Raw genomic sequence first — 144,179 nt, forward strand, 5'->3', positions numbered from 1 at the left:
TCTGTTGGTTTCCCCTGTGCTGCTGCTGCTGCTGCTGTCTGTCTGCGGCTCAAGAAGAGATCAAAAAGACTGAAAGTGAAGATAGAAAATGCCAGACATCAGAAGGCTCATGCTACCCTGACTTGTGCAAGCTGCTGAAAGACTTTGGTGTCATGGAGGAGAAACTACCGAACCACGGTGGAAAAACTGGGAGTCATGGAAACCCAGCTCAAAGTTAACGAGAATCAACTTGAGGAACTGAAAAATAAGGAGAGAATGAAGGTGATCTTTTCGGCTGCCCTTGGCGGGAATGGGCACATCGGGCCAATCCACCACGACACAACCCTGATCTTCAAAAATGTCATCACTAACATCGGCAGTGCCTACAATCCAAGTACAGGGGTATTTGCTGCCCCTGTCGCAGGGGTCTACTACTTCAATTTCTTCTACCATGCCGGAGGAAATGAGGTTAAATACATTTCCTTGTTCAAGAATGGACAGAGGATGGTCACTTCCTCTGATCACAAATCTAGCGGCGATGGAGCTGACAACGGGGCTAATGCAGTCACTCTACAGCTGGAGGTGGGGACCAGATCTTCATACGCCTAATGGCTAACACTCACGTGTGGGACTCTGAAAACCACACGATCTTCAATGGGTTCCTGCTCAAACAAGTGTGATGAAATACATTGGTAGCGCTGTCCTCTACTTTCTAACTTTGGTAATATTATTATTATTATTATTGTGAACAGCTAATCTTTCTCACATACTGTAACTCCTGTATCCTAATTCATAATGTAATCTATATATCCATCATTAATGTATTCAACATAGCCATCTTATTCATCATTATCTAGTCTATATGTATTCAGGTTGACATTGTTGGTAAAATACATTGGTAGGCTAGCGCTATCCTGTACTTTGTAGGTTGAGTGACAGCATCTCCTATCTTCTTTTGGTTTCTGACGTGATTACTGTGTGTTGATGTTGTTACACACTCTTGGTCGACACCAAGACAAATCACCGTTGTTGAAAAGCAATAAAGACTTTAAAGGAAAGGATTTCTGCCTGATTCCAGTTTTTAACCAGTTGTTAACACACTGAAACTACATTTCAGGCTCTCTAAACTATAAATACAAAATCCCAAAACAGTTTGGTAATTTCCCCCCCAAAAAAACCCCACAGATGTCAATCTGCAATCCTGCATTACAGTTTACAGTCAGCAAGCAGTTTAGCAGTTACACTGGCAAAATGAAACACAGCAATCAAAATCATGTACTCTTCTGCTCAAAAATGAAACTGCGTACAAATGAGACACACCTACACATCAAATTAATCTAACTTAGCGACAAACGAGATCACGCTAATGTGACATATTCAAAACACTACTATTTCAGTTTAACGACTAAGATTTTGTTGTTATACTGTATTTTTGTTTGTGTGTGTAACTTAAACAAGACAGGAACACAAATGCACAAATGTAAGTTTTATATTTCAATATGACTCAGTAGATGTCAAACAGCCATACTGTAAGCACACAAACTGTAAAAAATGCAAACATACAAGTAAATATAATTTGCATATTCAAATGAAGAAAAATATGCCTATTTTGTACTACTGCACTGTACGTTAGATCAATTGAACAGAATAGATAAAGAAACTGTCAAAATACAGTCAAATCAACATCATAAGTCAAGAAGGAAAAAAAAGACTCAATTGAAAAACAAAAATCAGTCATGTCTGTTTTGGTCCGGCCACAGATTTTCATCAACATCACAGTCGATATCCTTCTTGGCCAGAGAGCAGGGAGAAATATCTTCTAGCATGACTCATCCACCCCTGACAGGCCTCCTCCATTGCCTGGAGAAGGGCCACACGTTCATGGGGTTTGCGATCACAGCGCTTCCGCCGTGCTGAAAACAACTCCTCAATGGGGTTGAGAAAATGGGGAATATGGTGGGAGATAGAGAATAGTAAATCTGGGATGGTCATGGAACCTGTTGCGGACTTGAGCAGCCCGATGGAAACTCACATCTGGTTGGGGAGGCCTGTCTAGCTGGGGAGGCCTGTCTAGCTGGGGAGGGTCTATGTAGCTGGGGAGGCCTATGTAGCTGGGGAGGCCTGTCTAGATGGGGAGGCCTGTCTAGATGGGGAGGCCTGTCTAGATGGGGAGGGCTGTCTAGCTGGGGAGGCCAGTCTAGCTGGCGAGACCAGTCTAGCTGGGGAGGCCTGTCTAGCTGGGGAGGCCTGTCTAGCTGGGGAGGCCTGTCTGGTTGGGGAGGCCAGTCTAGCTGGGGAGGCCTGTCTAGCTGGGGAGGCCTGTCTGGTTGGGGAGGCCAGTCTAGCTGGGGAGGCCTGTCTAGCTGGGGAGGCCTATGTAGCTGGGGAGGCCTATGTAGCTGGGGAGGTCTGTCTAGCTGGGGAGGCCTGTCAGGTTGGGGAGGCCTGTCTAGCTGGGGAGGCCTGTCTAGCTGGGGAGGCCTGTCTAGCTGGGGAGGCCTGTCTGGCTGGGGAGGCCTGTCTAGCTGGGGAGGCCTGTCTAGCTGGGGAGGCCTGTCTAGCTGGGGAGGCCTGTCTAGCTGGGGAGGCCAGTCTAGCTGGGGAGGCCTATGTAGCTGGGGAGGCCTGTCTAGCTGGGGGAGGCCTGTCTGGTTGGGGAGGCCTGTCTGGTTGGGGAGGCCAGTCTAGCTGGGGAGGCCTGTCTAGCTGGGGAGGCCTGTCTAGCTGGGGAGGCCTGTCTAGCTGGGGAGGCCTGGCTGGCTGGGGAGGCCTGTCTAGCTGGGGAGGCCAGCTGGGGAGGCCTATGTAGCTGGGGAGGCCTATGTAGCTGGGGAGGCCTGTCTAGCTGGGGAGGCCTGTCTAGCTGGGGAGGCCTGTCTAGATGGGGGAGGCCTGTCTAGCTGGGGAGGCCTGGCTGGCTGGGGAGGCCTGTCTAGCTGGGGAGACCTGTCTAGCTGGGGAGGCCTGTCTGGTTGGGGGAGGCCTGTCTAGCTGGGGAGGCCTGTCAAGCTGGGGAGGTCTATGTAGCTGGGGAGGCCTATGTAGCTGGGGAGGCCTGTCTAGATGGGGAGGCCTGTCTAGATGGGGGAGGCCTGTCTAGCTGGCGAGGCCAGTCTAGCTGGGGAGGCCTGTCTAGCTGGGGAGGCCTGTCTAGCTGGGGAGGCCAGTCTAGCTGGGGGAGGCCTATGTAGCTGGGGGAGGCCTATGTAGCTGGGGAGGCCTGTCTAGCTGGGGAGGCCTGTCTAGCTGGGGAGGCCTGTCTAGCTGGGGAGGCCTGTCTGGTTGGGGAGGCCTGTCTGGTTGGGGAGGCCTGTCTAGCTGGGGAGGCCTGTCTAGCTGGGGAGGCCTGTCTGGTTGGGGAGGCCTGTCTGTTTGGGGAGGCCTGTCTGGTTGGGGAGGCCTGTCTGGTTGGGGAGGCCAGTCTAGCTGGGGAGGCCAGTCTAGCTGGGGAGGCCTGTCTAGCTGGGGAGGCCTGTCTGGTTGGGGAGGCCTGTCTAGCTGGGGAGGCCTGTCTAGCTGGGGAGGCCTGTCTGGTTGGGGAGGCCTGTCTGGTTGGGGAGGCCTGTCTAGCTGGGGAGGCCTGTCTAGCTGGGGAGGCCTGTCTAGGTGGGGAGGCCTTGTCTAGATGGGGAGGCCTGTCTGGCTGGGGAGGCCTGTCTAGATGGGGAGGCCTGTCTGGCTGGGGAGGCCTGTCTAGATGGGGAGGCCTGTCTAGCTGGGGAGGCCTGTCTGGTTGGGGAGGCCTGTCTAGCTGGGGAGGCCTGTCTAGCTGGGGAGGCCTGTCTGGTTGGGGAGGCCTGTCTAGCTGGAGAGGCCTGTCTAGCTGGGGAGGCTTGTCTGGTTGGGGAGGCCTGTCTAGCTGGGGAGGCCTGTCTGGTTGGGGAGGCCTGTCTCAGCTGGGGAGGCCTGTCTAGCTGGAGAGGCCTGTCTAGCTGGGGGAGGCCTGTCTAGCTGGGGAGGTCTATGTAGCTGGGGAGGCCTATATAGCTGGGGAGGCCTGTCTAGATGGGGAGGCCTGTCTAGATGGGGAGGCCTGTCTAGCTGGGGGAGGCCTGTCTAGCTGGCGAGGCCAGTCTAGCTGGCGAGACCAGTCTAGCTGGGGAGGCCAGTCTAGCTGGGGAGGCCTATGTAGCTGGGGAGGCCTGTCTAGCTGGGGAGGCCTGTCTAGATGGGGAGGCCTGTCTAGCTGGGGAGGCCTGTCTAGCTGGCGAGGCCAGTCTAGCTGGCGAGGCCAGTCTAGCTGGGGAGGCCTGTCTAGCTGGGGAGGCCTGTCTAGCTGGGGAGGCCAGTCTAGCTGGGGAGGCCTATGTAGCTGGGGAGGCCTATGTAGCTGGGGAGGCCTGTCTAGCTGGGGAGGCCTGTCTCAGCTGGGGAGGCCTGTCTAGCTGGGGAGGACCTGTCTAGCTGGGGAGGCCTGTCTGGTTGGGGAGGCCTGTCTAGCTGGGGAGGCCTGTCTGGTTGGGGAGGCCTGTCTAGCTGGGGAGACCTGTCTAGCTGGGGAGGCCTGTGTAGCTGGGGAGGCCTGTCTAGCTGGGGAGGCCTGTCTAGCTGGGGGAGGCCTGTCTAGCTGGGGAAGCCTGTCTAGCTGGGGAGGTCTATGTAGCTGGGGAGGCCTATGTAGCTGGGGAGGCCTGTCTAGATGGGGGAGGCCTGTCTAGCTGGGGGAGGCCTGTCTAGCTGGGGAGGCCTGTCTAGCTGGGGAGGCCTGTCTGGTTGGGGAGGCCTGTCTAGCTGGAGAGGCCTGTCTAGCTGGGGGAGGCCTGTCTAGCTGGAGAGGCCTGTCTAGCTGGGGAGGCCTGTCTGGTTGGGGAGGCCTGTCTAGCTGGGGAGGCCTGTCTGGTTGGGGAGGCCTGTCTAGCTGGGGAGGCCTGTCTAGCTGGAGAGGCCTGTCTAGCTGGGGAGGCCTGTCTAGCTGGGGAGGCCTGTCTAGCTGGGGAGGCCTGTCTAGCTGTGGAGGCCTGTATAGCTGGGGAGGCCTGTATTCTTGCGGAGGCCTGTCTAGATGGGGAGGCCTGTCTAGATGGGGAGGCCTGTCTGGATGGGGAGGCCTGTCTGGCTGGAGAGGCCTGTCTAGCTGGGGAGGCCTGTCTGGTTGGGGAGGCCTGTCTGGTTGGGGAGGCCTGTCTAGCTGGGGAGGCCTGTATAGCTGGGGAGGCCTGTCTAGCTGTGGAGGCCTGTCTAGCTGGGGAGGCCTGTCTTGTTGGGGAGGCCTGTCGGGCTGTGGAGGCCTGTCTAGCTGGGGAGGCCTGTCTAGCTGGGGAGGCCTGTCTTCTTGGGGAGGCCTGTCTAGATGGGGAGGCCTGTCTAGATGGGGAGGCCTGTCTGGTTGGGGGAGGCCTGTCTTCTTGGGGAGGCCTGTCTAGCTGGGGAGGCCTGTCTGGCTGGGGAGGCCTGTCTGCTTGGGGAGGCCTGTCTAGCTGGAGAGGCCTGTCTAGCTGGGGAGGCCTGTCTGGTTGGGGAGGCCTGTCTAGCTGGGGAGGCCTGTCTGGTTGGGGAGGCCTGTCTGGTTGGGGAGGCCAGTCTAGCTGGGGAGGCCTGTCTAGCTGGGGAGGCCTGTCTAGCTGGGGAGGCCTGTCTAGCTGGGGAGGCCTGTCTAGATGGGGAGGCCTGTCTGGTTGGAGAGGCCTGTGTAGCTGGGGGAGGCCTGTCTAGCTGGGGAGGCCTGTCTGGTTGGGGAGGCCTGTCTAGCTGGGGAGGCCTGGCTGGCTGGGGAGGCCTGTCTAGCTGGGGAGGCCTGTCTAGCTGGGGAGGCCTGTCTGGCTGGGGAGGCCTGTCTGGTTGGGGAGGCCTGTCTAGCTGGGGAGGCATGTCTAGCTGGGGAGGTCTATGTAGCTGGGGAGGCCTATGTAGCTGGGGAGGCCTGTCTAGATGGGGAGGCCTGTCTAGATGGGGAGGCGTGTCTAGCTGGGGGAGGCCTGTCTAGCTGGCGAGGCCAGTCTAGCTGGCGAGGCCTGTCTAGCTGGGGAGGCCTGTCTAGCTGGGGAGGCCTGTCTAGCTGGGGAGGCCAGTCTAGCTGGGGAGGCCTATGTAGCTGGGGGAGGCCTATGTAGCTGGGGAGGCCTGTCTAGCTGGGGAGGCCTGTCTAGCTGGGGAGGCCTGTCTAGCTGGGGAGGCCTGTCTAGCTGGGGAGGCCTATGTAGCTGGGGAGGCCTGTCTAGATGGGGAGGCCTGTCTAGCTGGGGAGGCCTGTCTAGCTGGGGAGGCCTGTCTAGCTGGGGAGGCCTGTCTCGTTGGGGAGGCCTGTCTAGCTGGAGAGGCCTGTCTAGCTGGGGAGGCCTGTCTAGCTGGAGAGGCCTGTCTAGCTGGGGAGGCCTGTCTGGTTGGGGGAGGCCTGTCTAGCTGGGGAGGCCTGTCTGGTTGGGGAGGCCTGTCTAGCTGGAGAGGCCTGTCTAGCTGGAGAGGCCTGTCTAGCTGGGGAGGCCTGTCTAGCTGGGGAGGCCTGTCTGGATGGGGGAGGCCCGTCTGGTTGGGGGGAGGCCTGTCTAGCTGGGGAGGCCTGTCTAGCTGCGGAGGCCTGTATAGCTGGGGAGGCCTGTCTTGTTGGGGAGGCCTGTCGGGCTGTGGAGGCCTGTCTAGCTGGGGAGGCCAGTATAGCTGGGGAGGCCTGTATTCCTGCGGAGGCCTGTCTAGATGGGGAGGCCTGTCTAGATGGGGAGGCCTGTCTGGATGGGGAGGCCTGTCTAGCTGGAGAGGCCTGTCTAGCTGGAGAGGCCTGTCTAGCTGGAGAGGCCTGTCTAGCTGGAGAGGCCTGTCTAGCTGGGGAGGCCTGTCTAGCTTGGGAGGCCTGTCTGGTTGGGGAGGCCTGTCTGGTTGGGGAGGCCTGTCTAGCTGGGGAGGCCTGTCTAGCTAGGGAGGCCTGTATAGCTGGGGAGGCCTGTCTTGTTGGGGAGGCCTGTCGGGCTGTGGAGGCCTGTCTAGCTGGGGGAGGCCTGTCTAGCTGGGGAGGCCTGTCTTCTTGGGGAGGCCTGTCTAGCTGGGGGAGGCCTGTCTGGCTGGGGAGGCCTGTCTAGCTGGGGAGGCCTGTCTGGCTGGGGGAGGCCTGTCTTCTTGGGGAGGCCTGTCTTCTTGGGGAGGCCTGTCTAGCTGGGGAGGCCTGTCTGGTTGGGGAGGCCTGTCTAGCTGGGGAGGCCTGTCTGGTTGGGGAGGCCTGTCTGGTTGGGGAGGCCAGTCTAGCTGGGGAGGCCTGTCTAGCTGGGGAGGCCTGTCTAGATGGGGGAGGCCTGTCTGGTTGGGGAGGCCTGTCTAGCTGGGGAGGCCTGTCTAGCTGGGGAGGCCTGTCTGGTTGGGGAGGCCTGTCTGGTTGGGGAGGCCTGTCTAGCTGGGGGAGGCCTGTCTAGCTGGGGAGGTCTATGTAGCTGGGGAGGCCTATCTGGGGAGGCCTGTCTAGATGGGGAGGCCTGTCTAGATGGGGAGGCCTGTCTAGCTGGGGAGGCCTGTCTAGCTGGCGAGGCCAGTCTAGCTGGCGAGACCAGTCTAACTGGGGAGGCCAGTCTAGCTGGGGAGGCCTATGTAGCTGGGGAGGCCTGTCTAGCTGGGGAGGCCTGTCTAGCTGGGGAGGCCTGGCTGGCTGGGGAGGCCTGTCTAGCTGGGGAGGCCTGTCTAGCTGGGGAGGCCTGTCTGGCTGGGGAGGCCTGTCTAGCTGGGGAGGCCTGTCTAGCTGGGGAGGTCTATGTAGCTGGGGAGGCCTCATGTAGCTGGGGAGGCCTGTCTAGATGGGGAGGCCTGTCTAGATGGGGAGGCCTGTCTAGCTGGCGAGGCCAGCTAGCTGGGAGGCCTGTCTAGCTGGGGAGGCCTGTCTAACTGGGGAGGCCAGTCTAGCTGGGGAGGCCTATGTAGCTGGGGAGGCCTATGTAGCTGGGGAGACCTGTCTAGCTGGGGAGGCCTGTCTAGCTGGGGAGGCCTGTCTAGCTGGGGAGGCCTGTCTAGCTGGGGAGGCCTGTCTGGTTGGGGAGGCCGGTCTAACTGGGGAGGCCTGTCTAGCTGGGGAGGCCTGTCTGGTTGGGGGAGGCCTGTCTTAGCTGGGGAGGCCTGGCTGACTGGGGAGGCCTGTCTAGCTGGGGAGGCCTGTCTAGCTGGGGAGGCCTGTCTAGCTGGGGAGGCCTGTCTAGCTGGGGAGGCCTGTCTGGCTGGGGAGGCCTGTCTAGCTGGCGAGGCCTGTCTAGCTGGGGAGGCCTGTCTGGTTGGGGAGGCCTGTCTGGCTGGGGAGGCCTGTCTAGCTGGGGAGGCCTGTCTAGCTGGGGGAGGCCTGTCTGGTTGGGGAGGCCTGTCTAGCTGGGGAGGCCTGTCTGGCTGGGGAGGCCTGTGCTAGCCTGGGGAGGCCTGTCTAGCTGGGGAGGCCTGTCTGCTGGGGAGGCCTGTCTAGCTGGAGCCTGTGGCTGGGGAGGCCTGTCTACGGGACCTGTCTAGCTGGGGAGGCCTGTCTGGCTGGGGAGGCCTGTCTAGCTGGGGAGGCCTGTCTGGCTGGGGAGGCCTGTGTCTGGCTGGGGAGGCCTGTCTAGCTGGGGAGGCCTGCCTAGCTGGGGAGGCCTGTCTAGCTGGGGGAGGCCTGTCTAGCTGGGGAGGCCTGTCTGGCTGGGGAGGCCTGTCAGCTGGGGAGGTCTGTGTAGCTGGGGAGGGCCCTGTGTATGCTGGGGAGGCCCTGTCTGGCTGGGGAGGCCTGTCTAGCTGGGGAGGCCTGTCTAGCTGGGAGGCCTGTCTGTTTGGGGAGGCCTGTCTGGCTGGGGAGGCCCCTGTCTGGCTGGGGAGGTCTGTGTAGCTGGGGAGGCCTGCTGTAGCTGGGGGAGGCCTGTCTAGATGGGGAGGCCTGTCTAGCTGGGGAGGCCTGTCTAGCTGGGGAGGCCTGTCTGGCTGGGCGAGGCCTGTCTAGCTGGAGGCCTGTCTAGCTGGGAGGCCTGTCTGGCTGGGGAGGCCTGTCTAGCTGGGGAGGCCTGTCTGCTGGGGAGGCCTGTCTAGCTGGGGAGGCCTGTCTGGCTGGGGAGGCCTGTCTAGCTGGGGAGGCCTGTCTAGCTGGAGAGGCCTGTCTGGCTGGGGAGGCCTGTCTAGCTGGGGAGGCCTGTGTGCTGGCTGGGGAGGCCTGTCTAGCTGGGGAGGCCTGTCTGGTTGGGGAGGCCTGTCTAGCTGGGGAGGCCTGTCTAGCTGGGGAGGCCTGTCTAGCTGGGGAGGCCTGTCTGGCTGGGGAGGCCTGTCTAGCTGGGGAGGCCTGTCTGGCTGGGGAGGCCTGTCTGGCTGGGGAGGCCTGCGCTGGGGAGGCCTGTCTAGCTGGGGAGGCCTGTCTAGCTGGGGAGGCCTGTGCTAGCTGGGGAGGCCTGTCTAGCTGGGGAGGCCTGTCTAGCTGGGGAGGCCTGTCTGGTTGGGGAGGCCTGTCTAGCTGGAGAGGCCTGTCTGGCTGGGAGGCCTGTCTAGCTGGAGAGGCCTGTCTAGCTGGGGAGGCCTGTCTGGCTGGGGAGGCCTGTCTAGCTGGGAGGCCTGTCTGGCTGGGGAGGCCTGTCTGGCTGGGGAGGCCTGTCTAGCTGGGGAGGCCTGTCTAGCTGGGGAGGCCTGTCTGGCTGGGGAGGCCTGTCTAGCTGGGGAGGCCTGTCTGGCTGGGGAGGCCTGTCTAGCTGGGGAGGCCTGTCTCGTTGCAGGAGGCCTGTCTAGCTGGGGAGGCCTTATCTAGCCGGGGAGGCCTTGGCTGGGGAGGTGTCTAGCTGGAGAGGCCTGTCTAGCTGGGGGAGGCCTGTCTGGTTGGGGAGGCCTGTCTGGCTGGGGAGGCCTGTCTAGCTGGAGAGGCCTGTCTAGCTGGGGAGGCCTGTCTAGCTGGGGAGGCCTGTCTAGCTGGGGAGGCCTGTCTGGTTGGGGAGGCCTGTCGGGTGGGGAGGCCTGTCTCAGCTGGGGAGGCCTGTCTAGCTGGGAGGCCTGTCTTCTTGGGGAGGCCTGTCTAGCTGGGGAGGCCTGTCTAGCTGGGGAGGCCTGTCTGGCTGGGGAGGCCTGTCTGCTTGGGGAGGCCTGTCTAGCTGGGGAGGCCTGTCTAGCTGGGGAGGCCTGTCTACTGTGGGGAGGCCTGTCTAGCTGGGGAGGCCTGTCTAGCTGGGGAGAGCCTGTCTGGCTGGGGAGGCCTGTCTAGCTGGGGAGGCCTGTCTGGCTTGGGGAGGCCTGTCTAGCTGGGGAGGCCTGTCTAGCTGGGGAGGCCTGTCTAGCTGGGGAGGCCTGTCTAGCTGGGGAGGCCTGTCTGGCTGGGGAGGCCTGTCTAGCTGGGGAGGCCTGTCTGGCTGGGGAGGCCTGTCTAGCTGGGGAGGCCTGTCTAGCTGGGGAGGCCTGTCTGGCTGGGGAGGCCTGTCTAGCTGGGGAGGCCTGTCTGGCTGGGGAGGCCTGTCTAGCTGGGGAGGCCTGTCTAGCTGGGGAGGCCTGTCTGGCTGGGGAGGCCTGTCTGGTTGGGGAGGCCTGTCTAGCTGGGGAGGCCTGTCTAGCTGGGGAGGTCTATGTAGCTGGGGAGGCCTCTGTAGCTGGGGAGGCCTGTCTAGATGGGAGCCTGTCTAGCTGGCCTGTCTAGCTGGGGAGGCCTGTCTAGCTGGCGAGGCCAGTCTGCTGGCGAGGCCTGTCTGGCTGGGGAGGCCTGTCTGGCTGGGGAGGCCTGTCAGCTGGAAGGCCAGTCTAGCTGGGGAGGCCTATGTAAGCTGGGAGGCCTGTCTAGCTGGGGGAGGCCTGTCTAGCTGGGGAGGCCTGTCTCGCTGGGGAGGCCTGTCTGGCTGGGGAGGCCTGTCTAGCTGGGGAGGCCTGTCTGGCTGGGGAGGCCTGTCTGGCTGGGGAGGCCTGTCTGGCTGGGGAGGCCTGGTCTAGCTGGGGAGGCCTGTCTAGCTGGGGAGGCCTGTCTGGTTGGGGAGGCCTGTCTAGCTGGAGAGGCCTGTCTAGCTGGGGAGGCCTGTCTAGCTGGGGAGGCCTGTCTAGCTGGGGAGGCCTGTCTGGCTGGGGAGGCCTGTCTGGCTGGGGAGGCCTGTCTGCGTTGGGGAGGCCTGTCTGGCTGGGGAGGCCTGTCTAGCTGGAGAGGCCTGTCTAGCTGGGGAGGCCTGTCTAGCTGGGGAGGCCTGTCGGCTGGAGGCCTGTCTGGCTGGGGAGGCCTGTCTAGCTGGGAGGCCTGTCTAGCTGGGGAGGCCTGTCTAGCTGGGGAGGCCTGTCTTGTTGGGGAGGCCTGTCGGGCTGAGGCCTGTCTAGCTGGGGAGGCCAGCGGAGGCCTGTGTTCTTGCGGAGGCCTGTCTAGCTGGGGAGGCCTGTCTGGTTGGGGAGGCCTGTCTGGCTGGGGAGGCCTGTCTAGCTGGAGAGGCCTGTCTAGCTGGGGAGGCCTGTCTAGCTGGGGAGGCCTGTCTAGCTGGGAGGCCTGTCTGGCTGGGGAGGCCTGTCTAGCTGGGGAGGCCTGTCTAGCTGGGGAGGCCTGTCTTGCTGGGGAGGCCTGTCTAGCTGGGGAGGCCTGTCTAGCTGGGGAGGCCTGTCTAGCTGGGGAGGCCTGTCTTACTTGGGAGGCCTGTCTGGCTGGAGGCCTGTCTAGCTGGGGAGGCCTGTCTGGCTGGGGAGGCCTGTCTGCTGGGGAGGCCTGTCTGGCTGGGGAGGCCTGTCTGGCCGGGGAGGCCTGTCTGGCTGGGGAGGCCTGTCTGGCTGGGGAGGCCTATCTTCTTGGGGAGGCCTGTCTAGCTGGGGAGGCCTGTCTAGCTGGGGAGGCCTGCTCTAGCTGGGGAGGCCTGTCTAGCTGGGGAGGCCTGTCTGGCTGGGGAGGCCTGTCTGGCTGGGGAGGCCAGTCTAGCTGGGGAGGCCTGTCTAGCTGGGGAGGCCTGTCTAGCTGGGGGGAGGCCTGTCTGGCTGGGGAGGCCTGTCTAGCTGGGGAGGCCTGTCTAGCTGGGGAGGCCTGTCTGGCTGGGGAGGCCTGTCTGGTTGGGGGAGGCCTGTCTAGCTGGGGAGGCCTGTCTAGCTGGGGAGGCCTATGTAGCTGGGGAGGCCTGTAGCTGGGGAGGCCTGTCCAGATGGGGAGGCCTGTCTAGCTGGGGAGGCCTGTCTAGCTGGGGAGGCCTGTCTAGCTGGCGAGGCCTGTCTAGCTGGGGAGGCCTGTCTAGCTGGGGAGGCCTGTCTAGCTGGGGAGGCCTGTCTAGCTGGGGAGGCCTGCTAGCTGGGAGGCCTGTCTGGCTGGGGAGGCCTGTCTGGCTGGGGAGGCCTGTCTGGCTGGGGAGGCCTGTCTAGCTGGGGAGGCCTGTCTGGCTGGGGAGGCCTGTCTGGTTGGGGAGGCCTGTCTAGCTGGGAGGCCTGTCTAGCTGGGAGGCCTGTCTAGCTGGGGAGGCCTGTCTGGCTGGGGAGGCCTGTCTAGCTGGGGAGGCCTGTCTGCTGGGGAGGCCTGTCTAGCTGGGGAGGCCTGTCTAGCTGGGGAGGCCTCTCTAGATGGGGAGGCCTGTCTAGCTGGGGAGGCCTGTCTGGCTGGGGAGGCCTGTCTAGCTGGGGAGGCCTGTCTAGCTGGGGGAGGCCTGTCTAGCTGGGGGAGGCCTGTCTAGCTGGGGAGGCCTGTCTGGCTGGGGAGGCCTGTCTAGCTGGGGAGGCCTGTCTAGCTGGGGAGGCCTGTCTGGCTGGGGAGGCCTGTCTAGCTGGGGAGGCCTGTCTAGCTGGGGAGGCCTGTCTAGCTGGGGAGCCCTGTCTGGTTGGGGAGGCCTGTCTTGTTGGGGAGGCCTGTCTGGCTGGGGAGGCCTGTCTAGCTGGGGAGGCCTGGCTAGCTGGGGAGGCCTGTATAGCTGGGGAGGCCTGTCTGGTTGGGGAGGCCTGTCTGGTTGGGGAGGCCTGTCTGGCTGGGGAGGCCTGGCTAGCTGGGGAGGCCTGTCTAGCTGGGGAGGCCTGTCTTGTTGGGGAGGCCTGTCGGGATGTGGAGGCCTGTCTAGCTGGGGAGGCCTGTCTTGCTGGGGAGGCCTGTCTAGCTGGGGAGGCCTGTCTGGTTGGGAGGCCTGTCTTGCTGGGGAGGCCTGTCTAGCTGGGGAGGCCTGTCTGGCTGGGGAGGCCTGTCTAGCTGGGGAGGCCTGTCTGGCTGGGGAGGCCTGTCTAGCTGGGGAGGCCTGTCTGGCTGGGGAGGCCTGTCTTGTTGGGGAGGCCAGTCTAGCTGGGGAGGCCTGTCTAGCTGGGGAGGCCTGTCTAGCTGGGGAGGCCTGTCTAGATGGGGAGGCCTGTCTGGTTGGGGAGGCCTGTCTAGCTGGGGAGGCCTGTCTAGCTGGGGAGGCCTGTCTGGTTGGGGAGGCCTGTCTGGTTGGGGAGGCCCTGTCTAGCTGGGGAGGCCTGTCTAGCTGGGGAGGTCTATGTAGCTGGGGAGGCCTGTGTAGCTGGGGAGGCCTGTCTAGATGGGGAGGCCTGTCTAGATGGGGAGGCCTGTCTAGATGGGGAGGCCTGTCTAGCTGGGGAGGCCTGTCTAGCTGGCGAGGCCAGTCTAGCTGGCGAGGCCAGTCTAGCTGGGGAGGCCAGTCTAGCTGGGGAGGCCTATGTAGCTGGGGAGGCCTATGTAGCTGGGGGAGGCCTGTCTAGCTGGGGAGGCCTGTCTAGCTGGGGAGGCCTGGCTGGCTGGGGAGGCCCTGTCTAGCTGGGGAGGCCTGTCTAGCTGGGGAGGCCTGTCTGGTTGGGGAGGCCTGTCTAGCTGGGGAGGCCTGTCTGGTTGGGGAGGCCTGTCTAGCTGGGGAGGCCTATGTAGCTGGGGAGGCCTATGTAGCTGGGGAGGCCTGTCTGGTTGGGGAGGCCTGTCTAACTGGGGAGGCCTGTCTGGTTGGGGAGGCCTGTCTGGTTGGGGAGGCCTGTCTAGCTGGGGAGGCCTGTCTGGCTGGGGAGGCCTGGCTGGTTGGGGAGGCCTGTCTAGCTGGGGAGGCCTGTCTAGCTGGGGAGGCCTGTCTAGCTGGGGAGGCCTGTCTGGCTGGGGAGGCCTGTCTAGCTGGGGAGAACTGTCTAGCTGGGGAGGCCTGTCTAGCTGGGGAGGCCTGTCTAGCTGGGGAGGCCTGTCTAGCTGGAGAGGCCTGTCTAGCTGGGGAGGCCTGTCTAGCTGGGGAGGCCTGTCTAGCTGGAGAGGCCTGTCTAGCTGGGGAGGCCTGTCTTCTTGGGGAGGCCTGTCTAGATGGGGAGGCCTGTCTGGTTGGGGAGGCCTGTCTTCTTGGGGAGGCCTGCCTAGCTGGGGAGGCCTGTCTAGCTGGGGAGGCCTGTCTAGCTGGGGAGGCCTGTCTAGCTGGGGAGGCCTGTCTGGTTGGGGAGGCCTGTCTAGCTGGGGAGGCCTGTCTAGCTGGAGAGGCCTGTCTAGCTGGGGGAGGCCTGTCTAGCTGGGGAGGCCTGTCTGGATGGGGAGGCCCGTCTGGTTGGGGGAGGCCTGTCTAGCTGGGGAGGCCTGTCTAGCTGTGGAGGCCTGTATAGCTGGGGAGGCCTGTCTTGTTGGGGAGGCCTGTCGGGCTGTGGAGGCCTGTCTAGCTGGGGGAGGCCAGTATAGCTGGGGAGGCCTGTATTCTTGCGGAGGCCTGTCTAGATGGGGAGGCCTGTCTAGATGGGGAGGCCTGTCTGGATGGGGAGGCCTGTCTAGCTGGAGAGGCCTGTCTAGCTGGAGAGGCCTGTCTAGCTGGGGAGGCCTGTCTAGCTGGGGAGGCCTGTCTGGTTGGGGAGGCCTGTCTGGTTGGGGAGGCCTGTCTAGCTGGGGAGGCCTGTCTAGCTAGGGGAGGCCTGTATAGCTGGGGAGGCCTGTCTTGTTGGGGAGGCCTGTCGGGCTGTGGAGGCCTGTCTAGCTGGGGAGGCCTGTCTAGCTGGGGAGGCCTGTCTTCTTGGGGAGGCCTGTCTAGATGGGGAGGCCTGTCTAGATGGGGAGGCCTGTCTGGTTGGGGAGGCCTGTCTTCTTGGGGAGGCCTGTCTAGCTGGGGAGGCCTGTCTAGCTGGGGAGGCCTGTCTTCTTGGGGAGGCCTGTCTAGATGGGGGAGGCCTGTCTAGATGGGGAGGCCTGTCTGGCTGGGGAGGCCTGTCTTCTTGGGGAGGCCTGTCTAGCTGGGGAGGCCTGTCTAGCTGGGGAGGCCTGTCTAGCTGGGGAGACCTGTCTAGCTGGGGAGGCCTCTCTGGTTGGGGAGGCCTGTCTAGCTGGGGAGGCCTGTCTGGTTGGGGAGGCCTGTCTGGTTGGGGAGGCCAGTCTAGCTGGGGAGGCCTGTCTAGCTGGGGAGGCCTGTCTAGATGGGGAGGCCTGTCTGGTTGGGGAGGCCTGTCTAGCTGGGGAGGCCTGTCTAGCTGGGGAGGCCTGTCTGGTTGGGGAGGCCTGTCTGGTTGGGGAGGCCTGTCTAGCTGGGGAGGCCTGTCTAGCTGGGGGAGGTCTATGTAGCTGGGGAGGCCTATGTAGCTGGGGAGGCCTGTCTAGATGGGGAGGCCTGTCTAGATGGGGAGGCCTGTCTAGCTGGGGGAGGCCTGTCTAGCTGGCGAGGCCAGTCTAGCTGGCGAGACCAGTCTAGCTGGGGAGGCCAGTCTAGCTGGGGAGGCCTATGTAGCTGGGGAGGCCTGTCTAGCTGGGGAGGCCTGTCTAGCTGGGGAGGCCTGGCTGGCTGGGGAGGCCTGTCTAGCTGGGGAGGCCTGTCTAGCTGGGGAGGCCTGTCTGGTTGGGGAGGCCTGTCTGGTTGGGGAGGCCTGTCTAGCTGGGGAGGCCTGTCTAGCTGGGGAGGTCTTTGTAGCTGGGGAGGCCTATGTAGCTGGGGAGGCCTGTCTAGATGGGGAGGCCTGTCTAGCTGGGGAGGCCTATGTAGCTGGGGAGGCCTGTCTAGCTGGCGAGGCCAGTCTAGCTGGCGAGGCCAGTCTAGCTGGGGAGGCCTGTCTAGCTGGGGAGGCCTGTCTAGCTGGGGAGGCCAGTCTAGCTGGGGAGGCCTATGTAGCTGGGGGAGGCCTATGTAGCTGGGGAGGCCTGTCTAGCTGGGGAGGCCTGTCTAGCTGGGGAGGCCTGGCTGGCTGGGGAGGCCTGTCTAGCTGGGGAGGCCTGTGTAGCTGGGGGAGGCCTGTCTAGCTGGAGAGGCCTGTCTGGTTGGGGAGGCCTGTCTAGCTGGGGAGGCCTGTCTAGCTGGGGAGGCCTGGCCCGACTGGGGAGGCCTGTCTAGCTGGGGAGGCCTGTCTAGCTGGGGAGGCCTGGCCCGACTGGGGAGGCCTGTCTAGCTGGGGAGGCCTGTCTAGCTGGGGAGGCCTGTCTGGTTGGGGAGGCCTGTCTAGCTGGGGAGGCCTGGCTGGCTGGGGAGGCCTGTCTAGCTGGGGAGGCCTGTCTAGCTGGGGAAGCCTGTCTGGTTGGGGAGGCCTGTCTGGTTGGGGAGGCCTGTCTAGCTGGGGAGGTCTATGAAGCTGGGGAGGCCTATGTAGCTGGGGAGGCCTGTCTAGCTGGGGAGGCCTGTCTAGCTGGGGAGGCCTGTCTGGTTGGGGAGGCCTGTCTAGCTGGAGAGGCCTGTCTAGCTGGGGAGGCCTGTCTAGCTGGAGAGGCCTGTCTAGCTGGGGAGGCCTGTCTGGTTGGGGAGGCCTGTCTAGCTGGGGAGGCCTGTCTGGTTGGGGAGGCCTGTCTAGCTGGGGAGGCCTGTCTAGCTGGAGAGGCCTGTCTAGCTGGGGAGGCCTGTCTAGCTGGGGAGGCCTGTCTGGATGGGGAGGCCTGTCTGGTTGGGGAGGCCTGTCTAGCTGGGGAGGCCTGTCTAGCTGGGGAGGCCTGTATAGCTGGGGAGGCCTGTCTTGTTGGGGAGGCCTGTCGGGCTGTGGAGGCCTGTCTAGCTGGGGAGGCCTGTCTAGCTGGGGAGGCCTGTATTCTTGCGGAGGCCTGTCTAGATGGGGAGGCCTGTCTAGATGGGGAGGCCTGTCTGGATGGGGAGGCCTGTCTAGCTGGAGAGGCCTGTCTAGCTGGGGAGACCTGTCTAGCTGGGGAGGCCTGGCTAGCTGGGGAGGCCTGTCTGGTTGGGGAGGCCTGTCTTGTTGGGGAGGCCAGTCTAGCTGGGGAGGCCTGTCTAGCTGGGGGAGGCCTGGCTAGCTGGGGAGGCCTGTATAGCTGGGGAGGCCTGTCTGGTTGGGGAGGCCTGTCTGGTTGGGGAGGCCTGTCTAGCTGGGGAGGCCTGGCTAGCTGGGGAGGCCTGTATAGCTGGGGAGGCCTGTCTTGTTGGGGAGGCCTGTCGGGATGTGGAGGCCTGTCTAGCTGGGGAGGCCTGTCTTGCTGGGGAGGCCTGTCTAGATGTTGAGGCCTGTCTGGTTGGGGAGGCCTGTCTTCTTGGGGAGGCCTGTCTAGCTGGGGAGGCCTGTCTGGCTGGGGAGGCCTGTCTAGCTGGGGAGACCTGTCTAGCTGGGGAGGCCTCTCTGGTTGGGGAGGCCTGTCTAGCTGGGGAGGCCTGTCTGGTTGGGGAGGCCTGTCTTGTTGGGGAGGCCAGTCTAGCTGGGGAGGCCTGTCTAGCTGGGGAGGCCTGTCTAGCTGGGGAGGCCTGTCTAGATGGGGAGGCCTGTCTGGTTGGGGAGGCCTGTCTAGCTGGGGAGGCCTGTCTAGCTGGGGAGGCCTGTCTGGTTGGGGAGGCCTGTCTGGTTGGGGAGGCCTGTCTAGCTGGGGAGGCCTGTCTAGCTGGGGAGGTCTATGTAGCTGGGGAGGCCTATGTAGCTGGGGAGGCCTGTCTAGATGGGGAGGCCTGTCTAGATGGGGAGGCCTGTCTAGATGGGGAGGCCTGTCTAGCTGGGGAGGCCTGTCTAGCTGGCGAGGCCAGTCTAGCTGGCGAGACCAGTCTAGCTGGGGAGGCCAGTCTAGCTGGGGAGGCCTATGTAGCTGGGGAGGCCTATGTAGCTGGGGAGGCCTGTCTAGCTGGGGAGGCCTGTCTAGCTGGGGAGGCCTGGCTGGCTGGGGAGGCCTGTCTAGCTGGGGAGGCCTGTCTAGCTGGGGAGGCCTGTCTGGTTGGGGAGGCCTGTCTAGCTGGGGAGGCCTGTCTGGTTGGGGAGGCCTGTCTAGCTGGGGAGGCCTATGTAGCTGGGGGAGGCCTATGTAGCTGGGGAGGCCTGTCTGGTTGGGGAGGCCTGTCTAACTGGGGAGGCCTGTCTGGTTGGGGAGGCCTGTCTGGTTGGGGAGGCCTGTCTAGCTGGGGAGGCCTGTCTAGCTGGGGAGGCCTGTCTGGTTGGGGAGGCCTGTCTAGCTGGGGAGGCCTGTCTAGCTGGGGAGGCCTGTCTAGCTGGGGAGGCCTGTCTAGCTGGGGAGGCCTGTCTGGCTGGGGAGGCCTGTCTAGCTGGGGAGAACTGTCTAGCTGGGGAGGCCTGTCTAGCTGGGGAGGCCTGTCTAGCTGGGGAGGCCTGTCTAGCTGGAGAGGCCTGTCTAGCTGGGGAGGCCTGTCTAGCTGGGGAGGCCTGTCTAGCTGGAGAGGCCTGTCTAGCTGGGGAGGCCTGTCTTCTTGGGGAGGCCTGTCTAGATGGGGAGGCCTGTCTGGTTGGGGAGGCCTGTCTTCTTGGGGAGGCCTGTCTAGCTGGGGAGGCCTGTCTGGCTGGGGAGGCCTGTCTAGCTGGGGAGACCTGTCTAGCTGGGGAGGCCTCTCTGGTTGGGGAGGCCTGTCTAGCTGGGAGGCCTGTCTGGTTGGGGAGGCCTGTCTTGTTGGGGAGGCCAGTCTAGCTGGGGAGGCCTGTCTAGCTGGGGAGGCCTGTCTAGCTGGGGAGGCCTGTCTAGATGGGGAGGCCTGTCTAGCTGGGGAGGCCTGTCTAGCTGGGGAGGCCTGTCTGGTTGGGGAGGCCTGGCTGGTTGGGGAGGCCTGTCTAGCTGGGGAGGCCTGTCTAGCTGGGGAGGCCTGTCTAGCTGGGGAGGCCTGTCTAGCTGGGGAGGCCTGTCTGGCTGGGGAGGCCTGTCTAGCTGGGGAGAACTGTCTAGCTGGGGAGGCCTGTCTAGCTGGGGAGGCCTGTCTAGCTGGGGAGGCCTGTCTAGCTGGAGAGGCCTGTCTAGCTGGGGAGGCCTGTCTAGCTGGGGAGGCCTGTCTAGCTGGCGAGGCCTGTCTAGCTGGGGAGGCCTGTCTTCTTGGGGAGGCCTGTCTAGATGGGGAGGCCTGTCTGGTTGGGGAGGCCTGTCTTCTTGGGGAGGCCTGCCTAGCTGGGGAGGCCTGTCTAGCTGGGGAGGCCTGTCTAGCTGGGGAGGCCTGTCTAGCTGGAGAGGCCTGTCTAGCTGGGGAGGCCTGTCTAGCTGGAGAGGCCTGTCTAGCTTGGGAAGCCTGTCTAGCTGGGGAGGCCTGTCTAGCTGGAGAGGCCTGTGTAGCTGGGGGAGGCCTGTGTAGCTGGGGAGGCCTGTGTAGCTGGGGAGGCCTGTCTAGCTGGGGAGGCCTGTCTAGCTGGAGAGGCCTGTGTAGCTGGGGAGGCCTGTCTAGCTGGGGAGGCCTGTCTAGCTGGGGAGGCCTGTCTAGCTGGGGAGGCCTGTCTAGTTGGGGAGGCCTGTCTAGTTGGGGGAGGCCTGTCTGGTTGGGGAGGCCTGTCTAGCTGGGGAGGCCTGTCTAGCTGGGGAGGCCTGTCTAGCTGGGGAGGCCTGTCTGGTTGGGGAGGCCTGTCTAGCTGGGGAGGCCTGTCTAGCTGGGGAGGCCTGTCTAGCTGGGGAGGCCGCTAGCGGAACACCTGCTCCAATATCCAATGATAGGCGTGGCGCGAATTACAAATTCCTCAAAAATACAAAAACTTCAATTTTTCAAACATATGACTATTTCACAGCATTTTAAAGACAAGACTCTCCTTTATCTAACCACACTGTCCGATTTCAAAAAGGCTTTACAGCGAAAGCAAAACATTAGATTATGTCAGCAGAGTACCCAGCCAGAAATAATCAGACACACATTTTTCAAGCTAGCATATAATGTCACATAAACCCAAACCACAGCTAAATGCAGCACTAACCTTTGATGATCTTCATCAGATGACACACCTAGGACATTATGTTATACAATACATGCATGTTTTGTTCAATCAAGTTCATATTTATATCAAAAAACAGCTTTTTACATTAGCATGTGACGTTCAGAACTAGCATACCCCCCGCAAACTTCCGGAGGAATTTGCTAACATTTTACTAAATTACTCACGATAAACGTTCACAAAAAGCATAACAATTATTTTAAGAATTATAGATACAGAACTCCTCTATGCACTCGATATGTCCGATTTTAAAATAGCTTTTGGTGAAAGCACATTTTGCAATATTCTAAGTACATAGCCCAGCCATCACGGGCTAGCTATTTAGACACCCGGCAAATTTAGCCTTCACCAATATCAGATTTACTATTATAAAAGTTTGATTACCTTTTGTTGTCTTCGTCAGAATGCACTCCCAGGACTGCCACTTCAATAACAAATGTTGGGTTGGTCCTAAATAATCCATCGTTATATCCGAATAGCGACGTTTTGTTTGTGCGTCCCAGACACTATCCGAATGGTAAAGAAGGGTCGTGCACATGGCGCAATTCGTGACAAAAAAATTCTAAATATTCCATTACCGTACTTCGAAGCATGTCAACCGCTGTTTAAAATCAATTTTTATGCCATTTTTCTCGTAGAAAAGCGATAATATTCCGACCGGGAATCTCCTTTTCGGCAAACAGAGGAAAAAATCACAAAGACGGGGGCGGCCAGGGCGTGCGCCTAAGCCCACAGTCCCTTGATCGGCTACTTGAGAAAGGCGATAATGTGTTTCAGCCTGAGGATGACGATATTCTGTTTTTTCCCGGGCTCTGAGCGCCTATGGACGACGTAGGAAGTGTCACGTTAGAGCAGAGATCCTTAGTAAAAGATAGAGATGGCAAAGAAGTTCCAGAAATGGTCAGATAGGCCACTTCCTGTAAAGGAATCTCTCAGGTTTTGACCTGCCATTTGAGTTCTGTTATACTCACAGACACCATTCAAACAGTTTTAGAAACTTTAGGGTGTTTTCTATCCATATATAATAAGTATATGCATATTCTAGTTACTGGGTAGGATTAGTAACCAGATTAAATCGGTACGTTTTTTATCCAGCCGTGAAAATACTGCCCCCTAGCCATAAGAGGCTAGCTGGGGACAATTCAACAAGACAATTCCTGAATGTGAATGGTAGCGGATAGCTGACTTTTTATTTTTTAATTTAACCTTTATTCAACCAGGCAAGTCAGTTAAGAAACAAAAAGGATTATTTACAATGACGGTCTACCCCAAACCAAACCCTAACCCGGACGACGCTGGGCCAATTGTGCGCTGACCATTCAGGATTATTATAGGGGCTATGCAGAAGAGGTCAAACAAACAGTAGTGAGTTCTGTTTGTGTTCTCTGTGCCGTTTATGAAAAGCTTGATGAAATCTCACTAGCGGGGCTCAAAGTACCTTTGGTATTACAAGCTGCCCTTCCCCTGAATGTGCGGAAGACATCACCTCAACAGTTCACCATCTACACCACTATCAAACCCACAGCTGTGAATTATCATTAAAACATAGGTTAGGTATTAACACCATTATCAATAATCAGGATATGTTTTTCCCGGTTGTCGTAAGGAGTGGACCAAAACGCAGAGGGGAAAATGTATACTCATAATCTTTTTTTTTTATTTGAAGAAGGAAAAACAAAAATAAACACAAAAACAAACGACTCCAAACGTGACATCCCGTCAGGTGGAACAAACACTAAACCAGGAAATAACTACCCACAAACCCCCATCGAACAAACACCCCTATAAATAGGACCTTCAATCAGAGGCAACGAGAAGCAGCTGCCTCCAATCGAAGGTCAATCCTATAAACACCACATAGAAATAGACCAACTAGGAAATAACATAGAAATACACTAACATAGAACATGACCCAAAACAACCCCGAAACACTCTAAACAAACACCCCCCTGCCACGCCCTGACCAAACTACAATAACAAACATCCTCTTTGCTGGTCAGGACGTGACAATGTTATCTGATTTCTTCAAGCACAACCACTCTCAATCTCAGAGAGCAACAGGGTAAATAAGGACATAGTGGATATCCAAAACAACAAGAACAAGTCCTTTATTTAACCAGGTAGGCTAGTTGAGAACAAGTCCTTTATTTAACCAGGTAGGCTAGTTGAGAACCAGTCCTTTATTTAACCAGGTAGGCTAGTTGAGAACAAGTCCTTTATTTAACCAGGTAGGCTAGTTGAGAACAAGTCCTTTATTTAAACCAGGTAGGCCAGTTGAGAACAAGTCCTTTATTTAACCAGGTAGGCCAGTTGAGAACAAGTCCTTTATTTAACCAGGTAGGCTAGTTGAGAACAAGTCCTTTATTTAACCAGGTAGGCCAGTTGAGAACAAGTTCTCATTTACAATTGCGACCTGGCCAAGATAAAGCAAAGCAGTTGGACAACATACAACAACACAGAGTTACACATGGAGTAAAACAAACATACAGTCAATAATACAGTAGAAATATAAGTCTATATACAATGTGAGCAAATGAGGTGAGATAAGGAAGGTAAAGGCAATAAAGGCCATGGTGGCAAATAAATACAATATAGCAAGTAAAACACTGGAATGGTAGATTTGTAGTGGAAGAAAGTGCAAAGTAGAAATATAAATAATGGGGTGCAAAGGAGCAAAATAAATAAATAAATACAGTAGGGGAAGAGGTAGTAGTTTGGGCTAAATTATAGATGGGCTATGTACAGGTGCAGTGATCTGTGAGCTGCTCTGACAGCTGATGCTTAAAGCTAGTGAGGGAGATATGAGTCTCCAGCTTCAGAGATTTTTTCAGTTCGTTCCAGTCATTGGCAGCAGAGAACTGGAAGGAAAGGCAGCAAAAGGAGGAATTGGCTTTGGGGATGACCAGAGAGATATACCTGCTGGAGCGCGTGCTACGGGTGGGTGCTGCTATGGTGACCAGCGAGCTGAGATAAGGGGGGGCTTTACCTAGTAGATGACCTGGAGCCAATGGGTTTGGCGACGAATATGTAACGAGGGCCAGCCAACGAGAGCGTAGAAGACCTGGAGATTGAGAATTCAGGAATTGTTTTTTTTTTTAGGAGGTTTATTGAAATCAACACCCCCTTTGCCTCTTCCACAATCCAATCAGGAACGAGACGCAAAGGAAAACAAACCCTGTGATTAGACCACATGGTTTCAAGCCGCCCGCCTTTACCCAGGGTGGTTTCTGAATGAGGGGTAACTTGAAACCGACGTGTGTTCTTCTGTGTGTGTTCCTCAGCACCAACTCTCTAGCCGGGCCAGTGAGCCAGGCACACTTACAGTGAGCCCGGGAAGAAAGCTGCAACAATATTTCATTCATTATCATTCATTATCTGCACGCGTAACGATTTCAGTGTTGCCAACTTAGCGACTTAGTTCCTCAGCACCAACTTAGTTCCTGTTAATGTTGCGACAGTTCGTTTCTGGTATCAGAACAAAATAGTCAGCACATAGTAACTTCTGATTTAGCTGTACTTTAATTAATGCAAACACGTGCGTGGTATATGTGTGGTTCGTATATATATACGGTCTCGCTGTTTTACCTTGCAGGGCAAAACAGAAGAAGAGAACGACACCTCCTTTGTTCTCTCTTTTATTCTCTGACAGAGATATTTCCCGCTCAATGCCGGGCCTGTCAGAGGGAGGAGGAGCGTGGTTTAAACTTGCTCCTCCTGTCGTCGGCGTGCAGGCTGATCCCAGCGTCGTGACGCACTTCCTGTTGCCGGTTGTAGTTCTTCTTGTCTTCAACAGTTAATTTACCCGTAGTTTATATACTTAATATTGTAGCATAGCTTCCCCGGGAATATTATATAAGTTATGCAAACAAATAGCTAGTTCAACCCTAACATTCCTCAGCACCAACTCAAAACCCTCTAGCGACAAATTTTCAAAAAAAGCGACTAGCGACAAATCTAGCGACTATTTCTGGTGTTATTGGAGACTTTTGGAGACTCTGACGTGAAAGCACGTATCGTTCTTACTCTTCTCAACGAGCAGCGGGTGCTGCCGTGGGTCCCACCCCCGTCCCAAAAACACTTACAGGAGGCCCAGTCCCTCCCGGGTCCAGTCAGAGCAGGAGATGTTCACATCTCCGCGTCCAGACTGCAAATGAATCGCGCAAGCGGGAATCCGCCGCTGGCTGATCCCGCCCTGGCTAACCTGAATTAGGGCCAGACTAGTTATCATAATTTTCTCACTTTTCCATTGACAGTTTTTTTTTCTATTGTCTGTTTTTAGACCATTTAGATTGTAAATGTAGACCGTATACAATTTTTTATTTTTTAAATGTTATGGTTAAAAACGTTTTACTGTGACTTGTTGTAGGCTCCTAAGTGGACCATAAGGTTAAAAACCTAACCAAATTAAGAAAACTAAACAAAAAAACGATTAATAAAAATAAAATAAAATACTAAGTAACTCGGCCAGTGTCTCTTTTGGGTCCCAAGCCCGGATAAAGGAGGACGGTTGGAATTGTGACATTAAAAAAAAACAATAATCGCCAGAAGAAAGTTCATTTGTAGTTCTAAACATATTTAGGGTGTTTTTTTTACTCACTTTTTCCTCTCCCCCACGACGTTATTCCTCTCTCCTACAGCATCCATCACAATTACAAGCAATTGGCCAATTATGCAAATTGGGTGATGACTTCATTTAGCGACTTTTACGACAGCCAATAGCCACTTTCCTTACTGAGGAGCTGGCAACACTGATTACAACACAAGCGAGGAGGAGCGTTTCAACCGAGGAGATGGTGAATAACATTTTACCCGAAAAGGGAAATGCACAAGACTTCTCTTTCTATTGGCTTTCAAGCTATTTACCACGAGCTGCGACCTTTGACAAGTCATGAGAGTACGGTGAATGCGCACGTTTTTGTGGACTTGTTTCTTGCTCGGGATAAAAAAAAAAAGAGGAACAACCTTTCTATGCAAAATTTAAAAAAATTTGACGAAATGTGAGTTTTTGAAAGGACTATTTTTTTTTTGTATTGGAGTTTTGATCAAAGTTTTTATTTTCAAACTATATCGGAATCAAAACAAATGCAATGGGGGATTACGAGGTGTTGAGCGCGCTGGTGATCTTCTTCTTTTCCCGTCACCTTCTAGCCAGTACCACGGGGAGAAAGGTATCTCCATACCCGAACACGGCTTCTGCCAGCCCATCTCCATACCTCTCTGTACGGACATCGCCTATAACCAGACCATCATGCCGAACCTCCTCGGTCCACACCAATCAGGAGGATGCCGGGGCTGGGTGTGCACCAGTTCTACCCGCTCGTCAAGGCCCAGTGTTCCATGGACCTAAAGTTCTTCCTGTGTTCCATGTACGAGCCGATCTGTACGGCCTCTCGAACAGGCCTTCCCTACGAGCCGATCTGTACGGCCTCTCAAACAGGCCTTCCCTACGAGCCGGTCTGTACGGTCCTCGAACAGGACTTCCTGCCGTGCAGGTCCCTGTGTGAGCGGGCAAGACACGGCTGTATGGCCCTGATGAATAAGTTTGGCTTCCAGTTGCCCGGAGAGGCTCCACTGTGAGAACTTCCCCGTCCGCGGAGCAGGGGAGAGATATGTGTGGGTCAAAACACCTTGGACACTGGTAACCAACACACTACATCCCCAATACCTTATGCCCCCTGAGTTCACGACTCTACCCACCAATATGGGCCGACCGAACCAGCACCAGGAGTTCTCCTGCCCGCTACAACTGCAGGTGCCCAACTATCTGAACTACTACTTTATGGGGGTAAAGGACTGCGGCGCGCCTTGCGAGCTCACCAAGCCCGACGGGTTGATGTATTTTCGGGAAGAGGAGGTGAAGTTTTGGCCGGGCTCTGGGTCGGGCTCTGGTCCATTCTGTGCTGTGTGAGCACCCTGTTCACGGTGCTGACCTATCTAGTGGACATGAGACGGTCCTGATACCCAGAGAGGCCAATCGTCTTCCTCTCTGGCTGTTACTTCATGGTGGCCACTGCCTACACCGCTGGGTTCACCTTAGAGGATAAAGTGGTGTGTATCGATCAATTCAAGGATGCTGGTTATAAGACTGTAGGTCAGGTCCCGTGTGGCTCAGTTGGTAGAGCATGGTGTTTGCAACGCCAGGGTTGTGGGTTCAATTCCCACGGGGGACCAGTACTGCATGAAATGTATGCACTCACTACTGTAAGTTGCTCTGGATAAGAGCGTCTGCTAAATGACGTAAATGTAAGCTCAGGGAACTAAGAAGGAGGGCTGTACAAACTCTTTATGATTGTGTATTTCTTCAGCATGGCCAGTTTTACATTTTTGTCATTTAGCAGACGCTCTTATCCAGAGCGACTTACAGTAGTGAATGCATACATTTCATTTCATGCATTTTTTTTTTTTTTGTACTGGCCATCCGTGGGAATCGAACCCACAACCCTGGCGTTGCAAACACCATGCTCTACCAACTGAGCCACAGGGAAGACGTTCTGTATGGTGGGTGATTCTGTCCTTCACATGGTTCCTCTCTGCCGGTATGAAGTGGGGGCATAAAGCCATAGAGGCCAACTCTCCGTATTTCCAGATCGCTGCCTGGGCTGTACCTGCTGTTAAAACTATTACCATCCTGGTCATGGGACAGGTGGAAGGAGACCTACTCACAGGGGTGTGCTATGTCGGCATCAACAGTGTGGATTCCTTGCATGGTTTTGTTCTGGCACCTCTTTTTGTCTACCTGTTCATAGGGACGTCGTTCCTTCTCGTAGGGATTTGTGTCTCTGTTCCGGATCGGAACTATCATGAAACACGACGGAACCAAGACTGAGAAGCTGGAGAAGCTTATAGTTCGGATCGGAGTGTTCTCTACACCGTTCCTGCTGCTATCGCCATAGCCTGTTACCTCTACGAGCAGGCGTTCCCGTGAGCAGTGGGAGAAAACTTGGCACATGCAGACGTGTAAGCGGTTCGCGGAGATTGACAGTTTTTTTTTGTGTTTCTTCCATTTGAGAATAATCGCACCAACTGTTGTCACCTTCTCACCAAGCTGCTTGGCGATGGTTTTGTAGCCCATTCTAGCCTTGTGTAGATCTACAATCTTGTCCCTGACATCCTTGGACAGCTCTTTGGTCTTGGCTATGGTGGAGAGTTTGGAATCTGATTGATTGATTGCTTCTGTGGACAGGTTTCTTTTATACAGGTAACAAGCTGAGCACTCCCTTTAAGAGTGTGCTCCTAATCTCAGCTCGTTACCTGTATAAAAGACACCTGGGAGACAGAAATCTTTCTGATTGCGAGGGGGTCAAATACTTATTTCCCACATTAAAATGCAAATCATTTTATAACATTTTTGACATGCGTTTTTCTGGATGTTTTGTTGTTGTTATTCTGTCTCTCACTGCTCAAATAAACCTACCATTAAAATTATAGACTGATCATTTCTTTACCAGTGGGCAAACGTACAAAATCAGCAGGGGATCAAATACTTTTTCCCCTCACTGTAAATAAGCTTATTTTTTATTTGTATTATTATACGTTTGTAAAAATGTCTAGAAACCAGTTTTTGCTTTGTCATTATGGGGTATTGTGATGTCATTATGGGGTATTGTGATGTCATTATGGGGTATTGTGATGTCATTATGGGGTATTGTGATGTCATTATGGGGTATTGTGTGTGTATATTGCTGAGGATTTGGATTTATGTAAATCCATTTTAGAAAAAGGCTGTAACGTAAAAGTCAAGGGTTCTGAATACTTTCCGAAGGCGCTGTAGGCAATTTGAAACGATTAATACTTTTACTTTTGATATTTAAGTATATAAGTTTAAACCAAATACTTTTAGTCTTTTTCTCAGGTTGTATTTTACTGGGTGACTTTCAACTTGAGTCATTTTCTATTAAGGGATCTTTACTTTTACTCAAGTATGACGATTGGGTCGTTTTTCCACCACTGGTTAGAAGCAAACCTTACTGCCTACATGGGCATAGGAAACGTACATTTATGTAGATACATCTGGGGTGTGCTTGACCTTTCATCTGGGGTGTGCTTGACCTTTCATCTGGGGTGTGTTTGACCTTTCATCCGGGGTGTGTTTGACCTTTCATCCGGGGTGTGCTTGACCTTTCATCCGGGGTGTGCTTGACCTTTCATCTGGGGTGTGTTTGACCTTTCATCCGGGGTGTGTTTGACCTTTCATCTGGGGTGTGTTTGACCTTTCATCCGGGGTGTGCTTGACCTTTCATCTGGGGTGTGCTTGACCTTTCATCTGGGGTGTGCTTGACCTTTCATCTGGGGTGTGCTTGACCTTTCATCTGGGGTGTGTTTGACCTTTCATCTGGGGTGTGTTTGACCTTTCCAATGTCGTCTTATTTTCTCTGACTGCTCCATTTGGTTTTAATCAACATTGATTTCTCACCTCGATCAACATCTGTCTTCTGAAACTTTGGCGCCACCTATCGGTAGTTTGGCGCATGGCCGTGAGATCTGGCGCCACCTATCTGTAGTTTGGTGCATGGCCGTGAGATCTGGCGCCACCTATCGGTAGTTTGGCGCATGGCCGTGAGATCTGGCGCCACCTATCGGTAGTTTGGCGCATGGCCGTGAGATCTGGCGCCACCTATCGGTAGTTTGGCGCATGGCCGTGAGATCTGGCGCCACCTATCGGTAGTTTGGCGCATGGCTGTGAGATCTGACCTTGGTAATAAATGGGCCAATAGCTAATAGCCAAGAAAGTAATTATAAAAACAGATTTAACCTGACAGGTCACGTATAAAATAAAAGGTTTGTTATGGTCACAATTATGTTATTCTCCAGTCCCCTTTTGTCAGCTACTGAGACCAAAAAAAATTCATGTGATTTGCACTCCAGAAACACTTTAAAATAAGGGCTGAGTTTCGTGTAGGCTTACCGTGGCGTGACATTTTGATAACCGTGTAAATCTCTCTTGGACAAGGTGACATTTATCAATATATTCACCTGTATTCACCCCCCCCCCACCCCCAAAAAAATGAAATGCTAATAATTAGCTGCTAAGAACTACAAATACCATAATGCTCTGGACTAGACTGACGAATCGAGGCAAAGGTAAGAATCTCTGGATCAACTATCTAATGTTAGCTACATTTTCTAATGAATAAATTGACTACATTTCTTTAAATTGACAATTATGTGAACTGTTTTGTGCAAGTTTTAAAATTGACACAATACCTGTTAGCAAAGGTGTCAGCTAGAGAGGACGTGCAGGAGCATGCTGGGATTTGTAGTTTTGCATGATGTCTACTTTGATTTTTTTTTTTTAAATGCATTTTGAAATCAGAGTAAATAGAGATAAATATATTGATTAAAGTCACCTTGTCCAGAGGGATTTAGATGGTTAGCAAGACGTCACGTCACGGTAAGCCTACACGAAACTCAGCCCTCATTTTAAAGTGTTTCTAAAATGTCTGGTGGAAAAACAATTGGAACCATTTCCCTGTTTGACTGCTAGGTTTTATGGGTATTATGACCTCCACTGTGGGGCTCTATAGATGAGTCTTTTGACCTTTAACCCAAAGACTCCATATTTTGTATGTTCCCCCCCCCCCTACGTAATCTGGCAGGTTGCTTGGTAACACATTTGCTTATAGTTCAACAAACCTTAAAGTAAAAAGTTGAAGTATGAAACCGTTTTTACTCCAGTGTGGGGAAAGAAGTGCGTAGGATAGATTAGTTTCCAAACCAATAGATGGGCATCACATGCTCCCTCCTGTTCCTACACTTCTAAGGGTTAACAGACTCTTTGGGTGCCTCCCAAATGGCACCCTATTCCCTATGGCCCCTTGGTCAAAAGACATGCACAATATAGAGAATAGGATGTAGTTTGGGAAGCAAGCCTTAAAGGGATGGGCATGTGCTTTACTAAACCCTGTTCCTATTGTTAGTCCACAGTGACATCAGCCTAGAAATGTTCTATTGATATAATCCAGACTGGTCCAGTCTGGTCAGACTTACATCTATTGATATAATCCAGTCTGGTCAGACTTACCTCTATTGATATAATCCAGTCTGGTCAGACTTACCATTCTACTGATATAATCCAGTCTAGACAGATTTACCTCTATTGATATAATCCAGTCTGGTCAGACTTACCATTCTATTGATATAATCCAGTCTGGTCCAGTCTGGTCAGACTTACCATTCTACTGATATAATCCAGTCTAGTCAGACTTACCTTTATTGATATAATCCAGTCTGGTCAGACTTACCATTCTATTGATATAATCCAGTCTGGTCAGACTTACCATTCTATTGATATTATCCAGTCTGGTCAGACTTACCAGTCTATTGATATAATCCAGTCTGGTCAGACTTACCATTCTACTGATATAATCCAGTCTGGTCAGATTTACCATTCTACTGATATAATCCAGTCTGGTCAGACTTACCATTCTACTGATATAATCCAGTCTGGTCAGACTTGCCATTCTACTGATATAATCCAGTCTAGACAGATTTACCTCTATTGATATAATCCAGTCTGGTCAGACTTACCATTCTATTGATATAATCCAGTCTGGTCCAGTCTGGTCAGACTTACCATTCTATTGATATAATCCAGTCTGGTCCAGTCTGGTCAGACTTACCATTCTACTGATATAATCCAGTCTAGTCAGACTTACCTTTATTGATATAATCCAGTCTGGTCAGACTTACCATTCTATTGATATAATCCAGTCTGGTCAGACTTACCATTCTATTGATATTATCCAGTCTGGTCAGACTTACCATTCTACTGATATAATCCAGTCTGGTCAGATTTACCATTCTACTGATATAATCCAGTCTGGTCAGATTTACCATTCTACTGATATAATCCAGTCTGGTCAGACTTGCCATTCTACTGATATAATCCAGTCTAGTCAGACTTACCATTCTACTGATATAATCCAGTCTGGTCAGACTTACCTCTATTGATATTATCCAGTCTGGTCAGACTTACCATTATATTGATATAATCCAATCTGGTCAGATTTACCATTCTATTGATATAATCCAGTCTGGTCAGACTTACCATTATATTGATATAATCCAGTCTGGTCAGATTTACCATTCTACTGATATAATCCAGTCTGGTCAGATTTACCATTCTATTGATATAATCCAGTCTGGTCAGACGTACCATTCTACTGACATTATCCAGTCTGGCCAGACTTACCATTCTACTGATATAATCCAGTCTGGTCCAGTCTGGTCAGACTTGCCATTCTACTGATATAATCCAGTCTGGTCAGACTTGCCATTCTACTGATATTATCCAGTCTGGTCAGACTTACCATTCTACTGATATAATCCAGTCTGGTCCAGTCTGGTCAGACTTGCCATTCTACTGATATAATCCAGTCTGGTCAGACTTACCTCTATTGCTTATAAGATTTGTTATTATTGTAGCAATGTATTATTTCATCATCAGAACTTCCACACCATCCTCTGTAGCGCCATGCGATAGAGCCCTCACTAGCTTTAAGCACCAGCTGTCAGAGCAGCTCCCAGATCACTGCACCTGTACATAGCCCATCTATAATTTAGCCCAAACAACTACCTCTTCCCCTACTGTATTTATTTATTTATTTTGCTCCTTTGCACCCCATTATTTCTATTTCTACTTTGCACTTTCTTCCACTACAAATCTACCATTCCAGTGTTTTACTTGCTATATTGTATTTACTTTGCCACCATGGACTTTTTTGCCTTTACCTCCCTTATCTCACCTCATTTGCTCACATTGTATATAGACTTATTTTTCTACTGTATTATTGACTGTAGGTTTGTTTTACTCCATGTGTAACTCTGTGTTGTTGTATGTTGTTGACCTGCTTTGCTTTATCTTGGCCAGGTCGCAGTTGTAAATGAGAACTTGTTCTCAACTATAGCCTACCTGGTTAAATAAAGGACTGGTTCTCAACTAGCCTACCTGGTTAAATAAAGGTGAAATACATTTTTTTTAAAAGAGGGCAGTGCAGTTGCCATACCAGGCGGTGAAGCAGCCAGTCAAGATGCTCTCAATGGTGCAGCTGTAGAACTGTTTTTAGGATTTGAAGTCCCGTGCCAAAATCTTTCATCCTCCTGAGGGAGAAGAGGCGCTATCGTGCTTTCTTCATGACTGTGAACGTGTGTGTGGACCATTTTATAATCCTTAGTGATCTGAACACCGAGGAACTCGAAGCTCTCGACCCGCCGTCGTGTTGTCAGCAAACTCGGATCATGGTGTTGGAGTCATGCTCGGGCCGTAGTCGCGGGTTAACAGGGACTAAATACACATCACTGTGGGGCCCCGTGTTGAGGGTCAGCGATATCTGCCTGTCGTGAAACTAGATCCAACAAAATGGCCTCCTTTTCTCCATAGAGCACTTCTTATGACTAGAGCTCCAAGTAGTGAACTATCTAGGGAATAGGGTGCCATTTCAGATGCACCTCCAACACTCATTCTGACTCTACACACACACTCATACTGACTCTACACACACACTCATTCTGACTCTACACACACACACTCATTCTGACTCTACACACACACTCATTCTGACTCTACACACACACTCATACTGACTCTACCAAGTAGTGAACTATCTAGGGAATAGGGTGCACCCTCTAACACTCATACTAACTCTACCAAGTAGTGAACTATCTAGGGAATAGGGTGCACCCCTAACACTCATACTGACTCTACCAAGTAGTGAACTATCTAGGGAATAGGGTGCACCCTCTAACACTCATACTGACTCTACCAAGTAGTGAACTATCTAGGGAATAGGGTGCCATTTCAGATGCAACCCCCAACACTTTGTCTGGGTCTGTCCTTTGTCGTGTTCTTTGTTTGAGGATGGGTGAAGGTGGGTTTAGGGCTGTTGGACAGACAGGAAGTGAAGGGGGTAATATCTGAGTTGCAACCACGGCAACAGAAACGCAGTGGCTGAGCTCTGCCTGTACGGAGAGAAACTCTAGAGAACATAGCAACACTTAGCAACAGCAGCTCGGGCAAACACAAGCATTAAGCTAAGGACAGACAGACACAGAGAGGCTATTCGCTTTTTAACGATTCACACTCACCAGTTAACAAATTCACTCAGTTCATTTTTTTAATGTACAAAAAGCTCCTGTAAAAGAGACTTTTCCTTTAAGTTTTTATGCTTTGAGAAATGTGTAATTAAGTGTTATTTTTTTTTAGTAAAATTACATACTTTTTTTTGTTTGTTTTATAGAGACAGGGAATGGAACTCCTGAGGATCTTTCTTCTACGAAAGAGCAGGATTTTGTTTCTGAGAGGACTGTATCTGGAGCAGGACTTGTCTTAGAGGACAGTATCTGGAGCAGGACTTGTCTGAGAGGACCCTATCTGGAGCAGGACTTGTCTGAGAGGACAGTATCTGGAGCAGGACTTGTCTGAGAGGACTGTATCTGGAGCAGGACTTGTCTGAGAGGACAGTATCTGGAGCAGGATTTGTCTGAGAGGACAGTATCTGGAGCAGGACTTGTCTGAGAGGACAGTATCTGGAGCAGGATTTGTCTGAGAGGACCGTATTTGGAGCAGGACTTGTCTGAGAGGACCATATCTGGAGCAGGACTTGTCTGAGAGGACTGTATCTGGAGCAGGATTTGTCTGAGAGGACCGTATTTGGAGCAGGACTTGTCTGAGAGGACAGTATTTGGAGCAGGACTTGTCTGAGAGGACTGTATCTGGAGCAGGATTTGTCTTAGAGGACAGTATCTGGAGCAGGACTTGTCTGAGAGGACAGTATCTGGAGCAGGACTTGTCTGAGAGGACTGTATCTGGAGCAGGATTTGTCTTAGAGGACAGTATCTGGAGCAGGACTTGTCTTAGAGGACAGTATCTGGAGCAGGACTTGTCTGAGAGGACCCTATCTGGAGCAGGACTTGTCTGAGAGGACTGTATCTGGAGCAGGACTTGTCTTAGAGGACAGTATCTGGAGCAGGACTTGTCTGAGAGGACCCTATCTGGAGCAGGACTTGTCTGAGAGGACAGTATCTGGAGCAGGACTTGTCTGAGAGGACTGTATCTGGAGCAGGATTTGTCTTAGAGGACAGTATCTGGAGCAGGATTTGTCTGAGAGGACCATAACTGGAGCAGGACTTGTCTGAGAGGACCATATCTGGAGCAGGACTTGTCTGAGAGGACTGTATCTGGAGCAGGACTTGTCTGAGAGGACCCTATCTGGAGCAGGACTTATCTGAGAGGACAGTATCTGGAGCAGGACTTGTCTGAGAGGACTGTATCTGGAGCAGGATTTGTCTTAGAGGACAGTATCTGGAGCAGGACTTGTCTGAGAGGACAGTATCTGGAGCAGGATTTGTCTGAGAGGACTGTATCTGGAGCAGGACTTGTCTGAGAGGACAGTATCTGGAGCAGGATTTGTCTGAGAGGACTGTATCTGGAGCAGGATTTGTCTTAGAGGACAGTATCTGGAGCAGGACTTGTCTGAGAGGACTGTATCTGGAGCAGGATTTGTCTTAGAGGACAGTATCTGGAGCAGGACTTGTCTGAGAGGACAGTATCTGGAGCAGGACTTGTCTGAGAGGACAGTATCTGGAGCAGGACTTGTTTCTGAGAGGACAGTATCTGGAGCAGGACTTGTCTGAGAGGACAGTATCTGGAGCAGGACTTGTTTCTGAGAGGACAGTATCTGGAGCAGGACTTGTTTCTGAGAGGACAGTATCTGGAGCAGGACCTGTCTGAGAGAACAGTATCTAACTGTTATTCCTTTGTGTTTTAAGAAGCGCAGGATTTTAGTCATGAAGGATATTGCTCTCTCGCTACTGAGTCGAGGCTGTGGTCATGTTGTCCAGTCACAGCTGGGCAGTAAAGATGGACGCCTGGAAGTCTACTTCGAACCTAAGGTAAAATTTCAGGTCCTTTTACACTTGATTCAGTCAGAAAGCAAGTTATAGCACGTTATAAAGCGTTATATCTGCATGCTTTAATTAAAGTGTTACCCTTTAAAGTGTTTTGATGAATTTACTGAAGACTCAAATAACAATGAAATGAGGAAATGTGGGTAGTTATGATAAAATATTGACAATACAAATGTTTTATTTCCACATAGGACTACTATCGTTGGAAGTCTCAGCCCGCCCTGCTCCGCTTATCTAAGAGTGGCCGTCTGCTGTGCGGCGTGGAACCAGCGCTTCCTAAAACCTACAGCACAAGACAGGGACCCCTCTTCCTATACTACCAGGAAATGGCCATGACGTCATCGTTTCTGTCATCATGCCCCTCAGGGTCAGAGGACATCAGGAAGAGGCTGGCCTCCCAACATTCCAGACAGGAAGTGGAGCTCCAACTGAACACTCTGCGGGACCTGACGGGAGCCATACTGGCTTATGGGAAAAAACAGGTAGAGCTCAGCCAATAGGAAGAGTTTGGGGCAACAAGCAGGTAGAGATCAGCCAATAGGAGACGTGTGGGGCCAACCAGAAACGTTCTGTGCTGGCTTGGATCATTTCGTTTCACATTGTTCTTCATCAATTCAAACTGAATCATTTTTGTTTTGGAAACTCACACATAAAGAGGTTCTCATCTCTCTACTCATTTCCACTGAGCTCTTCTCATAAGGAACTAGACAGAGTTCTACCATAGTCTGTCTGCCTCTCTCTCTCTCTCGCTCTCTCTCTCTCTCTCTCTCTCTCTCCCTCTCTCTCTCTCTCTCTCTCTCTCTCTCTCTCTCTGTCTCTCTCTCTGCCTCTCTCTCTCTCTCTGTCTCTCTCTCTCTCTCTGTCTCTCTCTCTCTCTCTCTCTCTCTCTCTGTGTCTCTCTGTCTCCTTCCCTCCCTCCCTCCCTCCCTCCCTCCCTGTAGTGTCTTACATAAGGAATAGAGTGCCATTAGGGATGTCTATAGACGGATGCCTTATCTACCGAGCCCAGGTGCTGCCTGCATTGCTGGGAAAAGGAGAGAGCTCACTCTGTGATCTGGTCTGTGAGGAGATGAATTATGTCTGTGTCCAAATGGCAGAGGGCTCTGGTCAAAGGTAGTGCACTATGAAGGGATTACAGGGTCCTTCTTGGGATATATTATATGCCTTCCACACAGAGCTCAACTCAAGGTGTTTCCAATTTCCCAGCATTCCATGTCAATCAAACTGAACCCTAAAACACAGTCAGACCTCTGAGTGTGAGCTGCATAGCTTAATGAAGTTGTCCAGTGGTAGGAGTCCATAATCCTCCCTGTTATTAGTGGTAGGAGTCCATAATCCTCCCTGTTATTAGTGGTAGGAGTCCATAATCCTCCCTGTTATTAGATGGTGGGACAGGGTTAGAGATATCTGTGTGTATGTAGCTGATGGTCGGACAGGGTTAGAGATATCTGTGTGTATATAGCTGATGGTCGTAGTGGGACAGGGTTAGAGATATCTGTGTGTTTATAGCTGATGGTCGGACAGGGTTAGAGATATCTGTGTGTATATAGCTGATGGTCGTAGTGGGACAGGGTTAGAGATATCTGTGTGTTTATAGCTGATGGTCGTAGTGGGACAGGGTTAGAGATATCTGTGTGTTTATAGCTGATAGTCGTAGTGGGACAGGGTTAGAGATATCTGTGTGTTTATAGCTGATGGTCGTAGTCAGACAGGGTTAGAGATATCTGTGTGTATATAGCTGACGGTCGGACAGGGTTAGAGATATCTGTGTGTATATAGCTGATGGTCGTAGTGGGACAGGGTTAGAGATATCTGTGTGTATATAGCTGATGGTCGGACAGGGTTAGAGATATCTGTGTGTATATAGCTGATGGTCGGACAGGGTTAGAGATATCTGTGTGTTTATAGCTGATAGTCGTAGTGGGACAGGGTTAGAGATATCTGTGTGTATATAGCTGATGGTCGGACAGGGTTAGAGATATCTGTGTGTATATAGCTGATGGTCGTAGTGGGACAGGGTTAGAGATATCTGTGTGTATATAGCTGACGGTCGGACAGGGTTAGAGATATCTGTGTGTATATAGCTGATGGTCGTAGTGGGACATGGTTAGAGATATCTGTGTGTATATAGCTGATGGTTGGACAGGGTTAGAGATATCTGTGTGTTTATAGCTGATGGTCGTAGTCAGACAGGGTTAGAGATATCTGTGTGTATATAGCTGATGGCCGGACAGGGTTAGAGATATCTGTGTGTTTATAGCTGATGGTCGTAGTGGGACAGGGTTAGAGATATCTGTGTGTATATAGCTGATGGTCGGACAGGGTTAGAGATATCTGTGTGTATATAGCTGATGGTCGGACAGGGTTAGAGATATCTGTGTGTTTATAGCTGATGGTCGTAGTGGGACAGGGTTAGAGATATCTGTGTGTTTATAGCTGATGGTCGGACAGGGTTAGAGATATCTGTGTGTTTATAGCTGATGGTCGTAGTGGGACAGGGTTAGAGATATCTGTGTGTTTATAGCTGATGGTCGGACAGGGTTAGAGATATCTGTGTGTTTATAGCTGATAGTCGTAGTGGGACAGGGTTAGAGATATCTGTGTGTATATAGCTGATGGTCGGACAGGGTTAGAGATATCTGTGTGTATATAGCTGATGGTCGTAGTGGGACAGGGTTAGAGATATCTGTGTGTTTATAGCTGATAGTCGTAGTGGGACAGGGTTAGAGATATCTGTGTGTTTATAGCTGATGGTCGTAGTCAGACAGGTTTAGAGATATCTGTGTGTATATAGCTGACGGTCGGACAGGGTTAGAGATATCTGTGTGTATATAGCTGATGGTCGTAGTGGGACAGGGTTAGAGATATCTGTGTGTATATAGCTGATGGTCGGACAGGGTTAGAGATATCTGTGTGTTTATAGCTGATGGTCGTAGTGGGACAGGGTTAGAGATATCTGTGTGTTTATAGCTGATGGTCGGACAGGGTTAGAGATATCTGTGTGTATATAGCTGATGGTCGTAGTGGGACAGGGTTAGAGATATCTGTGTGTATATAGCTGATGGTCGGACAGGGTTAGAGATATCTGTGTGTTTATAGCTGATGGTCGTAGTGGGACAGGGTTAGAGATATCTGTGTGTTTATAGCTGATGGTCGGACAGGGTTAGAGATATCTGTGTGTTTATAGCTGATAGTCGTAGTGGGACAGGGTTAGAGATATCTGTGTGTATATAGCTGATGGTCGGACAGGGTTAGAGATATCTGTGTGTATATAGCTGACGGTCGGACAGGGTTAGAGATATCTGTGTGTATATAGCTGATGGTCGTAGTGGGACAGGGTTAGAGATATCTGTGTGTATATAGCTGATGGTCGGACAGGGTTAGAGATATCTGTGTGTTTATAGCTGATGGTCGTAGTGGGACAGGGTTAGAGATATCTGTGTGTATATAGCTGATGGTCGGACAGGGTTAGAGATATCTGTGTGTATATAGCTGATGGTCGGACAGGGTTAGAGATATCTGTGTGTTTATAGCTGATAGTCGTAGTGGGACAGGGTTAGAGATATCTGTGTGTATATAGCTGATGGTCGGACAGGGTTAGAGATATCTGTGTGTATATAGCTGATAGTCGTAGTGGGACAGGGTTAGGGATATCTGTGTGTTTATAGCTGATGGTCGTAGTCAGACAGGGTTAGAGATATCTGTGTGTATATAGCTGACGGTCGGACAGGGTTAGAGATATCTGTGTGTATATAGCTGATGGTCGTAGTCAGACAGGGTTAGAGATATCTGTGTGTATATAGCTGACGGTCGGACAGGGTTAGAGATATCTGTGTGTATATAGCTGATGGTCGTAGTGGGACAGGGTTAGAGATATCTGTGTGTATATAGCTGATGGTCGGACAGGGTTAGAGATATCTGTGTGTTTATAGCTGATGGTCGTAGTGGGACAGGGTTAGAGATATCTGTGTGTATATAGCTGATGGTCGGACAGGGTTAGAGATATCTGTGTGTATATAGCTGATGGTCGTAGTGGGACAGGGTTAGAGATATCTGTGTGTTTATAGCTGATAGTCGTAGTGGGACAGGGTTAGAGATATCTGTGTGTTTATAGCTGATGGTCGTAGTCAGACAGGGTTAGAGATATCTGTGTGTATATAGCTGACGGTCGGACAGGGTTAGAGATATCTGTGTGTTTATAGCTGATGGTCGTAGTCAGACAGGGTTAGAGATATCTGTGTGTATATAGCTGACGGTCGGACAGGGTTAGAGATATCTGTGTGTATATAGCTGATGGTCGTAGTGGGACAGGGTTAGAGATATCTGTGTGTATATAGCTGATGGTCGTAGTGGGACAGGGTTAGAGATATCTGTGTGTATATAGCTGACGGTCGGACAGGGTTAGAGATATCTGTGTGTATATAGCTGATGGTCGGAGTGGGACAGGGTTAGAGATATCTGTGTGTATATAGCTGACGGTCGGACAGGGTTAGAGATATCTGTGTGTATATAGCTGATGGTCGTAGTCAGACAGGGTTAGAGATATCTGTGTGTATATAGCTGACGGTCGGACAGGGTTAGAGATATCTGTGTGTTTATAGCTGATAGTTGTAGTGGGACAGGGTTAGAGATATCTGTGTGTTTATAGCTGATGGTCGTAGTCAGACAGGGTTAGAGATATCTGTGTGTATATAGCTGACGGTCGGACAGGGTTAGAGATATCTGTGTGTTTATAGCTGATGGTCGTAGTCAGACAGGGTTAGAGATATCTGTGTGTATATAGCTGACGGTCGGACAGGGTTAGAGATATCTGTGTGTATATAGCTGATGGTCGTAGTGGGACAGGGTTAGAGATATCTGTGTGTATATAGCTGATGGTTGTAGTGGGACAGGGTTAGAGATATCTGTGTGTATATAGCTGACGGTCGGACAGGGTTAGAGATATCTGTGTGTATATAGCTGATGCTTGTAGTGGGTTAGAGATATCTGTGTGTATATAGCTGATGGTCGGACAGGGTTAGAGATATCTGTGTGTTTATAGCTGATGGTCGTAGTCAGACAGGGTTAGAGATATCTGTGTGTATATAGCTGATGGTCGGACAGGGTTAGAGATATCTGTGTGTTTATAGCTGATAGTCGTAGTGGGACAGGGTTAGAGATATCTGTGTGTATATAGCTGATGGTCGGACAGGGTTAGAGATATCTGTGTGTATATAGCTGATGGTCGTAGTGGGACAGGGTTAGAGATATCTGTGTGTATATAGCTGATGCTTGTAGTGGGTTAGAGATATCTGTGTGTATATAGCTGACGGTCGGACAGGGTTAGAGATATCTGTGTGTACAGTATAGCTGATGTGGAATGGCTAGCTCGAGACTGACAGACCTGAAAAGAGAAGAGACCCACCTGAAAGAACTGATGAGATTATACATGCTGAGGATGGTACTCAAATCTTTAGGTTTATATCTGCACCATGAGGGTTAAATCAGACAATTAGGTGTGTTTTTGTAGAGCTAATCTTTTGGTGGAAGGTACTAGTCCGCACACAGACCCCTCCCCGCGCTCAACGTCATAGAGATATGTAGATTTTCTTTTGTAGGCCTATTTCGCCGGGGAAACTGTGAAGCTTATTGCCTTTTTCTGTTTAAGAATATTTTATTATATATTGTGAGACACTTGTTGTGTCATGCAAAGCTGTTCTTTATATGGCCTAACGCATAAATGTGTTCATATGGGCAAGAATATTATATAGGTTTTATAGCAGAACAAATTGAATCTTATAAAAGAAAGGACATTTACATTTTTAACAATAATGAACATTGTGATTTTTTTAAAGACACCTAACGGCTGTGTTTGGAAGAAGAGGACCAAGGTGCAGCGTGGAGTTTGTTCATCTTTTATTTTGGATGAAAAAGGCACTTCACAAAGAAAAACCAAACGACAGCCAAACAGTCCTGTCAGGTATCCTCACAAAACAGAAATTAACTACCCACAAAACCCAAAGGAAAAACATGCTGCCTAAGTATGACTCCCAATCAGCGACAACGATTTACAGCTGTCCCTGATTGAGAGCCACACCAGGCCAAAACAAAGAAATACAAAAACATAGAAAAAAGGACATAGAATGCCCACCCAAATCACACCCTGACCCAACCTAAATAGAGACATAGAAAAGGCTCTCTCGGGTCAGGGCGTGACAGACACAAAGTAACAACAGCCTATGATTACAGGTTGGCTATACTGGTCTAGTTATATCTTGGCGCATGAAGGCGCTAGACGGGAACGACAGACCGCAAATCAGTCCTTCTGGAAGTGTCAACCCGAATACGACGGCTTCCGGGAATGTCGAGGTCGCATATCCCTGACTGGATTCGGATCCGAAAGGTGATGAATGGTCTGAAGGAGAGAAGCCAGGAGACCAATTTTCATACATAGGACGGCGTTTTGTTGATAGCTGCAATTGATAAACCTTTTTTTTTTTAGACAATTTTTTTATTTTTTTAAGTACCGCATCAAGAAGCGTCTGTATCTTTTCAGTCGAATTTTGCTCCGGCATAGAATGTTCGGTATTGTTTCCCTGACAACAATAAACGTTGCTCGTTGATGTGTTGTTGTTTTTTTTAGTCTTTATTTATTTTTATTTTTTATTGTAGGGTAGATAGATGTGTTTTCTTTCTACTAAATGTATTCGTAAAGTCATTGTATTTAATGAACTTCAAAGTACTTTTCTTAGGAGGGATTTGTTTGCGCCGCAGCCTGCAGCTAGAATTTAATTTGATTGACAGTTCTAGTTGCCTAGTGATGGATTTTTAGCCCTGCTTCTTGTTAAGCGGAATTCCTTTACTGACAAGTTAAATAACAATTCAGTGGCACTTAGAAACTACACTACATTATATATACAAATGTATGTGGACACCCCTTCAAATTAGTGGATTAGTGGATCTATTTTAGCCATAACCGTTTCCTGACAGGTGTATAAAATTGAGCACACAGCCATGCAATCTCCATAGACAAACATTGGCAGTAGAATGGGCCTTACTGATCAAAGAGCTCAGTGACTTTCAACATGTCACCATCATAGGATGCCATCTTTCCAACAAGTCAGTTCCTTACATTTCTGCCCTACTAGAGCTGCCCCCCTTTCAACTGTAAGGGCTGTTAATGTGAAGTGAAAATGTTTCGGAGCGACAACGGTTCAGCCGCAAGTGGTAGGCTACACAAGTTTACAGAACGGGACTGCCGAGAGCTGCCCTTCCAAAAAAAAAATTGCCGTTTTGAAACTGCAGTAAAAGCGTAGTAACTACAGTCGACTGGTATTTTGGACGCAGTAATTGCAGAATAACTGCAGCGTAATGCTGTTATGCTGCACTGTAACTGCAATCGTTTTTCGTAAGAGTGAAGCACATAGCACGTTAATATCGTCTGTCCTCGGTTGCATCACTCACTACCGAGTTCCAAACTGCTTCTGGAAGCAACGTCAGCACAAGAACTGTTCATCACGAGCTTCATGAAATGGGTTTCCATGGCCGAGCAGCATCACACAAGCCTAAGATCACCATGCGCAATGCCAAGCGTCAGCTGGAGTGGTGTAAAACTCGCTGCAATTGGACTCTGGAGCAGTGGAAACGCGTTCTCTGGAGTGATGAATCACGCTTCACCATCTGGCAGTGCGACGGAACGAATCTGGGTTTGGCGGATGCCAGGAGAACGCTACCTGCCCCAATGCATAGTGTCAACTGTAAAGTTTGGTGGAGGAGGAATACTGGTCTGGGGTTGTTTTTCATGGTTCGGGCCCCTTAGTTCCAGTGAAGGAAAATCTTAACGCTACAGCATACAATGACATTCTAGACGATTCTGTGCTTCCAACTTTGTGGCAACAGGTTGGGGGAAGGACCTTTCCTGTTTCAGCATGACAATGCCCCCGTGCACAAAGCGAGGTCCATACAGAAATTGTTTGTTGAGATCAGTGTGGAAGAACTAGACTGGCCTGCATAGAGCCCTGACCTCAACCCCATCAAAAACCTTTGGGATGAATTGTAACGCTGACTGCGAGCCAGGACTAATCGCCCAACATCAGTGCCCGACCTCACTAATGCTCTTGTGGCTGAATGGAAGCAAGTCCCCGCAGCAATGTTCCAACATCTAGTGGCTGTTATAGCAGCAAAGGGGGGGACCAACTCCATATTAATGACTTCCCAGAAGAGAGGAGGCTGTTATAGCAGCAATGTTCCAACATCTAGTGGAAAGCCTTCCCAGAAGAGTGGAGGCTGTTATAGCAGCAATGTTCCAACATCTAGTGGAAAGCCTTCCCAGAAGAGTGGAGGCTGTTATAGCAGCAATGTTCCAACATCTAGTGGAAAGCCTTCCCAGAAGAGAGGAGGCTGTTATAGCAGCAATGTTCCAACATCTAGTGGAAAGCCTTCCCAGAAGAGTGGAGGCTGTTATAGCAGCAATGTTCCAACATCTAGTGGAAAGCCTTCCCAGAAGAGTGGAGGCTGTTATAGCAGCAATGTTACAACATCTAGTGGAAAGCCTTCCCAGAAGAGTGGAGGCTGTTATAGCAGCAATGTACCAACATCTAGTGGAAAGCCTTCCCAGAAGAGAGGAGGCTGTTATAGCAGCAATGTTCCAACATCTAGTGGAAAGCCTTCCCAGAAGAGAGGAGGCTGTTATAGCAGCAATGTACCAACATCTAGTGGAAAGCCTTCCCAGAAGAGAGGAGGCTGTTATAACAGCAAAGGGGGGGACCAACTCCATATTAATGACTTCCCAGAAGAGTGGAGGCTGTTATAGCACCTGTGAAGGGACTCCTGTGTGTACCTGTGTGTAGACTCCTGTGTGTACCTGTGGAGGGAGTCCTGTGTGTACCTGTGGAAGGACTCCTGTGTGTACCTGTGGAGTGACTCCTGTTCATACCTGTGGAGGGACACCTGTGTGTACCTGTGGAGGGACTCCTGTGTGTACCTGTGGAGGGACTCCTGTGTGTACCTGTGGAGGGACACCTGTGTGTACCTGTGGAAGGACACCTGTGTGTACCTGTGGAGGGACTCCTGTGTGTACCTGTGGAGTGACACCTGTGTGTACCTGTGGAGGGACTCCTGTGTGTACCTGTGGAGGGACTCCTGTGTGTACCTGTGTGTAGACTCCTGTCAGTGAATGGCTTTATCTCCTAACTCTGGGTAGATTAAAAAAACACAAAAAATAAACTCATATGATATAAACAAGATAGTTATCATTCAAAACATCAATTTGGTTTGTGTCATCAGTGAAAGGATGGTACGTTGGGATAAACCATATAAACAAGCTATAGTTTAACTATGGTAGGACACGCCCATTCAGGAACAAGCTATATTTTAACTATGGTAGGACACGCCCATTCAGGAACAAGCTATAGTTTAACTGTGGCAGGACACGCCCATTCAGGAACAAGCTATAGTTTAACTGTGGCAGGACACGCCCATTCAGGAACAAGCTATATTTTAACTATGGTAGGACACGCCCATTCAGGAACAAGCTATATTTTAACTATGGTAGGACACGCCCATTCAGGAACAAGCTATATTTTAACTGTGGTAGGACACGCCCATTCAGGAACAAGCTATATTTTAACTATGGTAGGACACGCCCATTCAGGAACAAGCTATAGTTTAACTATGGCAGGACACGCCCATTCAGGAACAAGCTATATTTTAACTATGGTAGGACACGCCCATTCAGGAACAAGCTATAGTTTAACTATGGTAGGACACGCCCATTCAGGAACAAGCTATAGTTTAACTGTGGCAGGACACGCCCATTCAGGAACAAGCTATAGTTTAACTATGGCAGGACACGCCCATTCAGGAACAAGCTATAGTTTAACTATGGTAGGACACGCCCATTCAGGAACAAGCTATAGTTTAACTATGGCAGGACACGCCCATTCAGGAACAAGCTATAGTTTAACTATGGTAGGACACGCCCATTCAGGAACAAGCTATAGTTTAACTATGGTAGGACACGCCCATTCAGGAACAAGCTATAGTTTAACTATGGTAGGACACGCCCGTTCAGGAACAAGCTATAGTTTAACTGTGGCAGGACACGCCCATTCAGGAACAAGCTATAGTTTAACTGTGGCAGGACACGCCCATTCAGGAACAAGCTATAGTTTAACTATGGTAGGACACGCCCATTCAGGAACAAGCTATAGTTTAACTATGGTAGGACACGCCCATTCAGGAACAAGCTATATTTTAACTATTGCAGGACACGCCCATTCAGGAACAAGCTATATTTTAACTATTGCAGGACACGCCCATTCAGGAACAAGCTATATTTTAACTATGGCAGGACACGCCCATTCAGGAACAAGCTATAGTTTAACTGTGGCAGGACACGCCCATTCAGGAACAAGCTATAGTTTAACTGTGGCAGGACACGCCCATTCAGGAACAAGCTATAGTTTAACTGTGGCAGGACACGCCCATTCAGGAACAAGCTATAGTTTAACTATGGTAGGACACGCCCATTCAGGAACAAGCTATAGTTTAACTATGGTAGGACACGCCCATTCAGGAACAAGCTATAGTTTAACTATGGTAGGACACGCCCATTCAGGAACAAGCTATAGTTTAACTATTGCAGGACACGCCCATTCAGGAACAAGCTATATTTTAACTATGGTAGGACACATCCATTCAGGAACAAGCTATAGTTTAACTGTGGTAGGACACGCCCATTCAGGAACAAGCTATAGTTTAACTATGGTAGGACACGCCCATTCAGGAACAAGCTATAGTTTAACTATGGTAGGACACGCCCATTCAGGAACAAGCTATAGTTTAACTATGGTAGGACACGCCCATTCAGGAACAAGCTATAGTTTAACTATGGTAGGACACGCCCATTCAGGAACAAGCTATAGTTTAACTGTGGCAGGACACGCCCGTTCAGGAACAAGCTATAGTTTAACTATGGTAGGACACGCCCGTTCAGGAACAAGCTATATTTTAACTATGGTAGGACACGCCCATTCAGGAACAAGCTATAGTTTAACTATGGTAGGACACGCCCATTCAGGAACAAGCTACAGTTTAACTATGGCAGGACACGCCCATTCAGGAACAAGCTATAGTTTAACTATGGCAGGACACGCCCATTCAGGAACAAGCTATAGTTTAACTATGGTAGGACACGCCCATTCAGGAACAAGCTATAGTTTAACTATGGTAGGACACGCCCATTCAGGAACAAGCTATAGTTTAACTATGGTAGGACACGCCCATTCAGGAACAAGCTATAGTTTAACTATGGTAGAACACGCCCATTCAGGAACAAGCTATAGTTTAACTGTGGCAGGACACGCCCATTCAGGAACAAGCTATAGTTTAACTATGGCAGGACACGCCCATTCAGGAACAAGCTATAGTTTAACTATGGTAGGACACGCCCATTCAGGAACAAGCTATAGTTTAACTATGGTAGGACACGCCCATTCAGGAACAAGCTATAGTTTAACTGTGGCAGGACACGCCCATTCAGGAACAAGCTATAGTTTAACTATGGCAGGACACGCCCATTCAGGAACAAGCTATATTTTAACTATGGCAGGACACGCCCATTCAGGAACAAGCTATATTTTAACTATTGCAGGACACGCCCGTTCAGGAACAAGCTGTATTTTAACTATGGCAGGACACGCCCATTCAGGAACAAGCTAAATTTTAACTATTGCAGGACACGCCCATTCAGGAACAAGCTATATTTTAACTATGGTAGGACACGCCCATTCAGGAACAAGCTATATTTTAACTATGGCAGGACACGCCCATTCAGGAACAAGCTATAGTTTAACTATGGTAGGACACGCCCATTCAGGAACAAGCTATATTTTAACTATGGTAGGACACACCCATTCAGGAACAAGCTATAGTTTAACTGTGGCAGGACACGCCCGTTCAGGAACAAGCTATAGTTTAACTGTGGCAGGACACGCCCATTCAGGAACAAGTTATAGTTTATCTGTGGCAGGACACGCCCATTCAGGAACAAGCTATATTTTAACTATGGCAGAACACGCCCATTCAGGAACAAGCTATAGTTTAACTGTGGCAGGACACGCCCATTCAGGAACAAGCTATAGTTTAACTATGGCAGGACACGCCCATTCAGGAACAAGCTATAGTTTAACTATGGCAGGACACGCCCGTTCAGGAACAAGCTATATTTTAACTATGGCAGGACACGCCCATTCAGGAACAAGCTATATTTTAACTATTGCAGGACACGCCCGTTCAGGAACAAGCTGTATTTTAATTATGGCAGGACACGCCCATTCAGGAACAAGCTATATTTTAACTATGGTAGGACACGCCCATTCAGGAACAAGCTATAGTTTAACTATGGTAGGACACGCCCATTCAGGAACAAGCTATATTTTAACTATGGTAGGACACGCCCATTCAGGAACAAGCTATATTTTAACTATGGCAGGACACGCCCATTCAGGAACAAGCTATATTTTAACTATGGTAGGACACGCCCATTCAGGAACAAGCTATATTTTAACTATGGTAGGACACTCCCATATATAACAGCTTTCTGTCTATAGTTCATTTTTACCTCTAGACAGGCTAAACATATTGCTAAAGCTATTTTCCTACACTGGGAAATATCTAAGGTGTTGTAGTATTTGTTATGATGCATCTATTATAATTCTCATTAATAATGGTGTTGGTCTCTCTTCCTTCAGCTCCGTGAGGAAGGAGAAGGCAATGTCCTCCCTATCCCCTCCAGTCATGAGACTTACTATCCTCCCATCAAGCCCTTCTACCCCAGACACCCCACCAAGGGTTGGACTCCCTTCAGGTCTACCTGGAACCGCCAGGTAGCCCCCACCCACCAGGAGCAGCTTACAGGTAACACGCAGGACAAGCCAAAGGTCAAAGGTAACAGGCGTAACAAGGGGGAAACATGAAACGTGGCAGTTGGGGAGAAAGTCTGAAAATAGACGGGCTTTGCATGTCTATGATTATTTCCCTGAAAAAATAGAGACTTTTCCTGTCCTTCGTTTGCCTCTGTTTAACCAGATGATCCGGAGCTGTGTAGGGGCCATGTCGAGAGCCCACGCCCCACTCCAGCTACAGGTGGCTTTTGCATCCCCAGGTCTGGCCAGGCAGTCTCCCACAATCCCTACAGGCAACCTCAAGGTCCTTTACCACCTATAGAAGAGGTGAACTGCTACACAAGAGATGTACCTCATCCAGCATCAGGTAAACTCTGCATGCTGACCAACACACTGTCCCAATTATCTCTCCTTCGTCCAAAAGTGTGTACTTGGTCACTTCCCTTCACTGATTTGAAAGGGATTGAGGTGAATGAAGGGAACAAGCATGGTGGAAACTCCCACTAGCCCGTGCCTCCACTAATTCAATGCTTTATGGTGGGAACTCCCACTAGGTTAGGGTTAAGGTTAGTACTGAAGGACAGGGACCACAGTGGGAAGGTTAAGGTTAGTACTGAAGGACAGGGACCACAGTGGGAAGGTTAGTACTGAAGGACAGGGACCACAGTGGGAAGGTTAGTACTGAAGGACAGGGACCACAGTGGGAAGGTTAGTAATGAAGGACAGGGACCACAGTGGGAAGGTTAGTACTGAAGGACAGGGACAACAGTAGGAAGGTTAGTACTGAAGGACAGGGACAACAGTGGGAAGGTTAGTAATGAAGGACAGGGACCACAGTGGGAAGGTTAGTACTGAAGGACAGGGACCACAGTGGGAAGGTTAGTAATGAAGGACAGGGACAACAGTGGGAAGGTTAAGGTTAGTACTGAAGGACAGGGACAACAGTGGGAAGGTTAGTAATGAAGGACAGGGACAACAGTGGGAAGGTTAGTACTGAAGGACAGGGACAACAGTAGGAAGGTTAGTACTGAAGGACAGGGACAACAATGGGAAGGTTAAGGTTAGTACTGAAGGACAGGGACAACAGTGGGAAGGTTAGTACTGAAGGACAGGGACAACAGTAGGAAGGTTAGTACTGAAGGACAGGGACAACAGTGGGAAGGTTAGTAATGAAGGACAGGGACAACAGTGGGAAGGTTAGTACTGAAGGACAGGGACCACAGTGGGAAGGTTAGTACTGAAGGACAGGGACAACAGTGGGAAGGTTAGTACTGAAGGACAGGGACAACAGTGGGAAGGTTAGTACTGAAGGACAGGGACAACAGTGGGAAGGTTAGTACTGAAGGACAGGGACCACAGTGGGAAGGTTAGTACTGAAGGACAGGGACCACAGTGGGAAGGTTAGTACTGAAGGACAGGGACCACAGTGGGAAGGTTAAGGTTAGTACTGAAGGACAGGGACAACAGTGGGAAGGTTAGTAATGAAGGACAGGGACAACAGTGGGAAGGTTAGTACTGAAGGACAGGGACAACAGTGGGAAGGTTAGTACTGAAGGACAGGGACAACAGTGGGAAGGTTAAGGTTAGTACTGAAGGACAGGGACAACAGTGGGAAGGTTAGTAATGAAGGACAGGGACAACAGTGGGAAGGTTAAGGTTAGTACTGAAGGACAGGGACAACAGTGGGAAGGTTAAGGTTAGTAATGAAGGACAGGGACAACAGTGGGAAGGTTAGTACTGAAGGACAGGGACAACAGTGGGAAGGTTAGTACTGAAGGACAGGGACAACAGTGGGAAGGTTAGTACTGAAGGACAGGGACAACAGTGGGAAGGTTAAGGTTAGTACTGAAGGACAGGGACAACAGTGGGAAGGTTAAGGTTAGTACTGAAGGACAGGGACAACAGTGGGAAGGTTAAGGTTAGTACTGAAGGACAGGGACAACAGTGGGAAGGTTAGTACTGAAGGACAGGGACAACAGTGGGAAGGTTAAGGTTAGTACTGAAGGACAGGGACAACAGTGGGAAGGTTAGTAATGAAGGACAGGGACAACAGTAGGAAGGTTAGTAATGAAGGACAGGGACAACAGTAGGAAGGTTAGTAATGAAGGACAGGGACCACAGTGGGAAGGTTAAGGTTAGTACTGAAGGACAGGGACAACAGTGGGAAGGTTAGTACTGAAGGACAGGGACAACAGTGGGAAGGTTAAGGTTAGTACTGAAGGACAGGGACAACAGTGGGAAGGTTAGTAATGAAGGACAGGGACAACAGTGGGAAGGTTAGTACTGAAGGACAGGGACAACAGTGGGAAGGTTAGTAATGAAGGACAGGGACCACAGTGGGAAGGTTAAGGTTAGTACTGAAGGACAGGGACAACAGTGGGAAGGTTAGTACTGAAGGACAGGGACAACAGTGGGAAGGTTAGTACTGAAGGACAGGGACAACAGTGGGAAGGTTAGTACTGAAGGACAGGGACAACAGTGGGAAGGTTAGTACTGAAGGACAGGGACAACAGTGGGAAGGTTAGTACTGAAGGACAGGGACAACAGTGGGAAGGTTAGTACTGAAGGACAGGGACAACAGTGGGAAGGTTAGTACTGAAGGACAGGGACAACAGTGGGAAGGTTAAGGTTAGTACTGAAGGACAGGGACAACAGTGGGAAGGTTAAGGTTAGTACTGAAGGACAGGGACAACAGTGGGAAGGTTAGTACTGAAGGACAGGGACAACAGTGGGAAGGTTAAGGTTAGTACTGAAGGACAGGGACAACAGTGGGAAGGTTAAGGTTAGTACTGAAGGACAGGGACAACAGTGGGAAGGTTAGTACTGAAGGACAGGGACAACAGTGGGAAGGTTAAGGTTAGTACTGAAGGACAGGGACAACAGTGGGAAGGTTAAGGTTAGTAATGAAGGACAGGGACAACAGTGGGAAGGTTAGTAATGAAGGACAGGGACAACAGTGGGAAGGTTAGTAATGAAGGACAGGGACAACAGTGGGAAGGTTAGTACTGAAGGACAGGGACAACAGTGGGAAGGTTAGTACTGAAGGACAGGGACAACAGTAGGAAGGTTAGTACTGAAGGACAGGGACAACAGTGGGAAGGTTAGTACTGAAGGACAGGGACCACAGTGGGAAGGTTAGTACTGAAGGACAGGGACAACAGTGGGAAGGTTAGTACTGAAGGACAGGGACCACAATGGGAAGGTTAAGGTTAGTACTGAAGGACAGGGACAACAATGGGAAGGTTAAGGTTAGTACTGAAGGACAGGGACAACAATGGGAAGGTTAAGGTTAGTACTGAAGGACAGGGACAACAGTGGGAAGGTTAGTAATGAAGGACAGGGACCACAGTGGGAAGGTTAAGGTTAGTAATGAAGGACAGGGACAACAGTGGGAAGGTTAGTACTGAAGGACAGGGACCACAGTGGGAAGGTTAAGGTTAGTACTGAAGGACAGGGACAACAGTGGGAAGGTTAGTACTGAAGGACAGGGACAACAGTGGGAAGGTTAAGGTTAGTACTGAAGGACAGGGACAACAGTGGGAAGGTTAGTACTGAAGGACAGGGACAACAGTGGGAAGGTTAAGGTTAGTACTGAAGGACAGGGACAACAGTGGGAAGGTTAGTACTGAAGGACAGGGACAACAGTGGGAAGGTTAGTACTGAAGGACAGGGACAACAGTGGGAGCTTTGGTAAGACACACTTCAGAGAAAGAGGAACGAGATATTATTGGGACGCACCTGTGAGTTAACGGGAGGTATTTTAGAGACAGGAAGTGCTGCTAGGTTTTAGAAGACACTTCCTGTGATGTATTAGTGTGAGGTAGAGACGGCGTGATGCCATGGTATGACCATGTAAAGCTTGTACACTATGTAATGAACAGGGTGAGATTTGGGAAGAAACCAGTATAACCCATTGTAACGAGACAGGATTCATCAAATCCACCTCCTTTATAAAACGACTTTCTACCTCTGAACAAATGTTATTTACCGCACCTGTAGTGCAAACGTGTTCTTCAGGAAGCATGAAAATCAAGTTACCCCCTTCCTCCTCTTCCAATCTGTAACATTATGGAGCCTTTATATGTAACTAGGCAACCTTTATGTAACCTTTACGTAACTAGGCAACCTTTATGTAACCTTTACGTAACTAGGCAACCTTTATGTAACCTTTACGTAACTAGGCAACCTTTATGTAACCTTTACGTAACTAGGCAACCTTTATGTAACGTTTACGTAACTAGGCAACCTTTATGTAACTCCAAACAGTTTCTTATTATAATAATATACACCATTTAACCGGACGCTTTTATCCAAAGAGATTTAGAGTTATTTGTGAATACGTTTTACATATGGGTGACTGCGGGAATCGAACCCACAACCCTGGTCGTGCTCCATGCTCCTGACCTTCTTCTGGAGCCGTTGTTGTTTAAACCCACAGGTTCATACATTCATTATTGTCATGCAATATGTCATCAATCAAGAACAACAGGTCGACATTTAAATGATCTAGTTTGTTTGTTTGTTTGTTTGTTTGTTTGTTTGTTTGTTTCTAAAAGGTTTGGAGGAGCAGGAGGCTAGGCTACTGAGGGGAGTGAAGTTTGAGGTCACGGATGAGACACCCAGGGTTCAGATGAGTCCCATCCCAGAGACAGAGCCTCTTTGGCGGGTAGAGAGTACAAGACACCTCCCTGGAGATCCACCTCACGGACAGGTGATGACAGAAACGAATAGCCTTTTCTGTCAAAATACCATTTTGTCAAAAGTGTTTGGTTTCACTACAAGTAAGCCTTGTCCTAGCCAGGACGGCCCATCGGGCAGGAGTCCATCTCCTGTTTCTGTAGCGTGAGGCAGCCAGAACGGCCCATAGGGCAGGGGTCCATCTCCTGTTTCTGTAGCGTGAGGCAGCCAGAACGGCCCATAGGGCAGGAGTTCATCTCCTGTTTTTGTAGCGTGAGGCAGCCAGAACGGCCCGGCCCATAGGGCAGGAGTCTATCTCCTGTTTCTGTAGCGTGAGGCAGCCAGAACGGCCCGGCCCATAGGGCAGGAGTCCATCTCCTGTTTCTGTAGCGTGAGGCAGCCAGAACGGCCCATAGGGCAGGGGTCCATCTCCTGTTTCTGTAGCGAGAGGCAGCCAGAACGGCCCATAGGGCAGGAGTCCATCTCCTGGTTCTGTAGCGTGAGGCAACCAGAACGGCCCGGCCCATAGGGCAGGAGTCTATCTCCTGTTTCTGTAGCGAGAGGCAGCCAGAACGGCCCATAGGGCAGGAGTCCAACTCCTGTTTTTGTAGCGAGAGGCAGCCAGAACGGCCCATAGGGCAGGAGTCTATCTCCTGTTTCTGTAGCGTGAGGCAGCCAGAACGGCCCATAGGGCAGGAGTCCATCTCCTGTTTCTGTAGCGTGAGGCAGCCAGAGCGGCCCGGCCCATAGGGCAGGAGTCTATCTCCTGTTTCTGTAGCGTGAGGCAGCCAGAACGGCCCGGCCCATAGGGCAGGAGTCCATCTCCTGTTTCTGTAGCGTGAGGCAGCCAGAACGGCCCGGCCCATAGGGCAGGAGTCTACCTCCTGTTTCTGTAGCGTGAGGCAGCCAGAGCGGCCCGGCCCATAGGGCAGGAGTCCACCTCCTGTTTCTGTAGCGTGAGGCAGCCAGAACGGCCCATAGGGCAGGAGTCCATCTCCTGTTTCTGTAGCGTGAGGCAGCCAGAACGGCCCATAGGGCAGGAGTCCATCTCCTGTTTCTGTAGCGTGAGGCAGCCAGAACGGCCCGGCCCATAGGGCAGGAGTCCATCTCCTGTTTCTGTAGCGTGAGGCAGCCAGAACGGCCCGGCCCATAGGGCAGGAGTCCATCTCCTGTTTCTGTAGCGAGAGGCAGCCAGAACGGCCCATAGGGCAGGAGTCCATCTCCTGTTTCTGTAGCGAGAGGCAGCCAGAACGGCCCGGCCCATAGGGCAGGAGTCTATCTCCTGTTTCTGTAGCGTGAGGCAGCCAGAACGGCCCATAGGGCAGGAGTCCATCTCCTGTTTCTGTAGCGTGAGGCAGCCAGAACGGCCCATAGGGCAGGAGTCCATCTCCTGTTTCTGTAGCGTGAGGCAGCCAGAACGGCCCGGCCCATAGGGCAGGAGTCCATCTCCTGTTTCTGTAGCGTGAGGCAGCCAGAACGGCCCATAGGGCAGGAGTCCATCTCCTGTTTCTGTAGCGTGAGGCAGCCAGAACGGCCCGGCCCATAGGGCAGGAGTCCATCTCCTGTTTCTGTAGCGAGAGGCAGCCAGAACGGCCCATAGGGCAGGAGTCCATCTCCTGTTTCTGTAGCGTGAGGCAGCCAGAACGGCCCATAGGGCAGGAGTCCATCTCCTGTTTCTGTAGCGTGAGGCAGCCAGAACGGCCCGGCCCATAGGGCAGGAGTCCATCTCCTGTTTCTGTAGCGAGAGGCAGCCAGAACGGCCCATAGGGCAGGAGTCCATCTCCTGTTTCTGTAGCGAGAGGCAGCCAGAACGGCCCATAGGGCAGGAGTCCAACTCCTGTTTTTGTAGCGAGAGGCAGCCAGAACGGCCCATAGGGCAGGAGTCTATCTCCTGTTTCTGTAGCGTGAGGCAGCCAGAACGGCCCATAGGGCAGGAGTCCATCTCCTGTTTCTGTAGCGTGAGGCAGCCAGAACGGCCCGGCCCATAGGGCAGGAGTCCATCTCCTGTTTCTGTAGCGTGAGGCAGCCAGAACGGCCCATAGGGCAGGAGTCCATCTCCTGTTTCTGTAGCGAGAGGCAGCCAGAACGGCCCGGCCCATAGGGCAGGAGTCTACCTCCTGTTTATGTAGCGTGAGGCAGCCAGAGCGGCCCGGCCCATAGGGCAGGAGTCCATCTCCTGTTTCTGTAGCGTGAGGCAGCCAGAACGGCCCATTGGGCAGGAGTCTACCTCCTGTTTCTGTAGCGTGAGGCAGCCAGAACGGCCCATTGGGCAGGAGTCTACCTCCTGTTTCTGTAGCGTGAGGCAGACAGAACGGCCCGGCCCATAGGGCAGGAGTCTATCTCCTGTTTCTGTAGCGTGAGGCAGCCAGAACGGCCCGGCCCATAGGGCAGGAGTCCATCTCCTGTTTCTGTAGCGTGAGGCAGCCAGAACGGCCCATAGGGCAGGAGTCCACCTCCTGTTTCTGTAGCGTGAGGCAGCCAGAACGGCCCATAGGGCAGGAGTCCATCTCCTGTTTCTGTAGCGTGAGGCAGCCAGAACGGCCCGGCCCATAGGGCAGGAGTCCACCTCCTGTTTCTGTAGCGAGAGGCAGCCAGAACGGCCCGGCCCATAGGGCAGGAGTCTACCTCCTGTTTATGTAGCGTGAGGCAGCCAGAGCGGCCCGGCCCATAGGGCAGGAGTCCATCTCCTGTTTCTGTAGCGTGAGGCAGCCAGAACGGCCCATTGGGCAGGAGTCTACCTCCTGTTTCTGTAGCGTGAGGCAGCCAGAACGGCCCATTGGGCAGGAGTCTACCTCCTGTTTCTGTAGCGTGAGGCAGCCAGAACGGCCCGGCCCATAGGGCAGGAGTCTATCTCCTGTTTCTGTAGCGTGAGGCAGCCAGAACGGCCCATAGGGCAGGAGTCCATCTCCTGTTTCTGTAGCGTGAGGCAGCCAGAACGGCCCGGCCCATAGGGCAGGAGTCCATCTCCTGTTTCTGTAGCGTGAGGCAGCCAGAACGGCCCATAGGGCAGGAGTCCATCTCCTGTTTCTGTAGCGTGAGGCAGCCAGAACGGCCCCATAGGGCAGGAGTCCATCTCCTGTTTCTGTAGCGTGAGGCAGCCAGAACGGCCCGCATAGGGCAGGAGTCCATCTCCTGTTTCTGTAGCGTGAGGCAGCCAGAACGGCCCATTGGGCAGGAGTCTACCTCCTGTTTCTGTAGCGTGAGGCAGCCAGAACGGCCCATTGGGCAGGAGTCTATCTCCTGTTTCTGTAGCGAGAGGCAGCCAGAACGGCCCCATAGGGCAGGAGTCTATCTCCTGTTTCTGTAGCGTGAGGCAGCCAGAACGGCCCGGCCCATAGGGCAGGAGTCCACCTCCTGTTTCTGTAGCGTGAGGCAGCCAGAACGGCCCATAGGGCAGGAGTCCATCTCCTGTTTCTGTAGCGTGAGGCAGCCAGAACGGCCCGGCCCATAGGGCAGGAGTCTACCTCCTGTTTATGTAGCGTGAGGCAGCCAGAGCGGCCCGGCCCATAGGGCAGGAGTCCATCTCCTGTTTCTGTAGCGTGAGGCAGCCAGAACGGCCCATTGGGCAGGAGTCCACCTCCTGTTTCTGTAGCGTGAGGCAGCCAGAACGGCCCATTGGGCAGGAGTCTACCTCCTGTTTCTGTAGCGTGAGGCAGCCAGAACGGCCCGGCCCATAGGGCAGGAGTCCATCTCCTGTTTCTGTAGCGTGAGGCAGCCAGAACGGCCCGGCCCATAGGGCAGGAGTCCATCTCCTGTTTCTGTAGCGTGAGGCAGCCAGAACGGCCCATAGGGCAGGAGTCCACCTCCTGTTTCTGTAGCGTGAGGCAGCCAGAACGGCCCATAGGGCAGGAGTCCATCTCCTGTTTCTGTAGCGTGAGGCAGCCAGAACGGCCCGGCCCATAGGGCAGGAGTCCATCTCCTGTTTCTGTAGCGTGAGGCAGCCAGAACGGCCCGGCCCATAGGGCAGGAGTCCATCTCCTGTTTCTGTAGCGTGAGGCAGCCAGAACGGCCCATAGGGCAGGAGTCCATCTCCTGTTTCTGTAGCGTGAGGCAGCCAGAACGGCCCATAGGGCAGGAGTCCATCTCCTGTTTCTGTAGCGTGAGGCAGCCAGAACGGCCCATAGGGCAGGAGTCCATCTCCTGTTTCTGTAGCGAGAGGCAGCCAGAACGGCCCGGCCCATAGGGCAGGAGTCTACCTCCTGTTTCTGTAGCGTGAGGCAGCCAGACCGGCCCATAGGGCAGGAGTCCATCTCCTGTTTCTGTAGCGTGAGGCAGCCAGAACGGCCCATAGGGCAGGAGTCCATCTCCTGTTTCTGTAGCGTGAGGCAGCCACAACGGCCCGCCCATAGGGCAGGAGTCCATCTCCTGTTTCTGTAGCGTGAGGCAGCCAGAACGGCCCATTGGGCAGGAGTCTTTCTCCTGTTTCTTTAGCGTGAGGCAGCCAGAACGGCCCGGCCCATAGGGCAGGAGTCCATCTCCTGTTTCTGTAGCGAGAGGCAGCCAGAACGGCCCGGCCCATAGGGCAGGAGTCCACCTCCTGTTTCTGTAGCGTGAGGCAGCCAGAACGGCCCATAGGGCAGGAGTCTATCTCCTGTTTCTGTAGCGTGAGGCAGCCAGAACGGCCCGGCCCATAGGGCAGGAGTCTATCTCCTGTTTCTGTAGCGTGAGGCAGCCAGAACGGCCCATAGGGCAGGAGTCTATCTCCTGTTTCTGTAGCGTGAGGCAGCCAGAACGGCCCGGCCCATAGGGCAGGAGTCTATCTCCTGTTTCTGTAGCGTGAGGCAGCCAGAACGGCCCATATGGCAGGAGTCCATCTCCTGTTTCTGTAGCGTGAGGCAGCCAGAACGGCCCGGCCCATAGGGCAGGAGTCCATCTCCTGTTTCTGTAGCGAGAGGCAGCCAGAACAGCCCATAGGGCAGGAGTCTATCTCCTGTTTCTGTAGCGTGAGGCAGCCAGAACGGCCCGGCCCATAGGGCAGGAGTCCATCTCCTGTTTCTGTAGCGAGAGGCAGCCAGAACGGCCCATAGGGCAGGAGTCCATCTCCTGTTTCTGTAGCGTGAGGCAGCCAGAACGGCCCATAGGGCAGGAGTCTATCTCCTGTTTCTGTAGCGTGACTAGTCTCAACAATTTCAACATAACTGATAATCTTTATTGTATATTCCAGGCTGCACATCAGGAAGTTGGGAGGCCTGTGTTTATACACCCTGATGACAGGTACAGTATCTCTCCGACCTTCTAGAGCAGGTGAGGGGAGTTCCTTACTGAGACCTAGACAACCAGGTGAGGAGAGTTCCTTACTGAGACCTAGACAACCAGGTGAGGGGAGTTCCTTACTGAGACCTAGACAACCAGGTGAGGGGAGGTCCTTACTGAGACCTAGACAACCAGGTGAGGAGAGTTCCTTACTGAGACCTAGACAACCAGGTGAGGGGAGTTCCTTACTGAGACCTAGACAACCAGGTGAGGAGAGGTCCTTACTGATACCTAGACAACCAGGTGAGGGGAGACCTAGACAACCAGGTGAGGGGAGACCTGGACAACCAGGTGAGGGGAGTTCCTTACTGAGACCTAGACAACCAGGTGAGGGGAGACCTTGACAACCAGGTGAGGGGAGACCTAGACAACCAGGTGAGGGGAGTTCCTTACTGAGACCTGGACAACCAGGTGAGGAGAGTTCCTTACTGAGACCTAGACAACCAGGTGAGGAGAGTTCCTTACTGAGACCTAGACAACCAGGTGAGGGGAGTTCCTTACTGAGACCTAGACAACCAGGTGAGGAGAGTTCCTTACTGAGACCTAGACAACCAGGTGAGGAGAGTTCCTTACTGAGACCTAGACAACCAGGTGAGGGGAGGTCCTTACTGAGACCTAGACAACCAGGTGAGGGGAGTTCCTTACTGAGACCTAGACAACCAGGTGAGGGGAGTTCCTTACTGAGACCTGGACAACCAGGTGAGGGGAGTTCCTTACTGAGACCTTGACAACCAGGTGAGGGGAGTTCCTTACTGAGACCTAGACAACCAGGTGAGGGGAGTTCCTTACTGAGACCTAGACAACCAGGTGAGGAGAGTTCCTTACTGAGACCTAGACAACCAGGTGAGGGGAGGTCCTTACTGAGACCTAGACAACCAGGTGAGGAGAGTTCCTTACTGAGACCTAGACAACCAGGTGAGGGGAGTTCCTTACTGAGACCTAGACAACCAGGTGAGGGGAGTTCCTTACTGAGACCTAGACAACCAGGTGAGGAGAGTTCCTTACTGAGACCTAGACAACCAGGTGAGGGGAGTTCCTTACTGAGACCTAGACAACCAGGTGAGGGGAGGTCCTTACTGAGACCTGGACAACCAGGTGAGGGGAGTTCCTTACTGAGACCTGGACAACCAGGTGAGGAGAGGTCCTTACTGAGACCTAGACAACCAGGTGAGGGGAGTTCCTTACTGAGACCTAGACAACCAGGTGAGGAGAGGTCCTTACAGAGACCTAGACAACCAGGTGAGGGGAGACCTAGACAACCAGGTGAGGGGAGACCTGGACAACCAGGTGAGGGGAGTTCCTTACTGAGACCTAGACAACCAGGTGAGGGGAGACCTTGACAACCAGGTGAGGGGAGACCTAGACAACCAGGTGAGGGGAGTTCCTTACTGAGACCTGGACAACCAGGTGAGGGGAGTTCCTTACTGAGACCTAGACAACCAGGTGAGGGGAGTTCCTTACTGAGACCTAGACAACCAGGTGAGGGAGTTCCTTACTGATTTTACTGGACCTAGACAACCAGGTGAGGGGAGTTCCTTACTGAGCCCTAGACAACCAGGTGAGGGGAGTTCCTTACTGAGACCTAGACAACCAGGTGAGGAGAGTTCCTTACTGAGACCTAGACAACCAGGTGAGGGGAGTTCCTTACTGAGACCTGGACAACCAGGTGAGGGGAGGTCCTTACTGATTGGTGACCTTATTTCATCCATCAAGTCCAAGGGAGGAGGGAAAACCCGCAGACACTCGGGATGAGTTGGACACGTGCTCTAGACCTTTGAATGATGCATGCACTCAAACACTTGGCCTCTATTGGTTGACTTATACTGAACAAAACGCAACATGCAACAATTTCAAAGATTTTACTGAGTTACAGTTCATAGATTTAAATCAGTCTATTGAAATAAATTCATTATTCCCTAATCTATGGATTTCAAATGACTGGGCAAAGGTGCACCCACTGGGGAGCCGGGTCCACCCACTGGGGAGCCAGGCCCAGCCACTGGGGAGCCGGGCCCAGCCACTGGGGAGCCGGGCCCAGCCACTGGGGAGCCGGGCCCACCCACTGGGGAGCCGGGCCCAGCCACTGGGGAGCCAGGCCCAGCCACTGGGGAGCCAGGCCCAGCCACTGGGGAGCCAGGCCCAGCCACTGGGGAGCCAGGCCCAGCCACTGGGGAGCCAGGCCCACCCACTGGGGAGCCAGGCCCAGCCACTGGGGAGCCAGGCCCAGCCACTGGGGAGCCAGGCCCAGCCACTGAGGAGCCAGGTCCAGCCACTGGGGAGCCAGGCCCAGCCACTGGGGAGCCAGGCCCAGCCACTGGGGAGCCAGGCCCAACCACTGGGGAGCCAGGCCCAGCCACTGGGGAGCCAGGCCCAGCCACTGGGGAGCCAGGTCCAGCCACTGGGGAGCCAGGCCCAGCTAATCATAGAGTTCTCACATTTCCTGTCCGTGTCATTTTGTTTTTCCCGAAGATTTACTTTGTTCTACTTTGTTTTATTTATTTTGTTCATAAGTGTTTGTGTCAACACCTGCTACCAACTAGCAAGCTGTAGCTAGCTAGCTAGCTAGGTTGCAATGGAGCTCGCTTCCCCTAGAATAGCTAACAAACCTTTCCAGTGCTGTAGACGCTGGAACAATATTTACAATCTGGAGTTCCAACGCGGCAATTGTTTGCTAGTGGAGATTCACAGGAATGAGGTGGCTATGCTTAGCAAGCAAATCTCAATTCTGTTCAAACTTAAGGGGCGAAAACACAAATTGGAATCTTCTCGTTCTTAACTCCTATGGCTGGACGCCGCTCGGGCCTGATGGATGTTTCCCTGCCTTGTCATCCGTTCATCTGTGAAGAACAGCAAGAAGAATGTTCCAATCGCCGCTGGTCCTGCTGCTAAGCGGACGGGAGTGACTACGAGAGGTTCGTAGCAGATTAACATAAGGAAGAATTTAGCTGCACTGGTGCCTGATCTACCTGTACCTTCATTACTGGGACTGCCTCTGTCTGCGATGGTGGTGCTGACTCCAACTATGCTGACTCCAGCAGTGGCTTCGTCATGGAGTTTGGCTCCTTTCCCTCTCTCTGGATCTGACGGGGCGCTGCCTGCTCTGGGAGGTCTGGACGTATCGCCAGATGCAGCGGGCGCATTCTTTCCTGCTTCTCGTGGGCCCGTGAAAGGTTCAACGAATTGTGTGAGGGGTAGAAATGGCCGGGATTTATCAATTCTCCGGCCATTGTATTGTTCAGTTCAACGGTGAAAACGTTGTGCTATCCAGGAGCACGAGTAAAGGACATCCAATAAGATGCTCCCAAACATTTTAAAGCAGTATCCAAATCCATCGGATGTGGTGATCACAATATAGAAGCCATGGATAATATAGAGCTGGCTGGGTTTACCGTTCAGGACAGAGCAGCTACGTCTGGAAAGACGAGGGGCGGTGGTGTGTGTCTATTTGTCAATGACTGCTGGTGCGCGATGTCTAATATTAAGGAAGTCTTGAGGTATTGCTCTCTTGAGGTAGAATACCTGATGATAAGGAGTGTACCACCTCGGTCACTGGCTTCATCAACAAGTGCATCGACGACGTCGTCCCCACAATGACCGTACGTACATATCCTAACCAGAAGCCATGGATCACAGGCAACATCTGCACTGAGCTAAAGGCTAGAGTTGCCGCTATCATGGAGCGGGACACTAATCTAGACCTTTATAAAAAATCCCACAATGCCCTCAGACAAACGATCAAAAAGGCAAATAGTCAATACAGGACTAAGATTGAATCCTACTACACTAGCTGTGACGCTCGTCAGATGTGGCAGGGCTTGCAAACTATTACAGCCTACAAAGGGAAACCCAGCCGCGAGCTGCCCAGTGACGCGAGCCTACCAGACGAGCTAAATGCCTTTAATGCTGGCTTCGAGGCAAGAAACACTGAAGCATGCATGAGAGCCCCAGCTGTTCCGGATGACTGTGTGATCACGCTCTTGGTAACCGATGTGAGCAAGACCTTTAAACAGGTCTACATTCGCAAAGCCACGGGGCCAGTGTCTTCACTGACATTTTCAACCTCGCCGTGACCTCGTCTGTAATACCTGCATGTTTCTAATAGACCACCATAGTCCCTGTGGCCAGAAAAGCAAAGGTAACCTGCCTAAATGACTACACTCACGTCCGTAGCCATGAAGTGCTTTGAAAGGCTGGTCATGGCTCACATCAACAACATCATCCCAGAAACCCTAGACCCACTCCAATTCGCATACCACCTCAACAGATCCACAGACGATGCAATCTCTATTGCCACTCCACACTGCCCTTTCACACCTGGACAAAAGGAACACCTACGTGAGAATGCTATTCATTGACTACATCTCAGCGTTCAACACCATAGTGCCCTCAAAGCTCATCAATAAGCTAAGGACCCTGGGACTAAACACCTCCCTCTGCAACTGGATCCTGGACTTCCTGACGGACCGCCCCCAGGTGGTGAGGGTAGGTAACAACACATCCGCCACACTGATCCTCAACACGGGGGCCCCTCATGGGTGGGTGCTCAGCCCCCTCCTGTACTCCCTGTTCACCCACGACTGCATGACCAGGCACGACTCCAACACCATCATTAAGGTGCTGACGACACAACAGTGGTAGGCCTGATCACCGACAACGATGAGACAACCTATAGGGAGGAGGTCAGAGACCTGGCAGTGTGGTGCCAGGACAACTACCTCTCCCTCAATGGCAGCAAGACAAAGGAGATGATTGTGGACTACAGGAAAAGGAGGACCGAGCACGCCCCCATTCTCATCGAAGGGGCTGTAGTGGAGCAGGTTGAGAGCTTCAAGTTCCTTGGTGTCCACATCACCAACAAACTAACATGGTCCAAGCACACCAAGACAGTCGTGAAGAGGGCACGACAAAACCTTTTCTTTCTCAGGAGACTGAAAAAATTTTGGCATGGGTCCTGAGATCCTCAAAAAGTTCTACAGCTGGACCATCGAGAGTTTCCTGACCGGTTGCATCACCGCCTGGTATGGCAACTGCTCGGCATCTAACCGTAAGGTGCTACAGAGGGTAGTACGTACGGCCCAGTACATCACTGGGGCCAAGCTTCCTGCCATCCAGGACCTCTATACCAGGCGGTGTCAGAGGAAGGCCCTAAAAACTGTCAAGGACTTCAATCACCCAAGTCATAGACTGTTCTCTCTGCTACCGCACGACAAGCGGTACCGGAGCGGTAGAGAAATGAACATTAAATTCTCTGTCAACAGCTCTGTTGGACATGGTCTTTTACTGTCCCCAGCACAAGGTGCACCTGTGTAAAGGTCATGCTGTTTAATCAGCTTCTTGATATGCCACACACCTGTTAGATGTATTGATTATCTTGGCCACGGAGTAATGCTCACTAACAGGGATGTAAACAAATTTGTGCACAAACTTTGAGAGAAATAAGCTTTTTGTGTGTATGGAACATTTCTGGGATCTTTTATTTCAGCTCATGAAACATGGGATCAACACTTTACATGTTGCGTTTTATATTTTTGTTCAGCGTAGTTAGCTATAGCTTGGCTACTCATGATATTTTGCATGTTTGTATGACATATTGCTTTGAGATTTCTTTATGTTATGAAAAGCGCTATAGAAGTTTAATAAATTATAATGATTTAGTGTGAAAGACTGTGAGGATGTTGGAGGAGAGATGCCCTGGCCTCTACAGGGAAGAGAGAGACCCTGGCCTCTACAGGGAGGAGAGAGACCCTGGCCTCTACAGGGAAGAGAGAGACCCTGGCCTCTACAGGGAGGAGAGAGACCCTGGCCTCTACAGGGAGGAGAGAGGCCCTGGCCTCTACAGGCAGGAGAGAGTCCCCGGTCTCTACAGGGAGGAGCGAGACCCTGGCCTCTACAGGGAGGAGAGAGACCCTGCCCTCTGAAGACGGCCTCAGTAGATTCCTCCTGGAGAAGCAGCCAGCGATCACACGTTAACTACTATGGTGGTTACCTGGGTGGGGCCCAGCAGGGACGGAGACGTGAGTTCACCTTCCTTCACATATTCACCTTCCTTCACATATTCACTTTCCTTCACATATTCACCTTCCTTCACATATTCACCTTCCTTCACATATTCACCTTCCTTCACATATTCACCTTCCTTCACATATTCACCTTCCTTCACATATTCACCTTCCTTCACCTTCCTTCACATATTCACCTTCCTTCACATATTCACCTTCCTTCACATATTCACCTTCCTTCACATATTCACCTTCCTTCACATAATCACCTTCCTTCACATATTCACCTTCCTTCACATATTCACCTTCCTTCACATATTCACCTTCCTTCACATATTCACCTTCCTTCACATAATCACCTTCCTTCACATATTCACCTTCCTTCACATATTCACCTTCCTTCACATATTCACCTTCCTTCACATATTCACCTTCCTTCACCTTCCTTCACATATTCACCTTCCTTCACATATTCACCTTCCTTCACATATTCACCTTCCTTCACATATTCACATTCCTTCACATATACACCTTCCTTCACATATTCACCTTCCTTCACCTTCCTTCACATATTCACCTTCCTTCACATATTCACCTTCCTTCACATATACACCTTCCTTCACATATTCACCTTCCTTCACCTTCCTTCACATATTCACCTTCCTTCACATATTCACCTTCCTTCACATATTCACCTTCCTTCACATATTCACCTTCCTTCACCTTCCTTCACATATACACCTTCCTTCACATATTCACCTTCCTTCACATATACACCTTCCTTCACATATTCACCTTCCTTCACCTTCCTTCACATATTCACCTTCCTTCACATATTCACCTTCCTTCACATATTCACCTTCCTTCACATATTCACCTTCCTTCACATATTCACCTTCCTTCACATATACACCTTCCTTCACATATTCACCTTCCTTCACCTTCCTTCACATATTCACCTTCCTTCACATATTCACCTTCCTTCACATATTCACCTTCCTTCACATATTCACCTTCCTTCACATATTCACCTTCCTTCACCTTCCTTCACATATTCACCTTCCTTCACATATTCACCTTCCTTCACATATTCACCCTCCTTCACATATTCACCTTCCTTCACATATACACCTTCCTTCACCCTCCTTCACATATTCACCTTCCTTCACATATACACCTTCCTTCACCTTCCTTCACATATTCACCCTCCTTCACATATTCACCTTCCTTCACATATACACCTTCCTTCACCTTCCTTCACATATTCACCTTCCTTCACATATTCACCTTCCTTCACATATACACCTTCCTTCACATATTCACCTTCCTTCACATATTCACCTTCCTTCACATATTCACCTTCCTTCACATATTCACCTTCCTTCACATATTCACCTTCCTTCACCTTCCTTCACATATTCACCTTCCTTCACATATTCACCTTCCTTCACATATTCACCTTCCTTCACATATTCACCTTCCTTCACATAATCACCTTCCTTCACATATTCACCTTCCTTCACATATTCACCTTCCTTCACATATTCACATTCCTTCACATATTCACCTTCCTTCACATATTCACCTTCCTTCACATATTCACCTTCCTTCACCTTCCTTCACATATTAACCTTCCTTCACATATTCACCTTCCTTCACATATTCACCTTCCTTCACATATTCACATTCCTTCACATATACACCTTCCTTCACATATTCACCTTCCTTCACATATTCACCTTCCTTCACATATTCACCTTCCTTCACATATACACCTTCCTTCACATATTCACCTTCCTTCACCTTCCTTCACATATTCACCTTCCTTCACATATTCACCTTCCTTCACATATACACCTTCCTTCACATATTCACCTTCCTTCACCTTCCTTCACATATTCACCTTCCTTCACATATTCACCTTCCTTCACATATACAACTTCCTTCACATATTCACCTTCCTTCACCTTCCTTCACATATTCACCTTCCTTCACATATTCACCTTCCTTCACATATTCACCTTCCTTCACATATTCACCTTCCTTCACATATTCACCTTCCTTCACATATACACCTTCCTTCACATATTCACCTTCCTTCACCTTCCTTCACATATTCACCTTCCTTCACATATTCACCTTCCTTCACATATTCACCTTCCTTCACATATACACCTTCCTTCACATATTCACCTTCCTTCACCTTCCTTCACGTATTCACCTTCCTTCACATATTCACCTTCCTTCACATATTCACCTTCCTTCACATATTCACCTTCCTTCACATATACACCTTCCTTCACCTTCCTTCACATATTCACCTTCCTTCACATATTCACCTTCCTTCACATATTCACATTCCTTCACATATACACCTTCCTTCACATATTCACCTTCCTCTACCTTCCTTCACATATTCACCTTCCTTCACATATTCACCTTCCTTCACATATACACCTTCCTTCACATATTCACCTTCCTTCACCTTCCTTCACATATTCACCTTCCTTCACATATTCACCTTCCTTCACATATACACCTTCCTTCACATATTCACCTTCCTTCACCTTCCTTCACATATTCACCTTCCTTCACATATTTACCTTCCTTCACATATACACCTTCCTTCACATATTCACCTTCCTTCACATATTCACCTTCCTTCACATATACACCTTCCTTCACATATTCACCTTCCTTCAACTTCCTTCACATATTCACCTTCCTTCACATATTCACTTTCCTTCACATATTCACCTTCCTTCACATATTCACCTTCCTTCACTTTCCTTCACATATTCACCTTCCTTCACATATTCACCTTCCTTCACATATTCACCTTCCTTCACATATTCACCTTCCTTCACCTTCCTTCACATATTCACCTTCCTTCACATATTCACCTTCCTTCACATATTCACCTTCCTTCACATATTCACCTTCCTTCACATATTCACCTTCCTTCACCTTCCTTCACATATTCACCTTCCTTCACATATTCACCTTCCTTCACATATACACCTTCCTTCACATATTCACCTTCCTTCACCTTCCTTCACATATTCACCTTCCTTCACATATTCACCTTCCTTCACATATTCACCTTCCTTCACATATTCACCTTCCTTCACATATTCACCTTCCTTCACATATTCACCTTCCTTCACCTTCCTTCACATATTCACCTTCCTTCACATATTCACCTTCCTTCACATATACACCTTCCTTCACATATTCACCTTCCTTCACCTTCCTTCACATATTCACCTTCCTTCACATATTCACCTTCCTTCACATATTCACCTTCCTTCACATATTCACCTTCCTTCACATATTCACCTTCCTTCACATATTCACCTTCCTTCACATATTCACTTTCCTTCACATATTCACCTTCCTTCACATATTCACCTTCCTTCACCTTCCTTCACATATTCACCTTCCTTCACATATTCACCTTCCTTCACATATTCACCTTCCTTCACATATTCACTTTCCTTCACATTCTTCAGTTCAGTTGTGAAGAATGAAGAAGGATTGTGAGTGCGCATGTGTTTCACAGAGTCAAATATCTACTTTTTTTTGGTTTCTTCGGTCAGTGAAACAAGGCAATGCAGACACGAAAAAGGACAACACATCCTCGGACCCCAGCCTTTCCAGATTTCATCTCCCTCCCCTTTTTTCTGGCTCAGTGGTCAGTCTGGACCAGGACAGGGACCAGGACAGTAGTGTGAGGGTAAGTAAGGCAATCTAATGACACCAGCTTTAAGCTTCATAGAATTACAACATAATAACTCTAAATCGTCGTATGGCAGAAACCAAGGAGTCCAGGTGGGACGTTCCTGCCACTCAGACATGAGGCGTATGTCAGCCCCCTGGAGAAGCCAGGACCCAGGAAGCTGCTGCTCTCAGTGCTACTACCCCTTGGACATCCAGAAGGGGAGGAGGAGCAGACTCCACGTGGTATTTAAATAAGAAATGTTTAACCTTTTATTTAACGAGGCAAGTCAGTTAAGAACAAATCCTTATTTTTCAATGACGGCCTACCGGGGGAACAGTGGGTTAAACTGCCTTGTTCAGGGGGCAGAACGACAGATTTTTACCTTGTCAGCTCGGGGATTTGATCTTGCAACCTTTCGGGTTACAAGTCCAACGCTCTAACCACTAGGCTACCCTGCCGCCCCATGAGCCCTTTATTTTCTCTGTGTATTTTAATATTTGACATGCTGACTAATACCTCCTTGGATATTCTTATTGATTTGTATTATTTAACCAGGTAAGTCATTAAAACACACATTTTCTTTTCCACTAACGATCTTCATCCTGTTGTCTTGTCGGGTCTCTTCTGTGTCTCTCAGTTGGTGTCCACTACAAGCCATCAGTGGAGGAGAGATGGGAGCCTAACTGTGGAGAGATGGGACACAAAAGAGAGAGCACTAGAAGATGGGAAGGAGAAGGAGGAGGAGGAGGAGGAGGAGGAGGAGGAGGAGGAGGAGGAGGAGGAGGAGGAGGAGGAGGAGGACGAGGAGGAGGAGGAGGAGGAGGAGGAGGAGGAGGAGGAGGAGGAGGAGGAGGAGGAGGAGGAGGAGGGAGGAGGAGGAGGAGGAGGAGGAGGAGGAGGAGGAGGAGGACGAGGAGGAGGAGGAGGACGAGGAGGAGGACGAGGTCTCCCTGAGAAAGGCTCTAAGCAGACCGGGCCTGAGCAGAACGGTCTCTCCCTATTACAGCCTGGGGAAGGTATTCTGATCACTAATGTCGTGTCTTTGGCCATCATTAACTTGAAGACATGTTTATCAAATAACTCCCTGTAATTATTATTACGCGATTAAACTGATTAATCGTTTAACTGTAATTAACTAGAAAGTCGGGGCACCAAGGAAAATATTCAGATTACAAAGTTATAATTTCCCTAATATATCTTTCAGATATTATAATATCTGATCGATTTGTCTCCTCATTAATGATGTGTTATTTACCTCACGTTAGTCTCATTCCAAACGTCGTAAATTGTTGGTTATCTGCACGAACCCAGTCTTCACTATGAGTCATCCATACATCAATTGTCTTAAAATCATTTATTTACTAAACTAAATAATTCAACAGAAATCCATAATCAAACAGATATGGTTACAAGGAAATGATATAAGAATGCGCCCTAGTGGGCTAAACCGGCATGGCGGCTTGTTACACAAAAGGGGAGTGGGGGTCAGCTGAGAAGACACTACAGAGTGTGTGTGTGTCTCTCTCTCTCTCTCTCTCTCTTGGTTAGAATGGATCTTTCAAAGCGACAATCGTTCATGTCGTAATAGAATGGATGTTTCTGCCCCTCTAACCACTAGGCTACCTGCCCCTCTAACCACTAGGCTACCTGCCCCTCTAACCACTAGGCTACCTGCCTCCCCTCTAACCACTAGGCTACCTGCCCCTCTAACCACTAGGCTACCTGCCTCCTCTAACCACTAGGCTACCTGCCTCCTCTCTAACCACTAGGCTACCTGCCTCCTCTCTAACCACTAGGCTACCTGCCTCCTCTAACCACTAGGCTACCTGCCTCCTCTAACCACTAGGCTACCTGCCCCTCTAACCACTAGACTCTCTGCCCCTCTAACCACTAGGCTACCTGCCCCCTCTAACCACTAGGCTACCTGCCTCCTCTAACCACTAGGCTACCTGCCTCCTCTAACCACTAGGCTACCTACCTCCTCTAACCACTAGGCTACCTGCCTCCTCTAACCACTAGGCTACCTGCCCCTCTAACCACTAGGCTACCTGCCCCTCTAACCACTAGGCTACCTGCCTCCTCTAACCACTAGGCTACCTGCCTCCTCTAACCACTAGGCTACCTGCCTCCTCTAACCACTAGGCTACCTGCCCCTCTAACCACTAGGCTACCTGCCCCTCTAACCACTAGGCTACCTGCCTCCTCTAACCACTAGGCTACCTGCCTCCTCTAACCACTAGGCTACCTGCCTCCTCTAACCACTAGGCTACCTGCCTCCTCTAACCACTAGGCTACCTGCCTCCTCTAACCACTAGGCTACCTGCCTCCTCTAACCACTAGCCTACCTGCCTCCTCTAACCACTAGGCTACCTGCCTCTCTAACCACTAGGCTACCTGCCTCCTCTAACTACTAGGCTACCTGCCTCTCTGACCACTAGGCTACCTGCCCCTCTAACCACTAGGCTACCTGCCCCTCTAACCACAAGGCTACCTGCCTCCTCTAACCACTAGGCTACCTGCCTCTCTAACCATTTGGCTACATGCCTCCTCTAACCACTAGGCTACCTGCCTCCTCTAACCACTAGGCTACCTGCCTCCTCTAACCACTAGGCTACCTGCCTCCTCTAACCACTAGGCTACCTGCCTCCTCTAACCACTAGGCTACCTGTCCCTCTAACCACTAGGCTACCTGCCTCCTCTAACCACTAGGCTACCTGCCTCCTCTAACCACTAGGCTACCTGCCTCCTCTAACCACTAGGCTACCTGCCTCCTCTAACCACTAGGCTACCTGCCTCCTCTAACCACTAGGCTACCTGCCTCCTCTAACCACTAGGCTACCTGCCTCCTCTAACCACTAGGCTACCTGCCTCCTCTAACCACTAGGCGACCTGCCTCTCTAACCACTAGGCTACCTGCCTCTTTAACCACTAGGCTACCTGCCTCTCTAACCACTAGGCTACCTGCCTCTCTAACCACTAGGCTACCTGCCTCTCTAACCACTAGGCTACCTGCCCCTCTAACCACTAGGCTACCTGCCTCTCTAACCACTAGGCTACATGCCCCTCTAACAACTAGGCTACCTGCCTCCTCTAACCACTAGGCTACCTGCCCCTCTAACCACTAGGCTACCTGCCTCTCTAACCACTAGGCTACCTGCCTCTCTAACCACTAGGCTACCTGCCTCCTCTAACCACTAGGCTACCTGCCCCTCTAACCACTAGGCTACCTGTCCCTCTAACCACTAGGCTACCTGCCCCTCTAACCACTAGGCTACCTGCCTCTCTAACCACTAGGCTACCTGCCTCTCTAACCACTAGGCTACCCGCCTCTCTAACCACTAGGCTACCCGCCTCTCTAACCACTAGGCTACCCGCCCCTCTAACCACTAGGCTACCCGCCTCTCTAACCACTAGGCTACCTGCCTCTCTAACCACTAGGCTACCCGCCTCTCTAACCACTAGGCTACCTGCCTCTCTAACCACTAGGCTACCTGCCCCTCTAACCAGTAGGCTACCTGCCCCTCTAACCACTAGGCTACCTGCCCCTCTAACCACTAGGCTACCTGCCCCCCCTACACTCTAACCACTAGGCTACCTGCCTCCTCTAACCACTAGGCTACCTGCCTCCTCTAACCACTAGGCTACCTGCCTCTCTAACCACTAGACTACCTGCCCCTCTAACCACTAGGCTACCTGCCCCTCTAACCACTAGGCTACCTGCCTCCTCTAACCACTAGGCTACCTGCCTCTCTAACCACTAGGCTACCTGCCTCCTTCTGTGGTACCAGCTACGTAGTATAGGGCTCTGTTCTGTGGTACCAGCTACGTAGTATAGGGCTCTGTGGTACCAGCTACGTAGTATAGGGCTCTGTTCTGTGGTACCAGCTACGTAGTATAGGGCTCTGTTCTGTGCTACCAGCTACGTAGTATAGGGCTCTGTGGTACCAGCTACGTAGTATAGGGCTCTGTGGTACCAGCTACGTAGTATAGGGCTCTGTTCTGTGGTACCAGCTACGTAGTATAGGGCTCTGTGGTACCAGCTACGTACTATAGGGCTCTGTGGTACCAGCTATGTAGTATAGAGCTTTCTGGTACCAGCTACGTACTATAGGGCTCTGTGGTACCAGCTACGTAGTATAGGGCTCTGTTCTGTGGTACCAGCTACGTAGTATAGGGCTCTGTTCTGTGGTACCAGCTACGTACTATAGGGCTCTGTTCTGTGGTACCAGCTATGTAGTATAGAGCTTTCTGGTACCAGCTACGTACTATAGGGCTCTGTGGTACCAGCTACGTAGTATAGGGCTCTGTTCTGTGGTACCAGCTACGTAGTATAGGGCTCTGTGGTACCAGCTACGTTGTATAGGGCTCTGTGGTACCAGCTACGTAGTATAGGGCTCTGCTCTGTTGCTCGATACCAAGTATTCATCTTTCTTTCAGTATTCTAATATTTTCCATTCCTCCTCCAGAGGCTGCTGTCCCCCTGGCTGTTTTTGCCCCCCTGGCTGCCCCCATGGCTGGTCGGCTGAGAGGCCCAGGCAAACAGAGCTCCATGGCCATCTACAAAGACAGATCTGATGTCCATATCCCCGGGGACCCCTCTGATCCTGGGAGAGCCATGGTCAGAGGCAGCCTGCCCCTGGAGCTCAGAGGTAAGCGGCCCACATCATAGGACTCTGTGTTCAGTAGATGTCTGGTATGTTGATAAGACCGTTCTAGATGCTCAGATAGGTAAACCAACGTTTTAATGTGTTCCAAATGGCAGACTATTCCCTATATAGTGCACTACTTTAAACCAGGGCCCTATGGCACCCTATTCCCTATATAGTGCACTACTTTTTGACCAGGCCCATTGGCACCCTATTCCCTATATAGTGCACTACTTTTTGACCAGGGCCCATTGGCACCCTATTCCCTATATAGTGCACTACTTTTGACCAGGGCCCTATGCCACCCTATTCCCTATATAGTCCACTACTTTTGACCAGGGCCCATTGGCACCCTATTCCCTGATAGTGCAGTACTTTTTGACCAGGGCCCATTGGCACCCTATTCCATTCATAGTACACTACTTTTGACCAGGGCCCTATGGCACCCTATTCCCTGTATAGTGCAGTACTTTTGACCAGGGCCCATTGGCACCCTATTCTGGTCCAAATTACTGCACAATATAGTGAATAGGGTGCCATTTCAGACGCAGCCTCTGTGTGTTTTTCAGAGTTGCAGCAGCAGACAGGCAGATCCCTGGGCACCTTGATCTTGGGTCCTGATGGTGAGGTTATACAGATGTCCCCTTGGGACCCTAATAATATGTCTGCCACTGAGGACCAGCCTGAAGACCAGGTCACAAGAGACCATGGTATGTATGTGGGTTTATTAACTATTTCATGGACACTGGGGTCATCAGGTCAATGACAGAGAGAACCCTAACCCTAACCCCTAACCCTAACCCCTAACCCTAACCCTGGGTCCTACTGATTCAAACAGAGCCTACAGCCACAGGTCAGTACCTAACCCTAACCCTAACCCCTAACCCTAACCCCTAACCCCCTAACCCTAACCCCTAACCCTAACCCTAACCTTAACCCTAACCTTAACCCTAACCCCTAACCCTAACCCTAACCTTAACCCTAACCCCTAACCCTAACCCCTAACCCTAACCTTAACCCTAACCCCTATCCCTGAAAAAAATATCCCTGAAGGAGCTGCAAAGCTCCACAGCGGAGATTGGAGTATCTGTCCATAGCACCACTAAGCTGTACACTCCACAGAGCTGGGCTTTATGGAAGAGTGGCCAGAAAAAAAATCTTAAAGAAAAAAATAAGCAAACACGTTTGGTGTTCGCCAAAAGGCATGTGGGAAACTCCCCAAAGATATGGAAGAACGTACTCTGGTCAGATGAGACAAAAATGTAGCTTTTTGGCCATCAAGGAAAACGCTATGTCTGGCGCAAACCCAACACCTCTCATCACCCCGAGAACACCATCCCCGCAGTGAAGCATGGTGGTGGCAGCATCATGCTGTGGGGATGTTTTTCCCACCGGCAGGGACTGGGAGACTAGTCAGAATTCAAGGAATGATGGATGGTGCTAAATACAGGGAAATTATTGAGGGAAACCTGTTTCAGTCTTCCAGAGATTTGAGACTGGGACGGAGGTTCGCCTTCCAGCAGGACAATGACACTAAGCATACTGCTAAAGCAACACTCGAGTGGTTTAAGGGGAAACATTTAAATGTCTTGGAATGGCCTAGTCGAAGCCCAGACCTCAATCCAATTGAGAATCTGTGGTATGACTTAAAGATTGCTGTACACCAGCAGGAACCCATCCAACTTGAAGGAGCTGGAGCAGTTTTGCCTTGAAGAATGGGCAAAAATCCCAGTGGCTAGATGTGCCAAGTTTATAGAGACATACCCCAAGAGACGTGCAGCTGTAATTTCTGCAAAAGGTGGCTCTACAAAGTATTGGCTTTGGAGGGGGTGAATAATTATGCACGCTCACGTTTTCAGTTTATATCAAATGATACAAACCCACAAAAAAATACATTTTAATTCCGGGTTGTAAGGCTACAAAATAGGAAAAATGTGAAGGTGGGGGGGGGGTGAATACTTTCGCAAGCCACTGTATATATCTTGTAAAACTACATGGTGGATTTTTTTGAATCTGAATTTCTCATTTTATTATTTAAAAGCGTAACATGAATTGCATCATTCTAGTCTGTCCCGAACATGATATGGTTAGTGAAGACCTTTTACCACTCTCTGGAAGTCACCCTCTGAGTTTTATCAGCAACACTTGACAACGGAGGGTCCCTTCGAGCAAGTTGGTGGTTTGGGATACATCCAGTGGAGGCTGGTGAGGGGAGGACGGCTCATAATAACGGGACACATGGAAAACCAAGTCGTTGACGTGTTTGATGCCGTTCCATTGACTCCATTCCAGCCATTACTATGAGCCGTCCTCCCCTCACCAGCCTCCACTGGATACACACCTTGTGATACCTGTTAACCTTCCTATTGAGCGACAGATCACAATACAGACGGGTTCTCCCATTGGGGGGATTTCTCGCTGCCAGTGGTTCTCTATCCCGATTGGACAGTTTGATTCCTCCTGTCTAAGCGTTGTCTTCCAAGTTAAACTGACCTAGAATGGCTCTGCCCTTAGTGTAGTGGGTTACCTGCCCTTAGTGTAGTGGGTTACCTGTCCTTAGTGTAGTGGGTTACCTGTCCTTAGTGTAGTGGGTTACCTGCCCTTAGTGTAGTGGGTTACCTGCCCTTAGTGTAGTGGGTTACCTTCCCTTAGTGTAGTGGGTTACCTGCCCTTAGTGTAGTGGGTTACCTGCCCTTAGTGTAGTGGGTTACCTGCCCTTAGTGTAGTGGGTTACCTGTCCTTAGTGTAGTGGGTTACCTGCCCTTAGTGTAGTGGGTTACCTGTCCTTAGTGTAGTGGGTTACCTGTCCTTAGTGTAGTGGGTTACCTGTCCTTAGTGTAGTGGGTTACCTGCCCTTAGTGTAGTGGGTTACCTGCCCTTAGTGTAGTGGGTTACGTGCTCTTAGTGTAGTGGGTTACCTACCCTTAGTGTAGTGGGTTAAATGACTCTGCCCTTAGTGTAGTGGGTTACCTGCCCTTAGTGTAGTGGGTTACCTGCCCTTAGTGTAGTGGGTTACCTGCCCTTAGTGTAGTGGGTTACCTTCCCTTAGTGTAGTGGGTTACCTGTCCTTAGTGTAGTGGGTTACCTGCCCTTAGTGTAGTGGGTTACCTGTCCTTAGTGTAGTGGGTTACCTGCCCTTAGTGTAGTGGGTTACCTGCCCTTAGTGTAGTGGGTTGAATGGCTCTGTCCTTAGTGTAGTGGGTTACCTGCCCTTATTGTAGTGGGTTACCTGCCCTTAGTGTAGGGGGTTAAATGGCTCTGCCCTTAGTGTAGTGGGTTACCTGTCCTTAGTGTAGTGGGTTACCTGCCCTTAGTGTAGTGGGTTACCTGCCCTTAGTGTAGTGGGTTACCTGCCCTTAGTATAGTGGGTTGAATGACTCTGTCCTTAATGTAGTGGGTTACCTGCCCTTAGTGTAGTGGGTTACCTGTCCTTAGTGTAGTGGGTTACCTGCCCTTAGTGTAGTGGGTTACCTGCCCTTAGTGTAGTGGGTTACCAGCCCTTAGTGTAGTGGGTTACCTGCCCTTATTGTAGTGGGTTACCTGTCCTTAGCGTAGTGGGTTACCTGCCCTTAGTGTAGTGGGTTACCTGCCCTTAGTGTAGTGGGTTACCTGCCCTTAGTGTAGTGGGTTACCTGCCCTTAGTGTAGTGGGTTACCTGCCCTTAGTGTAGTGGGTTGAAGGACTCTGCCCTTAGTGTAGTGGGTTACCTGCCCTTAGTGTAGTGGGTTAAATGACTCTGCCCTTAGTGTAGTGGGTTGATGGTTTGACTGTCTAGGTGTTGTTGTGGTGTGTTGTTGGGTCTGCTCTGTGGGTCAAGGGTCAAGGGTTAGGAATCGGTCAGGCTCACAGTGAGGTCAAGGAGGTGAGTGAGCCAAAGTGTCATGGATCTCTCTCTCCCCCAATCACGATACGGTTTAGGAGAAGCTGATGGTTTTAGTGTTTGTGGCCGGTGCTGACAGGACTAAACCCCTTCGGTGCCTGGTACGCTACCTAGAACCTAGGAGTCTACCTAGAACCTAGGAGTCTACCTAGAACCTAGGAATCTACCTAGAACCTAGGAGTCTACCTAGAACCTAGGAATCTACCTAGAACCTAGGAGTCTACCTAGGAGTCTACCTAGAAACTAGGAGTCTACCTAGAACCTAGGAGTCTACCTAGAAACTAGGAGGAGTCTACCTAGAACCTAGGAGTCTACCTAGGAGTCTACCTAGAAACTAGGAGTCTACCCAGAACCTAGGAGTCTACCTAGAAACTAGGAGTCTACCTAGAACCTAGGAGTCTACCTAGAACCTAGGAGGAGTCTACCTAGAACCTAGGAGGAGTCTACCTAGAACCTAGGAGTCTACCTAGAACCTAGGAGGAGTCTACCTAGAACCTAGGAGGAGTCTACCTAGAACCTAGGAGTCTACCCAGAACCTAGGAGTCTACCTAGAACCTAGGAATCTACCTAGAACCTAGGAGTCTACCTAGGAGTCTACCTAGAACCTAGGAGTCTACCTAGAACCTAGGAGTCTACCTAGAACCTAGGAGTCTACCTAGGAGTCTACCTAGAACCTAGGAGTCTACCTAGAACCTAGGAATCTACCTATAACCTAGGAGTCTACCTAGGAGTCTACCTAGAACCTAGGAGTCTACCTAGAACCTAGGAGTCTACCTAGAACCTAGGAGTCTACCTAGGAGTCTACCTAGAACCTAGGAGTCTACCTAGAACCTAGGAGTCTACCTAGAACCTATGAGTCTACCCATAACCTAGGAGTCTGCCTAGAACCTAGGAGTCTACCCATAACCTAGGAGTCTGCCTAGAACCTAGGAGGATACCTAGAACCTAGGAGTCTACCTAGGAGTCTACCTAGAACCTAGGAGTCTACCTAGAAGTCTACCCAGAACCTAGGAGTATACCTAGAACCTAGGAGTCTACCTAGGAGTCTACCCAGGACCTAGGAGTATACCTAGAACCTAGGAGTCTACCTAGAACCTAGGAGTCTACCTAGAACCTAGGAGTCTACCTAGAACCTAGGAGTCTACCTAGAAGTCTACCCAGAACCTAGGAGTATACCTGGAACATAGGAGTCTACCTAGAACCTATGAGTCTACCTAGGAGTCTACCTAGAACCTAGGAGTCTACCTAGAACCTAGGAGTCTACCTAGAACCTAGGAGTCTACCTAGGAGTCTACCTAGAACCTAGGAGTCTACCTAGAACCTAGGAGTCTACCTATAACCTAGGAGTCTACCTAGGAGTCTACCTAGAACCTAGGAGTCTACCTAGAACCTAGTAGTCTACCCAGAACCTAGGAGTCTACCTAGAACCTAGGAGTCTACCTAGGAGTCTACCTAGGAGTCTACCTAGAACCTAGGAGTCTACCTAGAACCTAGGAGTCTACCTAGAACCTAGGAGTCTACCTAGGAGTCTACCTAGAACCTAGGAGTCTACCTAGAACCTAGGAGTCTACCTAGAACCTAGGAATCTACCTAGAACCTAGGAGTCTACCTAGAACCTAGGAGTCTACCTAGAACCTAGGAGTCTACCTAGAAGTCTACCCAGAACCTAGGAGTATACCTAGAACCTAGGAGTCTACCTAGAACCTATGAGTCTACCTAGAACCTAGGAGTCTACCTAGAACCTGTTGAGACATACTCGAGAGGAAACACGACATGGAAATGTCTCAGAGAGCCATGTGATTGGAAGTTCTTTATGGAGTTTACAGTATTCTCTATCTACATGGAAATGCTGGTCACAGTTTTGAATCGGGAATACCCAGCCATCGTCATGTCTCAAAACGCAGGTGATGGCTGGGTATGTAGTGGCTGTTTTGATTCGGTTTCATTACGTACCCGCAGCTTATATAAAAGTGGATCAGTTATATATCTGATCGCCTTTTTTCATTCTTGTTCCAGGGGAAGCCAGTAATCCTGAAAGACCCCAAACCAACATGGACGAATGTGAATTAGTCCAAGAGGTGGGATCTGATGGACAAACGGTCGTGTCTGGTGAACAGAGACAGGAACCTGAATCTCCCAGGAACAGAACTACACGGAAACAGGTGAGCAGCATTACATTTACTATACTACACTTAGTCTGATCTACTACACTTAGTCTGATCTACTACACTTAGTCTGATCTACTACACTTAGTCGGATCAACTACACTTAGTCTGATCTAATGCATTTAGTCTGATCTAATGCACTTAGTCTGGTCTAGTCTGGTCTAGTCTGATCTAATGCACTTAGTCTGATCTACTGCATTTAGTCTGATCTACTGCATTTAGTCTGATCTACTGCATTTAGTCTGATCTACTGCACTTAGTCTGATCTACTGCATTTAGTCTGATCTACTGCACTTAGTCTGATCTACTGCATTTAGTCTGATCTAATGCACTTAGTCTGATCTACTGCATTTAGTCTGATCTACTGCATTTAGTCTGATCTACTGCATTTAGTCTGATCTACTGCATTTAGTCTGATCTACTGCATTTAGTCTGATCTACTGCACTTAGTCTGATCTACTGCATTTAGTCTGATCTACTGCATTTAGTCTGATCTACTGCACTTAGTCTGATCTACTGCACTTAGTCTGATCTACTGCATTTAGTCTGATCTACTGCACTTAGTCTGATCTACTGCATTTAGTCTGATCTAATGCACTTAGTCTGGTCTAGTCTGATCTAACGCACTTAGTCTGGTCTAATGCACTTAGTCTGATTTAGTCTGATCTAACGCACTTAGTCTGGTCTAATGCACTTAGTCTGATTTAGTCTGATCTAGTCTGATCCAGTCTGATCTAGTCTGATCTAGTCTGACCTAGTCTGATCTAGTCTGATCTAGTCTGATCCAGTCTGATCTACCGCCTGTTGTAGTCTCGTCTAACGCTGTAGTGTGTCTCTCCCCTGGCCAGCTGCACCCAGACGCTCAGAGACCCGGAGGACGACATAAAGACATGATGGCTGCTCTGAGCTACAACCTCCGCAGCAGGACAGGTAAAAACAAAACAAAAACCGGGGCGGCTGTTGGGCCAGTATCCGGATCTGCAAGGACCTGAACTATACACCCTCTGCTTGTAGCACCAGTGGAGATTCCAAGACAGGAGGAAGGGAAGGCGACACGGGAAGGAAAGGAGGTGAGGAGGGAGGAAGCTGAGGAGAAGTCTACGACAAGGAAGAGGAGGCAGGATCTGGATCAGACAGGTCCACAGACGAGTGGGGTATCCTCCTTACCTACCACAGAAGAAGAAGAAGAAGAGACCCAAAACATCAACCCCCACAAACCTTCACAGCCAATCCCCACAGGTCTCTCTACAGAACGGGCCCTCTCTCAGAAGAAAAATCCCAATCGCTCAGAGGGACCACTTACACCCAGTGGGTGAGTGAAAAAGACTGTATCCCACATGGCTTCCTACACCCTACATAGTGTACTGCTAGTGACCAGGACTCATAGGACCCATTTGGGACTCAGACAGACCTTAATCGAGTCCTGTCCCTACTATCTCAGATCTACTATCTGGGCTGCAGGTTGAAAGGGTCCTGAGTAGCAGGTATAGGTCAAAGGTCACAGTGTACAGGGTTCTTCTAGTCCTCATTCATATCCTGTCTAATTGCTTTTTTTCAGTCTCTCCTCCCTCATACCCCCCTTCCTCTCCCACTCTCTCCCCCTCCCCTGTCCACCCGCTCTCTCCCTCCCTCAGTCTCTCCTTCTCTCTCCCTCCCTCAGTCTCCCTCCCCTGTCCACCCCATCTCTCCCTCTCTCTCCCTCCCTCAGCCTCCCTCCCCTGTCCACCCCATCTCTCTCCCTCCCTCAGTCTCTCCTTCTCTCCCTCCCTCAGCCTCCCTCCCCTGTCCACCCCATCTCTCTCCCTCCCTCAGTCTCTCCTTCTCTCTCCCTCCCTCAGCCTCCCTCCCCTGTCCACCCCATCTCTCCTTCTCTCTCCCTCCCTCAGCCTCCCTCCCCTGTTCACCCCATCTCTCTCCCTCCCTCAGTCTCTCCATCTCTCCCTCCCTCAGCCTCCCTCCCTGTCTCTCCTTCTCTCTCCCTCCCTCAGCCTCCCTCCCTGTCTCTCCTGCTCTCTCCCTCCCTCAGCCTCCCTCCCTGTCTCTCCTTCTCTCTCCCTCCCTCAGCCTCCCTCCCCTGTCCACCCCATCTCTCTCCCTCCCTCTGTCATCTCCCTCATCCTCCCGTCTCTTCAGTTCCTGCCTCTAATATCTCCGTCTTTATCGATCGTTACCTTTAAATCCTGCCTCTTCTCTCTTTTTAGCAGGAAAAGAGGCCATTCTAAGAAAACAAACGTGACAGTAGATGAACAGAATCCACAGCAGGTGGAGGGACAGACACAGGAAACAGGTGAACAAACCATCAGAGAGAAGAAGAAGAAGGACACATTGAATAAAGAGGTGGAATCACAGGACTCTCCCACTCTACAGAAAATGGTACGTTATGGTGTTCAAATCTAATTTTGACCATGTTCTGTTATAATCTCCACCCGGCACAGCCAGAAGAGGACTGGCCACCCCTCATTAGCCTGGTTCCTCTCTAGGTTTCTTCCTAGGTTCTTGCCTTTCTAGGGAGTTTTTCCTAGCCACCCCTCATAGCCTGGTTCCTCTCTAGGTTTTGGCCTTTCTAGGGAGTTTTTCCTAGCCACCCCTCATAGCCTGGTTCCTCTCTAGGTTTTGGCCTTTCTAGGGAGTTTTTCCTAGGGAGTTTTTCCTAGCCACCGTGCTTCTACACCTGCATTGCTTGCTGTTTGGGGGGTTTTAGGCTGGGTTTCTGTACAGCACTTTGAGAATATCAGCTGATGTACGAAGGGCTATATAAATACATTTGATTTGATTTTATCGGTCACATACACGTAAATAAGAATTTGTTCTTAACTGACTTGCCTAGTTAAATAAAGGTATAATAAATAAATAAATAAATACACATGGTTAGCAGATGTTAATGAGAGTGTAGCGAAATGCTTGTGTTTCTAGCTCCGACCATGCAGTAATATCTAACAATTTCACAACAAATACCTAATACACACAGATCTAAGTAAAGAAATGAAATAAGAATATTTACATATAAATATATGGATGAGCAAAGCGGCATAGGCTAAGATGCAGTAGATGGTATAAAATACAGCATATACATATGAGATGAGTAATACAGTAGAATAGAGTACAGTATATACATATGAGATGAGTAATACAGTAGAATAGAATACAGTAGATACATATGAGATGAGTAATACAGTAGAATAGAATACAGTATATACATATGAGATGAGTAATACAGTAGAATAGAATACAGTAGATACATATGAGATGAGTAATACAGTAGAATAGAGTACAGTATATACATATGAGATGAGTAATACAGTAGAATAGAGTACAGTATATACATATGAGATGAGTAATACAGTAGAATAGAATACAGTATATACATATGAGATGAGTAATACATAGACTAAGATACAGTAGACTAGAATACAGTATATATATATGAGATGAGTAATACAAGATATGTAAACATTATTAAAGTGACTAGTGATCCATTTATTAAAGTGGCCAATGATTCCGAGTCTGTATGTTGGCAGCAGCCTCTCTGTGCTAGTGATGGCTGTTTTAACAGTCTGATGGCCTGGAGATAGAAGCTGTTTTTCAGTTTCTCTGTCCCAGCTTTGATGCACCTGTACTGACCTCACCTTCTGGATGATAGCGGGGTGAACAGGCAGCGGCTCGGGTGGTTGTTGTCCTTGATGATCTTTTTGGCCTTCCTGTGACATCGGGTGGTGTAGGTGTCCTGGGGGGCAGGTAGTTTGCCCCCGGTGATGCGTTGTGTAGACCTCACTACCCTCTGGAGAGCACTGCGGTTGTGGGTGGAGCAGCTGCCGTACCAGGCGGTGATACAGCCTGACAGGATGCTCTCGATTGTGCATCTGTAGAAGTTTGTGAGTGTTTTTGGTGACAAGTCGAATTTCTTCAGCCTCCTGAGGTTGTAGAGGTGCTGCTGCGCCTTCTTCACCACGCTGTCTGTGTGGGTGGTCCATTTCAGTTTGTCAGTGACATGTACGCCGAGGAACTTAAAGCTTTCCACCTTCTCCACTGCTGTCCCGTCGATGTGGATAGGGGGGTGCTCCCTCTGCTGTTTCCTGAAGTCCACGATCATCTCCTTTGTTTTGTTGACGTTGAGTGAGAGGTTATTTTCCTGACACCACACTCCCTGGGCCCTCACCTCCTCCCTGTAGGCCGTCTCTCCACCAGGGCCCCTCACCTCCTCCCTGTAGGCCGTCTGGTCCCTGTTGGTAATCAAGCCTACCACTGTAGTGTCGTCTGCAAACTTGATGACTGAGTTGGAGGCGTGCATGGCCACGCAGTCATGGGTGAACAGGGAGTACAGGAGAGGGCTGAGAACGCACCCTTGTGGGAACCCAGTGTTGTCCCAAGTGACACCCTATTCCCTACATAGTGCACTCCTATTGACCAGAGCCCTATGGGCCCTAGTGCACTATATAGGCAATAGGGTACCACTTGGGACTCTGTCCTTAATGTATCCAACACATAATACTGTAGTTGAATAAACCCCCTGGTCTGTATCCATCACATAATACTGTAGTTGAATAAACCCCCTGGTCTGTATCCAACACATAATACTGTAGTTTAATAACCCCCCCTGGTCTGTATCCATCACATAATACTGTAGTTTAATACCCCCCCTGGTCTGTATCCATCACATAATACTGTAGTTTAATAACCCCCCTGGTCTGTATCCATCACATAATACTGTAGTTTAATAACCCCCCTGGTCTGTATCCAACACATAATACTGTAGTTTAATACCCCCCCTGGTCTGTATCCAACACATAATACTGTAGTTTAATAACCCCCCTGGTCTGTATCCAACACATAATACTGTAGTTTAATAACCCCCCCTGGTCTGTATCCAACACATAATACTGTAGTTTAATAACCCCCCCTGGTCTGTATCCAACACATAATACTGTAGTTTAATAACCCCCCTGGTCTGTATCCATCACATAATACTGTAGTTTAATAACCCCCCCTGGTCTGTATCCAACACATAATACTGTAGTTTAATAACCCCCCCTGGTCTGTATCCATCACATAATACTGTAGTTTAATAACCCCCCCTGGTCTATATCCAACACATAATACTGTAGTTTAATAAACCCCCCTGGTCTGTATCCAACACATAATACTGTAGTTTAATAACCCCCCTGGTCTGTATCCAACACATAATACTGTAGTTTAATAACCCCCCTGGTCTGTATCCAACACATAATACTGTAGTTTAATAAACCCCCCCTGGTCTGTATCCAACACATAATACTGTAGTTTAATAACCCCCCCTGGTCTGTATCCAACACATAATACTGTAGTTTAATAAACCCCCCCTGGTCTGTATCCAACACATAATACTGTAGTTTAATAACCCCCCCTGGTCTGTATCCAACACATAATACTGTAGTTTAATAACCCCCCCTGGTCTGTATCCATCACATAATACTGTAGTTTAATAACCCCCCCCTGGTCTGTATCCAACACATAATACTGTAGTTTAATAACCCCCCCTGGTCTGTATCCATCACATAATACTGTAGTTTAATAACCCCCCCTGGTCTATATCCAACACATAATACTGTAGTTTAATAAACCCCCCCTGGTCTGTATCCAACACATAATACTGTAGTTTAATAACCCCCCTGGTCTGTATCCAACACATAATACTGTAGTTTAATAACCCCCCTGGTCTGTATCCAACACATAATACTGTAGTTTAATAAACCCCCCTGGTCTGTATCCAACACATAATACTGTAGTTTAATAACCCCCCCTGGTCTGTATCCAACACATAATACTGTAGTTTAATAAACCCCCCCTGGTCTGTATCCAACACATAATACTGTAGTTTAATAACCCCCCCTGGTCTGTATCCAACACATAATACTGTAGTTTAATAACCCCCCTGGTCTGTATCCAACACATAATACTGTAGTTTAATACCCCCCCTGGTCTGTATCCAACACATAATACTGTAGTTTAATAAACCCCCCCTGGTCTGTATCCAACACATAATACTGTAGTTTAATAACCCCCCCTGGTCTGTATCCATCACATAATACTGTAGTTTAATAACCCCCCCTGGTCTGTATCCATCACATAATACTGTAGTTTAATAACCCCCCCTGGTCTGTATCCATCACATAATACTGTAGTTTAATAACCCCCCCTGGTCTGTATCCAACACATAATACTGTAGTTTAATAACCCCCCCTGGTCTGTATCCATCACATAATACTGTAGTTTAATAGAAACCGAGGTGGAGATTCATTGATGTCATTTCCTGTTTTCCAGACAAAGAGAAAAGTGATTGAAGGACAAGAGCAGAACCAGGAAGTCTTCTCCAAGGAGGCGGGGAAGAAGAAGAAGGCCCGGGTCAAAGGTCAGGACCTGAATCACATCCCAAATGCACCCTATTCCCTATAGGCCCTGGTCTAAAGTAGTGCACTATATATAGGGAATAGGGCTCTGGTCTATAGTAGTGCACTACATAGGGAATAGGGCTCTGGTCTATAGTAGTGCACTATATAGGGAATAGGGCTCTGGTCTATAGTAGTGCACTATATAGGGAATAGGGCTCTGGTCTATAGTAGTACACTATATAGGGAATAGGGCTCTGGTCTATAGTAGTGCACTACATAGGGAATAGGGCTCTGGTCTATAGTAGTGCACTATATAGGGAATAGGGCTCTGGTCTATAGTAGTGCACTACATAGGGAATAGGGCTCTGGTCTAAAGTAGTGCACTATATAGGGAATAGGGCTCTGGTCTAAAGTAGTGCACTACATAGGGAATAGGGCCCTGGTCTATAGTAGTGCCCTATATAGGGAATAGGGCTCTGGTCTATAGTAGTGCACTATATAGGGAATAGGGCTCTGGTCTATAGTAGTGCACTACATAGGGAATAGGGCCCTGGTCTATAGTAGTGCCCTATATAGGGAATAGGGCTCTGGTCTATAGTAGTGCACTACATAGGGAATAGGGCTCTGGTCTATAGTAGTGCACTACATAGGGAATAGGGCTCTGGTCTATAGTAGTGCACTATATAGGGAATAGGGCTCTGGTCTATAGTAGTGCACTACATAGGGAATAGGGCTCTGGTCTATAGTAGTGCACTACATAGGGAATAGGGCTCTGGTCTATAGTAGTGCACTACATAGGGAATAGGGCTCTGGTCTATAGTAGTGCACTACATAGGGGATAGGGCTCTGGTCTAAAGTAGTGCACTATATAGGGAATAGGGCTCTGGTCTAAAGTAGTGCCACTATATAGGGAATAGGGCTCTGGTCTAAAGTAGTGCACTATATAGGGAATAGGGCTCTGGTCTAAAGTAGTGCACTACATAGGGGATAGGGCCCTGGTCTAAAGTAGTGCACTATATAGGGAATAGGGCTCTGGTCTATATTAGTGCACTATATAGGGAATAGGGCTCTGGTCTATAGTAGTGCACTATATAGGGAATAGGGCTCTGGTCTATAGTAGTGCACTATATAGGGAATAGGGCCCTGGTCTATAGTAGTGCACTATATAGGGAATAGGGTGCCATAGGGCCCTGGTCTATAGTAGTGCACTATATAGGGAATAGGGTGCCATTTGGGATGCATGCATGGTGTCTGAGACCCATCTCCTCTGATTCCCTCCCTGTCTTATAGGAAAACCTAAAGAGAAGACGAACAAGACCAACGAGTCTGAGACGTCTCCATCTGCGTTGGGTCCTGGTGGAGACGTGAAGAAGGACACTGAGGAGCGTAGCGCTGCGCTAAACACACATGAAGAAGAACACCTCCAATCCCCTAGATCCAATCACAGCTCTGTAAACAGGTGGGTTGGTTTTTATCCAATCACAGCTCTGTAAACAGGTGGGTTGGTTTTTATCCAATCACAGCTCTGTAAACAGGTGGGTTGGTTTTATCCAATCACAGCTCTGTAAACAGATGGGTTGATTTTATCCAATCACAGCTCTGTAAACAGGTGGGTTGGTTTTTATCCAATCACAGCTCTGTAAACATGGGTTGGTTTTATCCAATCACAGCTCTGTAAACAGGTGGGTTGGTTTTATCCAATCACAGCTCTGTAAACAGGTGGGTTGGTTTTATCCAATCACAGCTCTGTAAACAGGTGGGTTGGTTTTATCCAATCACAGCTCTGTAAACAGATGGGTTGGTTTTATCCAATCACAGCTCTGTATGCATATGGGTTGGTTTTATCCAATCACAGCTCTGTATGCATATGGGTTGGTTTTAACCAATCACAGCTCTGTAAACAGGTGGGTTGGTTTTTATCCAATCACAGCTCTGTAAAAAGATGGGTTGGTTTTATCCAATCACAGCTCTGTAAACAGGTGGGTTGGTTTTTATCCAATCACAGCTCTGTAAACAGATGGGTTGATTTTATCCAATCACAGCTCTGTAAACAGGTGGGTTGGTTTTATCCAATCACAGCTCTGTAAACAGATGGGTTGGTTTTTATCCAATCACAGCTCTGTAAACAGGTGGGTTGGTTTATCCAATCACAGCTCTGTAAACAGGTGGGTTGGTTTTTATCCAATCACAGCTCTGTAAACAGGTGGGTTGGTTTTTATCCAATCACAGCTCTGTAAACAGGTGGGTTGGTTTTTATCCAATCACAGCTCTGTAAACAGGTGGGTTGGTTTTTATCCAATCACAGCTCTGTAAACAGGTGGTTTGGTTTTTATCCAATCACAGCTCTGTAAACAGGTGGTTTGGTTTATATCCAATCACAGCTCTGTAAAAAGATGGGTTGGTTTTTATCCAATCACAGCTCTGTAAACAGGTGGGTTGGTTTTTATCCAATCACAGCTCTGTAAACAGATGGGTTGATTTTATCCAATCACAGCTCTGTAAACAGGTGGGTTGGTTTTATCCAATCACAGCTCTGTAAACAGATGGGTTGGTTTTTATCCAATCACAGCTCTGTAAACATGGGTTGGTTTTATCCAATCACAGCTCTGTAAACAGGTGGGTTGGTTTTATCCAATCACAGCTCTGTAAACAGGTGGGTTGGTTTTATCCAATCACAGCTCTGTAAACAGGTGGGTTGGTTTTATCCAATCACAGCTCTGTAAACAGGTGGGTTGGTTTTTATCCAATCACAGCTCTGTAAACAGGTGGGTTGGTTTTTATCCAATCACAGCTCTGTAAACAGTTGGGTTGGTTTTATCCAATCACAGCTCTGTAAACAGGTGGGTTGGTTTTATCCAATCACAGCTCTGTAAACAGGTGGGTTGGTTTTATCCAATCACAGCTCTGTAAACAGATGGGTTGGTTTTTATCCAATCACAGCTCTGTAAACAGATGGGTTGGTTTTTATCCAATCACAGCTCTGTAAACAGATGGGTTGGTTTTATCCAATCACAGCTCTGTAAACAGTTGGGTTGGTTTTATCCAATCACAGCTCTGTAAACAGGTGGGTTGGTTTTATCCAATCACAGCTCTGTAAACAGGTGGGTTGGTTTTTATCCAATCACAGCTCTGTAAACAGGTGGGTTGGTTTTTATCCAATCAGAGCTCTGTAAACAGATGGGTTGGTTTTTATCCAATCACAGCTCTGTAAACAGGTGGGTTGGTTTTTATCCAATCAGAGCTCTGTAAACAGGTGGGTTGGTTTTATCCAATCACAGCTCTGTAAACAGGTGGTTTGGTTTTTATCCAATCACAGCTCTGTAAACAGATGGGTTGGTTTTATCCAATCACAGCTCTGTAAACACTTCCACTGTCTTCCAAGAGTTTCTGAATTCCCTTTTGTCTTCAGGAGCTCCTCATCCAATGGGCAGTCAGGTCAGAGATCACACAGATCGACCTCCTGTGAGGACGAGGTTTTACCGTCCGGACAACGACGGTCCTCTCGTGACCAACTGTCATCCTCCTCGGTTGTCGTGGCAGCGGAAACCCAACCGTTAAATCTGGTCATATCTGACACCAGCATCAGTACTGTGAGTATGGAGGACATAGTATGCATGGGGAAATGACCCCTCATTCACTATATAGTGCACTACTATTGACTAGGGCCCCTAGGGTCAAAGGGCTCTAGTCAGAAGTAGTGCACTATGTAGGGAACCTGACGTCACTTCGGACAAACCTTCTCAGGATTGCTTTTACCCAATGTTATTTTGAAATACTAGTGACCTCAGTGCCAACACCTAGCGACTTCGTACAGAAGTTCACGACCTCTGGGCGTAACTGGTTAAGTTGTTGGACTGATGGTTGCAGGGACCCGGGTTTGAGTCCTGGTTGGCGCTACCCTTGAATTCACTACATTATCCATGATCTGTTTTATTTGGGGTAATAAAGGACAAGAACAGAGGAGAAGCAGCAGCCCGTACGGAGCAACAGAAGAATGTGTTGGTTGAGAAGGCAGAGCGTCGCCGACTAGAGGTGGAGAGGAAGAGGAAGGAGAGAGAGGAGGAGAGGAGGAGGCAGCAGGAGCGGGAGGAGAGAGAGGAGCGCATGAGGCTGGAGCTGGAAGAGGAGCAGAATCAGAGAGCTGAGGAACTCAGGTTGGGTGTCTAACTAACTTCCTGTTATGGGCTGGGATGGGGCACCGCCCTCTAGTGGATATTATATGAATTACCTCAAATGTGGAACAACTGTATTCAAATCAAATCAAATTTTATTTGTCACATAACACATGGTTAGCAGATGTTAATGCGAGTGTAGCGAAATGCTTGTGCTTCTAGTTCCGACCGTGCAGTAATATCTAACAAGTAATCTAACCTAACAATTTCACAACATCTACCTTATACACACAAGTGTAAAGGAATGAATAAGAATATGAACATATAAATATATGAATGAGTGATGGCCGAACGGCATAGGCAAGATGCAGTAGATGGTATAGAGTACAGTATATACATATGAGATGAGTAATGTAGGGTATGAAAACATATAAAGCAGCATTGTTTAAGGTGGCTAGTGATACATTACATCAGGATGGCAAGATGCAGTAGATGGTATAGAGTACAGTATATACATATGAGATGAGTAATGTAGGGTATGTAAACATTATATAAAGTGGCTAGTGATACATTTATTACATCAATTTTCCCATTATTAAAGTGGCTAGAGAGTTGAGTCTGTATGTAGGCCAGCAGCCTCTCTGTGCTAGTGATGGCTGTTTTAACAGTCTGATGGCCTTGAGATAGAAGCTGTTTTTCAGTCTCTCGGTCCCAGCTTTGATGCACCTGTACTGACCTCGCCTTCTGGATGATAGCGGGGTGAACAGGCAGTGGCTCGGGTGGTTGTTGTCCTTGATGATCTTTTTGGCCTTCCTGTGACATCGGGTGGTGTAGGTGTCCTGGAGGGCAGGTAGTTTGCCCCCGGTGATGTGTTGTGCAGACCTCACTACCCTCTGGAGAGACTTACGGTTGTGGGCGGTGCAGTTGCCGTACCAGGCGGTGATACAGCCCAACAGGATGCTCTCGATTGTGCATCTGTAAAAGTGTTTTTGGTGACAAGCCGAATTTCTTCAGCCTCCTGAGGTTGAAGAGGCGCTGCTGTACCTTCTTCACCACGCTGTCTGTGTGGGTGGACCATTTCAGTTTGTCCGTGATGTGTACGCCGAGGAACTTTAAACTTTCCACCTTCTCCACTACTGTCCCGTCGATGTGGATAGGGGGGATGCTCCATCTGCTGTTTCCTGAAGTCCACGATCATCTCCTTTGTTTTGTTGACATTGAGTGTGAGGTTATTTTCCTGACACCACACTCCGAGGGCCCTCACCTCCTCCCTGTAGGCCGTCTCGTCTCTGTTGGTAATCAAGCCTACTACTGTAGTGTCGTCTGCAAACTTGATGATTGAGTTGGAGGCGTGCATGGCCACGCAGTCATGGGTGAACAGGGAGTACAGGATGGGGCTGAGAACGCACCCTTGTGGGACCCCTGTGTTGAGGATCAGCGAAGTGGAGATGTTGTTTCCTACCCTCACCACCTGGGGGCGGCCCGTCAGGAAGTCCAGGACCCAGTTACACAGGGCGGGGTTGAGACCCAGGGTCTCGAGCTTAATGACGAGTTGAGGGTACTATGGTGTTAAATGCTGAGCTGTAGTCGATTAACAGCATTCTTACATTGGTATTCCTCTTGTCCAGATGGTTAGGGCAGTGTGCAGTGTGGTTGCGATTGCGTCGTCTGTGGACCTATTGGGGCGGTAAGTAAATTGGAGTGGCTCTAGGGTGTCAGGTAGGGTGGAGGTGATATGATCCTTGACTAGACTCTCAAAGCACTTCATGATGACAGAAGTGAGTGCTACGGGGCGATAGTCATTTAGCTCAGTTACCTTAGCTTTCTTGGGTACAGGAACAATGGTGGCCCTCTTGAAGCATGTGGGAACAGCAGACTGGGATAAGGATTGATTGAATATGTCCGTAAACACACCAGCCAGCTGGTCTGCGCATGCTCTGAGGACGCGGCCGGGGATGCCGTCTGGCCCGGCAGCCTTGCGAGGGTTAACACGTTTAAATGTTTTACTCACGTTGGCTGCAGTGAAGGGAGCCCGCAGGTTTTGGTAGCGGGCCGTGTCAGTGGCACTGTGTTGTCCTCCAAGCGAACAAAGAAGTTGTTTAGTTTGTCTGGGAGCAAGACATCGGTGTCCGTGACGGGGCTGGTTTTCCAGAAGAAAAAAAATCCAGAAAACGCATGTCAAAAATGTTATAAATTGATTTGCATTTTAATGAGGGAAATAAGTATTTGACCCCCTCTGCAAAACATGACTTAGTCCTTGGTGGCAAAACCCTTGTTGCCAATCACAGAGGTCAGACGTTTCTTGTAGTTGGCCACCAGGTTTGCACACATCTCAGGAGGGATTTTGTCCCACTCCTCTTTGCAGATCTTCTCCAAATCATTGAGGATTCGAGGCTGACGTTTGGCAACTCGAACCTTCAGCTCCCCTCCACAGATTTTCTTCAAATGATTGACAATGCCACACAGCTACATGCACAATACCCATCAATGCGATGCAAAACAGATGCTAATTATCGTAATAACACTTCTCCGTGCCAATACAATGCATTTACAATCGCGGAACGCAAACAATCACGTACAATGCAGCTTGGACGCAGCTTCCCACAAGAGCGCTGCACTAAACTTCGTATGATAACCCGGGAAATGTGTATTCCATAGCAACGAGTTGTTAACGGCAACACTATAGCTACGTCGTTTACTCAACCATTGGTCAAGGTCTGCGACCACCCTTCATCGATGCAATGCAAAGCACCTCTTCTACCAGATAAAACAACATTTAAAACCAATCAGATTATATTATAAACCAAACATATCTACCAGATAAAAAAAAGATGGCAGCTAGCAAAATAACACAAGGCCAGCCAGGCTGCCTGTTCTTACCCAGATTCAAAAGAGTTGCCAGCCTCCTTGATGCTGTGTTGACCCTCCTCTGTCCTTCCACTCCACACGGAATTTGCTTATAAAATCCCTCTCAAATACCAGTTGAATCAGCTGTGATTTCCTCCTGTGCAACATGCTCCGTCTGTGCTTATAAATTGCCGTGGATGCTTCAAAATGTTAATCCCAACTTCAACGCCATCATCATCACAGTAGGCGTAGCTGTTAGAGGCCCGGGGTATTTATCCAAAATGCTCTGCGTAACGTATGGTCCATTTTTCATTTCTCCAGATCGGGCGATTTCAGTCTGTAACTGAAACTGGCGTGGGCTTCGACAAGCTGTTGGCTGTTTGGTTGGTTAAACCGTGCTGACCTTTCTCCCAGTACGGCATCCAGAGTGCTGAAAAACAGTATTTTGCACTCCCTCTCATGATCCTCTTCTTCCTGGCCCATTGTTGTTTCACCACATATTCCTTCAGATTACTACAGATTACTACATATTCCTTCAGATTACTACAGATTACTACATATTCCTTCAGATTACTACAGATTACTACATATTCCTTCAGATTACTACAGATTACTACATATTCCTTCAGATTACTACAGATTACTACATATTCCTTCAGATTACCACATATTCCTTCAGATTACTACAGATTACTACAGATTACCACATATTCCTTCAGATTACTACAGATTACTACAGATTACCACATATTCCTTCAGATTACTACAGATTACTACAGATTACCACATATTCCTTCAGATTACTACAGATTACTACAGATTACCACATATTCCTTCAGATTACCACATATTCCTTCAGATTACTACAGATTACTACAGATTACTACAGATTACTACATATTCCTTCATATTCCTTCAGATTACTACAGATTACTACAGATTACCACATATTCCTTCAGATTACTACAGATTACTACAGATTACCACATATTCCTTCAGATTACTACAGATTACTACAGATTACTACATATTCCTTCAGATTACTACAGATTACTACAGATTACCACATATTACTACATATTCCTTCAGATTACTACAGATTCCTTCAGATTACTACAGATTACTACAGATTACTACTCACTACTCTTTGCCGTTTGCTTGGAGCAGGGGTGTCCGTGTGCTTGTATTTCCTTGCAGGAATATTCCAGCCACTTTTTCTGCCTTTAAACCACGCGCTACAAAATGGCGGTTTTCTCCCACAGTACAGGACAGGCGGGTATCTTGGTGGCTGCAGGCCCCTCCTCTGGTTGGTTACCTTCTATGTCACCAGGCTGCAAGACGGTTGTGCAGGTGCCTTTGCTGCTGGGCTCGACGGCCTTGGACTAGGTGATTAGGATCGGCTAATCACCAGCTTCCCTGTGGCTCAGTTGGTAGAGCACGGTGTGTCCAACGCCAGGGTTGTGGGTTCGATTCCCACGGGGGGCCAGTACAAAAGAAAATAAAATAATAAAAAAATGTATGAAATGAAATGTATGCATTCACTACTGTAAGTTGCTCTGGATAAGAGCGTCTGCTAAAATGACTAAAAATGTAAATGGCTTAGTGGCCTTGGCCTCTGTGGCAGACTTCTCGCCACGCCACTTTGATCCGATGATGCCATTGTGCCCTGGCGAAGCCACTTTCTAATATCCATTATGCTACCTACCTACCTGTTAACATTAGCTAAATTCCATCCAGCTGCACGGCGAATTTGAAAATTAACCCACATTTTTTTTTTTTTTTTAACTGGTAAATTGCGTATGACGTACATATTGTAATGATTATCTTTAGGAGAAGTAGAGGAGTCAGGGGCAGGACACAGGGATCAATGTAAACAAACGTGTTTCCTTGAAAAAAACAATAAATCTTCTCCTAGGAAAATACATTTTGCGGAGAAACACCTCCGACCACACAAAACAGGAAACCGACAAGACAAACAGGAAATGCAGAGGTTTAAATAATGAACATAATTAGGGGAAATCAAAAACACAATAAAGACAAAACCAAACGAACAGTGAAACATCGATCGGTGGCGACTAGTAAGCCGGTGACGTCGACCGCCGCCCGAACAAGGAGAGGGGTCGACTTCGGCGGGAAGTCGTGACACAATATGATACATGCAAGGGAGTTGCATGAATGAAGCATACACAAAAAAAAATCGCCTGGGCACGACGGAGTAGGTAGATTGTCGGACAGAATAGGGATACAAAACTGATGGAGGACAATATTCCAACTAAGGGGCAATGCCCCCTTTTGCACCCTCGTGGCGCCGGGCCTGGGCAGGTAGTCTAGCTGTTTAAGAGCACTGGATCACTTACCGAAAGTTTGCTGATTTGAATCCCCGTGCCGACTTGTTGACAAATTTATCAATGTGCCTTTGAGCAAGGCACTTAACTCTAATTGCTTCTGTAAGTCGCTCTGGATAAGAGCGTCTGCTAAATTATTAAAATATAAATGTAAATGTTTTTGTTTTTTTATATATAGTAAAGATCTCTTCCTGCAGGCTGAGGAGACTGGCTGAGGAGGAAGAGAGACAACTTTTAGAGGAGAAGGAGACTGAGAGGAGAAGAAAGGAGCAGGCGGAGAAAGAGAGGGAGTGGAGGAAGAAGGAGAAGAAGAGACGACAGTTTGAGATGATTCAGAAGATCAGACAGGAGGAGGAGGAACGCAGGGCAGGTGAACGACTCCACACACACACACCTGTCCCAGGTACCTGTCCCAGGTAAACGAGCGGTTGAGAGCAGTAGAATACAACAGGTGCAATTACAAAATTTGGTTTTTGCATCTGCAATTTTCTTTTCTTGTTATGTCCGTCACTGACATTCACTCAATTTAGCTATGTCAGCTAACAATTTTTAGATTGGTAGTTAGTCTAACCAGCTATCTAAACTTGTAATAATCATGGTGGAATACCGACCAGGCACCTGCCCAGGGGCTCTTACCACCAGGGGGCCCCCCATTGATTTTCTTAGTCATTAACTCAGATATCATATTAACACAACATAAGTCTTGGTAAAATGTGTAGAATTGCAGGAAATTAACATAAAAACTATAATTGTTCTCTCCGCCATCAAGGGGGGGGCCCCCAACCAAATCTCGCTTAGGGTCCCCAAAAGGCTAGGGCCAGCCCTGCAAACACACACACACACACACACACACACACACACACAGAGACACACACACACACACACACACACACACACACACACACACACACACACACACACACACACACACACACACACACACACACACACACACACACACACACACACACACACACACACACCACCACCACCACCACCACCACACACACACACACACACCACACACACCACACACACACACCACACACACACACCACACACACACACACAGACCTGAATATAACAAGTGTGTCCCCTCCACTCTACCTACAGCTGAGTTGGAGCTGCAGCGACTCGAGGAGGCGATGAGTAAAGAAGAGGATAGGAAGAGGCTGGCAGCGATGGAGGACCATGAGAAGAGAGAGTACCTGCAGAAACAGAAGGAGGAGGAAGAGGAGAGGAAGAAAGTAGTGGAGGAGAGAAAAATCAGAGAGGAAGAGGCAGCGCAGTGGGCTAAAGAAGAGGCACGACTACAAGCTGAACTGTTCGCCAGGTATCTCAATCTCTTCATTGTTGCTGCCATGTCCAATCCTTTACAGCAGAAGGGACGTTTGCATACCGGTAGTTTCCTGAAAAAGGACCAATGAGCATCAACATGTGAAGTGCATAGGAACATGTCAAATTGGGTGTCAAATGAAAGCTGATATTTTTTGGGGAAATGAAGGTCTAGATACATTTTCACTCATTTTCTATCTTCAAAACGGGCAGTTCCACTGTAACAGAATTATTCTTTGACTCAGATTTTCACTTTAAAATGTATGCCAAACAAAACTTAAAAGTTTAAGAAACAAACTCCATACATAAGGACTACTTTGAACAATTTACACAGAAAATTTCACAAAAACGCATTTACTGAAAGAACTGTGCAGATGCAAACTTTGGTAAAATAATTACAATAACATCTCCCTCAATGTTTAATTCGAACTAAGATTCAAAGATGTCTTCAGAAAGAAGTGGGTTTCATCTATGACATGATACCTTTTGGGTTTTAATTTTTTTATTTGGGTTTTTGAACTACAGTAGATGAAGTGGATTTACATCAGGACCAGGGTGGTAGGCCTGGCTAACAGGGTCTAGGGTGGTAGGCCTGGCTAGGCTAACAGGGACCAGGGTGGTAGGCCTGGCTAACAGGGACCAGGGTGGTAGGCCTGGCTAACAGGGTCTAGGGTGGTAGGCCTGGCTAACAGGGACCAGGGTGGTAGGCCTGGCTAACAGGGTCTAGGGTGGTAGGCCTGGCTAACAGGGACCAGGGTGGTAGGCCTGGCTAACAGGGTCTAGGGTGGTAGGCCTGGCTAGGCTAACAGGGTCTAGGGTGGTAGGCCTGGCTAACAGGGTCTAGGGTGGTAGGCCTGGCTAACAGGGTCTAGGGTGGTAGGCCTGGCTAGGCTAACAGGGTCTAGGGTGGTAGGCCTGGCTAACAGGGTCCAGGGTGGTAGGCCTGGCTAACAGGGTCTAGGGTGGTAGGCCTGGCTAGGCTAGGCTAACAGGGTCTAGGGTGGTAGGCCTGGCTAACAGGGACCAGGGTGGTAGGCCTGGCTAACAGGGTCTAGGGTGGTAGAACTGGCTAGGCTAACAGGGTCTAGGGTGGTAGGCCTGGCTAACAGGGTCCAGGGTGGTAGGCCTGGCTAACAGGGTCTAGGGTGGTAGGCCTGGCTAACAGGGACCAGGGTGGTAGGACTGGCTAACAGGGTCTAGGGTGGTAGGCCTGGCTAACAGGGTCCAGGGTGCTAGGCCTGGCTAGGCTAACAGGGTCTAGGGTGGTAGGCCTGGCTAGGCTAACAGGGTCTAGGGTGGTAGGCCTGGCTAACAGGGTCTAGGGTGCCAGGCCTGGCTAACAGGGTCTAGGGTGGTAGGCCTGGCTAACAGGGTCTAGGGTGGTAGGCCTGGCTAACAGGGACCAGGGTGGTAGGACTGGCTAACAGGGTCTAGGGTGGTAGGCCTGGCTAACAGGGTCTAGGGTGCTAGGCCTGGCTAGGCTAACAGGGTCTAGGGTGGTAGGCCTGGCTAGGCTAACAGGGTCTAGGGTGGTAGGCCTGGCTAACAGGGTCTAGGATGCCAGGCCTGGCTAGGCTAACAGGGTCTAGGGTGGTAGGCCTGGCTAACAGGGACCAGGGTGGTAGGCCTGGCTAACAGGGTCTAGGGTGGTAGGCCTGGCTAGGCTAACAGGGTCTAGGGTGGTAGGCCTGGCTAACAGGGTCCAGGGTGGTAGGCCTGGCTAACAGGGTCTAGGGTGGTAGGCCTGGCTAACAGGGACCAGGGTGGTAGGACTGGCTAACAGGGTCTAGGGTGGTAGGCCTGGCTAACAGGGTCTAGGGTGGTAGGCCTGGCTAGGCTAACAGGGTCTAGGGTGCTAGGCCTGGCTAGGCTAACAGGGTCTAGGGTGGTAGGCCTGGCTAACAGGGTCTAGGATGCCAGGCCTGGCTAGGCTAACAGGGTCTAGGGTGGTAGGCCTGGCTAGGCTAACAGGGTCTAGGGTGGTAGGCCTGGCTAGGCTAACAGGGTCTAGGGTGCTAGGCCTGGCTAGGCTAACAGGGTCTAGGGTGGTAGGCCTGGCTAACAGGGTCTAGGGTGCCAGGCCTGGCTAGGCTAACAGGGTCTAGGGTGGTAGGCCTGGCTAACAGGGTCTAGGGTGCCAGGCCTGGCTAGGCTAACAGGGTCCAGGGTGCTAGGCCTGGCTAGGCTAACAGGGTCTAGGGTGCTAGGCCTGGCTAGGCTAACAGGGTCCAGGGTGCTAGGCCTGGCTAGGCTAACAGGGTCTAGGGTGGTAGGCCTGGCTAGGCTAACAGGGTCTAGGGTGGTAGGCCTGGCTAAGAGATCCATAACATGAAGATGTGTCAGTAAGAGGAAGTGGACAGGAAGGTGTATTCATTACGCCGATTCTGTTGCAAAGGTCCCGCCCCTCTGACCTTCTCATCCAAAAATGGGTTTTGAGAAGGAGGCGAGAGGAATGCGATGAATCAAGGCAATGGAGATCGTCCCCTAGAAAAGTATATATATATATTTTTTTTTGTCCCATCTCTTCCTCCCTCTCTCCCGTCCACAGGCAGAGGGCTATGCTGGAGCAGCAGCTACAGTTTCGTCGAGGCTTGCTGACGGAGGCCGGGGCTCTGGGACAGACTCAGGACATCTCTCGAGCTTGGGTCTACTCTTACTTCCAGCTCATACAACTACTGGGGCTGACTGAGGTCCCCACAGCACAGGAAGACTCACCCGAAGACATGTCCTAGAATTTAAGGGGAAAACTAAAAGGATGTGGCTGAACAGCAAACCAACGTTGAATTTCCAAGTTGGGTCAAATTAGGTTATGATTAAGGTAAGGGTAAGTTTAGGTCGGGCTGACAATGGGATGCTAGTCGGTCAGGTCCCTTCAGTCAGGTCCTTCAGTCACGTCCCTTCAGTCACGTCCCTTCAGTCACGTCCCTTCAGTCACGTCCCTTCAGTCACGTCCTTCAGTCACGTCTTTCAGTGACGTCCCTTCAGTCACGTCCTTCAGTCACGTCCCTTCAGTCACGTCCCTTCAGTCACGTCCTTCAGTCACGTCCTTCAGTCACGTCCCTTCAGTCACGTCCCTTCAGTCACGTCCTTCAGTCACGTCCCTTCAGTCACGTCCTTCAGTCACGTCCTTCAGTCACGTCCTTCAGTCACGTACTTCAGTCACGTCCTTCAGTCCCACGTCCCTTCAGTCACGTCCTTCAGTCACGTCCCTTCAGTCACGTCCCTTCAGTCACGTCCTTCAGTCACGTCCTTCAGTCACGTCCCTTCAGTCACGTCCCTTCAGTCACGTCCTTCAGTCACGTCCCTTCAGTCACGTCCTTCAGTCACGTCCCTTCAGTCACGTCCTTCAGTCACGTCCTTCAGTCACGTCCCTTCAGTCACGTCCTTCAGTCACGTCCCTTCAGTCACGTCCCTTCAGTCACGTCCCTTCAGTCACGTCCTTCAGTGACGTCCCTTTAGTCACGTCCTTCAGTCACGTCCCTTAGTCAGGTCCCTCAGTCACGTCCTTCAGTCACGTCCTTCAGTCACGTCCCTTCAGTCACGTCCCTTCAGTCACGTCCTTCAGTCACGTCCCTTCAGTCACGTCCTTCAGTCACGTCCTTTCAGTCACGTCCTTCAGTCACGTCCTTCAGTCACGTCCCTTCAGTCACGTCCTTCAGTCACGTCCCTTCAGTCACGTCCTTCAGTCACGTCCTTCAGTCACGTCCCTTCAGTCACGTCCTTCAGTCACGTCCCTTCAGTCACGTCCTTCAGTCACGTCCCTTCAGTCACGTCCCTTCAGTCACGTCCTTCAGTCACGTCCTTCAGTCACGTCCTTCAGTCACGTCCCTTCAGTCACGTCCTTCAGTCACGTCCTTCAGTCACGTCCCTTCAGTCCGTCCTTCAGTCACGTCCCTTCAGTCACGTCCTTCAGTCACGTCCCTTCAGTCACGTCCTTCAGTCACGTCCTTCAGTCACGTCCCTTCAGTCACGTCCTTCAGTCACGTCCTTCAGTCACGTTCCTTCAGTCACGTCCCTTCAGTCACGTCCCTTCAGTCACGTCCCTTCAGTCACGTCCCTTCAGTCACGTCCGTCAGTCACGTCCCTTCAGTCACGTCCCTTCAGTCACGTCCTTCAGTCACGTCCCTTCAGTCACGTCCTTCAGTCACGTCCTTTCAGTCACGTCCTTCTGAACAGCACTATTCCTCTATGTTCTATTAATACATGTTATAATATCACAGTAATAACTCTTTACACTCATACACAGGTTACAAATGGCAGATTTGGACAGTAATAACTCTTTACATTCACACAAATGGCAGATTTGGACAGTAATAACTCTTTACATTCACACAAATGGCAGATTTGGACAGTAATAACTCTTTACATTCACACAAATGGCAGATTTGGACAGTAATAACTCTTTACATTCACACAAATGGCAGATTTGGACAGTAATAACTCTTTACATTCACACAAATGGCAGATTTGGACAGTAATAACTCTTTACAGTAATAAGCACGTAAAGGGACTTATCTGTATAAAATAAATGTTTACAACAATGTTTTTGAAAATTTGAACGTCGTGGCTGTACAGTAACACGCTATACATCATGTCAGGCTGTCCACTAACACGCTATACATCAGGTCAGGCTGTCCCAGTAACACGCTATACATCAGGTCAGGCTGTCCCAGTAACACGCTATACATCAGGTCAGGCTGTCCCAGTAACATGCTATACATCAGGTCAGGCTGTCCACTAACACGCTATACATCAGGTCAGGCTGTCCCAGTAACATGCTATACATCAGGTCAGGCTGTCCACTAACACGCTATACATCAGGTCAGGCTGTCCCAGTAACATGCTATACATCAGGTCAGGCTGTCCACTAACACGCTATACATCAGGTCAGGCTGTCCTCTAACACGCTATACATCAGGTCAGGCTGTCCAGTAACACGCTATATATCAGGTCAGGCTGTCCTCTAACACGCTATACATCAGGTCAGGCTGTCCAGTAACACGCTATACATCAGGTCAGGCTGTCCAGTAACACGCTAGACATCAGGTCAGGCTGTCCAGTAACACGCTATACATCAGGTCAGGCTGTCCACTAACACGCTATACATCAGGTCAGGCTGTCCAGTAACACGCTATACATCAGGTCAGGCTGTCCACTAACACGCTATACATCAGGTCAGGCTGTCCACTAACACGCTATACATCAGGTCAGGCTGTCCAGTAACACGCTATACATCAGGCTGTGCACTAACACGCTACACATCAGGTCAGGCTGTCCCAGTAACACGCTATACATCAGGCTGTCCACTAACACGCTATACATCGGGTCAGGCTGTCCTCTAACACGCTATACATCAGGTCAGGCTGTCCACTAACACGCTATACATCAGGTCAGGCTGTCCTCTAACACGCTATACATCAGGTCAGGCTGTCCTCTAACACGCTATACATCAGGTCAGGCTGTCCACTAACACGCTATACATCAGGTCAGGCTGTCCAGTAACACGCTATACATCAGGTCAGTCTGTCCAGTAACACGCTATACATCAGGTCAGGCTGTCCACTAACACGCTATACATCAGGTCAGGCTGTCCAGTAACACGCTATACATCAGGTCAGGCTGTCCAGTAACTCGCTATACATCAGGCTGTCCACTAACACGCTATACATCAGGTCAGGCTGTCCACTAACACGTTATACATCAGGTCAGGCTGTCCAGTAACACGCTATACATCAGGCTGTCCACTAACACGCTATACATCAGGTCAGGCTGTCCAGTAACACGCTATACATCAGGCTGTCCAGTAACACGCTATACATCAGGTCAGGCTGTCCAGTAACACGCTATACATCAGGTCAGGCTGTCCACTAACACGCTATACATCAGGTCAGGCTGTCCAGTAACACGCTATACATCAGGTCAGGCTGTCCAGTAACACGCTATACATCAGGTCAGGCTGTCCACTAACACGCTATACATCAGGTCAGGCTGTCCACTAACACGCTATACATCAGGTCAGGCTGTCCACTAACACGCTATACATCAGGTCAGGCTGTCCACTAACACGCTATACATAAGGTCAGGCTGTCCTCTAACACGCTATACATAAGGTCAGGCTGTCCACTAACACGCTATACATCAGGTAAGGCTGTCCAGTAACACGCTATACATCAGGTCAGGCTGTCCACTAACACGCTATACATAAGGTCAGGCTGTCCACTAACACGCTATACATCAGGCTGTCCACTAACACGCTATACATCAGGTCAGGCTGTCCAGTAACACGCTATACATCAGGTCAGGCTGTCCACTAACACGCTATACATCAGGTCAGGCTGTCCAGTAACAAGCTATACATCAGGTCAGGCTGTCCTCTAACACGCTATACATCAGGTCAGGCTGTCCACTAACACGCTATACATCAGGTCAGGCTGTCCACTAACACGCTATACATCAGGTCAGGCTGTCCCAGTAACACGCTATACATCAGGTCAGGCTGTCCACTAACACGCTATACATCAGGTCAGGCTGTCCACTAACACGCTATACATCAGGTCAGAATGTCCACTAACACGCTATACATCAGGTCAGGCTGTCCCAGTAACACGCTATACATCAGGTCAGGCTGTCCAGTAACACGCTATACATCAGGTCAGGCTGTCCCAGTAACACTCTATACATCAGGTCAGGCTGTCCAGTAACACGCTATACATCAGGTCAGGCTGTCCAGTAACACGCTATACATCAGGTCAGGCTGTCCCAGTAACACGCTATACATCAGGTCAGGCTGTCCAGTAACACGCTATACATCAGGCTGTCAACTAACACGCTATACATCAGGTCAGGCTGTCCCAGTAACACGCTATATATCAGGCTGTCCACTAACAAGCTATACATCAGGTCAGGCTGTCCACTAACACGCTATACATCAGGTCAGGCTGTCCACTAACACGCTATACATCAGGTCAGGCTGTCCACTAACACGCTATACATCAGGTCAGGCTGTCCACTAACACGCTATACATCAGGTCAGGCTGTCCAGTAACACGCTGTACATCAGGTCAGGCTGTCCACTAACACGCTATACATCAGGTCAGGCTGTCCACTAACACGCTATACATCAGGTCAGGCTGTCCACTAACACGCTATACATCAGGTCAGGCTGTCCAGTAACACGCTATACATCAGGTCAGTCTGTCCAGTAACACGCTATACATCAGGTCAGGCTGTCCACTAACACGCTATACATCAGGTCAGGCTGTCCAGTAACACGCTATACATCAGGTCAGGCTGTCCAGTAACTCGCTATACATCAGGCTGTCCACTAACACGCTATACATCAGGTCAGGCTGTCCACTAACACGTTATACATCAGGTCAGGCTGTCCAGTAACACGCTATACATCAGGCAGTCCACTAACACGCTATACATCAGGTCAGGCTGTCCCAGTAACACGCTATACATCAGGTCAGGCTGTCCAGTAACACGCTATACATCAGGCTGTCCACTAACACGCTATACATCAGGTCAGGCTGTCCCAGTAACACGCTATACATCAGGCTGTCCACTAACACGCTATACATCAGGTCAGGCTGTCCCAGTAACACGCTATACATCAGGCTGTCCACTAACAAGCTATACATCAGGTCAGGCTGTCCACTAACACGCTATACATCAGGTCAGGCTGTCCTCTAACACGCTATACATCAGGTCAGAATGTCCTCTAACACGCTATACATCAGGTCAGGCTGTCCACTAACACGCTATACATCAGGTCAGGCTGTCCAGTAACACGCTATACATCAGGTCAGGCTGTCCACTAACACGCTATACATCAGGCTGTCCACTAACACACTATACATCAGGTCAGGCTGTCCACTAACACGCTATACATCAGGTCAGGCTGTCCACTAACACGCTATACATCAGGTCAGGCTGTCCACTAACACGCTATACATCAGGTCAGGCTGTCCAGTAACACGCTATACATCAGGTCAGGCTGTCCAGTAACACGCTATACATCAGGTCAGGCTGTCCAGTAACACGCTATACATCAGGTCAGGCTGTCCCAGTAACACGCTATACATCAGGTCAGGCTGTCCAGTAACACGCTATACATCAGGCTGTCCACTAACACGCTATACATCAGGTCAGGCTGTCCCAGTAACACGCTATACATCAGGCTGTCCACTAACACGCTATACATCAGGTCAGGCTGTCCTCTAACACGCTATACATCAGGTCAGGCTGTCCACTAACACGCTATACATCAGGTCAGGCTGTCCTCTAACACGCTATACATCAGGTCAGGCTGTCCTCTAACACGCTATACATCAGGTCAGGCTGTCCCAGTAACACGCTATACATCAGGTCAGGCTGTCCAGTAACACGCTATACATCAGGTCAGGCTGTCCACTAACACGCTATACATCAGGTCAGGCTGTCCAGTAACACGCTATACATCAGGTCAGGCTGTCCAGTAACACGCTATACATCAGGTCAGGCTGTCCACTAACACGCTATACATCAGGTCAGGCTGTCCAGTAACACGCTATACATCAGGTCAGGCTGTCCAGTAACTCGCTATACATCAGGCTGTCCACTAACATGCTATACATCAGGTCAGGCTGTCCACTAACACGCTATACATCAGGTCAGGCTGTCCACTAACACGCTATACATCAGGTCAGGCTGTCCAGTAACACGCTATACATCAGGCTGTTCACTAACACGCTATACATCAGGTCAGGCTGTACAGTAACACGCTATACATCAGGTCAGGCTGTCCACTAACACGCTATACATCAGGTCAGGCTGTCCACTAACACGCTATACATCAGGTCAGGCTGTCCACTAACACGCTATACATCAGGTCAGGCTGTCCACTAACACGCTATACATCAGGTCAGGCTGTCCACTAACACGCTATACATCAGGTCAGGCTGTCCACTAACACGCTATACATCAGGTCAGGCTGTCCTCTAACACGCTATACATCAGGTCAGGCTGTCCACTAACACGCTATACATCAGGTCAGACTGTCCAGTAACACGCTATACATCAGGTCAGGCTGTCCACTAACACGCTATACATCAGGTCAGGCTGTCCACTAACACGCTATACATCAGGCTGTCCACTAACACGCTATACATCAGGTCAGGCTGTCCAGTAACACGCTATACATCAGGTCAGGCTGTCCACTAACACGCTATACATCAGGTCAGGCTGTCCACTAACACGCTATACATCAGGTCAGGCTGTCCTCTAACACGCTATACATCAGGTCAGGCTGTCCACTAACACGCTATACATCAGGTCAGGCTGTCCACTAACACGCTATACATCAGGTCAGGCTGTCCACTAACACGCTATACATCAGGTCAGGCTGTCCTCTAACACGCTATACATCAGGTCAGAATGTCCTCTAACACGCTATACATCAGGTCAGGCTGTCCACTAACACGCTATACATCAGGTCAGGCTGTCCAGTAACACGCTATACATCAGGTCAGGCTGTCCACTAACACGCTATACATCAGGCTGTCCACTAACACGCTATACATCAGGTCAGGCTGTCCCAGTAACACGCTATACATCAGGTCAGGCTGTCCACTAACACGCTATACATCAGGTCAGGCTGTCCACTAACACACTATACATCAGGTCAGGCTGTCCACTAACACGCTATACATCAGGTCAGGCTGTCCAGTATGAGAGGTCTGGTTCTGTTCTTCACAGCTCTGTATGGGTTTTTTTGACGGACAGCCGTTCTGAATTTGATCACCACGCAAGAATTTTCCCCCCCCATCCTTCCCTAATGGGGCAACTTCTGCACATGTGTTGTGTTCAGCGTGAGGGTAATACTGGGTAATACTGTAAATAAATGAGGACTCAATGGTGTTCTCAAAGACGAGACATTGAGGACGATAATAAATCCCTCTCTGATGTCATCATACAAGCAAAGCCAAGCGCTTGTTAATCCAAACGTGCCTTTTCACATGTCCATATGGTCCAACTATACATGTAGGTAGTGTTTATGATTACCATGTTTAAAACTTCTTAAATCGTTGTTGGTTAAGGGGCTTGTAAAGTATGCATTTCACTGTGAGGTCTACTACACCTGTTGTATTCAGCATTTCACTGTGAGGTCTACTACACCTGTTGTATTCAGCATTTCACTGTGAGGTCTACTACACCTGTTGTATTCAGCATTTCACTGTGAGGTCTACTACACCTGTTGTATTCAGCATTTCACTGTGAGGTCTACTACACCTGTTGTATTCAGCATTTCACTGTGAGGTCTACTACACCTGTTGTATTCAGCATTTCACTGTGAGGTCTACTACACCTGTTGTATTCAGCATTTCACTGTAAGGTCTACTACACCTGTTGTATTCAGCATTTCACTGTTAGGTCTACTCACACCTGTCTGTATTCATTTTTTTTTTTAACCCTTTTAAACTCCTGGGAATTGGCCTATATGGACAGGGCTAAATATACATTTTTCTAAGTGAAGAAATATGAACATCATATGCATAACCAGGGTTTGGCATTAGCGGATTACAAAAAAAATAATCATTGTAATCTGTTAAATTACCAGCATCAGTGTTGTAATCCGATTAGATGATTACCTTTCCATTTTGAACGTTTTTATTTTTATTTTTTGCAGAAAAATTATTTGACACCCTTCTGTTTTCTCAGTGACATTCAAATCAACATTGAAAAAAAGGTGAAAGTTTAAAAGTGTTCCACCTGAGCGGGACCCACAGGGAAACACACCCATTGGCCGCTCCCCCACACCCAGAAGACCCCTTATAAATCGTTCCCCCTTTCCACCCAAGGGGCCAGGTTTCCGGTTGGGAAGTACGCCTTATCATGTAACCAGAGGAGACTGGCAGTACTGCAGTTTAACCTGTTTGGGATAGGGGGCAGTATTTTCACGGCCGGATAAAAAAAAACGTACCCGATTCTGCGAGGTGGACAGGTTAACTGAAGCTGAGCCCAGAAAGATAATTCCAATAGAGAAGTGTCATGACGTTGCCCTCTTTGAGTACAGCGAGCACAGTTGACCCCCTCCCCCCTCTACCATCCCCCTACTACTTCTGCACCATCTCCCTCTGTCTCCTACACCCAGGCTGCTGTGGTCAGAAGGCGGTCGTAAATTCCAAAAGGGAATGTCCTGCCTCACAGGCCACAGTTTTGAGACAGGGTGGTTTTCACAGAGAGACAAAGGAAATTATACATATATATCTTCAAAAAGTTCTACAGCATTGAGGGCATCTTCACTGGCTGCTTCACCGCAAGGCAGTTGGTGACAAAGGAAATTCTTCCACCTCGCAGAATTGGGGAACCGAACGACATTTATGTTCTGGAGAAGGTATAAAAGATCGGTGAAGAATCCAGCTACGAACTGGTCCGTTTGGTACAATTGTGTGAAACTCATGAGAGACAATACGGCCATATTACCATAATAATGTTTATATAATAGCCTCAGCTATGGGACTTACATCTAAATGGTTGTATCAACTGAATGAATAAGGATAAAACTATTTGGAATATGTTGAGATGCTATGTAAGATGTTAATGTGAGAAAATTGTATTTTCTGTTTAAAGTTTTACCAAGTCACTGGCACGCCCCCAGGGACACAGACAGGACAAGGCGTCATGTGACAATCTTTTCTACGTTCAGTATATAAACCCCCACCCAGGGTTTCTTTCTTATGACCAGGCCTCCACTCCATTACGAGTTGGCTAATAGGTTTGACCCTGCATCCCTCTACTGAACTTTAACCATACCACGTGGTTAAACCATTAGACTATCGATACCGAATAATAATAAGTCTTTGATATTAATTACTAGTCTGCAGCTAGAAATTCGGTATCATTGAACACGAAGACCGACGAAACATCCATTCTATAATGACATGAATGAATGTCACTCTGAACTATCCATCCTAACCACGAGAGAGAGAGAGCGCGGAAAACGCTCCAACAGAACGACCTTTCCAACAAAGATCCTGACAACACACTGAGCGTAAATATATATATTGATTGCAATTGTTCCCGAATGAGTGAGCGTTCATGTGCAAAGGATTAGCATATAATTTGTTAATATTTATCAACTCTGTTGTGCCTCCTCAGCTGCCCTTTATCACCCTTTGTTTAACAAGCCGCCATGCCGGTTTAGCCCACTAGGGCACATTCCTCTACCATTTCTTTGTAACGATACCTACTGTTTTGTATGCTTTCTGTGAATTACTTAGTTTAGTAAATAAATGATTTTAAGACAATTGATGTATGGATGACTTAGTGAAGACTGGGTTCGTGCAGATAACAACAATTTACGACGTTTGGAATGAGACTAACGAGGTAACTAATAAGTAATTAATTAGAAGACTAATTGATCAGATATTAAAATATCTGAAAGTTATATTAGGAAAATTATAACTTTGTAATCTGAATATTTTCCTTGGTGCCCCGACTTCCTAGTTAATTACAGTTACATGATTAATCAGTTTAATCGCGTAATAATAATTACAGAGAGTTATTTGATAAACCTGTCTTCAGGTTTAACGATGGCCAAAGACATGACAGAGGCTTCATTTTCAAATTCCTAAAAAGACACTTTCGTTATCAACTTTGTGCAACAAATATCTGTTGCGTTTTTCCGTTACTTGTATTTGAGGCAGATGTTTTTTTACATCACTCAGAGCCGAAGTTATCAAATATCATAATTACATTAGCAGTTCAAGTTGGTGATTGATTTCTAATATTGTTACATTAACAGTTAAAGGGATCCTCTGTTACTTTTGTATAATTTTTTTAGCCAGTAGTTCTGAAAGTAGAGCTCACAAGCCAAAAATGAGCGGTCCCTGAAAATTGCGTGCGGGGGGGGCTGCCTTAAACGACATCCACATCTTCAGGGCCCGGGGAACAGTGGGTTAACTGCCTTGCTCAGGGCCCGGGGAACAGTGCCATGCTCCGGGAAATGCCTTGCTCAGGGCCCGGGGAACAGTGGGTTAACTGCCTTGCTCAGGGCCCGGGGAACAGTGGGTTAACTGCCTTGCTCAGGGCCCGGGGAACAGTGGGTTAAACTGCCTTGCTCAGGGCCCGGGGAACAGTGGGTTAACTGCCTTGCTCAGGGGCAGAACGATACATTTTTACCTTGTCAGCTTGGGGATTCAGTCCAGCAACCTTTCGGTTACTGGCCCAACGCATGTGCACCACGTCATTGCTCTCTCTCTCTCTGCTGTGGGTGCATCATGTGCATCTTGCTAGCTATCACTCATATGTCGAGGGGCTGAAGCTCATTGGTTGAACTCAAAATGGAGCAGCACAGCATACAGAAAAACAGTTGCTTTCAAACTAGGGATTTCCTGGCTAATTGAGGTAATACAGTAAATCTGCTCATATGATATTCATGCTGTCTCCTTTTCCATGCTTGAGACCTGGTTTCATGAATTATAATTCTAATATTGATGAGTGATGATAAATAAGAAGGTAGTTTATTCAGAAGTGCTTTATAGACAAACACGAGAGCGTGTTGTTCTCGTCTCACGGACAGCGAGGTCCAACTCACCTTTTGATATAAAACACAGTGGTGAGTTTTGTAGCTAGCACCCGTAATAAACCTAGGGAATATAGGGTAGAGGACTGACTGGTTAAAGAAACAACAGTGAAAGATTTGGGAATGTTAAGTCTCTTCTGAATAGGAAAGTTCAACTGTCAGAGTAAACTGAAGTTAAACTGTTTGGGATTTATATTTATAACAGAACAAAATCCCATGTCCTTATAGAGAGCGGCAGTGAACACGGAGGAGGTCAGAGACCTGGCAGTGTTGTGCCAGGACAACAACCTCTCCCTCAACGTCAGCAAGACAAAGGAGATGATCGTGGACTATAGGAAACAGAGGTGCGAGCACACCTTCATCCACATCAAAGGGGCTGTAGTGGAACGGGCTTTCCTCGGTGTCATCACTAAGTCATTCAAATGGTCCACACAATTGTGAAGAGGGCACGACAAGCGGAGGCCGAAAAGACTTGGCATTGGCCCTCAGATCCTCAAAAAGTTATACAGCATTGAGGGCATCTTCACTGGCTGCTTCACCGCAAGGCAGTTGGTGAGTACGGCCCAGGACATCACATGGGGCCGAACTCCCTGCCATCCAGGACCTCGATACCAGGCGGTGTCAGAGGAAGCCCCCCCCAAAAAAATTGTCAAAGACTCCAGCCACCCCAAGTCATAGATTGTTCTCTCTGCTACTGAACGGCAGGAGGAACCATTACACCGAGTCCGGAACCAACAGGACCGTATGTAATGTAACGGTTGTCGTCGGATAAAGCGGACCAAGACGCAGCGGGGAAATGTGCACTCATCTTCTTTTTTTAATTAGTTGGCGAAGAAGAAGGTGAAACCAAAAATAAACACGTACACAACAACAAAGAAACAACGACGAATAACAGTCCTGTAAGGCTTGGAGCTACACACAGAAACAATCTCCCACCAAACACTAATACCAACACATACCTATATATAGGACTCTCAATCAGAGACAACTAAAAACACCTGCCTCCAATTGAGAGTCCAACACCCAATTACCTAGACATAGAAATACTAAACTAGAGAGAACATAGAACATTACCCAAAACCCGGAAATAATAAATCAAACACCCTTCTAAACAAACCACCACCCCGAACCACATAAAACAAATACCCTCTGCCACGTCCTGACCAAACTACAATACAAACACCCTCTGCCACGTCCTGACCAAACTACAATAACAAATAACCCCTCTGCCACGTCCTGACCAAACTACAATAACAAATACCCTCTGCCACGTCCTGACCAAACTACAATAACAAATAACCCCTCTGCCACGTCCTGACCAAACTACAATAACAAATACCCCTCTGCCACGTCCTGACCAAACTACAATAACAAATACCCCTCTGCCACGTCCTGACCAAACTACAATAACAAATACCCCTCTGCCACGTCCTGACCAAACTACAATAACAAATAACCCCTCTGCCACGTCCTGACCAAACTACAATAACAAATAACCCTCTGCCACGTCCTGACCAAACTACAATAACAAATACCCCTCTGCCACGTCCTGACCAAACCACATAAAACAAATACCCCTCTGCCACGTCCTGACCAAACTACAATAACAAATACCCCTCTGCCACGTCCTGACCAAACTACAATAACAAATACCCCTCTGCCACGTCCTGACCAAACTACAATAACAAATACCCCTCTGCCACGTCCTGACCAAACTACAATAACAAATACCCCTCTGCCACGTCCTGACCAAACTACAATAACAAATAACCCCTCTGCCACGTCCTGACCAAACTACAATAACAAATACCCCTCTGCCACGTCCTGACCAAACTACAATAACAAATACCCCTCTGCCACGTCCTGACCAAACTACAATAACAAATCCCCTCTGCCACGTCCTGACCAAACTACAATAACAAAATACCCTCTGCCACGTCCTGACCAAACTACAATAACAAATACCCCCTGCGACGTCCTGACCAAACTACAATAACAAATACCCCTCTGCCACGTCCTGACCAAACTACAATAACAAATAACCCCTCTGCCACGTCCTGACCAAACTACAATAACAAATACCCTCTGCCACGTCCTGACCAAACTACAATAACAAATACCCCTCTGCCACGACCTGACCAAACTACAATAACAAATACCCCTCTGCCACGTCCTGACCAAACTACAATAACAAATACCCCTCTGCCACGTCCTGACCAAACTACAATAACAAATACCCTCTGCCACGTCCTGACCAAACTACAATAACAAATATCCCCTATTACTGGTCAGGATGTGACATCCAAGGCATAAGACTGCCTGCTAAATACCCAAACTACCTGCATAGACCCTTTTTTTAAAACTAACTCGCGTACTCAAATATAATAAAAACAAACTCAATGGTGGAAAAAGTACTAAAGATACAAAAGATACATAGAAAATGACTCAAGTAAAAGTGAGTCACCTAGTAAAATACTACTTGAGTAAAAGTCTAAAGGTATTTTGGTTTTAAATATACTGAAGTATCAAAAGTACATTTATAAAAATATCCTTAAGTATCAAAAGTTAAAAAAAATATATGTTTTTTTCAAATTCCTTCTATTAAGCAGAAAAGCACCATTTTCTTGTTTTTATTTTATTTATGGATAGCCAGGGGTACACTCCAGATCAGAGGCAGTAGGGAGGACCAAGGATGTTCTCTGTTTAGTGAGTCCTCCAGATCAGAGGCAGTAGGGATGACCAGGGATGTACTCTGTTTAGTGAGTCCACCAGATCAGAGGCAGTAGGGATAACCAGGGATGTTCTCTGTTTAGTGAGTCCTCCAGATCAGAGGCAGTAGGGATGACCAAGGATGTTCTCTGTTTAGTGAGTCCTCCAGATCAGAGGCAGTAGGGATGACCAGGGATGTTCTCTGTTTAGTGAGTCCACCAGATCAGAGGCAGTAGGGATAACCAGGGATGTTCTCTATTTAGTGAGTCCTCCAGATCAGAGGCTGTAGGGATGACCAGGGATGTTCTCTGTTTAGTGAGTCTTCCAGATCAGAGGCAGTAGGGATGACCAGGGATGTTCTCTGTTTAGTGAGTCCACCAGATCAGAGGCAGTAGGGATAACCAGGGATGTTCTCTGTTTAGTGAGTCCTCCAGATCAGAGGCAGTAGGGACGACCAGGGATGTTCTCTGTTTAGTGAGTCCTCCAGATCAGAGGCAGTAGGGATGACCAGGGATGTTCTCTGTTTAGTGAGTCCTCCAGATCAGAGGCAGTAGGGATGACCAGGGATGTTCTCTGTTTAGTGAGTCCACCAGATCAGAGGCAGTAGGGATAACCAGGGATGTTCTCTGTTTAGTGAGTCCTCCAGATCAGAGGCAGTAGGGATGACCAAGGATGTTCTCTGTTTAGTGAGTCCTCCAGATCAGAGGCAGTAGGGATGACCAGGGATGTTCTCTGTTTAGTGAGTCCACCAGATCAGAGGCAGTAGGGATGACCAGGGATGTTCTCTGTTTAGTGAGTCTTCCAGATCAGAGGCAGTAGGGATGACCAGGGATGTTCTCTGTTTAGTGAGTCCACCAGATCAGAGGCAGTAGGGATGACCAGGGATGTTCTCTGTTTAGTGAGTCCTCCAGATCAGAGGCAGTAGGGACGACCAGGGATGTTCTCTGTTTAGTGAGTCCTCCAGATCAGAGGCAGTAGGGATGACCAGGGATGTTCTCTGTTTAGTGAGTCCTCCAGATCAGAGGCAGTAGGGAGGACCAGGGATGTTCTCTGTTTAGTGAGTCCACCAGATCAGAGGCAGTAGGGATAACCAGGGATGTTCTCTGTTTAGTGAGTCCTCCAGATCAGAGGCAGTAGGGATGACCAGGGATGTTCTCTGTTTAGTGAGTCCACCAGATCAGAGGCAGTAGGGATAACCAGGGATGTTCTCTGTTTAGTGAGTCCTCCAGATCAGAGGCAGTAGGGATGACCAGGGATGTGTCTCTGTTTAGTGAGTCCTCCAGATCAGAGGCAGTAGGGATGACCAGGGATGTTCTCTGTTTAGTGAGTCCTCCAGATCAGAGGCAGTAGGGATGACCAGGGATGTTCTCTGTTTAGTGAGTCCTCCAGATCAGAGGCAGTAGGGATGACCAGGGATGTTCTCTGTTTAGTGAGTCCTCCAGATCAGAGGCAGTAGGGACGACCAGGGATGTTCTCTGTTTAGTGAGTCCTCCAGATCAGAGGCAGTAGGGATGACCAGGGATGTTCTCTGTTTAGTGAGTCCTCCAGATCAGAGGCAGTAGGGATGACCAGGGATGTTCTCTGTTTAGTGAGTCCTCCAGATCAGAGGCAGTAGGGATGACCAGGGATGTTCTCTGTTTAGTGAGTCCTCCAGATCAGAGGCAGTAGGGATGACCAGGGATGTGTCTCTGTTTAGTGAGTCCTCCAGATCAGAGGCAGTAGGGATGACCAGGGATGTTCTCTGTTTAGTGAGTCCTCCAGATCAGAGGCAGTAGGGATGACCAGGGATGTTCTCTGTTTAGTGAGTCCTCCAGATCAGAGGCAGTAGGGATGACCAGGGATGTGTCTCTGTTTAGTGAGTCCTCCAGATCAGAGGCAGTAGGGATGACCAGGGATGTTCTCTGTTTAGTGAGTCCTCCAGATCAGAGGCAGTAGGGATGACCAGGGATGTTCTCTGTTTAGTGAGTCCTCCAGATCAGAGGCAGTAGGGATGACCAGGGATGTTCTCTGTTTAGTGAGTCCTCCAGATCAGAGGCAGTAGGGATGACCAGGGATGTGTCTCTGTTTAGTGAGTCCTCCAGATCAGAGGCAGTAGGGATGACCAGGGATGTTCTCTGTTTAGTGAGTCCTCCAGATCAGAGGCAGTAGGGATGACCAGGGATGTGTCTCTGTTTAGTGAGTCCTCCAGATCAGAGGCAGTAGGGATGACCAGGGATGTTCTCTGTTTAGTGAGTCCTCCAGATCAGAGGCAGTAGGGATGATCAGGGATGTTCTCTGTTTAGTGAGTCCTCCAGATCAGAGGCAGTAGGGATGACCAGGGATGTTCTCTGTTTAGTGAGTCCTCCAGATCAGAGGCAGTAGGGATGACCAGGGATGTGTCTCTGTTTAGTGAGTCCTCCAGATCAGAGGCAGTAGGGATGACCAGGGATGTTCTCTGTTTAGTGAGTCCTCCAGATCAGAGGCAGTAGGGATGACCAGGGATGTTCTCTGTTTAGTGAGTCCTCCAGATCAGAGGCAGTAGGGATGACCAGGGATGTTCTCTGTTTAGTGAGTCCTCCAGATCAGAGGCAGTAGGGATGACCAGGGATGTTCTCTGTTTAGTGAGTCCTCCAGATCAGAGGCAGTAGGGATGACCAGGGATGTGTCTCTGTTTAGTGAGTCCTCCAGATCAGAGGCAGTAGGGATGACCAGGGATGTTCTCTGTTTAGTGAATCCTCCAGATCAGAGGCAGTAGGGATGACCAGGGATGTTCTCTGTTTAGTGAGTCCTCCAGATCAGAGGCAGTAGGGACGACCAGGGATGTTCTCTGTTTAGTGAGTCCTCCAGATCAGAGGCAGTAGGGATGACCAGGGATGTTCTCTGTTTAGTGAGTCCTCCAGATCAGAGGCAGTAGGGATGACCAGGGATGTTCTCTGTTTAGTGAGTCCTCCAGATCAGAGGCAGTAGGGATGACCAGGGATGTGTCTCTGTTTAGTGAGTCCTCCAGATCAGAGGCAGTAGGGATGACCAGGGATGTGTCTCTGTTTAGTGAGTCCTCCAGATCAGAGGCAGTAGGGACGACCAGGGATGTTCTCTGTTTAGTGAGTCCTCCAGATCAGAGGCGGTAGGGATGACCAGGGATGTTCTCTGTTTAGTGAGTCCTCCAGATCAGAGGCAGTAGGGATGACCAGGGATGTTCTCTGTTTAGTGAGTCCTCCAGATCAGAGGCAGTAGGGATGACCAGGGATGTTCTCTTGACAAGTTGGTGAATTAGACCATTTTCTGTCCTGTTAAGCATTCAAAATATAAGGAGTGGAAAGTACATCATTTTCCTTAGGAATGTAGTGAAGTTAAAAGTAGTCAACAATCCTCACACACACACACACACACACACACACACACACACACACACACACACACACACACACACACTGGACTCTACCCACATTCTCTCACACACACACACACACACACACACACACACACACACACACACACACACACACACACACACATGGACTCTACCCACATTCTCACACACACCCTCACACACACACACACACACACACACACACACACACACACACACACACGGACTCTACCTACCCCCCCCCCACACACACACACACACACATTACTGTCTATCTATCCTGTTGTCTAGACACTTTACCCCTACCTACAGTAAACTGCTGTTACTGTCTATTATCTATCCTTTACCCCTACCTACAGTATACTGCTGTTACTGTCTATTATCTATCCTTTACCCCTACCTACAGTATACTGCTGTTACCGTCTATTATCTATCCAACCACACCTACAGTTTGCTGTTACTGTCTATTATCTATCCTTTACCCCTACCTACAGTATACTGCTGTTACTGTCTATTATCTATCCTTTACCCCTACCTACAGTATACTGCTGTTACTGTCTATTATCTATCCTTTACCCCTACCTACAGTATACTGCTGTTACTGTCTATTATCTATCCTTTACCCCTACCTACAGTATACCGCTGTTACTGTCTATTATCTATCCTTTACCCCTACCTACAGTATACTGCTGTTACTGTCTATTATCTATCCTTTACCCCTACCTACAGTATACTGCTGTTACTGTCTATTATCTATCCTTAGTTACATTACCCCTACCAATATGTAGATATCTACCTGAATTACCTCGTACCCCTGCACATCATCTTGATACTGGTACTCCATGTATATAGCCATGTTATTTTCATTCGTTATTCACTGTGTATTTATTACTTGTGTCACTATTTCAATTGTATTTTTTATTTTTAACTCTGCATTGTTGGAAAAGGACTTGTAAGTAAGCATTTCACTGTTTGAATACAGCTGTTGTTTATGAAGCATGTGACTAATAACATATATATCGTCCAGTTGGCACCACTTCCTGCTAAAACACTTCCTGCTTTACTCTGATTGGACATATACAAACACAGCACTGTCCTTTCCTTCCACCCCCTTCTTCTTGATTTGATTGTTTGCTTTTCCTTCTCAGGTTTGATGGGATTGGTGAGAAAGTAAAGGATTGTCGTTCAATGAAACGTCTCATTCAAGGACATGTGACAGGAAGCAGGACCACTACTGATAGTAATAGTGCACTGTTTACAATATCGTAACAAAAAAAATTAAACAAACACAATGAAAAGAAAGTTGAAAAAGCACCTCAAAGCTAAAGCCTATTGCACATGTTTTTATTTCATACAAAAATGTAGGATATACAGATTAGTTGAAACAAATACATAAACATTATGAATGTACTACTGAAAAACAACGTGCAGCCAACTCAGTCTCAAAGACATTCTCTATTGTCAATCTGCTGTTTTATACAGTATCCATAGAAGTCCACGGGAAAAGTCTATATATATATATATATATATGCATCCCCAATGGCACCCGATTCCCTATATAGTGCACTACTTTTGACCAGAGCCCTATGGCGCTATATAGAGAATAGAGTGCCATTTGGGATGCATGTTATTAACGATCGTTAGATCAATCCATTCTCTTCTTCTCTTAATGTTTTAAGACCTTTAACTTTAACCTGATCACAGGTCACACATAGACTTCACTAGGAGATTATTTTATAACCTAAAAGTGCCTGAACAAATATAATGGGACAGCATATACAGGGAATTCAGAAAGTATCCAGACCACTTGACATTTTCTACATTTTGTTACGTTACAGTCTTACGCTAAAATTAATTAAATTGTTTTTTTTTCCCCCCTCATCAATCTACACACAATATCCCATAATGACCAAGCAAAAAAATGGTTCTTAGAAATGTTTGCAAAAAAATTATAAAACTGAAATATCTTATTTACATAAGTACTCAGATCCTTTACAGCCTCCAGTCTTCTTGGATATGACGCTACAAGCTTGGCACACCTGTATTTGGGGAGTTTCTCCCTTTCTTCTCTGCAGATCCTCTCAAGCTCTGTCAGGTTGGATGGGGAGCGTTGCTGCACAGCTATTTTCAGGTCTCTCCGGAGATGTTCGATCGGGTTCAAGTCCGGGATCTATCTGGGCCACTCAAGGACATTCAGAGACCTGTCCCGAAGCCACTCCTGCGTTGTCTTGGCTGTGTGCTTAGGGTCGTTGTCCTGTTGGAAGGTGAACCTTCGCCCCAGTCTGAGGTCCTGAGCGCTCTGGAGCAGGTTTTCATCAAGGATCTCTCTGTAATTTCCTCCGTTCATCTTTCCCTCGATCCTGACCAGTCTCCCAGTCCCTGCCGCTGAAAAACATCCCCACAGCATGATGCTGCCACCACCATGCTTCACCGTAAGGATGGTGCCAGGTTTCCTCCAGACGTGACGCTTGGCATTCAGGCCAAAGGGTTCAATCTTGGTTTCATCAGACCAGAGAATATTTTATCTTAAGGTCTGAGAGTCCATTAGGTGCCTTTTGGCAAACTCCAAGCGGGCTGTCATGTGCCTTTTACTGAGAAGTGGCTTCCGTCTGGCCACTCTACCATAAAGGCCTGATTGGTGGAGTGCTGCAGAGATGATTGTCCTTCTGGAAGGTTCTCCAATCTCCACAGAGGAACTCTGGAGCTCTGTCAGAGTGACCATCGGGTTCTTGGCCACCTCCCTCACCAAGGCCCTTCTCCCCCAATTGCTCAGTTTGGCCGGAAGTCCAGCTCTGGGAAGAGTCTTGGTGGTTCCAAACTTCTTCCATTTAAGAATGATGGAGGCCACTGTGTTCTTGGAAACATTCAATGCTGCAGAATTATTTAGTACCCTTCCCCAGATCTGTGCCTCGACACAATCCTGTCTCGGAGCTCTACGGACAATTCCTTCAACCTCATGGCTTGGTTTTTGCTCTGACATGCACTGTCAACTGTGGGACCTTATATAGACAGGTGTGTGCCTTTTCCAAATCATGTCCAATCAATATAATTTACCACAGGTGGACTCCAATCAAGTTGTAGAAACATCTCAAGGATGATCAATGGAAACAGGATGCACCTGAGCTCAATTTCAAGTCTCAATGCAAAGGGTCTGAATACTTACGTAAATAAGGTAAGTATGTTTTAAATAAATTTGCAAAAACTTTTAAAAACCTGTTTTCGATTCATCATTATGGGTTATTGTGTGTATATTGATGAGGAAAATGTTTTATTTACTCCATTTTAGAATAAGGCTGTAACGTAACAAAATGTGGAAGAAGTGAAGGGGTCTGAATACTTTCCGAATGCGCTCTATAACGGAACAGAGTGGCTTACAAAAGTATTCATCCCCCTTGGCATTTTTCCTATTTTGTTGCCTTACAACCTGGAATTACATTTTATTTTTTGGGGGGGTTTGTATCATTTGATTTACACAACATGCCTACCAACATGAAGATGCAAAATAATTTTTCTTGTGAAACACACAAAAAAATAAGACAAAAAGACAGAAAACTTGAGCGTGCATAACTATTCACCCCCCCAAAGTCAATACTTTGTAGAGCCACCTTTGCAGCAACTACAGCTGCAAGTCTCTTGGGGTATGTCTCTATAAGCTTGGCACATCTAGCCACCCATTCTTCAAGGCAAAACTGCTCCAGCTCCTTCAAGTTGGATGGGTTCCTGCTGGTGTACAGCAATCTTTAAGTCATAACACAGATTCTCAATTGGATTGAGGTCTGGGCTTTGACTAGGCCATTCCAAGACATTTAAATGTTTCCCCTTAAACCACTTGTGTGTTGCTTTAGCAGTATGCTTAGGGTCATTGTCCTGCTGGAAGGCGAACCTCCGTCCCAGTCTCAAATCTCTGGAAGACTGAAACAGGTTTCCCTCAATAATTTCCCTGTATTTAGCGCCATCCGTCATTCCTTCAATTCTGACCAGTTTCCCGGTCCTTGCCGATGGAAAAACATCCCCACAGCATGATGCTTCCAACACCATCCTTCACTGTGGGGATGGTTTTCTCGGGGTGATGAGAGGTGTTGGGTTTGCACCAGACATAGTGTTTTCCTTGATGTCCAAAAAGCAACATTTTTGTCTCATCTGACCAGAGTACCTTCTTCCATATGTTTGGGGAGTTTCCCACATGCCTTTTGGCGAAAACCAAATGTGTTTGCTTGTTTTTTTTCTTTAAGCAATGGCTTCAGGGTTATCTTTGGTCTCTTCGTTGCCTCTCTGATTAATGCCCTCCTTGCCTGGTCCGTGAGTTTTGGTGGGCGGCCCTCTCTTGGCAGGTTTGTTGTGGTGCAATATTATTTCCATTTTTTAATAATGGATTTAATCGTGCTCTGTGGGATGCTCAAAGTTTCTGATATTTGTTTATAACCCAACCCTGATCTGTACTTCTCCACAACTTTGTCCCTGACCTGTTTGGAGAGCTCCTTGGTCTTCATGTTGCCCCTTGCTTAGTGGTGTTGCAGACTCTGGGACCTTTCAGAACAGGTGTATATATATATATACTGAGATCATGTGACACTTAAAGTCCACCTGTGTGCAAAGTAACTAATAATGTGACTTCTGAAGGTAATTGGTTGCACCAGATCTTACTTAGCGGCTTCATAGCAAAGGGGGTGAATACATATGAACACACCATTTTGTATTTTTTGAAACAAGTAAAAAAAAAAAAATCATTTCACTTCACCAATTTCGACTAGTTTGTGTTTATGTCCATTACATGAAATCCTAATAAAAAAATCAATTTAAATTACAGGTTGTAATGCAACAAAATAGGGAAAAACGCCAAGGGGGATGAAATACTTGTGCAAGGCCCTGTATATAATGGAACAGCATTGCTCTAGCCTAGCTAGGTTTGGTTTAAAGCAAGTTCTTTCAAAAGTAAAGAAAAGTTGAGAAGAGAACATCTACATCATAACTTTTAGATAATGGCCATTCCCGTGTGGCTCAGTTGGTAGAGCATGGTGTGTGCAACGCCAGGGTTGTGGGTTCGATTCCCACGGGGGGGCCAGAACAAAAATAAATAAATAAATGTATGAAATGTATGCATTCACTACTGTAAGTCGCTCTGGATAAGAGCGTCTGATAAATGACGTAAACGTAATAATGCTTCTTTCTTGCATTTTCATATAGTTTCTTCTTCTCCTGAATGGTAACCAGGAAATTAAAGCATGCTGCCATTGGGGCTCTGGGGAAAAGGTAGTGTATTATATATAGAGAAATAGGGTCAATTTGAGACACAGCTGTGTAGCCTTCTGTAGACGCAGTCCTTCTCTGGCCACAACATCCTCTGCGGGTTTCTTAAAATCGGAAATAGCCAGCGTAATTAATATGCGGGTGTAAGGCATCTGCTACCTGTCCCAGACCTGCTGTTTTCAACTCTCTAGAGACAGCAGGAGCGGTAGAGATACTCTCAAAGATCGGCTATGAAAAAGCCAACTGACACTTTTGTGTTACTGACTTGTTGCACCCTCGACAACTACTATGATTATTATTATTTGACCCTGCTGGTCATTTATGAACATTTGAACATCTTGGCCATGTTCTGTTATAATCTCCACCCGGCACAGCCAGAAGAGGACTGGCCACCCTCATAGCCTGGTTCCCTACTGGCCACCCCTCATAGCCTGGTTCCTCTCTAGGTTTCTTCCTAGGTTCTGGCCTTTCTAGGGAGTTTTTCCTAGCCACCCCTCATAGCCTGGTTCCTCTCTAGGCTGCCGCCTTTCTCTCTTGAGTTTTCCTAGCCACCCCTCGCTGGTTCCTCTCTAGGTTTCTTCCTAGGTTCTGGCCTTTCTAGGGAGTTTTTCCTAGCCACCGTGCTTCTACACCTGCATTGCTTGCTGTTTGGGGGGTTTTAGGCTGGGTTTCTGTACAGCACTTTGAGATATCAGCTGATGTACGAAGGGCTATATAAATACATTTGATTTGATTTTGATTTGATGCACCCTAATTTGTTCAAGTCCCCGAAGTAGCTGGTCACATAAGAGTTAGTTAGTAGTCAGCTATTTGGCTATGAGCTGGTGCTTATGAACACCCCTTCCCTTTCATCTAGCCAGTCCCTCTACCCACACACCCAGGGGTCAGGGTTCACAGGCAGGTCATGCCAGGGTCACAGGGGTCAGAAGTCATGGCAGCAGCATCCTTGTTGTTCTTGTTGTTCACCTCGCCCACCAGGGTATCCGTGGAGACCACCCAGGTGGTGGGACGCCACCTCTTCAGGGAGTAAGGTGTCTTGACGCGGCGTTTGATCTTGTCACCTGACCCTCCGTGGTCACCCGGTGACGAGCCATCACCTGGGAGGAGACAGACAGACAGGTGTTACTAGGGATACAGGCATCTAGTACACCGAGGTCTTTTACGACGAGTCTCAAATGGCATCAATACAAAGCAGCAGAGTGGAGAATGACACGTCCATACAAAGCAGCAGAGTGGAGAATGACACGTCCATACAAAGCAGCAGAGTGGAGAATGACACGTCCATACAAAGCAGCAGAGTGGAGAATGACACGTCCATACAAAGCAGCAGAGTGGAGAATGACACGTCCATACAAAGCAGCAGAGTGGAGAATGACACATCCATACAAAGCAGCAGAGTGGAGAATGACACGTCCATGCAAAGCAGCAGAGTGGAGAATGACACGTCCATACAAAGCAGCAGAGTGGAGAATGACACGTCCATTCATCCAGTCCCAGAATGCTGCTCTCTAGTGATAGTGTTAAATGTACCACTGCTGAAAGTATTTGTCACACACGCACACACTCCCGCTTACGCACACACACCACACACACACATGCATGCACGCACACACACACCCACACACTCCTTGGCGACAAAAGACCAGTAATCACAGGAAACACATTGCAGTGTGCCCTTTCCAGACCAAACAAGCATTAAACTAAAACACTGCTGGCTGTTTGAATAACAACACAATGTCTTATTGTCCCGCTCTCAGCAACACACCTCTAGAACATAGCCTGGTCTCAGATCTGTACTAGGTCAGATATCCTGCTCTCAGCAACACACCTCTAGAACATAGCCTGGTCTCAGATCTGTACTAGGTCAGATATCCCACTCTCAGCAACACACCTCTAGAACATAGCCTGGTCTCAGATCTGTACTAGGTCAGATATCCCACTCTCAGCAACACACCTCTAGAACATAGCCTGGTCTCAGATCTGTACTAGGTCAGATATCCCACTCTCAGCAACACACCTCTAGAACATAGCCTGGTCTCAGATCTGTACTAGGTCAGATATCCCACTCTCAGCAACACACCTCTAGAACATAGCCTGGTCTCAGATCTGTACTAGGTCAGATATCCCGCTCTCAGCAACACACCTCTAGAACATAGCCTGGTCTCAGATCTGTACTAGGTCAGATATCCCACTCTCAGCAACACACCTCTAGAACATAGCCTGGTCTCAGATCTGTACTAGGTCAGATATCCCACTCTCAGCAACACACCTCTAGAACATAGCCTGGTCTCAGATCTGTACTAGGTCAGATATCCCACTCTCAGCAACACACCTCTAGAACATAGCCTGGTCTCAGATCTGTACTAGGTCAGATATCCCACTCTCAGCAACACACCTCTAGAACGTGGAAACACCAAATAGTCATTACATTTACATTTTAGTCATTTAGCAGACGCTCTTATCCAGAGCGACTTACAGTAGTGAATGCATACATTTCATACATTTTTTTACATACTGGTCCCCCATGGGAATCGAACCCACAACCCTGGTGTTGCAAACACCATGCTCTACCAACTGAGCCACACGGGACCATCTGGCTACTAGTCTTGTTGTGATTGACCTGTGTTACTGTACTAGGTCAGACGTAGCCTGGTCTCAGATCTGTACTAGGTCAGACGTAGCCTGGTCTCAGATCTGTACTAGGTCAGACGTAGCCTGGTCTCAGATCTGTACTCGGTCAGACGTAGCCTGGTCTCAGATCTGTACTAGGTCAGACGTAGCCTGGTCTCAGATCTGTACTAGGTCAGACGTAGCCTGGTCTCAGATCTGTACTCGGTCAGACGTAGCCTGGTCTCAGATCTGTACTAGGTCAGACGTAGCCTGGTCTCAGATCTGTACTAGGTCAGACTTAGCCTGGTCTCAGATCTGTACTAGGTCAGACGTAGCCTGGTCTCAGATCTGTACTAGGTCAGACGTAGCCTGGTCTCAGATCTGTGGACCCTGGTCATAAGTAACATCCTGTACTGAAAAAAAAATGTAAAGTGTTGGTCCGATATTTCATGAGCTGAAACAACAGATCCCAGAAAAATTCCATACGCAAAAAAAGCTTAATAGTCTCAAATTTTGTGCACAAATTAGTTTACATCCCAGTTAGTGAGCATTTCTCCTTTGCCAAGATAATCCATCCACCTGACAGGTGTGGCATATCAAGAAGATGATTAAACAGCAGGATCATTACACAGGTGCACCTTGTGCTGGGGACAATAGAAGGCCACTCTAAAATGTGCAGCTTTGTCATACAACACAATGCCACAGATGTCTCAAATTGAGGGGGCGTGTAGTTGGAATGCTGACTGCCCAACTGAGCTGTTGCCAGAGAATTTAATGTTAATTTCTCTACCATAAGCCGCCACCAAAGTCGATTTCAGGAATTTGGCAGTACATCCAACTACCCTTGAAACTGCAGACTACGAGTTACCATGCCAGCCCAGGATCTTCACATCCAGCTTCTTCGACTGGGGGATTGTCTGAGGAGGGGAGTGCTGAGTATTAAAGCCCTTATGTGGGGAAAAACTCATTCTGACAGGCTGGACCTGGCTCCTCAGTGGCTGGACCTGGCTCCCCGGTGGCTGGGCCTGGCTCCCCAGTGGCTGGACCTGGCTCCCCAGTGGCTGGACCTGGCTCCCCAGTGGCTGGACCTGGCTCCCCAGTGGGTGGGCCTGGCTCCCCAGAGTCACCTGGCTGAGATCTCCTCACAGCTATAGAGTCACCTGGCTGAGATCTCCTCACAGCTATAGAGTCACCTGGCTGAGATCTCACAGTTATAGACTCACCTGGCTGAGATCTCCTCACAGCTATAGAGTCACCTGGCTGAGATCTCCTCACAGCTATAGAGTCACCTGGCTGAGATCTCCTCACAGCTATAGAGTCACCTGGCTGAGATCTCCTCACAGCTATAGAGTCACCTGGCTGAGATCTCCTCACAGCTATAGAGTCACCTGGCTGAGATCTCCTCACAGCTATAGAGTCACCTGGCTGAGATCTCCTCACAGCTATAGAGTCACCTGGCTGAGATCTCCTCACAGCTATAGAGTCACCTGGCTGAGATCTCCTCACAGCTATAGAGTCACCTGGCTGAGATCTCCTCACAGCTATAGAGTCACCTGGCTGAGATCTCCTCACAGCTATAGAGTCACCTGGCTGAGATCTCCTCACAGCTATAGAGTCACCTGGCTGAGATCTCCTCACAGCTATAGAGTCACCTGGCTGAGATCTCCTCACAGCTATAGAGTCACCTGGCTGAGATCTCCTCACAGCTATAGAGTCACCTGGCTGAGATCTCCTCACAGCTATAGAGTCACCTGGCTGAGATCTCCTCACAGCTATAGAGTCACCTGGCTGAGATCTCCTCACAGTTATAGAGTCACCTGGCTGAGATCTCCTCACAGTTATAGAGTCACCTGGCTGAGATCTCCTCACAGCTATAGAGTCACCTGGCTGAGATCTCCTCACAGCTATAGAGTCACCTGGCTGAGATCTCCTCACAGCTATAGAGTCACCTGGCTGAGATCTCCTCACAGCTATAGAGTCACCTGGCTGAGATCTCCTCACAGCTATAGAGTCACCTGGCTGAGATCTCCTCACAGCTATAGAGTCACCTGGCTGAGATCTCCTCACAGCTATAGAGTCACCTGGCTGAGATCTCCTCACAGCTATAGAGTCACCTGGCTGAGATCTCCTCACAGCTATAGAGTCACCTGGCTGAGATCTCCTCACAGCTATAGAGTCACCTGGCTGAGATCTCCTCACAGCTATAGAGTCACCTGGCTGAGATCTCCTCACAGCTATAGAGTCACCTGGCTGAGATCTCCTCACAGCTATAGAGTCACCTGGCTGAGATCTCCTCACAGCTATAGAGTCACCTGGCTGAGATCTCCTCACAGCTATAGAGTCACCTGGCTGAGATCTCCTCACAGCTATAGAGTCACCTGGCTGAGATCTCCTCACAGCTATAGAGTCACCTGGCTGAGATCTCCTCACAGCTATAGAGTCACCTGGCTGAGATCTCCTCACAGCTATAGAGTCACCTGGCTGAGATCTCCTCACAGCTATAGAGTCACCTGGCTGAGATCTCCTCACAGCTATAGAGTCACCTGGCTGAGATCTCCTCACAGCTATAGAGTCACCTGGCTGAGATCTCCTCACAGCTATAGAGTCACCTGGCTGAGATCTCCTCACAGCTATAGAGTCACCTGGCTGAGATCTCCTCACAGCTATAGAGTCACCTGGCTGAGATCTCCTCACAGCTATAGAGTCACCTGGCTGAGATCTCCTCACAGCTATAGAGTCACCTGGCTGAGATCTCCTCACAGCTATAGAGTCACCTGGCTGAGATCTCCTCACAGCTATAGAGTCACCTGGCTGAGATCTCCTCACAGCTATAGAGTCACCTGGCTGAGATCTCCTCACAGCTATAGAGTCACCTGGCTGAGATCTCCTCACAGCTATAGAGTCACCTGGCTGAGATCTCCTCACAGCTATAGAGTCACCTGGCTGAGATCTCCTCACAGCTATAGAGTCACCTGGCTGAGATCTCCTCACAGCTATAGAGTCACCTGGCTGAGATCTCCTCACAGCTATAGAGTCACCTGGCTGAGATCTCCTCACAGCTCATCTCTATATTCTACTGTATCTTTATCAACTCTATGGAATTTCCTTCCCTTCCCTTCCCACATCCAATCCAAACACTTCGGTTGAGTCGTAAATGGCATCCTATTCCCTATACAGTGCACTACTTTAGACCAGGGCCCTATGGCACCCTATTCCCTATATAGTGCACTACTTTAGACCAGGGCCCTATGGCACCCTATTCCCTATACAGTGCATTACTTTAGACCAGGGCCCTATGGCACCTTATTCCCTATATAGTGCACTACTTTAGACCAGGGCCCTATGGCACCCTATTCCCTATGTAGTGCAAACAATCAATCACATTTATTTATAAACCTCTTTTTACATCAACGGGAGAAGAAACCTAGAGAGGAACCAGGCCTTTTCTGGCTGTGGCGGGTGGAGAGGAACCAGGCCTTTTCTGGCTGTGGCGGGTGGAGAGGAACCAGGCCTTTTCTGGCTGTGGCGGGTGGAGAGGAACCAGGCCTTTTCTGGCTGTGGCGGGTGGAGAGGAACCAGGCCTTTTCTGGCTGTGGCGGGTGGAGAGGAACCAGGCCTTTTCTGGCTGTGGCGGGTGGAGAGGAACCAGGCCTTTTCTGGCTGTGGCGGGTGGAGAGGAACCAGGCCTTTTCTGGCTGTGGCGGGTGGAGAGGAACCAGGCCTTTTCTGGCTGTGGCGGGTGGAGAGGAACCAGGCCTTTTCTGGCTGTGGCGGGTGGAGAGGAACCAGGCCTTTTCTGGCTGTGGCGGGTGGAGAGGAACCAGGCCTTTTCTGGCTGTGGCGGGTGGAGAGGAACCAGGCCTTTTCTGGCTGTGGCGGGTGGAGAGGAACCAGGCCTTTTCTGGCTGTGGCGGGTGTAAATTATAACAGATCGCTCTTCAAGATGTACAAACGTTCATAGATGACCAGCAGGGTCAAATAATAATCACAGTGGTTTTATAGATAGATAGATAGATAGATAGATAGATAGATAGATAGATAGATAGATAGATAGATAGATAGATAGATAGATAGATAGATAGATAGATAGATAGATAGATAGATAGATAGATAGATAGATAGATAGATAGATAGATAGATAGATAGATAGATAGATAGATAGATACTATAGATAGATAGATAGATAGATAGATAGATAGATAGATAGATAGATAGATAGATAGATAGATAGATAGATAGATAGATAGATAGATAGATAGATAGATAGATAGATAGATAGATAGATAGATAGATAGATAGATACTATAGATAGATAGATAGATAGATAGATAGATAGATAGATAGATAGATAGATAGATAGATAGATAGATAGATAGATAGATAGATAGATAGATAGATACTATAGATAGATAGATAGATACTATAGATAGATAGATAGCTATAGATAGATAGATAGATAGATAGATAGATAGATAGATAGATAGATAGATAGATAGATAGATAGATAGATAGATAGATAGATAGATAGATAGATAGATAGATAGATAGATGATAGATAGATAGATAGATAGATAGATAGATAGATAGATAGATAGATAGATAGATAGATAGATAGATAGATAGATAGATAGATAGATACTATAGATACTATAGATAGATAGATAGATACTATAGATAGATAGATAGATACTATAGATAGATAGATAGATAGATAGATAGATAGATAGATAGATAGATAGATAGATAGATAGATAGATAGATAGATAGATAGATAGATAGATAGATAGATAGATAGATAGATAGATAGATAGATAGATAGATAGATGTGTTCTCTTATCACCTGAGCAGCTGTTGTGTGAAGAGAAGGAGGCAGAGAGGTCCAGGGAGCAGGGTCTCTCAGGTCGTCTGGGTTTGGGCTGTCGGAGCTGGGCAGCCTCCTGGTGTACAGGGGCCTCCTGCTGGGGCTCTGGGACTGTTGTTGCTGATATAGGGGCAAAGACAGCGAGACTGACAGAGATAGGGGGAGTGACAGGGGCAGGGACAGGAGTAACAGAGGCAGTGACAGGGGGAGTGACAGAGACAGGTTTAGGGGTGGGGACAGAGACAGGTTTAGGGGTAGGGACAGAGACAGGTTTAGGGGTGGGGGTAGGGACAGAGACAGGTTTAGGGGTGGGGGTAGAGACAGAGACAGGTTTAGGGGTAGGGACGGAGACAGGTTTAGGGGTGGGGGTAGGGACAGAGACAGGTTTAGGGGTGAGGGTAGGGACAGAGACAGGTTTCGGGGTGGGGGTAGGGACAGAGACAGGTTTAGGGGTAGGGACAGAGACAGGTTTAGGGGTGAGGGTAGGGACAGAGACAGGTTTAGGGGTGAGGGTAGGGACAGAGACAGGTTTAGGGGTAGGGACAGAGACAGGTTTAGGGGTGAGGGTAGGGACAGAGACAGGTTTAGGGGTGAGGGTAGGGACAGAGACAGGTTTAGGGGTAGGGACAGAGACAGGTTTAGGGGTGGGGGTAGGGACAGAGACAGGTTTAGGGGTGGGGGTAGGGACAGAGACAGGTTTAGGGGTGAGGGTAGGGACAGAGACAGGTTTAGGGGTAGGGGGAGGGACAGAGACAGGTTTAGGGGTGGGGGTAGGGACAGAGACAGGTTTAGGGGTGAGGGTAGGGACAGAGACAGGTTTAGGGGTGGGGACAGAGACAGGTTTAGGGGTGAGGGTAGGGACAGAGAGAGGTTTAGGGGTGGGGGTGGGGGTAGGGACAGAGACAGGTTTAGGGGTGGGGGTAGGGACAGAGACAGGTTTAGGGGTGAGGGTAGGGACAGAGACAGGTTTAGGGGGTGGGGGTAGGGACAGAGACAGGTTTAGGGGTGGGGGTAGGGACAGAGACAGGTTTAGGGGTAGGGACGGAGACAGGTTTAGGGGTGGGGGTAGGGACAGAGACAGGTTTAGGGGTGAGGGTAGGGACAGAGACAGGTTTAGGGGTGGGGGTAGGGACAGAGACAGGTTTAGGGGTAGGGACAGAGACAGGTTTAGGGGTGAGGGTAGGGACAGAGACAGGTTTAGGGGTGAGGGTAGGGACAGAGACAGGTTTAGGGGTAGGGACAGAGACAGGTTTAGGGGTGAGGGTAGGGACAGAGACAGGTTTAGGGGTGAGGGTAGGGACAGAGACAGGTTTAGGGGTAGGGACAGAGACAGGTTTAGGGGTGGGGGTAGGGACAGAGACAGGTTTAGGGGGTGGGGGTAGGGACAGAGACAGGTTTAGGGGTGAGGGTAGGGACAGAGACAGGTTTAGGGGTAGGGGGAGGGACAGAGACAGGCTTAGGGGTGGGGGTAGGGACAGAGACAGGTTTAGGGGTGAGGGTAGGGACAGAGACAGGTTTAGGGGTGGGGACAGAGACAGGTTTAGGGGTGAGGGTAGGGACAGAGAGAGGTTTAGGGGTGGGGGTGGGGGTAGGGACAGAGACAGGTTTAGGGGTGGGGGTAGGGACAGAGACAGGTTTAGGGGTGAGGGTAGGGACAGAGACAGGTTTAGGGGTGGGGGTAGGGACAGAGACAGGTTTAGGGGTGGGGGTAGGGACAGAGACAGGTTTAGGGGTGGGGGTAGGGACAGAGACAGGTTTAGGGGTGGGGGTAGGGACAGAGACAGGTTTAGGGGTGGGGGTAGGGACAGAGACAGGTTTAGGGGTGGGGGTAGGGACAGAGACAGGTTTAGGGGTAGGGACAGAGACAGGTTTAGGGGTAGGGACAGAGACAGGTTTAGGGGTGGGGGTAGGGACAGAGACAGGTTTAGGGGTGGGGGTAGGGACAGAGACAGGTTTAGGGGTAGGGACAGAGACAGGTTTAGGGGTGGGGGTAGGGACAGAGACAGGTTTAGGGGTGGGGGTAGGGACAGAGACAGGTTTAGGGGTAGGGACAGAGACAGGTTTAGGGGTGGGGGTAGGGACAGAGACAGGTTTAGGGGTAGGGACAGAGACAGGTTTAGGGGTGGGGGTAGGGACAGAGACAGGTTTAGGGGTGGGGGTAGGGACAGAGACAGGTTTAGGGGTGGGGGTAGGGACAGAGACAGGTTTAGGGGTGGGGGTAGGGACAGAGACAGGATTAGGGGTGAGGGTAGGGGTAGGGACAGAGACAGGTTTAGGGGTAGGGACAGAGACAGGTTTAGGGGTGGGGGTAGGGACAGAGACAGGTTTAGGGGTGGGGGTAGGGACAGAGACAGGATTAGGGGTGGGGGTAGGGACAGAGACAGGATTAGGGGTGAGGGTAGGGACAGAGACAGGTTTAGGGGTAGGGACAGAGACAGGTTTAGGGGTGGGGGTAGGGACAGAGACAGGTTTAGGGGTGAGGGTAGGGACAGAGACAGGTTTAGGGGTGGGGGTAGGGACAGAGACAGGTTTAGGGGGGGGTAGGGACAGAGACAGGTTTAGGGGTAGGGACAGAGACAGGTTTAGGGGTGGGGGTAGGGACAGAGACAGGATTAGGGGTGGGGGTAGGGACAGAGACAGGATTAGGGGTGAGGGTAGGGACAGAGACAGGTTTAGGGGTGGGGGTAGGGACAGAGACAGGTTTAGGGGTGGGGGTAGGGACAGAGACAGGTTTAGGGGTAGGGACAGAGACAGGTTTAGGGGGTAGGGACAGAGACAGGTTTAGGGGTGGGGGTAGGGACAGAGACAGGTTTAGGGGTGGGGGTAGGGACAGAGACAGGTTTAGGGGTGGGGGTAGGGACAGAGACAGGTTTAGGGGTAGGGACAGAGACAGGTTTAGGGGTGGGGGTAGGGACAGAGACAGGTTTAGGGGTGAGGGTAGGGACAGAGACAGGTTTAGGGGTGAGGGTAGGGACAGAGACAGGTTTAGGGGTGGGGGTAGGGACAGAGACAGGTTTAGGGGTGGGGGTAGGGACAGAGACAGGTTTAGGGGTGGGGGTAGGGACAGAGACAGGATTAGGGGGTGGGGGTAGGGACAGAGACAGGTTTAGGGGTGGGGGTAGGGACAGAGACAGGTTTAGGGGTGGGGGTAGGGACAGAGACAGGATTAGGGGTAGGGACAGAGACAGGTTTAGGGGTGGGGGTAGGGACAGAGACAGGTTTAGGGGTGAGGGTAGGGACAGAGACAGGTTTAGGGGTGGGGGTAGGGACAGAGACAGGTTTAGGGGGTGGGGGTAGGGACAGAGACAGGATTAGGGGTAGGGACAGAGACAGGTTTAGGGGTGGGGGTAGGGACAGAGACAGGTTTAGGGGTGGGGGTAGGGACAGAGACAGGTTTAGGGGTGGGGGGAGGGACAGAGACAGGTTTAGGGGTGGGGGTAGGGACAGAGACAGGTTTAGGGGTGGGGGTAGGGACAGAGACAGGTTTAGGGGTGGGGGTAGGGACAGAGACAGGTTTAGGGGTAGGGACAGAGACAGGTTTAGGGGTGGGGACAGAGACAAAAGCAAGGGGCTCAGGCCGTGCCTCTACAGGTGGACATGTGATCCCTCTGCTAGCCACGCCCATCACCAGACTGTTATTGTTGTTGTTGTTGTTGGTGCAGCCCGCCAGATGATTGGTTGATCTCTGGTCACATGCTGCGGGCAACTCTCTACTTAGCAAGGGTTCATGTTCATCAGGACTACAGTTGATGTTGAGTCTACTGTCGTCTCCGCTGAGCTGGGTCTGCAACAGGGGGGCTACTCCGCCCACCTCACTCTGGAAGCTCGCCAGATTGGTCATCCCGTACGGAGCCCCGCCTCCAGACGAAGAGGCCACACCTCCGTTCAGATAGCCAATCCCGGTTGTTCCGTTGTTGGTAACGGTAACCAGGTGTGGCTCTGCTACCGGGGAGACCGTGTTCATTTTGGCCACGCCCGTTTCTACCTGCTTCAGGTTAGATTTATGTTTCCCAGACTTTAACCAGGAGGAACCAGACCCCTGCTTGGTCTTGGTGCTGAGTGGTAGGCTGCTAGGCCGCTTGGGGAGGTTCTGCTGTTTGGGCAGGGGGAACATAGTAGCTGGAGGGTCCCCCATCCCACTGGTCCCGTTCCCAGACCCTCCCTGGGCCCCGGCTCCAGTCCCAGTCACCTCCTCAGCCAGCTTGATGAGAGGGTAGAGCAGGGAGGAAGACCTACAGCTGAGGGGGTCTGGAGAAGAGAACTGTTTCTGGCTGTGCTCCATAAGGTTCTCATCAGAAGACTCCTTCAGGTTCTTGTCAACTTCTTTTGGGTCCAGTTTGGTGCTCTCTAAGTCCTCCTGGGTCAGCTGCAGACACACCGGCACCAACACAGCGCCACCTAGTTGTAACAACATAACAAATAAATAATGTATTAACTCAAAATATAAGACAAATAAATACTTTAGTAGCCCTACAAGTACCTGTATATGGGTTGAACATTACCTGTATACGGGTTGAACATTACCTGTATACGGGTTGAACATTACCTGTATACGGGTTGAACATTACCTGTATACGGGTTTAACATTACCTGTATACGGGTGGAACATTACCTGTATACGGGTTGAACATTACCTCTATACGGGTTGAACATTACCTGTATACGGGTTGAACATTACCTGTATACGGGTGGAACATTACCTGTATACGGGTTGAACATTACCTCTATACGGGTTGAACATTACCTCTATACGGGTTGAACATTACCTGTATACGGGTTGAACATTACCTGTATACGGGTGGAACATTACCTGTATACGGGTTGAACATTACCTGTATACGGGTTGAACATTACCTGTATACGGGTTGAACATTACCTGTAGGTTGAACATTACCTGTATACGGGTGGAACATTACCTGTATACGGGTTGAACATTACCTGTATACTGGTTGAACATTACCTGTATACGGGTGGAACATTACCTGTATACGGGTGGAACATTACCTGTATACGGGTTGAACATTACCTGTAGGTTGAACATTACCTGTATACAGGTTGAACATTATCTGTATACGGGTTGAACATTACCTGTAGGTTGAACATTACCTGTATACGGGTTGAACATTACCTGTATACGGGTTGAACATTACCTGTATACGGGTGGAACATTACCTGTATACGGGTTGAACATTACCTCTATACGGGTTGAACATTACCTGTATACGGGTTGAACATTACCTGTATACGGGTGGAACATTACCTGTATACGGGTTGAACATTACCTCTATACGGGTTGAACATTACCTGTATACGGGTTGAACATTACCTGTATACGGGTGGAACATTACCTGTATACGGGTTGAACATTACCTGTATACGGGTTGAACATTACCTGTATACGGGTTGAACATTACCTGTATACGGGTGGAACATTACCTGTATACGGGTGGAACATTACCTGTAGGTTGAACATTACCTGTATACGGGTGGAACATTACCTGTATACGGGTTGAACATTACCTGTATACGGGTTGAACATTACCTGTAGGTTGAACATTACCTGTATACAGGTTGAACATTATCTGTATACGGGTTGAACATTACCTGTAGGTTGAACATTACCTGTATACAGGTTGAACATGATCTGTATACGGGTTGAACGGTACCTCTATACGGGTTGAACATTACCTGTATACGGGTTGAACATTACCTGTATACGGGTTGAACATTACCTGTATACGGGTGGAACATTATCTGTATACGGGTTGAACATTACTTCTATACGGGTTGAACATTACCTGTATACGGGTTGAACATTACCTGTATACGGGTGGAACATTACCTGTATACGGGTTGAACATTACCTGTATACGGGTTGAACATTACCTGTATACGGGTTGAACATTACCTGTATACGGGTGGAACATTACCTGTATACGGGTGGAACATTACCTGTAGGTTGAACATTACCTGTATACGGGTGGAACATTACCTGTATACGGGTTGAACATTACCTGTATACGGGTTGAACATTACCTGTAGGTTGAACATTACCTGTATACAGGTTGAACATTATCTGTATACGGGTTGAACATTACCTGTAGGTTGAACATTACCTGTATACAGGTTGAACATTATCTGTATACGGGTTGAACGGTACCTCTATACGGGTTGAACATTACCTGTATACGGGTTGAACATTACCTGTATACGGGTTGAACATTACCTGTATACGGGTGGAACATTACCTGTATACGGGTTGAACGTTACCTGTATACGGGTTGAACATTACCTGTATACGGGTTGAACATTACCTGTATACGGGTTGAACATTACCTGTATACGGGTTGAACATTACCTGTATACGGGTTGAACATTACCTGTATACGGGATGAACATTACCTGTAGGTTGAACATTACCTGTATACAGGTTGAACATTACCTGTAGGTTGAACATTACCTGTATACGGGTTGAACATTACCTGTAGGTTGAACATAACCTGTATACGGGTTGAACATTACCTGTATACGGGTTGAACATTACCTGTATACGGGTTGAACATTACCTGTATACGGGTTGAACATTACCTCTATACAGGTTGAACATTACCTGTATACGGGTTGAACATTACCTGTATACGGGATGAACATTACCTGTATACGGGTTGAACATTACCTGTATACGGGATGAACTTTACCTGTATACGGGTTGAACATTACCTGTATATGGGTTGAACATTACCTGTATATGGGTTGAACATTACCTGTATACGGGTTGAACATTACCTGTATACGGGTTGAACATTACCTGTAGGTTGAACATTACCTCTATACGGGTTGAACATTACCTGTATACGGGTTGAACATTACCTGTATACGGGTGGAACATTACCTGTATACGGGTTGAACATTACCTGTATACGGGTTGAACATTACCTGTATACGGGTTGAACATTACCTGTATACGGGTTGAACATTACCTGTATACGGGTTGAACATTACCTGTATACGGGATGAACATTACCTGTATACGGGTTGAACATTACCAGAGGTCTGGCTCTGTTTTTCACAGCTCTGTATGGGGTTTTTGACGGACAGCCGTTTTGAATTTGAGCACCAGGCGTGACAAGAATTTCCCCCCCATCCCTCCCTAATGGGGCAACTTCTGCACATGTGTTTCGTTCTGACTGAGGGGACTGAGGGGACTGCAGTAAATAAACAGGACTCCATAAACACTACATCACCAAAAGCTGGTCCAACATTTCATTCTAAATCATGGAAAGGCTTTCCCCAAACTGTTGGAATCACAGAATCATCTAGAATGTCATTGTATGCTGTAGCGTTAAGATTTCCCTTCACTGGAACTAAGGGACCTGAACCATGAAAAACAGCCCCAGGCCATTATTCCTCCTCCACCAAACTTTACAGTTGACACTATGCATTGGGGCAGGTAACGTTCTCCTGGCATCCGCCAAACCCAGATTTGTCCGTCAGACTGCCAGATGGTGAAGTGTGATTCATCACATCATTCATCACTTCAACGCGTTTCCACTGCTCCAGAGTCCAATGAGCTTTACACCACTCCAGCCGACGCTTGGCATTGCGCATGGTGATCTTAGGCTTGTGAGCGGCTGCTCGGCCATGGAAACCCATTTCATGAACCTCCAGACAAACAGTTCTTGTGCTGACGTTGCTTCCAGAGGCAGTTTGTAACTCTGTAGTGAGTGATGCAACCGAGGACAGACGATTTTTATGCGCTATGCAATTCAGCACTCGGCGGGTCCTGTTCTGTGAGCTTGTGTGGCCTACCACTTACCTGCTGAGCCGTTGTTGCTCCTAGACGTTTCCACTTCACAATAACAGCACTTACAGTTGACCGGGGAAAATCTAGCAGGGTAGAAATTTGACGAACTGACTTGTTGGAAAGGTGACATCCTCTGACGGTGCCACGTTGAAAGTCACTGAGCTCTTCAGTACGGGCCATTCTACTGCCAATGTTTGTCTGTGGAGATTGCAATGCTGTGTGCTCGATTTTATACACCTATCAGCAAAGGGTGTGGCTGAAATAGCCGGATCCACTTTGAAGAGGTGTCCACATACTTTTGTATATATAACATATTTCGAAAGAAGAGACGTATTGGATTATAATAAAGCTCCAGACGAGCTTCATTGCCATACAACTCTCCTTCCGTGGCCTCCAACTGCTCTTAAACGCTAGTAAAACTAAATGCATGCTCTTCAACCGATCGCTTCCCGCACCTGCCCGCCCGTCCAGCATCACTACGCTGGACGGTTCTGACTTAGAATATGTGGACAACTACAAATACCTGGGTGTCTGGCTAGACTGTAAACTCTCCTTCCAGACTCACATCAAGCATCTCCAATCCAAAATTAAATCTAGAATTGGCTTCCTATTTCGCAAGAAAGCATCCTTCACTCATGCTGCCAAACATACCCTCGTTAAACTGACTATCCTACCGATCCTCGACTTCGGTGATGTCATCTACAAAATAGCCTCCAACACTCTACTCAACAAGCTGGATGCAGTCTATCACAGTGCCATCCGTTTTGTCACCAAAGCCCCATATACTACCCACCACTGCGACCTGTACGCTCTCGTTGGCTGGCCCTCGTTACATATTCGTCGCCAAACCCATTGGCTCCAGGTCATCTACTAGGTAAAGCCCCCCCTTATCTCAGCTCGCTGGTCACCATAGCAGCACCCACCCGTAGCACGCGCTCCAGCAGGTATATCTCTCTGGTCACCCCCGAAGCCAACTCCTCCTTTGGTCGTCTTTCCTTCCAGTTCTCTGCTGCCAATGACTGGAACGAACTACAAAAATCTCTGAAACTGGAAACACTTGTCTCCCTCACTAGCTTTAAGCACCAGTTGTCAGAGCAGCTCACAGATCACTGCACCTGTACATAGCCCATCTATAATTTAGCCCAAACTACTACCTCTTCCCCTACTGTATTTATTTATTTATTTTGTTCCTTTGCACCCCATTATTTCTATTTCTACTTTGCACTTTCTTCCACTACAAATCTACCATTCCAGTGTTTTACTTGCTATATTGTATTTACTTTGCCACCATGGCCTTTTTTTGCCTTTACCTCCCTTATCTCACCTCATTTGCTCACATTGTATATAGACTTATTTTTCTACTGTATTATTGACTGTATGTTTGTTTTACTCCATGTGTAACTCTGTGTTGTTGTATGTTGTCCAACTGCTTTGCTTTATCTTGGCCAGGTCGCAGTTGTAAATGAGAACTTGTTCTCAACTGGCCTACCTGGTTAAATAAAGGTGAAATAAAATAAAATAAAAATAATAATAAATACCGCAATAAGCCGCAACTTTTTTCCCACGCTTTGAACCTCGCGGCTTAAACAATGACGCGGCTAATATATGGATTTTGAAATGAAAGTGACGAGAGCGACAATGAAAACGATCCAATATCGGATGAAGCAATTCTGAGGCTATTCCACTCCGACACCAAAGGAGATGGTTTCAGTGCACAGGAGAAGGAAGATATTGACCAATGACTTTCTTGGTAGGCTACTGTTTACTGCTAATTTTGTATTTTTTGTTACAAGCCGTGTTTCGTTAAAGCCTGTGTGAAGTTAATTTGTTTCAATGTACCGGTAGGCACCTGCGGCTTATAGACATGTGCGGCTTATTTATGTTCAAAATAATATATATATTTTTTAAATTCAGCGGGTGCGGCTTATATTCAGGTGCGCTCAATAGTCCGGAAATTACGGTAAATACAAGCAAGCCAATCATCCGCGTGTATAAATGTGCACTTCACATTTCCATATCCTAAAACTTCACCAGATGTCATGGAGTCATACCCTGGGTTGTTCTGAACAGAATGAGCCTGTGTTTGTACAGTTACCAAATGACATGGAGTCATACCCTGGATTGTTCTGAACAGAATGAGCCTGTGTTTGTCTACTGTGAAGAAAACTAGCTAGTCACGTTGGCGATATAACAGACTTTCAAATGATGCCCGCCTGACCCGGACTGTGATTTATAACGGGATGTATTTTGGATCGCGTGTAAACAACTACCGGTGTGTTCGCTCTAGTTCATAAAACGGCCCAGCGAGGAGAGATCAACAAGACAACTTGTAGTAGAAGATGACTTGACTCCTTGAGTCATAAAAGTGCATTGAAATAACTAAGGAACTGCGACATCAGTTAGTCCTCTCACTCAAATCCCTCGTCATGAATATTCTTCAAATGTTACTGAATCTGTATCCAGAGTATCTTCAGTTGTCGTTATCAACAAATGCTGTGAAAAGTAGAGTAAATATAAAATACCTATAAAAAATCAACTGTGCAATGGATTCCGTCTTGTCAGGGGAACGAACCGTTGTCCTCACCTTTAGTCTGATCGTCTCACCAATCGTCTCCAGACTAGTTCCCTTTTAGTTACTAACACTGTGATGAGTTTCATATGTCTCCTGTAGAAACGTTTACATTTGGCCCTATCCCATATAGGACTCACGAGTGTAAAGGTTTAATCCACGAAGGGGAAATTGGTTAGTCAATTATTAGTATTATTATTCTATTTTTGTAAACTTTATTTATCCAGGCGAGTCAATTAAAAACAAATTCTTATTTCCAACGACGGCCTGGCATCAGCGTGAACAAACAGTCAAGAAACATTAACTATAAAAATAGAAAAAAACTGATTTCACTGCCCAGCAACAACAATAACTACTAAATATGTGTATGTGACCAATAACATTTGATCTGATCGTCAGCCGTCCCAGACGTAATAATCTGATCGTCAGCCGTCCCAGATGTAATAATCTGATCGTCAGCCGTCCCAGATGTAATAATCTGATCGTCAGCGGTCCAGACGTAATAATCTGATCGTCAGCCGTCCCAGATGTAATAATCTGATCGTCAGCCGTCCCAGATGTAATAATCTGATCGTCAGCCGTCCCAGACGTAATAATCTGATCGTCAGCCGTCCCAGATGTAATAATCTGATCGTCAGCCGTCCCAGACGTAATAATCTGATCGTCAGCCGTCCCAGACGTAATAATCTGATCGTCAGCCATCCCAGATGTAATAATCTGATCGTCAGCGGTCCAGACGTAATAATCTGATCGTCAGCCGTCCCAGATGTAATAATCTGATCGTCAGCCGTCCCAGATGTAATAATCTGATCGTCAGCCGTCCCAGACGTAATAATCTGATCGTCAGCCGTCCCAGATGTAATAATCTGATCGTCAGCCGTCCCAGACGTAATAATCTGATCGTCAGCCGTCCAGACGTAATAATCTGATCGTCAGCCATCCCAGATGTAATAATCTGATCGTCAGCGGTCCAGACGTATTAATCTGATCGTCAGCCGTCCCAGATGTAATAATCTGATCGTCAGCCGTCCCAGACGTAATAATCTGATCGTCAGCCGTCCAGATGTAATAATCTGATCGTCAGCCGTCCCAGATGTAATAATCTGATCGTCAGCGGTCCAGACGTAATATTCTGATCGTCAGCCGTCCCAGATGTAATAATCTGATCGTCAGCCGTCCCAGATGTAATAATCTGATCGTCAGCCGTCCCAGATGTAATAATCTGATCGTCAGCCGTCCCAGACGTAATAATCTGATCGTCGGCCGTCCCAGACGTAATAATCTGATCGTCGGCGGTCCCAGATGTAATAATCTGATCGTCAGCCGTCCCAGATGTAATAACTGATCGTCAGCCGTCCCAGATGTAATAATCTGATCGTCAGCCGTCCCAGACGTAATAATCTGATCGTCAGCCGTCCCAGACGTAATAATCTGATCGTCGGCCGTCCCAGATGTAATAATCTGATCGTCAGCCGTCCAGATTACTTGTTAGATATTAATGCACTGTTAACCATGTGTATGTGATCAATAACATTTGATTTGATTTAGTGGAGAAGATTACCACCTGTCAGACAGCATACAGAGAGACTAGTTAGAGGAGAGGAATAGTCTACCACTGCTAGCATCTTGTGTACTGTTTAGAACTGTGTTTTCCCTCCAATTGCATTTTTGGCAAATGTTTGAAAATGAGGTTTTATTAGCTGCTTCATTACAGGAGTTCCATGCTGAATAATAGGTTATAGCCTTTTGACTGGAAGATGACAGGCTTGCTATTGCTCATTAAACTCTTAATGAAAAATTGTCTGTTCCTTGTATGCATGCATTGTGCTTTCATTTGGTCACGTCATTTTACCGTTTGGAAAAAAATGTGACCAGTAATGAGGGTGGGTTAGTCGGCAGCCAAATGGGCTGAAATGTGTATCCCTATTTCCAGTACCTAATAAACAATATATAAATATAATAATATATAATATATAAATATAATAATATATAAATATAATATATAAATATAATAATATATAAATATAATAATATAATATATAATTATAATAATATAATATATAAATATAAATATAATAATATATAATATATAAACATAATAATATATAAATCTAATAATATATAATATATAAACATAATAATATATAAATATAATAATATATAAATATAATAATATATAATATATAAATATAATAATATATAAATATAATAATATAATAATATATAAATATAATAATATAAATATAATAATATATAATATATAAATATAATAATATAATATATAAATATAATAATATATAAATATAATAATATATAATATATAAATATAATAATATATAAATATAATAATCTATTATATATAAATATAATAATATAATATATAAATATAATAATATATAAATATAATAATATAATATATAAATATAATAATATATAAATATATAAATATAATATATAAATATAATAATATATAAATATAATAATATAATAATATATAAATATAATAATATATAATATATAAATATAATAATATATAATATATAAATATAATAATATATAAATATAATATATAAATATAATAATATATAAATATAATAATATAATAATATAATAATATATATTATATAAATATAATAATATATAATATATAAAAATATAATAATATATAAATATAATATATAAATATAATAATATATAAATATAATAATATAATCTATAATTATAATAATATAATATATAAATATAATAATATATAAATATAATAATATAATAATATAAATATAATATATAAATATAATAATATATAAATATAATAATATAATATATAATTATAATAATATAATATATAAATATAATAATATAATATATAAATATAATAATATATAAATATAATATATAAATATAATATATAAATATAATAATATATAAATATAATAATATATAAATATAATAATATAATATATAAATATAATAATATAAATATAATATATAAATAGAATAATATAATATATAAATATAATAATATCATATATAAATATAATAATATAAATATAATATATAAATAGAATAATATAATATATAAATAGAATAATATAATATATAAATATAATAATATCATATATAAATATAATAATATAATATATAAATATAATAATATAATAATATATAAATATAATAACATATATAAATATAATAATATCATATATAAATATAATAATATATAAATATAATAATATTTAAATATAACTATAATAATATAATATATAAATGAATAATATAATAATATCATATATAAATAGAATAATATAATCTAGTAATAATTGTACCTAGCGTGCTGGAGGAGTCCTCCCCGTGTCCTGACTCAGAGATGGAGGTCATGACGGTGTTGGGAGTGAACCCCGTGGTGGTGGAGAGGCTGGCGCCGCTGCTCTCCGGGCCGGGCAGACGGGCCTGCTGACGCTCGGCGTTGATGGAGTTCCGGTTCTTCTCTGGGCCTGCGGGGGCACTGTTGCTTCCCCCTAGGATGCCGATGGAGGAGGTCCACGACATAGAGGTGTCTCCAACGGGGAAATTTTTCACCGTGTGGCCCTCGTGGTCCTCGATGTAGGAGGAGGAGGAGTAGTCGGGGTAAGGGCTGACTTTAGGACCCCTGCGGCTGTGAGACAGGTTCCTGTTAGAGGCAAGTAGATGGAAGGTGGTTAAACAGTCATATAAGCAGCTCTACTTTATGTTGATGTGTATTAAAGGGATAGTTCGGGATTCTGGCAATAAAAACCCTTTCTTTATCTGCTTCCCCAGAGTCAGATCATATCAAATCAAAGTTTTAAACCATGTTTATGTCTCTGGGTCCAGTATGAAGGAAGGTACAAAGTAGTTTTGCAAGCCGATGCTAACAAGCATTAGCTCAATAACTATTTGCGCTAACGCCAGTTAGCAAATTCCTTCAAACTGAACGCTGCCATAAAAATGGTATCCACGAGTTCATCTGCCTCTGGGGAAGTAGATAAAGGGCATATCCCAAAATCCAGACCTATCCCTTTAACTAGCTGAGATGTGATTATACAGTAAGGCCTACATGCTACAGTAAGGCCTACATGCTACGTAGCTACACAACTAGCTGAGAGATGTGATTATACCGTAAGGCCTACATGCTACGTAGCTACACAACTAGCTGAGATGTGATTATACAGTAAAGCCTACATGCTACAGTAAGGTCTACATGCTACGTAGCTACACAACTAGCTGAGAGATGTGATTATACAGTAAGGCCTACATGCTACAGTAAGGCCTACATGCTACAGTAAGGCCTACATGCTACGTAGCTACACAACTAGCTGAGAGATGTGATTATACAGTAAGGCCTACATGCTACCGTAAGGCCTACATGCTACAGTAAGGCCTACATGCTACGTAGCTACACAACTAGCTGAGATGTGATTATACAGTAAGGCCTACATGCTACAGTAAGGCCTACATGCTACCGTAAGGCCTACATGCTACAGTAAGGCCTACATGCTACGTAGCTACACAACTAGCTGAGAGATGTGATTATACAGTAAGGCCTACATGCTACAGTAAGGCCTACATGCTACGTAGCTACACAACTAGCTGAGAGATGTGATTATACAGTAAGGCCTACATGCTACAGTAAGGCCTACATGCTACAGTAAGGCCTACATGCTACAGTAAGGCCTACATGCTACAGTAAGGTCTACATGCTACGTAGCTACACAACTAGCTGAGAGACGTGATTATACAGTAAGGCCTACATGCTACAGTAAGGCCTACATGCTACGTAGCTACACAACTAGCTGAGAGATGTGATTATACAGTAAGGCCTACATGCTACAGTAAGGCCTACATGCTACAGTAAGGCCTACATGCTACCGTAAGGCCTACATGCTACAGTAAGGCCTACATGCTACGTAGCTACACAACTAGCTGAGAGATGTGATTATACAGTAAGGCCTACATGCTACAGTAAGGCATACATGCTACGTAGCTACACAACTAGCTGAGATGTGATTATACAGTAAGGCCTACATGCTACAGTAAGGCCTACATGCTACATAGCTACACAACTAGTTGAGAGATGTGATTATACAGTAAGGCCTACATGCTACAGTAAGGCCTACATGCTACAGTAAGGCCTACATGCTACCGTAAGGCCTACATGCTACAGTAAGGCCTACATGCTACGTAGCTACACAACTAGCTGAGAGATGTGATTATACAGTAAGGCCTACATGCTACAGTAAGGCCTACATGCTACGTAGCTACACAACTAGCTGAGAGATGTGATTATACAGTAAGGCCTACATGCTACAGTAAGGCATACATGCTACGTAGCTACACAACTAGCTGAGATGTGATTATACAGTAAGGCCTACATGCTACAGTAAGGCCTACATGCTACATAGCTACACAACTAGTTGAGAGATGTGATTATACAGTAAGGCCTACATGCTACAGTAAGGCCTACATGCTACAGTAAGGCCTACATGCTACCGTAAGGCCTACATGCTACAGTAAGGCCTACATGCTACGTAGCTACACAACTAGCTGAGAGATGTGATTATACAGTAAGGCCTACATGCTACAGTAAGGCCTACATGCTACGTAGCTACACAACTAGCTGAGATGTGATTATACAGTAAGGCCTACATGCTACAGTAAGGCCTACATGCTACGTAGCTACACAACTAGTTGAGAGATGTTATTATACAGTAAGGCCTACATGCTACAGTAAGGCCTACATGCTACAGTAAGGCCTACATGCTACCGTAAGGCCTACATGCTACAGTAAGGCCTACATGCTACGTAGCTACACAACTAGCTGAGAGATGTGATTATACAGTAAGGCCTACATGCTACAGTAAGGCCTACATGCTACGTAGCTACACAACTAGCTGAGATGTGATTATACAGTAAGGCCTACATGCTACAGTAAGGCCTACATGCTACGTAGCTACACAACTAGCTGAGAGATGTGATTATACAGTAAGGCCTACATGCTACAGTAAGGCCTACATGCTACAGTAAGGCCTACATGCTACAGTAAGGTCTACATGCTACGTAGCTACACAACTAGCTGAGAGACGTGATTATACAGTAAGGCCTACATGCTACAGTAAGGCCTACATGCTACAGTAAGGCCTACATGCTACGTAGCTACACAACTAGCTGAGAGATGTGATTATACAGTAAGGCCTACATGCTACAGTAAGGCCTACATGCTACGTAGCTACACAACTAGCTGAGAGATGTGATTATACAGTAAGGTCTACATGCTACAGTAAGGTCTACATGCTACAGTAAGGCCTACATGCTACAGTAAGGTCTACATGCTACAGTAAGGCCTACATGCTACAGTAAGGCCTACATGCTACAGTAAGGCCTACATGCTACAGTAAGGTCTACATGCTACAGTAAGGCCTACATGCTACAGTAAGGCCTACATGCTACGTAGCTACACAACTAGCTGAGAGATG

At 48.6% G+C, this 144,179-nt stretch overlaps 4 protein-coding genes and 2 pseudogenes across 4 annotated transcripts in view; 5 read left to right on the forward strand and 1 right to left on the reverse strand.

Moving 5' to 3' along the window:
• LOC123730541 (complement C1q subcomponent subunit B-like) overlaps positions 1–1,040 on the forward strand; it is a 1,132-nt pseudogene extending 92 nt beyond the window's left edge.
• A 23,687-nt stretch (positions 1,041–24,727) lies between these two features.
• On the forward strand, positions 24,728–29,383 carry LOC123730507 (frizzled-7-A-like; annotated as a pseudogene).
• A 3,437-nt stretch (positions 29,384–32,820) lies between these two features.
• Positions 32,821–67,310, forward strand: LOC106591519 (uncharacterized). Its single transcript, XM_045707454.1, has 8 exons — positions 32,821–34,728; positions 34,935–35,225; positions 47,475–47,670; positions 47,812–47,994; positions 52,184–52,338; positions 57,469–57,518; positions 63,213–63,571; positions 67,156–67,310. The coding sequence occupies exons 1-8, from the start codon at positions 34,624–34,626 to the stop codon at positions 67,308–67,310; spliced, it is 1,494 nt and encodes a 497-aa protein (XP_045563410.1). The 5' UTR covers positions 32,821–34,623.
• An 867-nt stretch (positions 67,311–68,177) lies between these two features.
• On the forward strand, positions 68,178–88,500 carry LOC106586942 (uncharacterized protein KIAA2012 homolog). Its single transcript, XM_045707455.1, has 11 exons — positions 68,178–68,293; positions 71,744–71,926; positions 72,493–72,633; positions 77,820–77,965; positions 78,817–78,898; positions 78,983–79,280; positions 80,170–80,341; positions 84,266–84,353; positions 85,624–85,792; positions 87,743–87,923; positions 88,282–88,500. Exons 2-11 carry the CDS (start codon positions 71,788–71,790, stop codon positions 88,498–88,500), a joined length of 1,635 nt encoding a protein of 544 aa, XP_045563411.1. The 5' UTR covers positions 68,178–68,293; positions 71,744–71,787.
• A 5,029-nt stretch (positions 88,501–93,529) lies between these two features.
• On the forward strand, positions 93,530–98,064 carry LOC123730522 (uncharacterized protein KIAA2012 homolog). Its single transcript, XM_045707619.1, has 3 exons — positions 93,530–94,007; positions 94,751–94,970; positions 97,521–98,064. Exons 1-3 carry the CDS (start codon positions 93,965–93,967, stop codon positions 97,702–97,704), a joined length of 447 nt encoding a protein of 148 aa, XP_045563575.1. The 5' UTR covers positions 93,530–93,964; the 3' UTR covers positions 97,705–98,064.
• Positions 98,065–120,442: 22,378 nt separating this feature from the next.
• The window catches only part of LOC106592342 (bone morphogenetic protein receptor type-2), a 121,475-nt gene continuing 97,738 nt past the window's right edge, over positions 120,443–144,179 (reverse strand). The window contains exons 10-13 of the mRNA XM_045707800.1: positions 141,015–141,358; positions 130,905–131,713; positions 127,295–127,409; positions 120,443–120,941 (exon numbers count right to left, since the gene is read on the reverse strand). Of these exons, the coding sequence (XP_045563756.1) occupies positions 120,736–120,941; positions 127,295–127,409; positions 130,905–131,713; positions 141,015–141,358 (1,474 nt within the window). The 3' untranslated portion in view covers positions 120,443–120,735. The remainder of the gene's footprint in view (positions 120,942–127,294; positions 127,410–130,904; positions 131,714–141,014; positions 141,359–144,179) is intronic.

This window comes from Salmo salar, chromosome ssa25 (genome assembly GCF_905237065.1).
Source record: "Salmo salar chromosome ssa25, Ssal_v3.1, whole genome shotgun sequence".
Lineage (NCBI taxonomy): Eukaryota > Metazoa > Chordata > Actinopteri > Salmoniformes > Salmonidae > Salmo > Salmo salar.

What these genes read in the sequence shown, in the direction of transcription:
- LOC123730522 (XM_045707619.1), top strand. Translation starts at nt 93,965, where the DNA reads ATGATTCAGAAGATCAGACAGGAGGAGGAGGAACGCAGGGCAG. An exon ending in GGAGGAGGAACGCAGGGCAG is followed by an intron (nt 94,008 to 94,750) that starts GTGAACGACTCC and finishes CTCTACCTACAG; the next exon opens with CTGAGTTGGAGCTGCAGCGA. An exon ending in CAAGCTGAACTGTTCGCCAG is followed by an intron (nt 94,971 to 97,520) that starts GTATCTCAATCT and finishes TCCCGTCCACAG; the next exon opens with GCAGAGGGCTATGCTGGAGC.
- LOC106586942 (XM_045707455.1), top strand. Translation starts at nt 71,788, where the DNA reads ATGGCTGGTCGGCTGAGAGGCCCAGGCAAACAGAGCTCCATGGCCATC. An exon ending in CCTGCCCCTGGAGCTCAGAG is followed by an intron (nt 71,927 to 72,492) that starts GTAAGCGGCCCA and finishes TGTGTTTTTCAG; the next exon opens with AGTTGCAGCAGCAGACAGGC. An exon ending in ACAGAACTACACGGAAACAG is followed by an intron (nt 77,966 to 78,816) that starts GTGAGCAGCATT and finishes TCCCCTGGCCAG; the next exon opens with CTGCACCCAGACGCTCAGAG.
- LOC106591519 (XM_045707454.1), top strand. Translation starts at nt 34,624, where the DNA reads ATGAAGGATATTGCTCTCTCGCTACTGAGTCGAGGCTGTGGTCATGTT. An exon ending in GGACAAGCCAAAGGTCAAAG is followed by an intron (nt 47,671 to 47,811) that starts GTAACAGGCGTA and finishes CTGTTTAACCAG; the next exon opens with ATGATCCGGAGCTGTGTAGG. An exon ending in GGCCCAGCAGGGACGGAGAC is followed by an intron (nt 63,572 to 67,155) that starts GTGAGTTCACCT and finishes TTCTTCGGTCAG; the next exon opens with TGAAACAAGGCAATGCAGAC.